Source organism: Trachurus trachurus, assembly GCF_905171665.1.
Source record: "Trachurus trachurus genome assembly, chromosome: 5".
Lineage (NCBI taxonomy): Eukaryota > Metazoa > Chordata > Actinopteri > Carangiformes > Carangidae > Trachurus > Trachurus trachurus.
Window position 1 is genome coordinate 11088574 of NC_139896.1, and position 144179 is coordinate 11232752.

Here is a 144179-nt window from a genome sequence, read left to right on the forward strand (position 1 = left end):
AGCTGTGCTTCTAAGCCAGGACCACAACACCAACCAACTGTATTGCAGAGATATGAGTCAAGGCCTTAGGAAGTGTCTCCTGAAGGGGGATATTTTGGGGGGAAGATTACAGCGTGCTCAGTAAACCCTGCTCAGAGGGAGGCAGTGGGCAGCTCGAGCAGAGGAGCAGAGGACGGATTAATTGGCGAGAGCCCACGCTGGGTGTCCTCGCCAGCCTTTATAGTTTTTACAAGATTGTTTTTTCCTCAGCGTCCACGCGTCAGTATTTTCTTACTTTTCAGTTTTGCAGTGTCTATTTTTCTGACCTCGCTTTTGCTGAGACTTTTGTTCACTTGTTATTTCTGGGCTTTTTCACTGCTGTCTGATTCCTCAGCTTGACGACTGCCTAACTGCTGAGTCTGGCCTGTGTTTCCTTTGGTTTATAGTTTGCTCTGTGTGGATGTGCGGGTGCAGGCCAATCCCACATGACTGTCTCCATCTCAATTTTCAAATTATGACAACCGGGATTCTGGGAATACAATGATACCACCTAGTTCAAATATATAAAACAATTGAAAATACATGTTGCCTGGCATGTCTACTTCTGTATGCATAATGTTCACCCATATGCATGCACACATGTATGTACACTGCAGGGAGCGCTGCATGTGTACTTGCAGTGTACACGTTCACCTTTTCCTACTACTTTTATCCTGGAGCGGTAATTCCTGGCCAAAGAGGAGCCTGCCCAGAGCCGAGGGATCTGCCCTCTGCTCCCTCCTCCTGTTCCTGCTTTGATTTCCAATATGTCCTCCTATCACCACAGATGGCTGCAGAGGAAACATTTCCTGGGCCGATGGTGCTAGTGAGGCCCCTGGGCCCCCGAGGCTGATAGGGGGCAGAAATTGGAGAATAATGTAATAGAATCTTTGATTGGACTCTGATGTACAGGACACTGGGAAGACTGCCATAGTAATGTGTCTGGGCTTGGCTGGAAGGGTGCATTTCATCCCTCTCCCTCCCTCTCCCCTCCTCCTTTTTCTCATCTTCGTCTAGCCGCAAGTTATGATTTAATAATATTTGCTACTTGGCGCTGCAGCCCAGGGGTCTGGGGGCCCGGAAACAGGACCCCGCGCTTCCCGTGGGCTGTCAGAAAGATGCTAACAACATGACAAATGTTTGGCCTGGCTGTATAAGAATCTGAAGGTGAATAAGTGGAGGTGTCAGCAGAGGAATTAATGGCTTCACCTGGGCTGGGGAGGGGATTTGGGTGGATTGTGTTCAGAGAAGAAAAAATGAGATAATCCATTTGGTTAGACATGAACAAATACACATACAATAAATACATTGACCTCACGTGGATCAGTGCAGAAATAGATTCTCCTATTATTATTTAGCCTTAAATGTTGGACAGTTGTGCAACAGGAGCTGCTCTCATTTAGAAATGATTACATGGCACCACAGGCCTGAATCTTTCTACATCAATCTCCATAAAAAAGATAAACTTCACCACATTTATTTGGTGGATACTGTTTTTATTCTTTTAAAACTAAAAACACAATAAGAAAGATGAATGTGATTACAAATAGGGTTGCTGTTGTATAATGGAATTTGTAATTTACTTATTTTGAAACACATAAACTATGTTGTCTAAGTGCTGGGATCATGTAATGTCAGGTGAAGCTGTGAAACAGTTACAGCCTACCTGTGGATTGGAGAAGTTAACCAGTGATCAGTTGGCTGTCAAGCTCTGTGTGCTGTGAGAAAAAGATACGTCACATGGTGTCAGCATCAATGGTTACGTTGTCCAGGTTAAAAATAGCAGCATCCTCAGTCGCCATTGTTAATGATGTCTGAAATCCACAGGAAAAACGTAAAAGCCTGTCAAGATTTATAGGACCGAATGGGAGGCCAAGTGTCAGTGGGTCAGTTCTATCCCTTTTTCAGTTTTTCACCCATGGATGATCTATACTGTCTGATCTATAACAACATGCTGCAGGAGTTGTTCTTGTCTGAGTAGCTGAAGAGCAGACACACTCAATATTCCTCAGATTTCCACTGAGATGGACATGGCATATTCTTTAATTAGCTATATATTGTAATATGCATAGCCTGCACAATAATCTATCGATCATGCTAATATGCCATCCATTCACATAGGTTTGGGGCTGAAGGCGATGACAGTTATTATTTAATACTTAATGAACATGATTGACAGCTACATATTGGACATGACAACTTATAATTTAATACATCTACACAAAAAACCCTTTCAGGCTATCCTCTATATAATTCATAAAGAATAGATTAAAATTATCCTTTTGTCTTAATGACAAGTCTTGTCAGGTTGTCTTGTCTAATGACCCAAGTATAGTACACTGTTAACTACAACCTAACTTAGACTGGAGGATGTAGTGGAAAAATGTGGATGTCAGAAAGACACTGCACATTCAAACAATTCCAATTCCATTCCAACAAGGCACAAACAGTGCAGGTTTTGACATTTGAAAGTAGAGCACGTGGATAAGAAGTGTGCCATCTAATACAGTGTAAATGCAATTTTGATTCAACATTTAATGATAAATATATTTTAGAATTAATTGACATATTAGTGACTAAATTACCAGGACAATCCTGAACTAGCTGCAGTTGTTTATCACCTAAAATCCAAATTTCAAACTGCATCTATGCCATGGAGACATATAGCTCCTTCTATATGTGCTGATGGTTTTTTACCTTTGGCTGTCACTTAAACACAGTGCTTCATCATCCAATACACACTACAGGCTGTTTTTGCTTTTATGATTGAAAATGACTCAATCCCTTTTTCCTAATTTGTTGATAATAACTGGCATGCCATTCAACACAATGCTGCTCACCTCCCTCTGCAGTTGGCAGAATAGGCCTGGTTCATTGGTACAGGTGTGGGGACGGAGAGACAGAGCCTGAAGCTGCATCTGTTGGGCCTGGCACCGGGCAGGGGCAGGGACAGGGACATCTGCTTCAGAGGGACGAGCTCACTGAACATTTGCCTGCATTGATGAAATATCATCTAAAATATGAGCGAAATGTGAACAATGTGTGAAGAGACAATAAAAAACTGATGATGGAGGAGCAAAAATAGCCTATTTCACTATATGAATGAATGAATGAATGAATGAATGAATATTTTTTTTTATTTTTTATTTTTTATTTTTTTTATTTCATGCCACCACTGTGGCCCATCCCATATGGGATTACAAGACACAATAACAAATACAAAAAAACAAAAACTAGACAGTCCTTCCTGTTGGTGTTACTTGCCACACAGGTGTGACATAAATAAACAATTTCAGATTACTTTCAGTACTCAACTATACATCGCTCTTCGTCTCATTGCCCAAGCCTTTTCAAGAAATAAAGAAAATGCAAAAATATTCAAATAGTTTTAGCTTCTCAGCATCGTCCAACCACACAAATTCATTATTTGGATCTACTTTACTAAATCATTTTTGTCTTATAGAGTCATAGAAAGGACAGTAGAACACAAAATGCATTTCATTCTCCACCTCTCGGATGTCACATAAGTTACAAATTCTATCATATATATATATATATATATGGACTAACCTGACAAACTGGGGAGCAGCTGTGCCTGGTTTGTCTTCCAGAGCCGAAACTCAACAGATCTGAGGACTGAGTGAAGGAATCTAGAAAGTCACAGCAGCTCCGGTTTCAAATATAAGACAAAAACACCTCCAAGAGACATACCACCCTCACCCACTGTCGTCTGCTGCCACCTCCACTGAGATGCCCAGAGGCGCCCAAAAGGCCATCCATCAGCAGGGACAGGCGCAGCCAATCATGCCTCTTAAAACCAACCAGACGTTTACCCTGACTCACAGGTGGCTGGGCGGTAATTGCCAGGTGCAACTTTGCCCACCTGGGAATCTGTCGTGGGACACAGGGAGGAAGGGAGAAGTCTGAAATGAGGGAAGTGTGGAAAAGAGGTAAAGGAGGAATACTTTGGCAGCGAGAGAAGTGTGGCGAGCAGACCTGATGACTCATCTGAGAGTCACAGTACGAAGCTCTGACTCCGTAGTTAAGTCACTGTCGTGTCTATGCTCCTTGTCGAGTTTGGCGTGAGGTTCCTGCTCCTGTAAACACTGTTTTGTGCCATCCTGAGCCACTGTGGTGATTGTCATTATGCTGCCTCAGCAGTGCGGGGCCCTGAAGAGAAGAGCAGTCACGCTGGTGGAAGATCTTAAATTTCACACCCATACTGTGGGAGGGAATAGGACATGGGGGGGCTTTGGACAAGGTGCTAATTGAGGAGGCGACGCACCACCTGTGTGTGTTCCAAGGCAAGCATTCGTCCAAATAGCTGATGCAAGATGTGAGGCTTTGGCTGACTGCTTTCCTCACGCATGGGGATGCTGAGAGAAGCCAATCTGAATGGGACCCTAGACATACCACAAAATCCACATTAATTGCACTTGCATGTGGAAAATGGCCAGCTTATTGTTATTTCATGTCTGTGTGGGTGTAATACACCACAGCCGTCCAGTGAGCAGACATTTCTATCTTAGATTTTCCACTGCCTCAAAACACAGAGCGGTGCGGGCAGTTCAAACTGTGAGATCTGCCAGTGGTTGCGACGTCGGATGGCGGAGAGCCCGATTCAGATGTCCGCCTGGCGATTGGGTCTGTCAGATAGGCTGGTCGGGGGAAATCAGAGCAAAGCTGAAGACTACTCCTCCAGTCATCAATCACCTGCCTGTGGCCGGCATGCTGGCCAATCCGCCCAGACCTCGGGCCCCAGGATTCATCAGAAGGGACAAGGCTTGACATCCAGAAAAATGAGCTCAACCCTCCACACGTCAGGACATATCGGGGCCCAATGTCACCGACTCACTCAGCACGAGACGTCTCCACTCAAAAGGGATAAAAGAGATGGAAAATGTGTATCTATACAGTTTCTTCTTCTATTTTTGTTGAAATTCTGACAGTCACTCCCTGAAGATGGGCCTTCTTGGCAGGCCTATGATGAGGAGTTGTTGTGGTACTGCACATATGGTCATATGTGGGTGTATGTCTCTCACTCACTCCCACTCAGTCTCTCTCTCTCTCACACACACACACACACACACACACACACACACACACACACACACACACACACACACACACACACACACACACACACTGACTCACACACATCCAGGCTGAGGAGATGAAGGGGAGAGTCATCAGGCTGAAAATGATTAATGCCCCTTTTGTCCATCCTGGCATCTGGAGCACATCTGCCCCGCTGGGACCAGGACAGATATGGTACCTGCTTCAGGGATTAAGCTGCCCTTCGCCCCCTCTCCTGAGGCTGCAGGTAAGGGATCCTTTCCGGTAGCCAGCGCCACCCCCCTTGAAATCCTCCCCCAGGGTAGCGCAGTCTGGGCCCACCTTGGAGCTCAACACATTAAGCGGGGATGATATTTATGATGTGGAAATGGTCTGCTATTTATTCAGGGTACAGAGGATGTGGAGACAATTCATCGTAGCCCCCCTGTCTCCTCTATCTCTCTCTCACTTTTCCCATCTATTTTTTTTTCATGAATCTCTCCTCCCCCGACCCGTTTCTCCACCTCGGTTCTCTACCTTTCTTTTTCTGCCACACCATCTTGTCCATATTTGGAAATAGTCCCCGTGCGCATACATTTTCTCTGAGTTTAATACATTATTGATGCACAGGTTACCTCACAGTCTGAGGGTCCTGAACTGTGCCCCTGTGTCAGCTGGTCATGTGATAAAGAAAATCAAATCAAAGAAGATGGGTCAGCTGAGAGAGTGGAGAGGGATTTTTTATCTTTATTTTTATTGTTATCAAACTCTTCAAATCTCTTGAATGTGCTTCAGCTGCTTTTGACTGTCTGATGTTTAAATGTACGATTTTATGGGGCCGAGAGGAGCAATTTCCATCTACCTACACAAAGTGAATCACAGATGTTCTCATCTATTTAAAATTAAAAGGGAGAGGAACTGTTCTCTGAAGTCAGAAACAAAAAATAAATTTATTAAATACTCTTGAAGCAGCCTGAACAACATGACAGTAAGACTTTATTTGTCAGATCTGTAATTTTCTAATCACTAATAATTTCCTTTTTTTTTGACATGGCAGTGAAATGTTGGGCTAATTATAAGGAAAACAGAGGCAGTGTTCAACTATCACACTTAGAAATTCATAAATCCTAATTAGCTGTTCATGTGACCTGCAGCACAGAGTGTTCAAGTCAGACCACAGCAGGTCAGTCAACTATCTAGAAGTGAAAAATTAATCTACAACCAAACACAGAATTAACATAAATGTGAAGAATCAGGAATAATCACTGGCAAGAAAAAACTGATAAGTGATGTAACAAAGTAAAAACAAATCTAACTAATAAATACATTTACTTGACAAGGATACAGTTTGGCCACTTTCTTTTTATTTTTTGCAAGAAATGAATTATCTATATAATAAAAAATTGTTTCTAAAAAACTAAATAATGTTTGGAGCTGGGGGGAATAAAATAATAAAAGTACAACATTTCTTTCTTGGTTGATTTGTTACATCTTACATCATTTGATTTGATTGATAGAACAGGTGGATAAAAGGGAAAGAAAAGAAAAAAAGTAAAGCAGTATCCAGGATGAGCTCACCACGTATGAGTCACTGCTTCCAGGAAGTCCCCATATAATGGAGTCTAAATGATCATAATTCATACTTTGAACACATCTACAGTACTGAAGGACATGTATAGCTATAAATAGAAAAATAAATAGATGAAAATAAATAGAAACATAATGCAAAAGCCAAAGCCCACAGGATACATAAGACACCAATAACACATCAATACCCCCAATACCACATCATGGCATCTGTGACCACTTTGGAGAATACTTTTTAGCCTGGGTGACACATATATACACACACACACACACACACACACACACGTGCACACTCACACAGGAGGCTGGGAGAAAAGAGGAATGTCGAGGGGAGGAGTGTGTGAGACTATGACAGTGGATCAATAGTTGTGTTTGTGGCGTCGCTCCCACAGGAATGGAGCAGTATATGAAAAGCCGCTGCTGATGGCTGAAGGTCCTCTCAGAACATTCCCTGTGTGTTTAGCCCAGAGCCAAGGTTAAACCCAGCACAAAGACGCCACAAAACCTCAGCCTGCCTCCCGGGGGCTACATACACTCACACAGGCAGGGCTCACAGGAGCCTTTCTTCTTTGTGTGTGTATGTGTGTGTGTGTGTGAGACAGTGGATGTGTGCCTCATGACAACATAACGGTGAGTATTGTGTGACGCAGCTATGGGCCTTGACAGGAGCTATACTGCTTCACCTTATTTCCACACAATTTGTGTCATCATTAATATGTTTTATTACAATAACTGTTTGTAATTAAATTAACAGTGACACTGGGTCAGACTTCTCACAGTGAAAACAATACAGTGAGAGATTATACAGTATGACAGCCACATTAGCACATTACCATACGTGGGTTAATATTCTTGTTGTAAATAAGGTAATGAATTTCACTGATGGCAGACTGTAATTGTGAGCCAAAGCAGAGTTAACCTTGGTGATTTATCCAGGCTTAATTTCCATCTTAACACCTCTTTATTGCTTTTACTAGCATTAAACAGCCCCTCTGAGAGCAAGGCAATAACTGCGGGGCCATAACACTGCTAAATCATGCATTTAAAGCAGTTCGGTGTGTATATGGAAGTTTCACTACACCCAGGGTGACTAGAAAACTACACAGGCTCAGACAAATATGAAGTATGAAAAAAAAGTCAATCTCCTGGGGCTCATTTTCCTCTGAAATTATATCTTATTCACCAGATTCTCTGCAGACAAAGGGTTCGTGTTGTTGTTAATTATAGCGATGGGAGAAAATAGGAAGCTTGTCATGCTCTCTACAGTAATGATAGGATACTCTGTCAAGCAGCTCTCAAGGTGTCTGCATTCCTTCACTTCAGCCATCCTCCTCGCGTACCGGCCGTAACTAGCTGCGATGGGCCTCGACAGGCCGTCATCGCCACAGAGGACTGATGGAATACTAATTAGCGTGCCACCACTTGAATTATTCATGCATCTTAATTAGGGGAGAGATTTCCCATTAGGCTTTTAAATATGACTGAAGAGTTTGGCTTCTATTTTGTGCAGGAGTCAGTGTGTGTGTGTAAATAGATGAGCACACAAACTCAAACATGGGCTGCTCTGTGCATGCATATGTAGTGAATGCATACATATACCTCGAGTGCATGAGAGGAAAACTGTCTCCAAGGTGATAAACAGTCGTCATAACTACATCATTTATTCTAAATACACAGCTTTCGCAAAACTGAGCACGGAATGCAAGATCACCGCAACTTTTTCTTCTTTAAAGTTCATGAATAATAAATAACAGCTGCTTCTCTGCAAGGCTGCACAGAAAACATACAAGTCCTGCTGCCCTGCTATAAGGTTCACTAATTAACTAATGTGCTACAGCTAAGACAGCAGACAGTAACTGCCAGTGCATGATGTTCCTCTCCATCTCTCTGCTTTCCTTTTATGCTGAGGTACCAAGTGATAGCCGGCTCGAGCCGCAGCCACATCCATCTGCCGCAGTTTAGCAGGGAAATTAGGCACTCAATGTAGCATATTTGTTTAAGTAATTGGAAAGTAATTAATAACCTGAAAATATAATAACGTGCTCAGCAGCAGCTCTTCTTCTGCAAACCATTCAGGGGAAATGTAGTGGCTGCTGCCAAGCCTGTGTGTGTGTGTGTATGTGTGAGTGTGTCTGTGTTTGTGTGTCCTGTCAGCATTTTACAGTGCAGCTGCTTTATGCATATCTAGGAGTGAGATAAATAGGAATGACAGTAGAAAGGAGAGAGAGGGGAGGAATCAAATGTTGATTCATAGGTGAGGCAGCGACGAGGTGCACTACAAGACATAACTCGGCAGGATGCTCATTGGTCCGCCCATTTGGCTGTAGACACTGCGGCACTGGCTCCCATAACCGCACAGCGAGGAATAGGAGCCCAAGGATTAGGGCCGACATTAAACCCAGCCTCTAATTACGCTGTTCAGAGATTGTTTTTCATAAATATTTGATGAAATGTCATCTGCTGCTCTGAGGTGCTGGGAGGGGTGTGTGTGAAGGGGGTGAGAAGAGGGCTCGGTTTTCACACTCACAGACTCTCACACACACAGCAAAGGTAGACAGCATTTGTCCTGTCATTTCCTTTTCTTGCTCTTAAACACCTTTAGGGACATTTAAAACCACATCAGCTCATTGAATCTAGCTTGTATTTTTGCATAATGCCCATCAGCTGTTGAGCTGATGATTAAATGTATTCACAAGTTTTTTTTATAACCAAACATAGACAAACAATTACCAGCTAAACCAACAATGTTTCTTTGCTGAAGGTCCAGGGGGAATTTTCTCTTTCAAAAAAAAAAAGGAACAAAACTCTATATTTTCTGTGGTTGTTTTTCCCCCAAAATCTGACAAACTGTCATGTTCCACTTCTGCACACTACAAGTCAGAATTGTTGTGGCACATCCTGCCAGGACATGATCCTAAACTTCCCAGACAGGAACCGGCAGCTTGTGAGAACCAGCACTTCCTCTGAGAACATCACAACCTGTCGATATATGTTGAAAAATGTAGAAACTGATCTGTTCCGCAGATCTTTTGTTAGCCATACGACCTGTAAATTGCTTACATTGACAAAGTCGGTCAGCCAAACCTTTGCTAGTGTTGTAGCTCCCCTGGGTCTATTAACATGACTCCTCCTTTGCACTAAGAATCAATTACACTGCACTGTTTGACACATACTGGGAAGGCCTGAAAAGATGTGTCTTGATTACTGCGGTTAAATCTTTACTTTGTATGAGTGACTAAGTGAAATATTTATAAGGCTATTATAAGCAAATTGTCCTTTATATTGAAGAAAACGTGATAATTTGATGATTTATGTGAACCTAAATTATAAATACATTTTCTAATGTGCGTCGAAAGCAGATACACTGTAGAGCCTCATGTGAAGAGGAACTGAACCTGAACCTGCATATCTGTGTGAATGGTTACAATATATTAGCTAGAGAAAGACTGCTTCAATCCCAGTGCAGGAAAAAAAAAACAATGAATAAAAAAATGTAGGCTACTATACGGGGATTGATCTGCTTTTGGAGCCAGCATCAAGTGGCTATTTGAAGAACTTTGGTGTTTGTCAGGTTTTGGTGTCTTAAGTCCTGAGCACTATAGGAACAAACACACTACAAATTTCACATTGTATCATCACTACATGACCGAGCTAGAGCAGGGCTTTTTTCAATCCCAAAACTAGAGAATCAGCTCACGTGAATCCATGTGAGTCACTGACATCTATTGATCGACTGACAAGTTAGGAAAGATTTGAAGGAGTCAAACCATTTGTCTGGGGCAATGCTGTTTTCTATGTGTGGTATGTGTGTGTTTATGATTGATTCTCATCCACATTCTTTGCAAGTGATGTCTAGAGTCACATCCCTCAATTCAACATTTGACATATTGGCTCCAGTGGGTGCTGTCACAGCCAATCAGAGGGTCTGATACAGAGGCTGAGGCTGTATACTTAAACTGAATGGGAACAGTACTGTTTTGTTCTGAGCTCCGAGTGAGGAGAAGGTGGACTGAGGTTGGTGTAGTGACAGAAAAAAGAAAGGAGGACGAGACCAGTCACATATTTAGTGCAGAGGATGCTCACAGACACACGCACACAGCATACAGCCTGTCTTTTCCCTTTCTTCCTCTTAGACACTTAGCAGCACTTCATTTAATCAGCAAAAACTTATAATCTTTCTATAATACCAGTCAGCTGAAGAGCTGATTACACTTATTCAAAGGTTTTTATAACTCAATTCTGACCTTGTTATGCAGCAGCATAGACAGACAGTCTACAAGCTTCTTTTCATTATTATAGTTTGCAGATTTTATCGATCAAAAAGGTACAATTCAAGGCCCTTTTTTTCTTTTGTTTTGTTTCATGGGCTATTAACCCTAATTACACTGAACAGAGTCTTTCTTGAGAGATATATAATTAGCTGCGATTGTGCTGATGATTTGATTTCTTATCAATTATTTAAAAGTGACAACTTCATTAGAAAAAAAACAAGTCATAAAAAAAAAAGAAAAAGTCTTACTGCGGGCTTAAACAGATTAAATTGCATGATGCCACAATGAATTACATCTGACTGGCTACCACGGCAACACCTGCAGCTAAGCAGGTGGTGTTTTATATGTACTGTACTGTACAGGGCTGAATCACACATTAGATGTGTATGTTCTGCTTATATACCAGGTGTGCTAAATATAGGGTTGACTATGATGAGCCCCATGTTTAATTATACAGTAGGTGTTTTAGCTCTGGAGTTTTATGGATCCTATGACTTTTTTCTCTACAAGTGACCCACCCCTCCTGGGACCATCTCATTTACAAATTAAGAACGCATACAACCTGTTCTTGGATCATTTGATAAATCTACATAAACACACACTCGCTCTCTCATACACAGACACACACACATACACCTCTCCCTGAGCGGACACTGAAGCAGCTGCTGGTTGGGGCTCTCCGGGATCATTGCTTACATTATCAAACTCCAGTGTGGAGTTTGTCAGTTGTCCTTGGAAAAGTGTGTGTCAAGAGCGATGGAACCAGGTGGAGGCAGACAGGAGGGATCTCCCAGCTCACTGCTGCCGCTTTGTAGCTCCACCAAGTTGGCAAATTGACAGCTGTTTCACTGCTTGAAAGGCCTGTTTTGAAATTATTATTTTTCCTTCTCTCTGCTGAACGACAGTGAAATGACTCATGAAGAACAGTGGATGATGCAGACGTGTTAGTGCAATGATCTGACAGGTGAATTAGGGTTGTTTTGCGATGTGGTCTGGTCTATGGTCTGTCTGACATGAGCCTCCCTAGCATGAAAGTCAGTGGACTAATGCCTTTACACTGTAGTGGCTTGTATAATACCAACACAAATATTTAGTATTTAGTGTTCCCTTCATACGGTAATGATAATATACAGTTTTGGACAATAAGAAAAGTTAAATTCCTGTTACGTCACAAATACAAATAACACGTCTTCTAAATAAGAATCCGGTAGGTTACATTACAATAAATACATTTTTTATTCTATTGTTTATTTCTAATACTACTACAGGGTTTGTAGGAGAAGGGAAAGAAACACCAATGGATTTCCAAACTTGATAAACGGTGGCCTAAGTTCGACATCATGGACAGGCAACAATCGTGGTCACATGTTGCGATCGTCATTTCTGCTGAGTACAGCGTTTGTTTTGGGATAACCTAACTCTGTTTAAGTTTATGTATGTATGTATGTCTATAGTGTTCTAAAAGTGAGGGACTGACTGAAGTCACTTATTTGAGACACAGCTGAAAGTTGCCAAAAGATTTATCGCTAGTTTTTTAAAGATGCCATCTAGCAATCTGATCTGGAGTCATGGCAACAATACCACAACAAGGCAGAAAACACAAACATGCCATGATCAAACAGACTGCAAACAAGGCTGCTGCCGAGTCAAATCATTAGCGTTACTGTCCATTATAAACACACATCACAATTTACAAACTAGCTTCCTGGTTCAACATCAACAGTGGGAATTATCAGAGATAATTGTGCCCACTCCCTGTTTCACCTGCACAGATATACGCACATAGTCCTGCATGCACTTACATCACTTTTTAATATGACCCTAGCTGCAGATTTCATATGAAATACTAATCCTCCTCATTGATCCGGACATAATCCTCAGTGGCGGCAGACCTGATAAATATGTGTATTCTGCCATGAAACAGACGCAGAGGGTAAAGTGGAGCCTCCAGTCGATAGCAGCACAATCCAGACCAGGTAGCCGAGGTGTCAGGGAGAGCGAGTGAGGTTATTCCAGAGAAACGTGTGTCTAAGGATGAATGAGTCCCTGTTCACATTGACCTTGGTGGCAGCGCCTTGGCTCGATGTGCCGGCCGTACACTAAAAGCACACATGTCTTAAGATGGAGAAATGAGCCTGTGCAAACACACTCAGCCTGCCCATACAAGAAGAGAATGTATTTCCGTGTGTCTGCGCCTTATGACCTTGTCGGCTCACCAGAGCTCATTATAGAGGAAAGCAGCGGTGGAATCAGTGGCAATGAAAAGCAGACAAGACCCTCGGATTGTTGGAGCCAACATGAAAGCGCTCAGCTATTAGAGAGAGAAGTCGGCGAGAGGGTGGTGGTGGTGGTGGTGGTCGGGGCACTGTGAGAACAAGCGAACAGGGCTGTCCACGAACTGGAATATGAAGTGCACTGGTTTGCATAATTTAAGGTTAATGAGGAAACAACAGCAGATAAAATCTCCCCTCATTTTATCCCGGGTGGCTTTGCTCTATCGGGGCGCTTTTCATTAAAAAGGCATCAGAAGGAGTGCTTTAATGATGTGTGAATTCATCAAAGTTTTACCTCATTTTACATTACATCACGTACGTAGATATGAGAGCATGTTTCCTTTTCAAAGAGATGCTCAGTCTTATTTAGTCGCAGTGGATCAGTGGAGCAACCGCGCTCCAACTTCTCCATCCATTTCCAACCCGTCTTGTAACACTTGCTGTTCACACACTGCAAGATCAGACGCATAGCAACACAGGTTTCCACCAATATGTTGATCTCCAATAAATAAACATGAAGCAGTAGTCATTAATACAACTACAGCAACTGGTTATATGATTATATAGCAACTGAAATATACAAAATGTCCAGGGTAACATTACATTAAATTTACTAAAGTAAGTGAGTTTATGTGTGTGTGTTTGAGTGTGTGCTTATGTGCCAAAAATACACAAAACCTTGACTCTTAATGAGTGTTTGCACGCAGAGGTAACCTTCTGCCCTCTTTCTCTCAGTTATCGTTACAGAGGTAATTGGACAGAGGGACAATGAGGGACAGTGCCCCTCCTTCTCCCACCACCCACACCCCCCCACCTTCATGTGCCTAATCACACCTCTATTTGCATGGACAGCCCCGAGAATCAGCCTCAATAACACCGCGCTGCTTTGAAAGATGAGTTTTTAATCTGGGAAAAGAGATGAGTTTCTGACCTGCACCTGTTTGTTTCCGTAGTTTCTCTCCCTGTCGTACAGAAGTGACCTGCGGGTAAATTTGCAGAGGCAGGATGGCTGCTCGGCTCCCTAAGTACTGTCATTGTGCATTCATTAATATCCCCATATCTGACATGGCGGGGAAAATGGTTCTTGGCGAAAAAGGGCACTTGTCGTGGTGGGTGAGACTCCCTAACAGGCAATCAGATGGGCTGACAGCGAGTGTCAGCCAGTGTGTGTGTGTGTATGTGTGTGTGTATGTGTGTGTGTGTGTGGGCAACAGACAAGGCTGCAGTCTTTGGGAGAGGTGTTGGTATTTATTCTTCTTCCATTGCCCTCTATTGACCCATGTAATGGGGAATTTTACAAGGGGAAGTGTTTGAAATATCCTTTGGATGCAGGTAATGTGTTCATCTAGGGGAGTGGACCTGGCTTTCAACCCCATACCATCTGACTCTATCTCACACACACACATACACACGCAAACATTAGCATAAGGATGAATTCAGTAATATACTATGACATGGGGCGTCCCATACTTACACAGTGGTTCTTCAGTTTATTTTAGGTAATGAACAAACTATTCCAATAATATGTGAGAGTACTAAGGTAGAAAATTGATATCTGACTCAGTTTGATTTCCTCCTGGTAAACTAGTGAATGTGCGGTAGATACAGTCAGTTTTCCAGAGAAGGTGAGAGGTCACTGAATGCTACTGATGATATTATGTACCACTGTGCAGTGCTGCAGTGTTTACCAAACCTTCACACTCATATTTCGACAACTTAAACTGGTTTTCTAAGTGGTTTTGCCCTGAGTGCCCTGGCACTGTGAGGATCCACCACCAATGTGTCCATTAACAAGGTATTTCATCCCCAGCAGAGCAGGAATTGTACAGTTGGTGGAAGCCTCCACTAATGAATTGTGTACTACAGTGCAAACACACTGAGCCTGTGTGTGCTCGGAAAAACCACAGCAGGTAAACAAAGGTAAGACAAAGTTTACAATTAGTCGCTGCGCTGTCTAACGCATTCAGCTCATGCAAATCGCTGCCATATGATTTGAATATTCCAGGTCGAGACGCGTTAAGCTGGCGTGAGTTTAACTTTTTGTGAAAAGCAATTCACTTGCAACCCTGAATGCAAACAAAACCTTCAAGCATATCTCACCACACAAACAGCTCATCACCCTGTCCCACAGAGGATAAACACAACACACACACACATGGACTCAAATATGCACAGATTTGATGTTCATGTGGGTTTTGACACACATCCACTCAACACAAGAGCAAATAAACACAAACACACCAATTCTGATTACCCACAGCTCCTGCATCAAAAACACAAGCCTCAACGAGGCAGATCTGAGGGCGCATGCTAAACTTCATCACCTTGTTTACTGTGTCTGTTTACATCGCTGGATGTGTGAAGGTGCTTCAGTGCAGCAGCAGCCTTCATCTTGCCATTACTGCTCCGCTTTATATTGTTGCCAAAATCACAGGTGACAGGCCACTTTTCCCAGGTGCTCGACACAAACCCTCCTCTCAGCGCGCGCTGCAGGCAGAGCCATTTGACGGCGATAGCACCCGACACACACAGGTTTCATATATTCAGTCTGAGTATGAGACGGCAGAGGGAGAACGGGAGGCAGTGAAAAGCTACCGTTATCGCTATTAACTGTCAAAGTCACCTTCACCCTGAGGCACAACACATACACACACGCACGCACACACACTCATTCATAGGCTGCAAGTAGCTGTCGTTGGGAGTGAGTGGATGTTATTTGGAAAAGCTGAGATCAAAACCAGGCCAGCACACCTCACTGTTCACCAAACACATCTTAAACCTTCTAAAAAAAAAAAAGATTAAGTGTGAATCACGTTGGAAAATAAACAAAACACTGAACAAAGAACAAAAGTGTCTCCATGAATTTCTGCACCAGATTGTCATCAGGGTGCCATACTTTCAGCACCTCGCGTCTCACCTTTATTTTTACTCATCAGACGGCTTGAACGTGTGGCATTGTGGGACAATAGAGTGTCTGAGCGTGTCACCCGAACACCTGCCGAGCGCTCCACCAGGATAACTTGGGAGCCTAATTATCAGGCAATTTGAAACAGCATTCTGTTGCCTCTGCTGCTGTTTTAATTAGAGGTCACACCAAATGAGCTTTTAACTACTGTCATTCCAGGAGTGAATTCTTTTTGCACCCAAGGCTGCTTTGTAGAAGACAGCGTCACGGGCAGCTCGCCAAAAACAACAACAAAGAAAAAGATTATCGTGCAAATGGAAACTAAGGAATATTTTAAAAAGTGTTGCATGTATTTATCTCTTCCTTTCAACTGCCTCTGTCGCTGTTACTAAGGAAAGAGGCAGGTAGGAAGCAGGAAAGGACGAAATGACGGAAATAAGGACAAGTTGTGAAGGAAGGAACAGCAAGAGAGTAGAAACTGCAAGGAAGCACAGTGAGGTGTCATGATGATGTGACAGATAAAGATGAGAGGAAGGGAGCAGAGTGGCAGAGTGATTGGAAAACATCCTGAATTACAAAAAGCAAGATGAGGGGATGAATTGATGTCTAAATAGAAGGCAGAAAGGGCATACTGTAGAGGCATGGCGGGAGGGGAGGAAAGGATGGAGAGGAAGTGATAGACTGAAGGAATGACAGAAGCATCGTAGGGTGGATGTTTTCAACCTCACTTTCCTTTTTGGAACCACTGTTGTTGCTGTTTCTGATTGAAAAAGAGTTGTTAGAGTAGAGTGACAGAGAGATGAGGAGGAAGGGATGGGATCAATGGCGGACAGGTGAGAACAGTAAAGGAAACAGGAGGAGTGAAGAAGGGAAGTGTGGAGGAGGAGAGGAAGTAGAGCAAGCAGGGAAATGGTAAAAAGGTAAAACCCACAGTAGGGACAGAGGAAAGAAAAAAATAAAGAAGCAAGGATGATGCACAGTAATTGTTCTCTTTCAGCTGCAGTGGATCACCCATTGTTTGCTGAAGGTTTAACACTTGACATCCTTCATGGCGCAAGAGGGATGATGTATAGCGCTAAATTTAGATTTTAGAACAATAGAGAGATAGAATGAATGAAAGCAGGATGAGGTTTAGGAAAAGGACATAGAAGAATGAATATGTTGTAAATGTGCAAAAGGGAGGAGTAGCTAAGTAAGAGAAAAAAGAAAAGGAAAAATCAAAGAATGAAAAAGCACAAAGGGGGAGATGAGATGAGAGAAACGATGGAAGAGAGAAAACTCTTGTACTGATGGAAAGATTGATTGATTCAGACAGGACAAATGGAGGTCTGGCTGACGGACAGTGAGGCATGATGGGAAGGCTAACAGCTCCACTGGAAGCACCCCAAAAAAAAAAAAAGACCAAACTACTTGTGTGGTCAAACTTTGCTCTTGAAACTGAGAGACCCTCAGATCTGTATTGATCGTGGGAGCAGCTCGGAGGCTGAAAACAAGAGATTGTCATGGAAAAAAGGAAGATTCAGGAGACGTGTTTGCTTATTGCAACTTTTTAAATCTGCCTCCACTTCGCTCAATTTCTGGAGACAGCCAAGGTAATTCAAATCGATTCTAAGTCCTTCAATTACAGACACACTGACAACAGTTTGGAGAGAGGGAAATGGATTTTTCTGCTCATCTGCGAGCCAAGGCCAAAAGCTGAGGACCGCAGCAGCAGCGCAGTAACAAAGCACGCCGCCCTGACAGCCTGGGCTCCTCCTTCACTCTTGACATTTTTACTCTCTCCTGCACTGTGTTACTTTTCCTCTGTAACACCTGTCGACTACTATTTCCTATGATTTCAGGGCTGGTGGTAACAGCTGCGTAGAGGAGAGGCTGGATCTGCTCTCTCCTGTTAGATTCCTGTGAACGAGAGGAGGAAAACAAACACGTTTAGTCTTCGTGTTTGTTTGATCCCATGGGGAGGAATATGTTTACTGTGTTTATATGAGAACTTCTGCATGAGCACATGTTCTTACTATACACAGGGATAGACACACACACACAAACACACACTCTTGGCCCTTATCAGTCCACCGACTGCTCGACAGATGCACAGGCAGAAAATTGTAAATATTGAGCAACCCCTTGTCCCTGAAAGATGAAGTACAATAGCTGCAGGCAATTCATACCGCTATTGCTTTTTTTTATGAACTAATATGTTCATAGTTGTTGCTTCCAAATTACTCAATAAATATCCAATACTTCCTGAGAGATGGCCTTGACCCTGTTGTCTGAAAGAATGCTTTTCACAAGCACCGGCTCTCCCAACACACTTAAACACTGAAGGCAGCTTCATAAAGTGGCAATTACCGTTTTGACATCAATTCAGAAGCACATAAAAAACCTGCCACGTTTTTTTTTTTTTTTTTTTGCAAAAGCAAAATGGACAATTACAGAGACAAACAAAGTGAACCACCGAGGGTGAAAAGGAAAAGTCCCCCGCCACAGTAATTCAGCTTAATTAAAGGAGCAGCCCGCCCACAGGGTCGTTTAAAACAGCACTCCCCTTCTCTCACCTCCAGAGGTATTAGCTGAGTTAAAAGCAGCGGGCCTCATGATAGGAGTCTCTAGGCTGACCTCCAAAGCTTCTTTCCCCCCTCATCTATATTTATATGAAGAAGCGACACTAATTTTGCCCAGTAAATCAGTGTGCACATTTTATTGTGACCTCCAGCTTGACACTGAATTAAACAATATCAGGGCCCGAGAAGCCCGCTTTAACAAGCCTTAAATTCCTCCGTCCAATCCATCAGCGGGGATATTTCTGACACACGGAGGGAAGAGCATGAAATAAGGCAATTATTGAACCCTTCAGCCCATTTCTACGGCTTGGCTGGCTGGCACGCTGCAGCACAGGGACACAGACCTCTGAGTTTGTGTTTCGAGATGACTCTTGGCGATAGGGACGCTGTAAATTAATATGTTACAAATAAATTATAGCAGTTAGAAAATAATTTCCCTTCATATCTCTTTCTCCACTTTGTGTCAAGGTTGGCAGCAGCATTTCGCTCCTGACTACAAGAAAAAACAAGCACATCCAGCAGCCGCAGCAATCACTGGCAGGTCCGTCTGGAGTCCCCTTGACTTTGTCCAACAGAGAAAAAAAAACAGTGTTTGAGAGACGAGCTCCAGTTTGAGTGCGAGACTCAGTTTTCTCTGAGTGTTCCTCTTTGCTGCACACAGGAGGGGGGGTGAGCAGTGCTATGCGTGTGTGTCTTTCATGGAGGTGGCAGTCGATCCTGTGTGTCTGGGCGTCCTCTCAGATTGCCTGACAGATAATCCATCACACAGTCAGTGTGTCTGACAGGAAGAGGTCTCAGTCAACTCCTTGTCTGTGTGTGCCGCTCGTACAGGGCCTGTGAAGGACAGTCGCTCCTCTCTAGTCTCTCTTGGGACGATATACTCTTGAGTTTTATTTGAATACTGAAGGTGGAGGAGTAAGAATCCGTATGTGAAACTGCACATGAAGAGCAAGTCACTGGGGCAAATGTTTAATCTTATGATAGAGATGAATAATTTGTTGAACGGCATATTTTTGTAAACGGAAAGTGAAAGTGAGTTCTCAGAACTCATTGTTTTACATTACTGGAGATTAACCCCAATCTATGTATTCATTATAATAAAATATTAAAGTCTTAGGAACTTGTCACTTCATTTTTGCATAAACTTTGGTTGGAAAAAAATCAGGCAAATTAATCTCTCAAAAATATTTCTTTCATCATTTCAAAATGAATGACACTAAAACTGAATCATTTTGCAGATCAATAGTCTGTTTTTACTATGTATGTATGTATGTATGTATGTATAAGTACTGTAAGTGTTAAGCATTGTGTCCAGTATGTATCATTGATAATCTCTTTCAATTTTCCTCTTTATTGACCTGCAGCCATTAGTTGACAGGTAATCTGTCTACTTTATTTAGCAGTTGATGTTTGCACCTTCTCAAATGAGGATTTGTTCTGGACATAAAAGTATCAATCTGACTGTTGTCATTTTATATAATTTTCTTTGCCATGTTTGTGTTTTAGTTTTTTATCTCTATACATCGCCTTAGTCTGTAGGAAATTATTGTTATATAGGTTTGATCATTACTCAACATCTTTGACAAAAACCAATAAATTGTTAAACTGAAAACAAGCATTATAAATGTTAGCTGCAACCTTTGTTAGAAATTAAAACTTCTTCTCAGAAGTTCTCAGCTTAATGCAGAAGCACAGTAATGTTGACAAAGATGACGTGAGATTACCTGGAACAGGCATAGAAAGGTTATCTCAAGGCTGTTTTCCTTTGCTCAGGTTAGTCAGTAGTGTGTGCGCTCCAGGGCACACAACTGAACAAAACTGCTGAGGGTCAACTTTTCCCCACTGACATTACATTTCTACTGCAAAGTCACTCTCACCAGTGGAACCAGTGCAGTGGCTGAATTTTTATTTCTATCTGTCTTTTCTTCCCGAAAACTCTGGTGTGTGAATTGATCAAATTGACACATCACTTGTCTCAAATCTTTTTAATCTCTCAAATTATATACACAGTTTTTACACTGTATCCAAGATATTCTGTCATATACATTCATGATAATAAAAAAGTATTATTATATATATTTCTTTTTTGATTGCGTTCTCTCATGAAACTATTGCCAAGACGGACTGTGAGAGTTGGCAACACAGTTTACAAAACTCTTTAGCCTTCATGAAATAGGCACAGATTGATGCAGTTAACACTGTATATCATAGAGTGAAGTAGCACTTAACAAATAAGACATGATATACAAAATTCACAGCATGGGTTCATCCACCCCATCCCCATCCACTGACACAGATGGAGCTTTGGATGGATTAGTCGATGTGAACTAACTGACAGACTGAACTTAACAGGTTCACGCAGAGTTAACCGCTGCCTTTCACTTCAGCTATGAGCCATCAAATGATTTCACAGCCCATCGGCAGTGAAACTTTACCTTTCAAGTGCCTTGTGGCAAGGCTGGAGGTGAAAATGGAAAATGGCTTTCTTAATTCATATTCAATACAACAAACACTCTAATATGCTAAAGTCACATCTTTCACCTTGGAATGGAATGCACAAAGTGTTGGGCCCTGTCTAATCTCTGAAAGAGCCCACAAGAGCTTTAAGATGTTCTATAAAATGATAAATGTCATATTCATTATATAAAATAATAACAAACCTGAATGTGAGTGATTTATCCTAATTGGATTTGCATTGAATTGACAGAAAATAATGAATGGAGCAGCTGATTTACACTGCACACACACAGATGAGTGTAAAAAATGAATAAGGTAAGGCATTGAGGTGATGGGTCATCTCAAAACCAGTCGTATGGATACTTAGTTGGCAAATAAAGTACGATTTGAAAGCTAGTGTTAAAACTTAAAACAATAAAGGCCCATGAGAGCAAAGGCTTGACGTTCCAGAGGTCTGAATGTGTGATGGTGATGGCAACAGTGTGAGGCTGTAATGGGTGATAGTGATGGGTGGACGGGTGATGAGTGTGGTGAGGTTACACTGAGGTTTCTCTATTTCTTGATGGCGGCCACTGCTTTCTTGGCGGCATCATCCAGGTTCTCTGCTGCCGTGATGGGCAGGCCACTCTCCGTCAGGATCCTCTTGGCTTCGTGGACGTTGGTCCCTAACAGACACAGACAAGAGAAGGCTGTTATTACAACATGCAACCACAAAAATAACAAAAAAAACCAACAACTGGCGTAACAAGGTTGAACCTGATCCACCATCTGCACTGATGTTAAAAACCACGCTGTGTGAAAGACAAAGAGCTCCTTTGGAGGAATCACTCTGCACTCATGACAGATGGATGGAGTTATGGGTGAGCGGTGGCAAATTCAACTGCTGATCCAAACGCAGCTTTGTCTGTGAACTACATCAGCGAGGCAAAAGGGCAATTTGTGAGCAGAGTGTTGTGTGTGTGTGAGAGTGCGCGTGTGTGTGCTCCCCTGGCTGCACAGAGGTCAGGGGTAGCAGGTGCTGGATGGTACGCAGGTGCCCATGGCCCGACAGGCCCGCAACCAAGCAGAGAGAGAGGGAGAGAGGGAGAGGGAGAGAGGGAGAGGGAGAGGGACCCGCCGACACTGCACAACCCCGAGGCTCTACAAAGTGAACTGGCTGCCTCCCAGCGCTGCACACTGCGCAGCCAAACACAAACCTGACAAGCCTGTCACAACACAGGGCAGGGGGCGCCGTGCTGGACGGAAGGACGCACGGAGGGAGAGGAGAGTGAATGAGAAGGAGGCGAGACGGCAACAGAGCAAAAGGTCAAATGAAGCAGAATCGCCTCGTCCTCACTGCAGCGAAGAAACAGCTAACCAACCACTGTGGCCCTTTCTGGTTTCACACTCGACAAAAAAAAAAAAAAGTTGTCTGAAAAGGTTTCTGATGTTTCATCAAATCAGACCAAACTGAAAACTGTTTTCTTTTCAAATGTTGTAGAAAAATCAACCAATTACATAAAAAACAAAATAATCTAGTACAAAATAAGTCGATCAATAGAAATTAAACAAGAACAAATTTACATTATTATTACAGTATTTAAAGCAAAAATCACTGGTTCCAGCTCCTCAAATTTGACTTTTTGCTGTTTTTATGATGGTTTCCATCTTCATGTTGATGCACTGAAAGTTGTGAAAGTCACCAAAGGGCCCGTAAACTTGTGGCATCTAGTTTTCACATTTCATCTTCACACACTTGGCAAGTGTCTTCGACATATCTGTTGAACTAATAAACAGATTGATCAAAAATAAAAATCACTGTTGCTGTGTGTGTGTAATTAAAAGTATGTGTTGCGATTGTCACAGTCACTCTTACCAACTCTCTGTTAAATACTTGGCATCATTAATGTGTGTGTGTGTACAGTACTGTATGTGTGTGTGTGTCAGAGCTTAGATACATACAGGTTGACCGTAGCTCTTTTTACTGCCGTGTAATTAAGACTGCATGATGTCTGAATTCTCCGGAGGCCCGGCCACCCTGATCAATAGACCTTTCATGAGGAATTCTATTACCAGCGCCACTTAACGCCTAATATTTCATCTCTTTTGTCCAGCCAGATAATAAGTCATTCCAAACACATTTCTGCAGGCTCACACTCCAAACAATCAATTCTGCAATGTAATTAATTAGAATAAGAGCAGGAAGAGACCTTGCCCTGGCACACAGACTGGGGATAGTGTGTCTGTCGTCATTTTCTCATTAGATACCATAGAATATTTTGCCAGTGTGTGTGCGTCCTCACTCAAATTTATAGTCCCTACTGACAACGCTGTTGCTCACAGCGAGGAGACGGGGACAGCGCCGTGTGCTTTAAATTCTATAGGCTGACCTGTGAACTTCTTTGGGATTTACCGATCCATATTATCATACTGACAAGCTTATCTGTCGGATGATTACAACAAAGTTGCGACACAACAAACTTGAAACAACAGGAGATGAAACTCTGGGAGAGGCAGCCATATGTGACCACAGCAAATACATAATGCAAGAGATATTGTGAAAAGACAAATATGCCTATGGAAAGTGTATATAGCTCTGAAACTAAAATAAACAACACATGCAGTTTGGCTATTTGTTCATTCCATAAATATTCATGAGCAGGTACATTGTGTGCTCTGTTTATACAGCGCTGCATCTGTGGTACCTGTGTTATCCATGTAATGTGTGGGGTGGGAATCACACATCTGTGGGAGTGCGAGAAAAGAGACGCGCATTTACGCGGGTCCCTTTCTGCATATGGGTAAGCGTGTGTGTATGCATGTGTGTGTGTGAGATGACTGTAGTTCCACTGTGAGCGGTAGGGAGCACTGATAGCTCACAGCAGCACGAGTGCGGACAGAGCCCAGCTGGATACAATACCACTAGGTGTGTGTGTGTGTGAACGTGTGTGTGTGTATGTGTGGGGGGAATATGTGTGTGTTCACCTGCAGCCACTAGGTGCTGCCAGAGACCTACTCACAGCCTGGATAGGGACATACGGTATCAAGTATAAGATAGGCACACACGCCGAAATAACTTTTATTTTGAATGGTAATTTCATATAATTAGCTTTAAAAATTGGCATTAAAAAGGTGTAAAAACAAATGATGACATTTCCAGAGCTGGATGTGGTCACCCATCAGCATGAGGACATATGAAATCTCTGGATTTCATCTCTCTCTGCTCTGAGCTTTGTTTCCTAACAAGTTTCTGTTGGATTTTCACGTCAGTCCCAGTTCCCCGTCAACACCATTTCCCCACAGCTCTGAAAGCTGTGCAAACTGCTGAGCGACGGATCAACTGACCGGCCTTACAAGACAGCTCAGCGCTGAGGCTTTAAACACACTGTTCACGCCAAAACAACAAAAGACTAAGCAGCACTCAGTATTTTGCCTTGTGATATATTGCCACTTCAGGACACATTTCCTGTCGCATCTCTGCTCTAATTAGCAGCCGTACTTGTGACTATTGTGAAAATGTCACTTTAATGTGAGTCAATTGCAGGCCACCATATTTCAACAGGATAATAAGGCTTGGGGCTGTGCCAAACAGTTGTGCTGAGGGGATTCTGTTGACGCTGCAGTTCCTAAAATTGTGACTTACTCTGCCTGCACATGCTCTGTTTACTGAAGGCGAGATCTGACGAGAGGAGAACTTTAGTTATGATACTTCCTAAAGGACGTGCACGTTATGTATATGGTAAAGAAGTTAAAGCATGTAAAGGTTGGTAACGCATCGACAGCTACACTAGTTCTAGTCGTGTGTTAAGTCGACGGGCAGCTCTGAACTGAATATTCTTAAAGCAACACATGTCATTTCTCAACAGAAATAAAAACAAACTCCCTCTTACAGATGAAAAGCTGAATTCATGAAAAAACACACACCTTTCCTCTTTCTTTACCCTCTCTTTCTCTTTTTCCTGTCATAGCCTGCAGCTAAACGAAGCTAAAGTTAGCTAACGTTAGCCAACTTTATCCAAAATATCACTGTACAATTGACATTAATTGCTTTTCTGACAGCGAGACTCTTCTCTTCTTGTTACTTTATGTTTGAGTTTTTCACCTGGAGCTTTTTTCACAGCAGACATTTTGACTTGTCACAGGAAGAAATGCACAGCTGTTATTAATAACATCAACAATGTGCTCTGTGCTGTTCGAGTGGTAAGTCATGACAGTGTGACAGTGAGCCAGCGTGAACAATAATTGAGTCAACATTAATTTAATTATTTACACCTCTGCTTTTCCAACTGTGATATGTCAAAATGTCTTGTGTGAGAAGGGCCCATTATTCTGTTCTAAGTGTCACTTTTGGCCACAGTGGCTGGTGCTCCGAAAAAAAGTCACACAGCCTTGAGTTAAGGACCTGTGTGGCAGTATTTTCATTAGGTTTCTGACAAAAAAAAAAAAGAAGGGAAGAAATCATAGAGCTTTTCAAGAGTTGAGTGTGGAAGACTTTCTAAAGAGCTTAATATTTATGTGGCCAGCAGTGCAGATCATGAAACAAGCTGGTTTGTAACAGATGAAGGAGAATCTTCCTCATGTATCTGGACCATTTGCTGAGGCTTTATGCCAGGCGTTCAGGCTCACCACTTCTTCTCTCTCTGTTCTTGATATCACCTCCGACACCAGACAAGTCTGAAACCAGACATACATGTATTGGCTGATGTGGGCTGATGTGATTGGCAGCTGATTAAATATGAAAAAAACCCCAAATCTAATTCCAAACTATCAATAATAAAAGCTCATACTGAAGAAGAGATGTGACAGATAATACCAGTGCTTTGACATCTTACTGTCCCTTACTTTAAATAGTTGGTGTAAAAAACATTTCCTTTCATCACTGAATGGCATCATACTTGCTCCGACTTTGTTAGTCCTCACCATAATCAGCAGCAGTGAGACTTTTTTTCCCTTCTCAGCCAAAAGTGGATCAGCTCTGCTCCTCCCTCCTGCGTCCTGTGTGTCAAACTTCAAATGCTTCTCATTTGAACACCGAGCGGGATACTCCTGAACCATGCAGGCAGTTTTTTCCCCCTTTGATGTGCTAGCCAGTCATTAATCAGAGTTTTCATGTTTCTTATGTTGTCTAGAGACTGTTGTTTAAGAGAGATACACACTGTAGCTAAGCACATTGTATTTAAAGAGCATCAGTGACACTGACAGTTTATAAGATCCATCTAGTTATTTAGTTTTCCATCTGTGTTGACTATGATAAAGAAACTCCTTGTAGTAACAAATAACCTCACTTCAGAGCATTCATTCTCTGAGTCATAAAGGCTACAGAAACTCATTGTGCTCGTTAAAATCTGGTGTCAAAAGCAGGCAGTGTGTGTAGATTTTAATATATGTGTATGCCTGCGTGCCTACATGCATGTGTGTGTGTGTGTGTACGTGTACGTGTGTGTGTGTGTGTGTGTGTGGCTGCAGCAGATGGCTATTTAAGCTATAATAACACTGTCAGAACTGAAGGAGGCATCTCAACCCTGCTAGAGGACCTCGCGTCTCTTTTTAATTAAATGGTAGAAAAAAATGGCCAGATCTCCTTTTAAGGAGAAAACAGCCTCCACTGGTTGACAGACAGTTGTGAAATGGCTCAGTAAATCAATAGGCTGGGGAACAGAGTTAAGCGAAAGCGGTCACCTTTTTCCTGGACCCTGAGGGCTGTTTAAGGGGGGATTTTTTCCTCAGCGGCACACAGCATCTTCACAGATCATTACAGTATGTCCATGTACACACTGTGGCAAAAGGGGGCAGTGCAGTACTTCCTCAGGTATCTCTTCTTCTGTCACCTTAAACAAGTGTATAAGGGTCTTTACTTCCTATCTGTTGCAACAATTTGGAAAGGATGAAGATTTGCACTAATGCTGTAGTTCACGAGCGCAGCATATTTTAGCTAGAATCTGTCTCAGCTCACAGCAAATACCCAATGCAAACCCCATCAACTAATTCATCCCTATCAGCATCTAGACCACATGGCCCTTGTCGTCCACATACGGGAATACATAGCTCTCCACCAATGCAATCAGCCCAGGCCTTTGAAAAGAGGCTTCCCAATTAAAAGTGTGCCAGTTAATCCATCCTGATCCTGTTGAAGAGCGCTGGGCCGTTCTCACTGCCCTGCGGTCAGCCTAGCAAGCTGAGCTGATTGATTCTGAACCAATCTTCTCCAGAAGACTGCAGCCCAGGATGTAATGACCCACAGCGAAAGCTTGGATTAGGCTCGGGCCAGGAAAGCGTGGTCGGACCAACCACCAGCAGTGACCTTCTGGACTCAACCCTTTTTGCGAGTCAGGTTGAGTCGCATGGCCCGGCATGAGCCATGCGTGCTGACTAATTAAGGATCTGTTTAGACTGCCAACCTAGCCGGCGCCTTGACGGTGACACATTTCGGTGGGTTTGCTCTTGCTCTTCAGCCACGAGGCATATTTTAATATACTGCAAGTTTTAGCTGCGCGCTCAATCAGCAACAGTGGGATTTGCGTTTAAGCCCCACACACAGACGCATGTCCTTGTTAAAACTGCATTTTTGGTTCAGGTGTGAAATTATTTCTGACAAAACACACTGTGAGAACATTCTTTTTAAAGAGGAAAAGTGAAAACAATATTGCACGTTCTTAAAGGTGTTGATCACCGTCAAATCATTAGGAGGTGCATGCACTTCTATAAATTTTTTGCAGGTGTTGGATAACAGCTACTGTAGGAAGCAAATAGCAGATGACTCACACAACTAACTTGTTCTCAGTTCTTCTTTAACTCTGCACAAACTTTATAGTCTCGACGCAGAAACACATCCAAAATGTTTAAAATGTTAGTGTTCCAGTCTATGGTCTTCAATATTTAATGTTTACAAATTTGTGTACTCAGTAGCCATATGTTGAGTATATTACACTGCAATACCGCTGCATTAAGACTCATGCACTTTGGTCATTTCTTTATGGAGAATTAAACAAACTCTAAATCAATCAACCGATCTCATCTTCTGTTAAACCATTTTTTTCTCCTTAATTTAATGAGCTATAACACACAGTCTATTTACTGTGAAAAGTGTTTCTTCCGTGTGACAGTAAATAGTTCTTGCACATCTGTGCTCTAGTTTTTTTTTTCTTTTTTTGAAGCTCATTTCCATTTATTCCTTCAGTATATGAATTTACTGTACTTAAGTTCTGGTATTGTAATTTAGATTTGGGATTCATATGCATTGTGTGATCACTCAGTTGTAAGATAATAATCATCCATCTTGTTTTCATATTCATATTTTATAATATCACGTTGTATCATAGAGGTTATTTATGGATAGTTGTTCAGAGCCTCACCTTAACCTGAGGAAGGTCATTTGTGGTCACATTTTTCAAGTCTGTGCAGAATTAAAGAACTCTAAACAAGTCAGCAGTGTGTGAGGACATTTTTTCATCTGGATGTCTCTGCCCCAATTATCTGACCTTTAATCTGTGGATGAGTATACTGATTTCTAACTGCTTATATTTATGTATTTACTGTCAGAGGTAAAAATATGACACTTGGATATTTGCCACCCTATGCCTCTGAACAGACATGTCCATACTGCAATACGATACCTCTCTGCATAGTTGCATTCTGGAAACAGCTTACACGGCCTGACCTACAAACCATTCTTACAAAGTGTATGAGGACATGCAGTACAGTACAGTGAGGTGGTGAGGGCTAACACACACACACACACACACACCCTTCTGTATGCTCTGGACACACCACTCGGCAGGATCTTGACAATTAAGCTAACCACCAACTGGCCCTACGCCTCCAGGAGTCACTGCTGCCACACACACACCACGTACACACACTCGGCAGATTTCATTAGCATACACAGGTGAAAGGTGAGCCAATCAGGGCCGTCTCTGCTGTTTTTCTGGCTGGCGCTAATGACGGGTGCGGGAGAATGTGACACGTATGAGAAATGCGCCGCTGTTCTTACTAGAACAATGGGCCACAATGAAGATGGATAGGCTCCAGAGAGCACAGCAGCAGTAATACAATGGTTTGTAAAGTTTGAAACAAGGTGCCTGCTGTTACACACTTACACGTAAGTGGTAATATACTGGATATATTTTTCACCTCAACACTGGATACAGTGGAAACAGATTATAGTCACAGACAGTTATAGACATTAGACAATGTGCTAATGGTTGCCAAGTAGTCAGCATGCATTGTTCATTTTAGGTCATTTAACACATGACAAAAGAATCTGTTGTGGCCTACTACTGCAAGCTGTCATATACATAGGTTCCTTCTGGTTTATTTGTACAAGGTTTTTGGACAGACACACAGTGTAACAACTAGTTATGATGACCACTCCTGCCTGTTCTCCCACTGTAAGTTCACTTTTACACGCCGTGCGATATCTTCCTGGTGGTGGCTCACTGAGTTTATTTTGCCCTCATGTTCCCGCTCAGCTTGCGTTTTGGGACTTTTACAGCCCCTAATTATTGTCTTCTCTCTCAGTCAGCTGCAGGTGTGTTACGTGAGCAGAGTGTAATGCTTTCACCTTGACCATTCACCGCCAGTTACTAACAAAGATGTGAGCCGTTTCCACTGTGCATTTAAACTTAGATATAACTTGCCACAGTGATATAGCAGGATATTTGTTTAAAAGGGGCATTTCAAAGCAAACAGCCCCAAAGGTGGGGGAGGTGTGAGCTTGGTTGCATAACTTTAATAGCCAGTGTCATCATCCAGCATCATGAAATCCTCATTAAGGTTAAGTGCTTAAAAAACAGTCTATATGGAGATCAGTGGCTTGTAATTTGGAGCAAGGTGGTGTACACATGTGTATTACATGAGTGGGAGTCAGAGAGGTCAATGAGGGATTTATTTGTGTGTGTGTGTGTGTGTGAGCGTTGTGTGAGTGTGTGTGTGTGAATTGCAGCAGTTTTCCTACCTTCAAGCCTGACAACCAGTGGCACCTTGAGCTCCAGCTCTCGACAGGCCTTGGTGATGCCATTGGCGATGATTGCACAGTTGACGATCCCACCAAAGATGTTGACAAGGATGGCCTCCACCTGAGACAAAAGAGACAAAGGATTAGCAGAAATGCAAACTCAATATTGAGTAGATTGTTACATATTGTATAATAACCTATCCATGTCAATCCATATGAGAGTCAATGACATAAAAAGTTGAAAAAATCTCATAATGACATTCAGATAAGTACAAATACGAATACAAATTACTTTTAATTAATGCCCAAAGGGAAATTCATTAATAATTGATTCATTATTGATGATTAATTCATATCATATACTGTATGTCCAATTTGGCTGTAAACACTCTTTTATTAAATAAGGGTTAGGGTTTCAAGATTTAAATCTCATCCCAGTGGGAAAAAAATTCAGTAGAGCAGCCTCACCAACAACTTTATATACAGTAGGTCATCAGCCCAGAGGCTATACACCCTGAGGCGATATAACAGTGTCGCAATGGAGGCAGAAGAAAGCCATTTAATGTTAAGAGGGCAGCATCAGGTGAAAGAGGCAGCAATGGAACCAAATAATAAAGCAATATTTCAGTGGGAAGTGGTGAAATGACAAACAACAGAAGCTGCACACCTGGCTGGTTTTCAAACCTTCTGATGTAGCCGAGCAATGTATCTTATTTAGCCTTTAGAGCTAATTTACATACCGTGTGTGGATAGAAAAAAGAAAAAAGAAATCAGACTGCCTGGTAAAAGAATAAAATAGAATCAGGTACACACACAGTGGCAGATCAAATAGTCAGTTCCCACACTGCCAGTGACCTTGTAATTCAAATTCACCTGCTATCTTGCAAAGTCCACATTTCCCTAATAGCTAGCGAGTGCAAACCTTTGACTTCTGAACATGTTCAGTTGTTCTGAACTACCTCTCTGTCTGTCTTATGTTCAGTGTAGCTGCAGTTTCTTTGCAAAAGATATCTTCAACTTTCTTATAAAATGAGCACGAAACTGATATCACTAAGTAGTGAAGCAAGGCAGCTAGTGTGTGTGTGTGTGTGTGTGTGTGTGTGTGTGTGTGTGTGTGTGTGTGTGTGTGTGTGTGTGTGTGTGTGTGATTACACTAACAATCTAGCACTTGGTAATTACCCTGGCTAGCTCAGTGGAAAAGTAGACTGAGAGCACACAGGATTAATCCTCCATGTTTGTTTATAATCACTGCTAATCTGTTAGCGCCGATTTGGATGAGCAGCTTGTGGGTGTGTGTGTGCCCGTGCTCGTGTGCGTGCCTGTTGTGAATATGTATGTTTTCAGTGTGTGGTAATGATGTTTACAGGGAGAGAAGATCAAGGACTTGGATTGCTATCAGAGCGACAGCCATGGCATTGTCCTCTACATGCTATCCAAATTAGCATCTCCTTACAAACAGCACAGAGTGACACAAGACCTGGAGACAAGCTGCAAAGCAAACACAGATGTAGCCACGGCATAAAGATGCCAACGCCATGCAAAGAATTGAGGAAGCTGTTAGGTCAACACGCAGAACTGTTTCATGCTGATTAAGTGTGTCATGCAGTGATGTGACCAGGACGGGAAAAGGCAGGCAAGCAGTAGGATCACACTGCAACTGAACACAACTCAAATGTTCAAATAAAAAAAACCTGATGAATCATGGCTGCCAAGATTACATAAGTAGCAATACATGATGAGGTGTTTTGATGATATTCCTACAGAAAGAAACATCAGAGAACATCATCTCTCTGCCACTTAGCAAAGAAAATATGTTGTGTTATAAACTTGTTTTCTATTCTTCAGCCTTTTATTGTGATCAGATGAAACTAGCTACAGCTCATTTCATCTGTGGGTTAATGTATGATCCTAACAATGTTTACTTTTAGTTCAATAAATGTACCGTGCTCAGTTCAAGTACACTGAGTTTCATGTAACCTCCTATAATACTCCTTTACTGTAAAATGGCTATTAATAGGAGTCAAAACTCCAGGTATCTACGCTTCTTATCAATGTCTGTAGGACGGATACAACAGAAGTGACAGGATGCTGCTTCTAATACACATTCGCACCACATGAACGATGTGCATGACTCGCAAGTGTTGACTGGCAAACCCAGCGGGTATGACTGTGGGTGATAACAGCTTCCAACTGTGAGGTTCAACTACAGAAATATGTACAGAAGAAAAACAAAGAAGCACTGCATTCAATTTCTAAAGACTACAGTAGTGATGTAGTCTATCCGATGACCTGACAGTACATGTGTGAAAAGTGGCAGACAGCGGAGAGACATCAGAGTTCAACAGTTTGAGATGGGCAGATGGAAAGAAAGAGGTGTGAAACGAGGCTGGCTCGCTGGTTCTCAAACCTCAGACATATATGAAGCAGCTCCTCTGACAGCCCCTTAGGTGTGGTCTGCAGTTCACTGGGCTTCTGTATGCATGTGCCTTAAGGCAGGTGAGTGTCAGTGTCTCAGCTGCCCAGTGCAGGTGTAATCAACAGCAGGGGGGACAAGGCCAACACTGCTGCTGCTACTAGGAATTTGTACACAGCCAATAAATAAATGAATTAATAATAAATGAGAAAAAAAAACTGAAGTGTGACTGGAGTTTAAATATTATTGAACAAACCTCTGGATCTGAGTCTGTGAATAAACTTCACATCTTTTAGCTTCAACCCGTTCAACTGATCTACAATAGAATGAAATGGCTTCACGCTGAAATTAAAATGTTGATTTTAATGTAAAAGCACAGCAGAGCTCAAACAATGTTTTCCTTTGATGTATGTATGTATCAACAAAGTGGTATGAATCTGTAACAAATATGCAAAGGGAAAAGTATATACAGCGGACTGTATCCATCAATATATAACAGCTCCTCAAGTTATACGACATTGTGCCACAGCTTGATGATACCAATGTATTTACATGAACACGGACCTCATGAACCCACGGTGTTCAACTGATGGTCTCACAGACACACACATACACACACAGAGAACATTATCTGGTCCCCACTGGGGGGCAGCAGAGATTCAGACGGCTTTTTGCAGCCTCACTATGGTAGACTATGTCCTCGCCCCTCTGCAGCCCATTTTTCAACTCTGCCTCTATTGGGAAGAACCATATTTCTTCCATTCATGCGTCTCCTATTGACACCCATGTATATTAATGATACATAAGGCATGATTTATGTTGCTTGGCACAAAAGTAAATGCAGTTTATAGAAATATGGATGTGGCGTGGACTGAGTTGTACTTCGCTGTAAGTTTTTCTCTCTTTTTTTTCCTCATAATTTCTCTGTTTTAGGTTTACATGCAAGCGCACAGCCTAAGGGATATTATTTTTCCTGTACAAACCAAGAACCAAAATAATCAGATATTTCCTTTCACTTCTGCCTATTCTAAATAAAAAGTCACAGATCCAGGGCAACAACGCCTTTCGCAACTACACAGTGGACATTTTCTTATATTTAAGAGACAAAAAAGACATTGGCTCTTTTTCTGGCAAGGTAGTTGTCTGTATGGGGTTAAAATGAGCAGTGATGAACCGGCTGGAAAATAATGGGAGCCAAATTTACGGTCAGTCTCCTTTCTTTGATGCCTTTTACAATCAAACGTCCAACCCTGCTCTGCTCCATTCATCAGCATCGCAGAAATCCAGCCTTAAGGTATGAAATTGCATTGCACACTCCAATCCGTCTGAAATCTCCAACATCACACTCTGCAGCGTTTTACCTCCTGTCACAGAACCCAGTACAGGCTCTTTCCTTAAAGGCATTCATTTCAGGTGAGCTAACCTGGCAGCAGGGTGGATTTCTTTCATCAGAGCTCAGCATAAAGGCATCAGGTATAATGTGCCAGCTTGCTCTCTTAGAGGATCTTTGTGTGTTCTTTCAGGCAGTGATACGGTATGAGCTGGTGCCTTCTACCTGGGTGACGGTGAAATGATTCAAATTTTACAAAATACAATCGTTGCTACTGGCATTGCGATATCCTGCCAAGGCTTTTTTGAGTCAAAGTCAAAAAAGGGCCTTCACGGGAGAAACAGGCTTTTCTGCCTGCTTTTATACGCCCCGCTAAATGCATTTAGGACAAGAAAGAAATGTAACCCAGACAATTTGACATGCTCACATGGTCCAGTATTATACCTCTGTATATACTTAGTGTGTTTTCATGAAATGTGGCCTCAGTGCATATGTGACGGAACGTATTTGCTGTCATTACGGACACTACCATTTCTTAACATCAAACAATTAAATTATAAATCCATGGTCATCCATGTTGACTGGAACATGACGAAAAATAATAAAAGTCACATGTTTACAAAGTTGTCATTTTCCTTTCATAGACTGATGATAACAAACATGATGTACTTTTCTCCTCAAAGTTTCAACCCAGGGGGAAATACAAGCATTGTGTTCCTTCTCATTCTGCAAGGCTCCTTGTTACGGGTTGAGCATGCGTTGCTGAATTATCACTCAAATACACATTTTCATGCCCATACCCCTGTTAAGCGCTGCTAATCTCTCTGCAGGAAAGAAAGAAAAGGGAAATCTTGTTTCCTTTGTTACCAGCAAGCAGATAGGAGTAGAATAAGGCAGTGCTGGAGATGGGTGTGTGTCTCTCTGTGGCCTATTAAGGGCTATTGTTCTGCCTTATCTACTAGAGACAGCCTGTACTGTCACCGCCTGCTCTGGCAGGCCTTGTTTATTTGTTTTCGATCTGCTGGGGGCCCTGCGCTCGGCCCTGGGGCCACAGGTTAACATGCACAGCTTCCAAATCAAGACGGTCCTGCTGGCTCTAATCATACATCTTAGAATGATGGGACTGCTGCTGGTGAGGAGCGAAGTGATTGGAAGGATCGTATGAGTCTGAACATTTGTTTTGTTTGGATTTGAACAGCATCTACCTGTCAGCTTACGTCCAAACAAAACAGGAGTCAACTTAACTACCCAAAATATACTTTAGTTCATGGGACGGCCAAAAGAAATGTGAGAATGAGATACAGTACATCTAGGCCCCTTGCAAACTGATGGAATAGTTTAACACACAAGCTACAAATAAAAATTGTGGTGTCAAATTATCACTGCAGAGCATTGTTGGTATGTTTAAATATAGACGACAAAAATGAAGAAATAAAGCCTTGCCTACACAGTCTAAACAAACAAGCAATATCCCGCCACGTTACAAAAGATAAACCTAACACTACCTATCACAGACTTGAGACGCAGCCAACAGTTTCTTGGAAGCATTTCGTTCCTTGAAACACCGTGTCATTGTGCCTCTACAGCAGTGTGATAACGCTATGGATGAAAGGAAGAGCAACATTTCATGTGATCTTTGTCACATGTATAGACCACATCAAATGACTAATGCAAGCCATGAAATAAAGATGCTCATATGGCAATCTTTTATGGAACGCAACTATTTTGAGCATCAGTTCTGTCAAACTGCGGAGCTATTTTGCCTGTGCAAATCTATTCTTAGAGAGGATACAGAACAAGAAAGAGAATGACACAAAGACAGACTGAGGGAAAAGAGGGTCTTGAAGTCACAGAGTGAGGTGAAGTGAAACAGATGGAAGAGGAGAGATGGAGAAGAAAAGAGACGGAGAGAGGTGATGGGAAGTGGTGCGGTCCCTGGCTTCTATTGAAGACTAGGATTGGCCCTGGCAAGGAGGGATAAGAGGGAAATAATTATCCGGCCTGCTGAAGCATGACAGCCCTTTCTTGGGAGTGTGGAGAGACAGACTGAGCATTATGTCAAAGATTGGCCATGTCACCGGTGAAGACACCTCTTGACAGACAGTGGCATCTGAAGTTTCACTTGACAGTAAAAAACCTACCGCAATAGGCAGCACGACACCTGCCTGATCGATTCCTGTGGAGACAGGGTTTTCTGTAGAGGACACAGAGGTGTAACCACTAAACTCAGTCCACAATCTACATACTCTAATTGCTCTTGTTAACATGTGCCATTAGAGCCATTATGTGTCTTTGTATTGGTTTCATTTTTAAAGAAAAAAACGGAAATATAAAAAAACATTTTTAGAATAAGGACACGTTATTCTAATTCTTTTTGTATAAAACAAATTACAATTATTGCCTAAGTGATTCTTTCTTCAAACCAAATCAAAATCTGCCCCAGACATACACTACAAATCAAGGGTTCTCGGGTCCTGAGAGGAGTGCAGTGCCTTTTTACAGCCTGAACCCTACTGTGCATCAGTATAGGCCTTGCTCACATTTATTCACATCCTTGAATCTTCTCACATCTGCCCTGGCCAAGAGTACTTGAGGAGCACTCAGCCACCTCCCACCTCCAGCCCTCCTCTGACTCTATTTCTCCTCACAGGCCAAAGAATAGAAACCAATCAAGGCAGGAATGGGTTTGCTTTCAGCAAAGGAGGTTTGTGCAAAGGGTGAGTGAGGGAGGGGACGGGGAGAGACATGAGGAAAGGTGAGATCTGGCAGGAGCCACGTGACCAGAGAATGGATCCTGAAGATGGTTCTTACCGCCTTCAGGTTCACCAGCTCTTGTGACTGAGCAGTAGGGTCATGGGCCATGACAGCTGCATCACAGCTTTGTGCAACCAAGCGTTCTGTACTGACTACCTTTCAATCAGTCACTACACGCTGGGGTTCTGTCCGAGTCAGTTTTACTTGAGCGCAATATCACGTGCAACGACTCAATGGGATATAACAAGCTTAACAAAAAATAACAGTTCCTCACACGTTCAAATTCCCAAGATGTCACATGGGCAGGCTTTATGTGGGGTGAAGAGTCATTGGACAGGGCTGTTTGGAGGACATGTGGTGTTATGGATCAGGTCAAGGGAGACATTTTAGTGGAGTAGGCACCAGGTTTCTTATCACATGGTCCAAATGAGAACATCTCTTTGTTTTTTTTGGCAGGAGATTTATCACAAAATTAATCTCCGATTCCAAATAATAATAATGATAATGATAATGAAGCCCAGACTGTCATTTTAGGTGGGTACACATAAATTGATCATCTGGGTGTAATGACTGATTCAACCAAATGGGACCAAGTACGTTCCAGTCTACACCAGTTGGTGGTGACAGTCGGGAGATAAAAATCATACAGCATGTGGTGATTAATGATAGTAATCGTTTGCCTTTTGCCAGTCACTGTCAGGCGTTCCCCATTGGGATTATTTTTAACATGTTTGACAGGTGTGAGTGGCACAAATAATATTAATTAAACAAGAACTGACAAAAATGGTGCGAAACAGCGCAGTGTGTCGTGACTGAGGGTTTAATTTCGTAATGCCTCCCTCACTTTACCCACATTTGTTTTTTTTTCTCCTTTCAATCCTTTTTTTTCTTTGAATATCCTCTGTACAAGCAGCACAAATGAGAAAGGGAAGATTTTCTTTTGTTTTTCTGACGGTTCTCCAATTCTGTTTTTGCACTGCTTTTATTATGTCACTGAACATATTATTCTCTCTGACTTTAAAGGGGTTATTTCTAAGTATTCTCTGTCGCTGAACATGGTTCTAAGGTTCCAAGGTTATAATGCGTCTTCTACAATGATTAGAAGCAGCAGTGAATTTGTATTGGAGTATTATTAAATGAATAAGAAAAAAAGGAAAAAGAAAACAAACAAAAATTTAAAAAAGAGTCACTTTTCTAGACTACACAAGCTTGCTAGGCCATTTTGACTACAGCACTAGATAAATACTGTCTAGTTATACTTTGACCATGTCTGGAATCAGGGTTAAACCATGCCAGTCCCTTCCTTGCATCACACCATATCTTGTGTTAAACAGACAGACTCAATGTGTGTACTTGGGACTTCTGTTCCACTTATTCATTGCTGTACTTATTGTCATCAAACAGATAGGACCCCTACTGTTTGCTAAAGGAACCATAGGGAAGCTAGTGTTGTGAAGCAGTTACAGGAGATACAATGGTGTTTATCACTTTAGTAAACAACGGCAAAATCCAGCGAAATTGTTGGTGCCAATGTTTTACAATTGCATCCTGTCATATGGAAAACCCATGCTGTGAGCACAGCACAGGCTTGATTGTGGTCACAAACTGCATGTGAGGCTCAGCATGCGTGTTCCTAACTGTTGCCAGTTGTTAATGGAAGTTAGCTGAGAATTTCAGTGTTGAGGCAATCTGGCTGGGAGAAGGTGTCTGTAGTGGTCATCAAAGAATTCTCCAAGTCAGTGCTGTTGTATCAAAATATAATGGTGCCACTGGACTCACCGCATCTCTCTCACCTGCCCTCTGATTTTTTATATACAGTTCATTTGTGTTTGAGTTTTTGGCATTCTTCACATAGCGTCACATGGCATGCACAAGTAACAGTCATGCATCTGATGCTAATAACGCAACAATACTTTCAAAAAAAGCACAGTATGCCTAAACAAATTTCCAACAATACGCTGGGAAAATATGCAGCCATCATTTACATTATTATTACTCCCATATAAAAAGGCAAGCTTTAATCTTCACACAGTTTGAATTGAAGACCAACTGCTTACTGCCTGAGGCCAGACTGAATATGTCTGTGAAGATGCGCTTAGTAATGTAGTTCATCTTCTGTGTACTCTTGTCTTACCGGCTCAATTCTGGCACTCTGTTATAAAACTCTGATAATAGAGTGGTGAAAGGTTATTCAGCATTGCAATATGTATGACTTTAATAATGTCATCCCACAAATAATTTACTTTATTTTTAGAGTAGAAAAATAAATATATTCGATTTTTCTTAGTGTTCCTGACTGTGTGTCTAAAAGTGCATATGTGTTTTTTAATCCACCTGTGGTGCCTGAAAGCCTGGACGCTGACTTTGAAGGTCAGCTCTAAAAAATATACTTTGTCGCACCTCTCCCTTTGTTATGGAGATGAAGGCAGGGTGCGCATGGTGTTGGCTTGCAGGTACAGCGGGGGGAGGGGGTTACCTTGTTGTTGAAGGGTTTGAAAGGCCTGTTCAGACACTAGGGACAGCGGTGGACAGTTCAAATGAAGCTGGTCCTGAGCATGCTATGAATGTGTTACATGCTGCTCATTTATTCTGCTGTACAGAATAAATAAACACTGTTTGACTGGGGCTTGACTGGGGCGGGGGGCTTGTAGCAAAGGGCTGTGTGCCAGACTTAAACCTGGCTCTCTCAGTAAGGACTAAAGCCTTTATGGTACAGTATGCACTCTACCAGGTGAGCCGCTTGGGTGCCCTGGAATATAAAATATGGATAGCATATCAGTTCAAGGATTTTTAGCTTGGTTTCAGAAATTAGGGGGGGAAGTGTAGTCTGTGTTGTTTGAATAATACATCATGATGAAAATGTTGATGCTTTTAATATCATGGTCCTAAAAAAAAAAAGGAAAATGGAAATTCTATATAAAAATAGTTTCAATATCCCACCTTAGATTATGTGGTTTAATTTGAAAATCTGCATTAGCACAAAACTCCACAAGAGTTTCTACCCATGGGCCATAAGATCTGCCAACAACCACTGATCCCCCCCAGCACACACACACTGCACATTTGTGTCTATTTATTCATTTTGTATTGTATAGTGTATGTCATCGTGCTTCCCTTTTGTTGTTTTTGAATTATATATGCTTTTTTGCACTGTGTGGGCCGAGCACCCCTGTAATGTCATTGTACTGGTACAATGACAATAAAGTCTATTCTATTAGTCATTAGTACAATGTCTGCAGCCCAACAACCTTCACCAATCAAAGGCTTGACAGGTGATGGCTGCTGCTTTTAAAGCTTCTTGCTGTGAGCATATGGTCTAAGTGAAGTCAGGATGACACTGCAACAATTTTGAGCTACTCATTTGGATAATGGCTGGACAGTTTGTAACTTCTTACAAAGATTTTAGCAAATACAGTACATGAAGTTACTGCAAAAGAAATGGGGTATAAAAGTATTTAGCAAGTAGAATACATTTAGAAATGATATTGTATAGAAATGATATTGTATAGTAAGTGCTCATACATTATTTCTATTAATCATGTGACCGACAGGAATCAATGGTCACCAAAACTAAATTAATAACATCAGAGACTGGGGGTAAGTACAGTCATCCTCTGCATTGTCTACAGGTACACCTGCCTTAAAGATGACTGTGGGTCACACAGCACTAAACTGCATTGCTCCTGTAATGTATTGGTTTAATATATTATGGATCTCCCAGTGCATGCTGGCCAGTAAGAAGACAGTCTGTCCTTACAATTTTTGACTTAAAGGTCCCATATTATGCTGTTTTTCAACCATTTCACATAAGTCTAAGTGGTCCAACCACATTGTATTCGTAGCATATTGCCCCCAAATCAATATGCAGTTCTAAATCTCAGCAATCTAAAAGTAGCTCTCCAGAGCTCTCCTGAGAACGAGCCGTTTCTGTGTCTGCACCTTGAAATGAAAATAAGATGTGTAAACCACGTCCACTCCACACCCGTCACGGGGAGAGGGTGTGGTTTTCACTACAGGTACATGTGCTAATGTTGACACTGTGAATAGGGATGGGCAATGATCGAATGAATGATCAATTGTTGTTCAATTGAAAAGAAATTGAATAGCCTAGACTATGAGACTATCATCTTTCCTACAGCCATCAGAAAGTAACTCTATCAAATAAAAAACAGGTGAACTTGAGGTGCAGCGCAAACTGTGCACGGTGTGGACTGAGAAGCGGTACCAGAGAATACTGACGTGGTTTTACACCGGAGAGGAGACTTCGTCCTTGTTCAGATGTGCTCTCATTCCGTGATGAGGACTTAACTGAACAGTACTGCTGTGATGAGTACCGTTACAACATTCTCCGGTACGGATTCTCATTACAGTCCACGATTTTACTTTTAAATGATGGACAGCTGTTTTTCAGTATGGGATTTAAAACGACCGGTTGCCACTCCTCCGGCGCCGCTTCTCATGTCAAATGACGGACATGAGAGGGAGAGAGAGAGGTGTGTGTGTGTGTGTGTGTGTGTGGGGGGGGGGGTCGAATATTCGAAAATATTCCAGCCACTGTCTCTTGCGAGGCTCAGATGAAGGGAGGGAAAATAAATGTTCATGCTGCTTGTTGCAGCCGATAACTTCGCACTTGGCCTGCTTGACTGTCGCTGTTCCGGAAAAAATCTCAGCGGACGGAGCTCGCGTTTTTCTAGACTGGCCCAGGGGGAGTATAAGAAAGTACCGGGAGGTGGAGTCACTCTGAGTTAGCTGCCTCTTGACGTCAAGTGGAGCTGCACTTCCAACTGACCAGCTTGGGCACACAATCTTAAAGAACTGAAGCAATCAATTAAGGTAGCGAACAGACCTTTTTCACCTCCGGGTGTCAGAGAAAGGCCAGGGGAACACATATAACTGCTACAAAACCAGTATAAAGTGGATTTTGCTTAATATGGGCTCTTCAAACAATACTTCTCAGAGACTGTCTTACGCTATAGGACTATCTTTAGGCTAACAATAAACATATTCAAGCTATCCTTTTATTTTCAACTCTGAACTTATATGTTTAATTCAGTTTTTAATTTAAAGGTTTCTACTAACTGCAGACGTTACACATCCTGTACCATTCTACTAGCTATTTAACAGACACATCATTTCTCTATAGTTCTAATTCTGGCATTAATTGCATTATAAAGATGTTCAAGGTGATAGAAAGCATACGGATCAATACAAAGAAAAGGATAGAGAATGATACAAGGCATTGAAGCGATGTCATGCATGACGCAGAGTGAGGAGGAGAGACAGACCTCTGTGGTGAGCGGGAGCTTTGTCAGATGTCAGTGAGGGATGTACAACTCGTTTCCTGCTGCTCACGTCAGGGTATCAAAATGCCCCTGAACCCACACATGCACTTACATGTACTCTACATACACCAACACATTCACACACACCGCAAACCAGCCCACACACACACACAGCCACCCACTGACATGCACACTCAAACCACTTTGCTATGAATTGGATTCAACAATTGCAGCCAGTGTAGGGCAGGCATATTATTCATCCCCAGAGGGTGTCGTGTCACTGCTGACAGGCAGACATAAATATTCCTCAACCCCTTCAGCAAGGGTTAATGGCTGTCCATCAGACTGCAATGAGACGTACAGAGCCGTGTGCCTGGTGTAGACAGACACAGTATGGACACTTTCACCGGAATAGCAAGGTCACTTATGGAAAAGAAGCCACGTGAGGCAGACATGAGTGCTCTTCTTTACCATGTTTACATGGACACAGATAAATAGATTGATATAAAAAAATTAAAAAAATGCCACCCACACACCGGACAATCTTTATACACTCACATCCACCCACTCAGATTTTCGTGGATACTTTTTTCTAAAGCTTTACCTAAAAAGCTGAGCGTAATTCTGTCTCTTGCTGTGTTGAGCTCTACTCTGCTCAGAGCAAGAATTATTTTATTAAACTCAAGAAATGCATAATAGTTGGGGAATGGCATACATAATCACCTCAGAGACTGGGTACAACAAACCAGCAACTGAATATAAAAGAGCCAACATTTCCCGCTTTGTTCCTAATGCTGCACGGCCAATCAAAATTAATTTATTCTAATGTATGCACACAGAAGGTCAATTATCCAAATGATTCCAGTTCAGATTGCACCTGATCTTGGGAACCAATGAGCCATCGAAAGGGCAGATGGGTGTGCTTTGCAAGGCAAATCATTGCCCCAACCCTCTTTTTTTGTCACCTCCCCACCATTTGCATGTCTAAATGTGCAGCTCCATCCGCTCACCTTTAGTCAAGTGCATTCCACTAATCGATAAACAACTTAGCATTTAACTTCTGTAGAAGAAGTCAGGCCACAGGACAAGATACTGTAGGCGTAGCCACGGTAAACCAGGAGCTGTTAAATGAAATTTTCCCATGTCCTCAAGTCCACTTTTCTACAAAAGATTTTTTGTGAATCCATTAAACTGAGCAGTAAGTCATCTAATTACTTAGAAATTGGAGTAGAAAAGTCCAACAGAGTGAAACTATGAAAAACACATTGATTAAAAGATAGAATTGTCATTGGTATAATAATAAATATAACAATGATATTTAGTGAGAGCACGTGCATATTAAATATTCAAAGCACAGGCTTGAGAAAACCATTTAGTCCTGTCTTTATGAAAGCACACTAATTGCTCTTTGACAAGTGGACATGGAAGGCTATGGATGTTTACAGAACTTCTCTAACTTCTTGACTTCCCTCCCACTCACTAAGAGGTAGACCTGCAATTTTCACCTTAAGGCCTATTGAAAGATTCTTGCAGCAATACAATGCAACAAGTTTCCAAGTTGTTAAATCACAGGACCTTAGGGGCTTTTTTCAAGCTGTGAGGGAATGCAACAGCAGCCAATTAAGTGAGGGCAAGAAAATATAATAGTCTGGTGTGACTTTCACTGTGTGAAATCAGCACGTACAACCCCTTATGTTACAGTACATACTTCATGGCTGACAACAGAGGAAACATACAAAAAAAGACACCTTGAGAGATAAAGGATGGACTGAGGTAAGAGGGTGACCACTGGTTCTCTTAAAACACCAAAAAGAAACGGAACGAAGGTGATGAAACACAAAGAAATCATTCAAAAGAGAAGAGAGCGAGCTTATAATTTTCCCCTACAATTGGATTTTTATCTAAAGAGGCACTTTAGCAGGGCTGGATTAACCCCAGACAGCTGTAATTCTGATGAATGGGAGGTTATCTTCATATGCAATTTTCAACCTTTACCAACTTCTGCAAACCTCTCTGTATAAACTCTATTTCGATGAGCCCACTGATTTGTTTTTCATCCTCATCAATGACTGATTCATTGCAGTTATTAAACGGCGATGACTGTTTTTCAACGCCGCTCTGGCTCTGGCTAAATAAGTAATTTTGAAATTGATAGGATGGACATATTTTGCTCTCCGCTCTCTCCGCCTTCCTCATCTTCCCTTGCGTTCACCCCCTGTGGGTGTTGTGAGGTCTGCGTGTGCAGGTGCCAGAAACACCCAAACCTGGTTGGAACAGATGGGCGCAATCAGGGTTTAATTTTCAAAAAGCCAGACACAGATACACTGATTGGGCATGTTAACGTGCTTACGCCATACTTTGTTCTACAGTGGGAGCTGTTACCTGAAATTTTCCCATGTCCTCAAAATCTCATCAAATAGAGAAGTAGTCTGCTCTCATATGCAAATGCAAAGGGTTCTTAGTTGTCTTACAGCCGGGGGGTTGGGGTTTGGGGTGACCAATGGCTCGAAGGCTGACATTTTGCTCCACAGATTTTGATGGAGCTCTGGAGAACAGAACAGCATATCAATTAGCCATTAAGAGTTTGCTCAGGTATTAAAGGGATCAGAGAAACCGATAAAAGCCTCAGGAGGAAAAGGAAGAGGCTGAGTAGATTCCAGATCGATGGAGGTCTCATCTAGGGGCATGCTCCATGTCAGGAGGGGCATATAAGGTGGACAAATAATGTGACCTTTGGACTGCAGGTGAATGCTCAGGCTATTATCCTAATGAAGAACCTAGACTTTCAGTACTTTAAATGTTTATGATTTATTGTGGACGTTGGAGAGCTGTACTGCATCAGACCAGTAACAATAGACATACCATTGGGAAATGGCATCCTTCCTTTTTAGTCTCTCACTCTGCTTAGTAACATAGAGGAAAGAAAACAGTAATCTCACAAAATCACAAAATGACAAGAGCCAAGCAGCAGATTCCTCGATTTGAACCCACTTGAAAGAGAAATTCAATGTTTTTTTTTTGCCATTTCTACTGAAGAATAGCGATTTCGATTATGCTTGATTGCAATGAAGACCATATAACTGTTGTGTAATGTTGGGGTGAATTGTGCTAGAGTTACTGTAGAAAGCTTGCTGCTGTGAAACATGATTATTACTGCTCTGGCTTTGCTTCAACAACCAAATATAGACAAATCTCAAAAGCCGAATTTTGATCTGCAGGTCGACGAAATCCATGAATACATGGTGACTTCACAGCATTTAACCATCTTAAAATCTTGCAAAAACAAAAATACCTGTTTCCTGAGTCCAAAACAAGGTGATTCATTGAAAAGTAAAACAACCCAGAAGACATAATTACAGTGTAGTAATGTTCCATTGGTCTTTTATGTGGAACATCTGAGGGTAAAGTTCAGTTGCAGCTGTTTCTTAACACTGTTTTTGTCTTGTCAGTTGCTATGTTTGCCAGATCTGATCACACCACTGAAGCATGAGACAAATCTGCTTGACTTGTTCTATAAATATAATAGCTATGCATTAATGTAACAAGCATACATATATTAAGATGACTGACAAGTCCTTTTACTCTATCTTCAATCCCAAAAAAAACTAAACTCTATCTGCTGAGGAACTTTGTTGGATATGATGTGGTGAGACTGTTTAGTCAGCAACTGTTCCAACAAGGTCACAAATTACCCTCCAATCTCAATGTTCATTTGCTTTAGTTTTGTTCACTAGATGCAGCTGTTCTATCGTGCAGTGGTGTTCGTACACAAATATGAAAACATTACTAGGAGGAAAACAAATGATTAACTACTAAATGAGAATTAACACTAAACTTCTCAGCTACCACCCATAAGGGCAAACCAATGAAGGTTCACCACATTAACCATTTCCACTGGACAAAATGACCATGCTGTAGTGTTAAAGGCTGAAAAGTGAAATGCTTTGATCGATGTGTATCCTGTCACTGAATGTCCAACAATTTCCATACAACTCTCTCACCTTTCTTTGACACACAATAGTGCTGAAAGAGTTTAAGTAGGGTTGGGAGGTTCTTAAGTCCCACATCTCATTCGTTCTACCACCCGCTATAGTAAAACTCCATTTAATTCATTTTTTTTCCAGTCCATAAACTCTACCTTCAGCACCTTTAAAAACCACCAGTGTGTTCTCCACTCCTACCTTCACTGAACCAGTGAGTGAGGTACCACACTTGCCTCCCGTCCCCACCTCTGCAGATAAACTCTTTCAGTTCCTTGAGAATAGACAGGAACACTCCCATCTTACCACTCTATCAACCCACTGTCCCATATACCAGTCAAGCACAGATGGCTCGGGACTAGCCTGCTTGTGTGTGCATGTGTGGCAGAAAGCGAATGGAAGTCTTCTCCGGCAAGATGAGCTCCAGTGATTACAGGCTGAGACAGTTTTCTAATTATTCTGTCAAACATCAATCCTGTGGGCTGATGCAGGCCGTCCTGTGGCCTGATGGACAATGTAATCACTGCTAGAAACCCGCTCCCACACCCCACTCCTCCACCTATTTTACTGCTCTCTACACCCATTCTGGCTCCTCACTCACTGGACTCTCATTTTCCTTTCTTTATCGCTCTTTTCAACACAGCTCTCTCACTCATTCCCTCTCTGTCAGTACATGTCTACTCATCTCTTTCCCCTACACAGTATTTATGATATTCCCATGCTTGCTACTAGTAAAAAAAAAGATGCTCTGGATGTGAAAGATGAACGCTGTAGGACTGATAAAAATGCTGTAGGATCAAACTCACTACAAAAGGCAAGTATATGCAAAAAGGAGAGACACAAAGTAGCAAATTCAAGGAGAACCGATGCAGCCTACTAAAGGCTTAATCCAAATGGTTGATGGCATCGTTCTGGTATGAAAAGCAATTATTTTGACAACTAAATAAAAAGTGGCCTTATCTAAGATCACAGAGGAAGTTCAAATGGAAGCCTTTAAGTTTTTTTAAACACTGATTGCAACTACCTCAATCAGCTAGACGCTTAAAGGGATATTCTGGGCTAAGTTTAACCCATGGTCTAACACACCGTGACACTGAGTAAGACCCCCTCTCAAGAGATCAAGTTTGCCGACCGCTAGCTTCTCTAGCTGTAAATACTTCAGCAAAGACCGCACGACAGCAATACACTGCTGTCTATTTCACCACCAAGCAAACGTCATCGAAAAAGCCACTCATAGCCCAAAATAATGTTCAGAACAGCACCAAACTTCAGCAACAGTACAGATAGTGTCCCAGCCCATAATACGAGGCATCAAACACCTGCTGGCTTTGCCTGAAGAGACGAAAACAAAACTCACCCACTCTCCTCCAGTTGCTTTTTCATTGTGGGGAAGCCCTGATGAGTAGATTACCAAATGCATCATTGTTCCTATCTGTATTCCCTCTCTGTTTCTAACAATAAATTAGCAAGTGTCAACAGGGAAATGAACGGAGTTGAGTTGCTCAAACTATCACATCCAGAAAAGCGTGTTGCATTTTTGGAACAATCCGTACGTTCACACTAAAAGCATCTTTAACGTCTGCAGACGCTATGGTCGCTGGCATCTCTCCGCCTGCCAGCTCTAGCGGCCGGCGGCCAAAGAGTACGGGACTTTCGAGCAGCGCTGCAGATGTGTCCATTCAGGCTCTTTCAATTTTCAATCCCGGTCTGCAATTGGCTGCTGCTTCGGTGGCGACGCTTCTCATTACACAAAGTTGAGCTTCTCTCAACTTCGATTTGACACTCTGGATGCTCACATCGTGGCGCTCGTTGATGCCAGCATCCACTGAAAGTGAATGATTTCCGGCCGCCACAACGCTCCCGACACTTTTGGTGTGAACATACTGTAAGCGTTACTGGACTCCTTACTTTTCTACTGCACTCGGAAATCAACTCGACAGGGCTTCCCAAAAACGAGCAAGCGGCTGGAGGAGAGTGGGTGAGTTTGGTTTTCGTCTCTTTTCAGGCAAAGCCAGCAGGTGTTTGATGCCTCGTATTATGGGCTGGGACACTATTTGTACTGTTGCTGAAGTTTGGTGCTGTTCTGAGCATTATTTGTGGCTATGAGTGTCTTTCTTGATGGCGGTTGCTTGGTGGAGAAATAGACAGCAGTGTATTGCTATCATGCGGTCTTTGCTCAAGTTGCTACAACCGGAGAAGCTAGTGGTCTGCAAACTTGATCTCTTGAGGGGGGGTCTTACTCTGTGCCACGGTGTGTTAGACCATGGGTTAAACTTACGCCAGAATATCCTTTTAATACAAAAAGATGAAGATATTTTGTTGTTAATATTATGTTTTCACTATATGTCAAACCCATCATTTTGTCTTCTACTAGCTGTTGTCTGTCATACACAACAATGTATCCAGACTGTTACATGGGTATGTGGTTATATGACAACGCTTTCAGTTTCATATTAATTCTGGTTTGATTTTCAAAATGGAGCTACTGTGTCTTCAGCTAAAGATTTACTGTTCCCTCTTAATTTAATAAATCTGTATAAAAGAGACAGTGAGAAGCAGATGTTACAAAATAAGACTGAAGTGGTTATCAAAATTGAAACTTGAAATCCCTTAACAAAGGCTGCCACCCGGATCCATTATGATTCCATTAAGGTGAAAGAATATTTTTTATAGAAGGAAGCACTACACTTTGATCTTTACAATGTCTATGGCAGCTAGATAGCCAACCTTTATTGAGTATTTAGTAAGAAATTGGAGTGACTGATAATGTCTGTTGAAATAAAACCAAGAGAAAAAGGCCTTAGAGGTTGTAGTCTTGGCAACAAAATATCTACAAAGCAAATGTTGTATCACCCACACCAGAATGACAATGGAGAAAAAGAGTTAATAAGAACAATTCTGTTTAAAAAAATACAGTAAGTATTAAGAAATTATGGGTGTAAAGGAAAGATCTGGTTTTATCTATTCTGCCAACATACAGTATGTAAGATAATTACTTGATTTCCTAGCTTTAATTTTTAGTATTAACTAAATTATTTGACAAAATGGGATCTCATAAATATGCACAACGTGTCCACAAAACACTGAATTTCGATCCTATTTCTGGTAAATCTTGTTCTACGCTCACCCCTTACAGTACTTCTCAGGTTTCCCGGTGTAAATCTCTTGTCCATCAGTATCCTCCTCTGGCAGTAGCAGATATTGACTGAGATAATAGTGTAGGAGAGCCGTGTTCTACATTGCCTCTGCTGCTTGGTGAACAAGGCAGACTGCTGCAGCGACAGACAGTCATGTCAGCTTGGACAGTGAACTGGGGACTGGTCTGGATCGTACCATCTGGTACCAATTTCTTCCCATAGGCTGTGATGTATCAGAAATGGTGGCATAATTAAATGTGAAATAGTACAGCACATGTGAAAGTCTTGCATGAGTGCATATAAAGAGTGTTGCATTATTTTTTCAAAATTCAAGATAATTTTTCTTATTTTGTCTGTGGTATATGTATGATGCCAACATGTTTGTGTATGTGTGTATGCTGAGAGTCCTTCATCTTCACAGATACACTGTTTTCTACCCTGACCCGGAGCATTGAAACGAAAATGCAAGAGGCGATTTCTCTGGAGATATGATGAGCCGAACGTTTCATGTGAGCCCCGTCGTCTTTCCATTACGCTCGATAATAAAGAAGTGTGTGGATCAGACAAGAGGCTCGTATCAAATCAGGCCTGGAAAAGCCAATTACACTGACAATAATCTCTCGCTGTACTGCTGCCGGCATGTCTCGCCATACAAAGCAACAAATACCTGAAACATGATGAGAAGGAGGAGGGGCACAGAAGGAAGACAGGACATTTAAACAGACAATAGTATGTACTTGAATGCTTGTTCATTAGACTGCATATTTTAGGAACCAGCTCATTACTGTATATACTATGTACAAGGGTGAGAAAAAACAAAGTGAGCCCTTTAGAATTACCTGGTATTCATCATGAATTGATCTGATCCTCATCCAAGTCTAGTCCAAATGTGGAAAACCACACACAATAGTCTTAGCCCATGTCACATGTTTTCTTTTTGAGAATGACTAGTCAATACTTTAAAGTATTTTGGGGGGATTTTTTTTGCCTTTAATTGATAGTACAGGTGAGAGAGACAGGATATGTGGAGGCAGAGAGAGGAGGAATGACATGCAGGGAAGGGCCAACCGATGGGGGATTCGAACCGGGGCTGACTGCAGTGAAGACTGTAGCCTCTACACATGGGGCGCTCACTCAACCCACTGCGCCACTCGACACCCCACTAGTCAATACTTTAATTGCTGTTGGAAAACGTAAGTGAACCCTTGGATTTAATAATTGCTCAGACCTTCACAACGTTCAGGAGGAGGTTTGGACTACAGAGTTAGAGAGCTGGTTCAGTTTAGACATATTCTTAAGATGTCTGATGTGAGCGGCATCTTTATTGGATTAATGTCTGGACAGTGACTGGGTCACTCCAGAACAAAAGCAATATAATTATTTATTATATAAAATAGAATGTGTTTCTGGGGCCTCTCTGGGATGGATGTGTTTCTGTCTATATTTGTCACTGAGATTGAAATCTGAACATTAACCCTGAAAATTAAAATGTATTCAATACAGATAAATTCCACAGTGTTAACTTTTCTTTGATACTGTACAATTTCATGTTTTTTCAGCCTGGACAAAGATGTTAAAACATTAAGAAACAAAACACTGCTACAAACTGCCCTTGCAAGTGTCACACTGAGGGTGTTGTGGAGGTGAATAGCAAAAAGGAGCTGGTGAAGAGTAACCATTATCTCATCCCACGACCCTGCTTAGAACCCAGTGGGCTTTAACAAGACGGAGGACAGAAGGGCTATTGCATTTAATTGGAATAAAATCAGAAGGTTAATGCGAGTTGGTGAAAGCCTGTGGCCCTTTTAGAACAAAAACAAATGCAGCGCACTTGAGCAAATGTGTGTAATCTGCAGAAAGTAAAAAGCAAACAACTGGATGCATACACAGATACTGCAGACACTAAGCTGTGTAGTAACATACTGTTAGCCGTCAAGCACAATAGTAGCAGTCAGCTGCAGGCTTCTATCACTCTTTTAAAAGTGTAATCCGTTTCCAATAAGGTTGGGCGATTGTCTACTATTCTCAGGATGTTCAATACAAAAGAATAAAAGGGAGACTTTTTACATTTACTTGTAATGCACAGTGTTGCCCAGGCTGTGAAAACTTGTGTATACTGTACAGTAATGTCTTTTGTAGCTTAAAAAGGAGCTTTCCAAAGTTCGGCCAATAAACTTCTCTGACAAAAGATGCCATTGAGTTGCATTAAGGTAAATGTAGGATCCACTGTTTTTTGGAGCCTTATACACAAAAGGGACTAAATGTCAGGATATGCTACCCTCAGTAATATACAGTATGATCCACAAGTCTTTCCATATTGTATATAATTTGAGCCAATAATACCTCATTAATAAAAGAAAATACATAAAACATTGTAAATCACTGTCTATTTAACTGTGTCTGCTAACATGTATACTAATATGACATTATTGCTGCATTACCACTGTTAGTCAGAGTTAGTTATACTCCATTTACTTTATTGAGGTGCACTTTGACCACCACCAATCAAAGGGGGAAGGGAAAAAGACATTTTCAAGGTTTTGGCATGTTGCTTGTTTGTTTCCTTTTTTGTGTTCTGCTAATTAATTTACAGCAACATTCAACAGCTCTCACTGCAAAATAACCTGAGTTTCAATGCCAAGGTTTAACCTCGACAAGTAACTTCAAAAATATCACCCACATTAATAGCCCTGGAGGACAGGAAAGGGCACGGCGTTTGTGGTGTCAGTGCATGGCTCAGAGAGCACAAATGATTTCATCAACTGGGTGTTTGAGTGGCCTCACATAATCCCCCAGCATGTGAACACATAAGCGCCAAGGGAGCGTGAAATGAGGGGGGGTCTAACAGTCACACTTCTGCCTGCAATGTCTCTCAGCACTGGACAGGGCTGTTTGTGATGGTAATACTCCATCAAGTCTGCGACAGATAGAGAGATGCTGAGATGAGGAACTTGAATGGTGGCAAAGAGTTGAGCAATGACGGCAGAGGGTTGGGATGCAAGGAATATCCATTTATAATACTGAGGAGAACAGAAAAGCAGTTTGTAACAATAACACCAAGTAGCAATAGCATACCACATGTACAGTAATATGAGGAATCACCGTGGGTTAGTGATTCACGAAAACACTGAGACCATGCATGAAGTGTAAACACATCATAACCTCCACTCTCATTCCATGGTATATATAGCTAGAGATATCATAGGTTAGTGATGTTGCCAAGGCGATGGTTTCAGTTAATTTTAATTTATTCGCTTGATCTCTCTTGGTTAACGGTAGGATGTGAAATACATGCAAATGGATGCAACGACCATTATGCAGTGTGCTGCCATGGACCAGCCTTCTGTGCAGCCAGGGAAAAAAAAAAGTTAAGAGTACTGTACTGTATGTGCATGTAACCCTGAGTCATAACCAGGACTGTCATGATTCTCACTTCGACACTGTGCAATAGAAGAAGAACATCTCTCTATTTCCTCCATGATCAGGTGAAGAGGAAGAAACATCAAGCAGCTCCTACAGAGGCGCATGAGAATAAATGAAACCCTCCTTTGCCATGCCCTTCCTCTGAGTGCTCGACTTCACAAGGTCGCTCAATCACACGCAGCTCCCCTCCCTGTGGCATCCAAAGGGCCTATCTGATCACTGGCTGCCTCCCCCTGGCCCCCATGGTGTGAACCAGGTGCTGCGATGACAAAACGCTCCTGGCAGCAATAAGAGAACAGAGAGAGCAGAGCTCAATTAGCCCGAGCTCCAATCCCAGATCCTCTATTGATTTCCCACGGATGAGGAATGGCAGACAGGAGAAAGCTCAATCAGACATGCCCATGGGACCTGTCTGTACGTGCGTGCGCATGTGTGTGTATGTGTTTGTGTGAGAATCAACGGGGGATGAATTGGTGCCAGACAAGGTGCTGGGATCAGGATGAATACATTAGAAATCTATAGTCTTTATGCATACATGATGGTTAAGTAATAGAGTCGTCCGCTGGTGCTGCAGTGTAAAATGACATGAGTCTTTAAAAACATGCTGCGCTGTTCTCACCAAGATCAAATTGAAAAAAAGAGACAGACAAGGCATTAGTTCCCTGAAGGGCAAATCAATCTGACAAGTCATCAGCTCCATGGTGCATCTCTGGACAATTCCTTAACTTCCTCAAATTAACCTTCAGGAGAGAAATGAGAGGGAGAATGTATGGAATGCCACGACCCCATTTGTCCTACGTTTATGACTTGGAGCTCCATTCTTATGTGTCAAGTGTACATTTTTACCAAAATTCATGACATATGCATACATTTGTTATTTGATCCATCACAGTATATGGATGTGGTAGGAGGATGTACTGTACTACTGTATAGGAGTTTGGGTGAGTGTACATGAGTGAGCGTCAATATCACCTTTCATGTTATCAGTAACTACTAATACTTGTGTGAGTAGAGCGGGGTAAGGCAACATCTCTATGCATTACATATATTCTGCATAATGAGAACATCTGATATCATCCATGATTCTATCATGTTACAATTATAGTTCAGACACAGGAGAGGCTATAATCACACCAAAGATAAGGCTTTCTGCTATGTGAAACTCTAACTCTAATGTTACATTTCTACAAATGGTTCATTTTTTTGTGCCAAACTGACTATAAGGAGGAAAAACAGAAACAAATCTATTATGTATATTGTCATGTGTTCTTGAGATGCCTGTATAAAAAGCTTGTTTAAATTGTCTGTAGAGACCACCCTTAAACCACTTAAATCAATACTTTTACACAACCAACACATCTGCTGTCACGATAATTAATTTCTTTCATGGCCCCTATAGGCATGTTCAGACAACATATGGAAAGGAAGAGGAATGTGATGGAAAAAAAAAAGAAACACATGCTGAAAAACACATGTTTGTCAGAGCAGAATTCAGAGAAATGCCTTGCTAAGAAATAGGCAATGGATGTTTGTCTGATGGGTACATCTGATAAATGTTCAAGGACCAAAAGCTTTGGCAAAGTAGTGAGTTTGGGCTCTCCATGCCAGCCTTTAGATGTTTACTTCACTGAGGTTGCACAGCTGAGATTTTGACTTTTGCCTTATGTGTTGGAGGTTTTGAATGGGCAACCTTGACATTCACAGACAGCCACACAACATTCACACAATCCAGAGAACAACGCAGTGGGCTGAAGAGTGTCCTTGTGTTCCTACTTACAGGGGCAATTACATTTCAACAGACTCCTGGTGATGTATTTCAAGATCTAACACAGGGTGCACGGTCGGTGCAGTCTGGATTTAGCCTCGAACACATCTCTGCAGTGGTTTTTAAGCAGAGGAGGTCCCACGATACAGAAATCCTAACCCTATATCTGTCACTAACATAGGATTTTAATGCACTGTAAGCAAATCTGCAGGAAAACCATTATATGAGGTGGACCCTTTCTCATATAATGGCAAACCAATACAATGACCTACGCAGCCCATAGCTGAAAAAAGAAGAAATACATCATCCAGAGAGCCCCCCCCTCCCTCGTCAACACACACACACAGGCCTGTTACAAGCTATGCTCACTCTTACTGTGGCCTGGCCTCAATATGGCAGCCCCAGTGTGTTTGCTGGGCTAAGTACATGGCTGGCCCTCTATTCAGTCCTTGTGTAATATTCTGCACACTGGGAATGAACTCCATTACCATGGTAGCTTGTTTTGTCCCTTCCCTCTTTCTGTTGATGGCTTTGCATTGCCTGTGTTTATAACACAGCGGACTGGCATCTCCCACAGGCCCTCAGCTTCAGGCAGAGAGGTGATTTGGTTCTCTCTAAAATCACACAGCACGAGGCTCTCACATCTCAGGTGACTCTTGTGATTTAAAGTTGTCAGGGTCTCTGGAGGGCCGCATGTGTGTGCAGATTTGTGAATGACGTGGGTGCAAGTATATATTTGCACCTACTCGTGTTTTCTGCTTGGTGACTGATTGAGCTGTGCGATTTCCATCACAGCTGTGAGTCGTAATATCCTAAGGACACAGCCTTGTAAAACAGGGTACCTTTCCTCCCTTCCTCAGTAGCCTGAGGAAAGGATGATACACTTTTCATAACACATTTACTTGGCTCAACTGGTTTGGACCAGAGCTACTGGCTTTCTGTGACTCCATACATGTTGAAGCACATTAGACATGGGTTCAGACATCTCCATATGGGGATGAGAAAGACAGCGCCTGGGCTCCTGGAGGATTTAGCTAGCAGGCATGTAACTGGGGGGAGATCCTCACATTGACTTTAATAGGATTTAGCTAGATGAAAGGCTACAGGGAAGTAGAGAGAGATACAAAGAAGCAAGAAAGATGGCAAGAAGGAACAAGGAAAAGAAGAAGGAGAAGAGAAAACCACCACATGAGGAAATTCTATGATGAGAGACCAGTAGACAGACACACTGGGGAGCCACTATAATATCCGGGTATGTATCACTCCGTAGGTAGCAGTGAATAATACTGATAAAGACTCTTTCACATAAAAACAGAAGACAGTGCTGGAGAGGTAGTAATAGTGGTGTGTTCCCTGTAGAGGGGAAGATGGGACTTATGAGTGTTGCTGTGCCAAGGAGGAAAGTGGTTAAAGTGGGGGGCACAGGTGAGCTACAGCAGAGTCGTTGAGCTGGAAAGAAGCAAAACAGTGTGAAATTTTACTGGAGGGCAAAGTGGGTTGAAGCAGGGGGGGCGCACATACTAATCAGGAACACTCCAATCACATTTTTTTTGCCGACAATACTGATAATCTGTAAATGAGATCAGCTGATCCATGGCCAATACCGATTCATCTTTGGCATACTTTGCACCAGTACACTGAACACAGTGGGAGGTGGGACTTTACTAGATGGAACACCTTGCTTTTCTCAGCTGTATTAACCGCAGGTGATGAGTTTAAGGTCATTGGTGATTTTTTTAATGAAAAAGCAACCAATAATGATTGGTGGCTGATCAATCAGGATTTCCCTAATAATGGTAATCCCACAATAGAGCGAGAAAGGAGGAGAAAAGCAAACCAGTGGGGGCTGAGAAGATGATTCATGCTCAGCAGTGTGATGATTACCGTATACAACATTAACATATGCATTTGAACATATACGCCTGGGAGGATGCCTGCTTTAGGAGCAACCACTTAACAGCCTGAACAGCATGGAATAAGCCGACAGCCAAAACAAAAACATTAGGTGTTCTTTAAATTTAACTTAATGTATGAACACTCATAGGAATGATATGATGACACAATCAATGGCAGAGTTTTCACTACCATTATAAGACTTGGGTTCAGCCTAAGGTTTTTTTCAGAGCGTAAACTGAATGAGTAGACAAGAAAAACATGCTGTCATTTCTGGTCCGGTTGTCTCTGCCCTCTCGTCTGCTCTCACTGTGGGTGGGGCTCAAGCAGCTCTCCTTCAAACACACACACACACACACACACACACACACACACACACACACACACACACACACACACACACACACACACACTCACAGCTAACTGGCGTTTACCAGTTGCCTGCATGTGAGGCACGTATGGCACGGGTAAAATATAATGACAGAAAATAACATGGATTACATGCTCAGCACTGAGATTCCATTCACGTGAACAATTTGTTTTACTATTATTGTTTATGTATTATCCATTCGGGATATTTTAATATATTTTTCACATTCTAATTCCAATGTCTAAAAGTTAATTGGCCCTTGAAAGGGAGCACTTGCCTTAATACATTATTATTTTTGTCATCATATCAACAGCATGCTACTGTATATGGTTATAAAATGAACAGAAGTTCATTAAATGTGAGTGGTAGAACCATTTGTAGCAATATAATATATAGTGTAGTCTTATATAATGCATTTGCACTACAGATCAGAGATACTTTTTTGATTCGGTCAAATCAAAAGTTGAAAATCAAGTTGAATATTGATTTTTTTGCCATTGTTACTAATTGTTTGATATGGTGGGAGACCTAATGCCAAAATACAATAACAACAAAAGTGTGCTTTAGAAAAACGTAATCATTTACTCTAGCCTATAAAAATTACAAAAAACAGCCCTAAGCCCTGAGAACAAAATGGATGTTGAGTTGGACAAAACATCACTCTGCCACTTTCTTTACGACACAGGCACAAGGCAATAACGAGGTTATTTGGCTGTTGGTATTTGCTTGGCTCTGCTTGCCTACAGGTGATGTGAGGGAAACCTCAATAAATTCAGCCATTCTGTCAACGGACTGTTCTATACGTGGATATGAAGAAAGTGCAGCTATTTATTTTAGCATGGAAAATAAATATGTCTTAAAAAGCCGGGGGCCTAAATTCAAATAAAGCTGAATGGTCTAGTACACCCAGCTGAGCTACATAACATCTCACATATTTAACACACACTAGGCTGCATAACCACTTTATGATTTGCTTTTTTCTCCCAATCATTTCATTTCGACTTTTTTTCTTCTCTTACGCTGTTCCCACTTCGCATACAGTATCCTCGTTTCATCTTTTCTCTTCCCCTTTCTTTCAGAGAATAATAATGTTTAAGGTAATGAATACTGCACGGGTAGATAGTGGAGAGAGTGAGCAAACAAGAAAGAGGAGGCTTTGTCATTTCAGGCTCCGTCTCTGCTATTTAGTGCCAGCAGTACACTCACATCACTTCCACTCCTCTCAGCACAATGAGCCTGAGACATCAAAGCGAAGACTGAGAGGGAGAGAGCGAGAGACGGAGGCAGGGAGACAAAAGCGTAAAAACGACTGAGGAAGAAAGACTGCAAGAGAAGACACACACCAAAATACCTGTTTTTGTGGAAATGTGTGGCATCATTACAGCAGGATATTCCCTCCTGCACTGCCTGCCCGGCCACTGAATGCACTTCTTTCTTTTCCACATCGAATAAACCATTTTAATCGGGCCAGTCAAAAGTCACAGTTGTCTCTAATAAAAAGCACATATTCATGTTTGCAGCAGAACATTAATGGCCTTCCCTACAGCATCTATCGAGTTTGTTTGGTGCGGCACCAGTGAAAATAAGCGTCCTCGTAATATATGCTGTCAAAACTATTAGCTGAGAGGAGAAGAAATGTTTTTTTTTTTCTAAACGTAGAACGATAACAATGTGAAATGTGAGTAAATCAGCCCATGTGGGACCTAAAAGTGCGAATAAATTGTCAACAAAGGGTCTTGTATTTCAAGGCCATAAGCACTGATTGCCTTGGTGTTTAAGGCAAATAAGGAGAACAGTGCTCTCATCACAACTTATTGACACATGAAATCAATCATTTTTGCCTTGTCACATTCACCTAGCCCAGAGCATGATTTTAATTTCAATTCCTGCTCATATCTTTGACTTTGGGAGTGGTAATTTGTGGAAAAAAAAGAAACTAAATGCAAATGAGGAGTGCTCTCTCTGGCTCTTATTGTGAAATGATTAACATTCCCTCCACAGATCAGAGCAGGTTTCTCAGCTCCCCTGGTTGAAATGCTAATGGTGCTTTCAACCCAGTTTAATGTCAATCCTATTCTACTTTTTTCCCTGTTAGGGAGGAGCTCACTGTCTCTATTTCCATACACAGCAGCAGGAGGGACAGGCAGCAGGCTTACTCCCCCATCTGGATCTGGGGAATCAGCCCAAGACAGAAAGAGAAGGGAGGAACAGGAGGAGGGTGGAGGAGGATCCCTCTTGTACTAGAGTGGGAGTGTTTTTCGGGACTTTAAAACGATGAATTTGCTTCTGCAGAATTCCACCTCATTTTAAAAGGGTTCAATAATAATAGATGGAGGCCCCATTCCGGCGGAGAGTGACAAGTCTTTGTAGTTTTTTCTCTCCATTATTGATCACTTCTCTTTTTTTATCCACAATATTCAGTTTTATTTTCCCTCACAGACCATTGGGTTGAATTCACGTAAGACCAAATAGAATCTACACATGGGTGGAAATGTGGGCAAGGCAATGTATCACCTGCTGGGGTGTTAAAGGTTGGTGGGATTTTAACATTCATCTGCAAAGGTGTACAACACAGGTCTGTTCACTGCTGGGTGATAAATATGAGGTAGAAAGTGTTGCTACCATTTATACATCCTCACTGCTCACACTGTTGTGTAAAAAATGATACTACTGTGCATTAGATTTGGGTGAAACTAGGTTTTCTTGTAGTCTAATATTGATGGAATTATCTATTTTAGGAGCAGACTGTGTACCACAGTTGCCACATAAGTATTCACAACCTTTCTGTTATTTGTAGAAATTCATATTGGCTAAGCTTGGCTTACTCTAGCATGGTTAGAAAAGCAGAAATGTGATATGAAGGTGAATTCTGAGCAGCAAGATGCAACTCTATACTGTTGAGGTGTATTTACTGGTAAATCTCAACAACCAGCACTGGTAAATGATGGTGCAATTTGGGAACTCTCAGGTGCCATGTATTTAAATATACATAAAATTAGTCCAGATGATGTAGTATTTTTCCAAAGCACAATGTTCCAAGTCAAACCAGCGTTTAAAAAAAAAAAAAAAAAAAGGGAACAGAAGACGGAGTTGTTATCAAATGCTGCTCTGTATTCTGTACAACCAAGCCATGCTAGAGATGCTAACACAGAGGCAACCGGAGATCAGTGCAGGGATGAAGGAGTGACAGCAGCAGGGGAATTAGCAGTGTGATGACTGTCAACACACAATCAGCACTGTGGTGTAGTTACAGGGCTCACATTGTTTAGTTTGGAGTTATTAGCTTTCTGAACATCGAGCTGAATCACTTGTAAAACACCCCAAGCTGCCACTCACCCAGAGCAGCAAGACTTTCAGAAGCACGCTTTGATTTAAACTTGTTTATTCGTTTTGTGTTGTGCACACGAGCCTGTCTTGCGTTATAATGTGTGCGTGCAGACACACATGTCTTTAAAAGTAAAGACAGAGGAGGGATTTATAATGCCACTGCAACTGAAAATGATGGCATATAATCACACTGCCTCCCAGAGTCTGTTTCCCTTAGTGAAACATGGACATATGCCAAGGTCCCTCGTCTAATGAGCACTGTTGTCTCTGTGACAAAGTGCTAACTAGACAGACAGGCTTTTATGAATGTGATATGACAAGCTACATGACTGCAATATCAAATACAATTCAACAGGTGGTGAGCCTGCTTTTTTCTAATCTGACTTAACTTTGAATACAGGCTTTAAAATAAGCAACAGTACCATGCATTTGATTTATTACTATGGAAAAAAGGACACTTTGTCTTCCTTACCTTAGGATCAGCGGTGAGCAGCTTAAAGGCCTCATACACCTGCCTCTCTTTGACTCCCCCACCCAGGTCCAGGAAGTTAGCTGGCTTCCCTCCATGCAGATCAATGATGTCACAAGTGGCCATGGCCAAACCAGCTCCATTCACTGTGAAAATTGAAGGTGTTCAATTAATATGCAAAAAATGTATTCTGAAATATACAGATAGATATTTACAGACATATATTTAATCAAATGAGGGGTCTCCTTATGTTGAGTGAGTGTTAATGACACTATACCCTAACAATAACCTCATACACAACGTTTTACATGAATCATGTGTCTAGTATAATGAAACTAAATCTGACGATTAACTCAACAAAATTAAACAAAAGTCTCCGAGTGTAAAATGTGATGCCAACAGCTGTGAGTTAATTAGAATAAAATTACCGGCACTGAAGGAAAGATGACATTTACTGTTAAAACACCCATAAAGGAATCTAGCAGCAATACATGGACCAAAGTAGACCAAATAGCTGAAAAAAGTCACACTTAAAAAGTGAATCGGTTGGAAATCTTCTAATCAGGAACATTCAATGCGTCAAGTCGGGCAACACAGAGAAAATTTGATTATGACTCGACTCTTAACTTCAGAGAAAAGAGTGTTGATTAAAAGAGGTTCTGCTGCACTTTTTTTTTTTTTGCAGCTCGTGTCATCATTTAGCCAACTGCCAGCACAGCTACCCTGCTGAGTTGTGCAGGAGCCAAGTGCACAAAAAATGTCTTACCTCATTTGGTTTAGCCAAGCTGAACTTGTGTCCTGGCAAGCTCCCCGACCGGGGTCTCAATAAAAGGGAAATTCGCTTTAACAGCTGTCACTTTGGTGGCTTACAGAGCTCTCAAGGAAGCTGCAGGGCCTTAAAAGCTGTTGTTACTTTAAGAGAGGCTGGGAGCTGGGGATGCAGAATGGGTGTGTAGGAGAGCATGTGTGAAGGAGGGGGGGGGTAGTGCTAACAGACATCTAATGTGTTTATGAGGCTACGGGGTAAGAAGTGAGAGCACCTGTTAGTGCTGCTGTACACTGTAAAAGCTTTGATTTATGACAAGAGAGGGGGCCTTTAATGAGAATGCTAACAATCTGGCTCACTGGAGACTTTCTGGGCGGATTATAGCTAATTAGAACGCATTGGTTATGGCAGCATTCCTTCTGGAGTCCTCAAAAAGCTGCTTGTAATGTGGACTGGAGGAGAGCCCAGGCTGCCTTTACTTTGACTAAGTTTTAACTGTGTCCGAGCTTTTCACTTACGTGACTTAAGAGACGCATTAAAGTCTTATACCAGGAGGGGTTCACTTATTGATGTATGCAAGTGCTTCTGTGTGCAGGAATGAGGGTTTGTTTCCATACCAAAACATGCAATGTTTCCATCCAGTCCGATATATTTGAGGTCCCACTTGGCTGCCTCCATCTCCGTGGGGTCGCTCTCAGTCATGTCGTCCATGGCGAACACGGCCTTCTGACGGAACTCAGCGTTGTCATCAAAGTTGATCTTGGCATCAAAGCAAACCACTGGGGCAAAGACGAGAAGAATGGGAAGACGACAAAGAAAGAGTTAGGAATAGAGACGGCAAAAGAGGAGACACAAAAGTGAGACAGAAGAAGATGGCAGGCAAGGGAAAAGGGCAGAGAAGGAGGATTTCAGACATAAAAAAAACTCACTAATTATCATTTCTAAAACCTGAAATTAATGAACTGAGGGGTGTCCCCTCGGCCTACTGGTCTTAATTACTTCAGTGGATGGCTCACTAAGGCATGTGTTTTTGACACTGCCTCTAAGGGATAGACCATTATAGTAAGTGCACATTTCCTTTACACTTCAAAGAGAGAGCATTTCAAAGAGAGCACTTGTGAAGCTACCTGGAAAAATATGAAGAAAAAAATTATAAATTAGTTTAACCCTTGTGCATCATTTTAAAAATAATTACACTGAGGTCTATAAGGGACAAATCTCCACCACAAGAAAATTCTACATGAATACTTTTTTATTTTTATTAATTATTTTCCACATTCTGAATGGCAAGGGGATCTTCAAAACTCAACACCTTGCACTAACTCATACACAGAAATGTACTGCAATTGAAACTATACAATGTGTATAGTTTCAATTGCAGTACACACACATACTGTATATGGGGATTGTGATCTGCAGAAAAATGACAGTTTTGGAAACAAGATCCAGAGTGAGAGCCTGATTCACTACAATGCATGATTTGATGCTGTAATCGCACACCCATGACAAAATGTATGTAGTGTGCAATAGCACAGCCAAAATGATGACAAAAATGTCCCTAAGGATGCACACTGGTTAAGGTACTTAAGTAGACAATCTAAACTAAGTAGTTAAGTTTAAATTGAGATCAATTACAACCATCTGTACTTAGATACACAATTATTTATTCGTCTATATCCCAAGTTTTGACCAGAAAGCAGCCCCTGCCTGTACCATTAAAGATAAAAAAAATAGTGAAGAAAAGGTAACAAAATATGGAAGCATGGGGACTGACTTTAGAACTGACATAGGAAGAATCAAAAAGAAAAGACATGTACAGACATACAGTGCATGCAGCAGGCACACTCTCCTGGGGATTGGGAGTAGACATACCGTTTCCTCCTGGTACACTAGCTCTCCCACTATACAATTCCTTGTTTTTGTTTTGACACAACTATTATTGTAGTCCATCTACAAAATGAATTCAGCTATTATCAAATGAGACAAAAAATACAAATTTTCCACCCTAGAGAAATTTCCTTTCCAATACGCGACTGTTGAATGCCTGCTGGATAATAGCGGCACTCCCTTGTGGCATGTGAACAAATCGAACCAAAGACTTGAGTTGATTTTTATGTGAGGCTTGTCGACAAAGCCTGCCTCAGTCACAGCCACTGCCTCTCTCTGCTGGTAGAAAAGGAAACTTGAACCTCTTAGTATAAATCCACCGTTTGAAAGGAGTTATTTTCATCATTAATATTCATAAGAAGTCGTGAAACAAACTCCTTTTGTCAATCTTTGATGAGGCATACTTTGAACAAGAATCTGTTTTTTTGAGGAGACTAAATAACATCAAAGACGTGATGCATCTTCAACGTCTTGTAATACCTCTTGATAGGACACATCACAGTCAATCTGTGTTCGGTCCCACAGACAAGACAATCAGTCTTATTTTTGTGGGAGAAAAATAAAGTTCAGAGCAAGTTCAGCATAAGCTGAATCACAACTGCTACAATGTGCTTTGCTTTGTGACCAATTGTTTCTCACTTGACTGTGAGGAGCACTTGAAACGTTAACCTGCTATAACCTTCAATTCTGTCGTGTTGTCAAGTGGCAACACAAGGTCTTAAATCTAGCCACACTCTGATTTTATTCAGGAATTCAAGCATTTCCATCCACCTGTGAACACTTAAGACAAGGAGAGAGGAAATCATATGCAAAGATTATACACTGTGAACTGAGGCAGGCTCTTAGCCCATTATTTGAACCTAGACACATAACTATGGTAATTAGTGATCCAAAACTCTACGCAAACCATGAGGCACAAAAGATGAGAGGTATCAGCTACAGATCTTGGAGATCATTAGTATCCTTTCCGTGAGGGATGTGTGCAGATATCTAGCAACTTCATAATTTTTAAAAAGACCTTTCCAAGGCCCAAACATAATAAAAATCTAATAACATGTTTTGAACTAATCATATGAGAAGGTTTCAGTTGACAGCTGACAAGTGGCAATTCTGGGATTGTTTTTAAGGCAGTATAACACATATAATGTTGCTAATTAAAAATGTCTAAGTGCAATTTCATAGCTCCATTCACCTTACATTAGTACCAGATTTTTACAGCATAATGCTGATGAGATGAATTCTGTCTCAGTTTCACTGTAACAATCCATATTTGTACAATATATTATTTATTTCTCTAGACAATTATTCTATCCTGGAGCTAATTACTTGAAGTAAATTTCAATTTAATGTCACACTGAATACGTCACAAGCTGTGCAACAATAAAGAACTGAGAATGATAATTATAAAGCTTTTAATTTGTTATAATCCACCCTTTCATCCGTTAAAATAAATTAAATAGGCGTATTCCAAATTAGGGTATGTACAGTATAAAAAGTAAATGTTCTTCAGCACATCATTAAACATTAGGAATAAAGTAGATGTACAAGAAGACAGATGTAGACGTATATGTATCTAGGTACAGGGCAGAGACAGGCAAGTGAAATGTGTGACTATTTGATGCTTATTTTTGAATGAGGCTTTACAGGCCAAACATTTTAGTTTTTCTTTTTTGCATTCTCAAAATAAACTAAAAACATGGTGCTGAAGAGTTCAATTCTATATGCAAAACAAAAATATGTCTTAAACAGTGTACACAGCCCCACCAAGGTGAAGTATTGACAAAAATGTTGAAAAATGTTCAACAAGCTTAAGGAAAGTGATTAAATATTCCTCTTAATGGTTCTGCACCAAACTTGAATTCTCCCTGGCCCATGCCCCATCTCTCATCCCTTCACCAAGTTTGCAAACACACTTTAGTGCTTTTTGCACTGGTGGAGGTAACTATCCAAATACACTTGATAAAATGTTTACACTAAAAACAAAACCTCAGTGCAAATGTAATATTATTTTCAAGGCTTGATATACAGCATGTAAAACTGAACTGAAGTAATCATTAGGACCTGCCAACATGCAAGATGTTTTCCTACATATACTACGGAATATCCTTGAGCAGTTACTCATGAGGGATGTGCCTGTAGGTGCTGCGGTTATTTGTAGTTCCTCATTACTAGATGATGATAGACTGTACGCCTTTAGTTAATCATCAATAACTAGGAAACATCAAAAAAACACCAACATGCTATTAATATGGAAAGCCTTGCTCCCTGAAGCCACTTGGATTTTGATCCAGACAAAGCCATCCAGACAGGAAGCTGACGTCAATGTGTTGCAATTACACTTCACATTCTTAAATGCATTCAGACCTGAGGAGATAGTGTCTCTGTATCTCACAGTCAGTCATTAGTGGGTGGCTGCGTATTCATGCTGAAATGTTGAATTCTCAATTTAAAGTGTTCAAATATTACTGAGCTTTAATGTGGTGTAAGGACGGTTACTGACAGGAAGCACAGACATGCATAATGCACACAAGACAGAGGCTAAGTCAACACACACACACAGACACATGCGCACACACAGAACAGGCACTTTCTATGATACAAGGTACCTTGTCCTTCGGGAGTCTCGCCGAGAGGATTGACTTCGACTTGAGTGGCGTCGACTTTCAGGAACAGATCATAGAGCCTCTTAATCTGATCTGCTGCCTGCGTGGTCCACAGAGAACAGTAATTACCTGATGGTTCGGCTCTGAGCAGCCGGCCCCGCCAAGGCCACTCAGCCTCCCACACAGGGTACATAAAACATGGCAAATCACCTTCAACATCGCACTGTCTGGGTTTGTTTTTTCATGAATGTGTACATCTCTGAGATGAAAAATGTATTCGTTTTTTTTTTCATTAAGGTGTCAATATAGGCAAATAAAACATGGATTAAGACACAGGTAGCACAGGTTGACCTAATATGGCTATCACACACTTTGGGTAGATTTCATATGCATACTAAGGCTTAAGATAAGTAATACCTGTTTTTCACAAAATGATTGATATTTAAAAAATAATAAGGTGGCAAAAGATGAATAAATCAATACAGAAATGGGACAATACTTAAATCCCTTTTTTAAAAAGGGATCTCAATTGGTATCTCTGCATTCCAGGCAATACGAGTATTTTAGAGGAGCTGTAATTATGTCTGAATTAAACTGTCTGGCAGCCAACTCACTGCAACCAAGGAAAAGCATACTGACAATGCAGACACTTAACCAATCACTCTCTATTTCTCTCCTTGCCTGGTTAAAATCAATGCCCATTCAGTATCCTGCAAATAAAAAGAATCACCTACAATGGGATGAACCCAAAGCTTAAACATTTTCGACTCTCAGTTTGTTTCTCAGAGGTAGATTCATTTGGTTCATTTATGCGCTTTCCATGTGTTAAAGATTCTGAGCTAATCTGATTTCTCAAGCCATGGAGCCTGTGGAAAAGAAAACAAATTAGTGAGCTGATGCCAAGAAACAAATGGCTTGGAAATGAACTCTACATCTAAGCCCACATACCTATTCTGAATTTCAACTCGTGGTGACACTGCACTGTTTCCTGGCTTCATTTTTACCAGATAATGCTGCCTGAACATTGTAAAACTTAAGCTGACAGGAAAGGAAAAAATGTTTGTGTCATTGTCCTGAAAATCATAGGTTGTCAATTGAAATGAGTTTTTGTTTCTTACTGGTTGATTCACTCACTAAATCAATGTGCAGCATGTTCTATCAAATAATGGTATCATTAGTGATGTCAGCTCCCTCAGCCTGGCACAGTACCATGCGTCACCGCCAGATATGACAATAGACCACCTGGCAAGTGTGTAGTGTAATGACACTTCACAACTTGCCTGTGGAAAACTAATAATAGCCAAAGTTTGGTTTGTTTGTGAATGAGCATACATCTGCCTGCGTATGTGTGTGTGTATGTTTTTTCGTAGATCTTTCCGCCTCTCCTTTGCATTGTGACTTTAAAGCCTTCAGCGCCCATTACCTGTCTCTGCAGAGGTCCTTTGAAACCCAAATTAGCTGCCATGCGGAGCGCCTGGTCGTCTCGCACACCTTCAAATATATCTATGACTTCCTATAAGATTTGGAGTGAAAGGGAGAGCGAGAGGGAGAGAGCATATGCGAAGAAAACAAATGGAGAAAGGGAATGAGAGCGAGAAAAGGCGGCTCAAACACTGGGCTATAATTTGACACAAAGCGGATGTTCATATTAAACTGCCGACATCATAATTAAGCAGTGGCAAGCTGCCAGACACGGAGAGAATAGACAGTTGGAACTGAAACGATAGATTTATGATCATTAAACCCTCACATCTTCGGCTTTCAGATAGTGAGAAGCTCTCTAAAGTTTTTTTTTTTTTTTTTTTTTTTTCCCCCTCATAGGATTTGAGAGTGAAGAAAACAACAGAGTTCAACAGAGACTGTCATCAGCAGATGGATTAAATCTGTATAAACTATAGTTCTGGACCATATAGATTTTAATGAGATTATAATGGTGTGCATGTGTGTTACATATGTAACCTGAAATCTTCACTGAGATAATGAATGATACATATCTCGGGAGGATGTTACCAATCAATTCTAACATCTGTAGACTATGACAAGGAAAAGCTAACTAACAATAGTAAATGCAGGCATGCTCCATCTGGGATGCTTAAATCGTGCATCTGTTGACAATGACCTGTTGCCAAGCAGCAATGTGACTACAATGGATTAATGTCTGAAATGGAACCTGATGAAAAGCAATATACAACACAGGAGATTATTTGTGTGTGTGTCTAAGTATTTCTTCATGCTTAACTCCACTGTGTGGCTGTTTAGATACTGCGGTGTGCATGCAAAGACAATACATTAATTGAATTGAACAGAAAATCTGAGCAGAACATCGCTTCCATCTGTAGAGTATAGGACTGACTGGCAAATCCAGTCCTGGCATGACGATTTTAGAGTGAAGGGCGAAGGCTTTGCACTTTTAGGTTTCAATGTACCAGACAATGTCATTATCTCAATTCATCTCATTTGATATTGTCGTGATGAACGTGAAATCGCCACAAATCACGAACCTTAAAGATGAGCTCTGGGGTGTTGGCGGCGACCTCCTCGATATCCATACCTCCCTGGGGGCTTCCGACCATGACAGGACCATTACAGGAGCGGTCCATTAAGATGGCGAAGTAGGTCTCCCTGGTGATGTCCAGCGCCTCAGCAACCATCACCTGGACACGGCACAGCAGGAGAAAGAGGGGCTGATGGAGGAATGCCACTACTGTACGATATCAGATTGATTCATCGTCACGTTGGGTATAGCAACAAAGTGTAGCACTTCTCCTCATATTTGGCAAACACTTACAAATTTGGCAGGTTCACATTACAAAGTAATATGCAATTTAATACTGGACAGACCACACAGGCACATCAGCAGGGCAAAATCTATGAAGCGTCCCTCTGAGGAATGTCATGTGTTGTGAATGTGAGAAATGGGGGGAGGTGAGGGTAAGACACAAGCCGAGAAGAGAGAGGAAGCAAGCAAGAGGCTCCGGTGGAAAATACATTTTTAAAAAAGAAGCTAGAAAATATCATTTGCTTGGTTTTGAAGAGGCTATGGGTTTTAGATGGAGTGTTTGTTTGAACATGCACTGCCCTCATGCTCTGCTTCCACCCTATCGCCCAGCGAATGAGGATGGATAGCTTTCTCTACCTCACGGTAACAGACAGCATAGCTTTCTCCCTGTTCAAACGCTGTCTCCACCAGTCACTCTGAGGTTCCTAAGTCCTCCGTCATTTGACTCGTAGCCTGATTCTTCAGTCAAGACTAAACATATTCTATTCCCACTGTGACAATCCCCCTTTTTTCACTCAAACCCTGGTTTTGTCTTAGTCTTCTCAGACAACCATCTCTCAAACCTTTCCTTATCTTCTCGCTGCATCGCTCAACCAGTGTCATGACAGCAAATCCATGTAGCTGCAGAAAAGGTGCTGCCCTTTTTTTCTCTGGTGTTCCCTGTGCTGTGGTGCAGTGTGGGTAAAAGGTTGATGTGAGCTCCATTGGCAGGTTGACAGCAGAGCTACTTCTGAGTGCACCTGTGTTTTCTTTCACTACCATCGCCTTGGGAAGGTGACCTGCCAAAGTGACACCCCATGCCCCACAGATACCAACGACGAAAATACATTTAAAAAGACAAAATATCTAACCTATCTTACCTCATTGATGTGCATTTGTTTAATTTGATAGTTTAACCCTGCTTCAGAAGGTAACAGGACTTCATTTGAAGCATGCTTTTATCAAAAGCAGGCCTTTTTTTGGAATCTACTCACGTTTGCCCTCACTGAATTATAGTGGCAATACAAATAAAACACTCTCAATTTCTAATTAAAAGCCATGAGTGGTTCAGCAGACACTCCTTAATTTCTTCACAGGTCTTTTATTGTGACATGGTTACAGATATAAAATGAAATAACAGCCAAACAGAATAAAAAGGATGGCGTAGTAATCAAATACTTCAGAGAATCCAATCCAAGTGTTGAGAATCATGTGACTGTATTGTTGAATTTATCAAATTGAAACCTGGAAACGCACACTAGGCCTAACACGGAGATAGGGGAAACACAGCTCAGTGATCAGTCAACATCAGATCCGGTCAAATGATTAAAAAAAATATGTGACACTCATTTGATTTCACCTAAACGCAGCAGGGGGAGCAGGAGCAGGAGCAGCAGCTCTTGTGGGGAAAAGCTGGGGTGAACATAAACAAGGGGAGGCAAAGAAAGTGCAGGACCCACAAACAAGCCTCAGCCTGAGAGGCCTTCATCACCTGGAAATGTCTGTTTTGAGGAGGTACAGCATGCAGCATGCGAGTAGAGAAAAATAATATTCCTGCTTGTTAGTGGCACATAGAAACAGTTGTTTACCAAACACTTTAAATTCACAGTGGGGCTTTTATTTATGCAATGAGCCATAACATCAGCCAGCACAAACCCACAGTAAACAACAGTGAACAGCTACTATTTAAACCCAGGAAAAAAAAAGAGAAAAAGAAAAAACAAATACCATAGAGCCAGACTGCCTTCACAGTCATTAATTTTACAGAATTGTATTACTGGACTCAAAATGCCTTGAAATGAGGTCAAAAAACAACAGGAAAGAGCTAACTATATCTTTCTATATTTCAGAGAGACTCACCGTTTTCACTTTCACTCCATCTTTAGGTGTCTGCTTGGTAGTCAGGCTGAAACCCAGCATCTTGTTGGCCAACTCACCAACCACTGCAGGGCTGAAGGAGAGATGTTACAGGTCAAGCAATATCCTCCTTTAAACAACAATCTGTTTTTATAAAAAAAGATGAATCACAGGAAATCTTACACTTACAAAATGAAAGATGAAAAAAGCAGGTGAACTGACGGATGAATAAGTATTTCTTTATCTCTCCGGAGCTTTGTTCGGTTGGAGAGAGATATGCCTCAGCACTTTCTGGGCATTAATGTAACATATTCTGACAAAGCACAGTTTTTTGGAGACACGTTGGTACATCTACACATCGCTGTGAATGAACCTCTACTTATTCTCACTTTTTAAAATCAGCGCGCCGCGCATGCTGGGTCTGCTTCTGTAAGCCTGCTCTGGTTTTGTAAGTGAATACAAATGAAGCCAGGGGTTGTACTCATCTTTTGATAGATGAGAGGAAGCCGAACTGTGCGCTCATGTCACTGTCTGGGGACTGTGAACTTCAGGATATCTCACTTGGAAAAAGTTTGCGGCCACTCCAAACCCTGAAGTAGGGTGACGATGATGCATGTCTTGGACAATTGTCATAAATCACCTTTTTTGCCTTTAAGGCCCGCAGTAAATGGTAGGCACTTTTAATAAAACAGGTAGCACCGTCTTACTCGTACATGGAAACTATGAAAAGAACGCAGCACCTGAGTGGAAGAAAAGGCTCTGTCAAGGTGCTGTTTCGCCTTTTGAAAAATGCAGAAGATTTCAGAGCGAGGCCTTACTGGAGGAGTACAGCTACATCGCCCTTTGTAATTCCAAGATAGAACAAAATGAACCTCAGCAGAGACACACACACAACCCAATCAACCTGAGAGAGGAAAACTCACTACGGGGTGCGTAACACTTCTGCCGACCTTAAAATCCCTTTTTCAACATTTAATTGAGGGTAGTTGCTCCAAAACAAGACAGTGGAAGAAAGAAAAACTGTTTATTTGCAGCACAAGTAATCCTGACTGCGTCTTTGTGCCTAGGGAACATCTTCAGAGAGCTCTTTGAGCCTCCTCACTCTAAAAGCCGCTGTCGTAGGAGAAAATAATATGAATGTATCTCCCACAGATACTCGCAGTGTGAAACGCACATGGGGGGATACTTACTCCTTAGTTAAGTGCACTCCACCTTTGAGGCCACTGTCGAACACCCCCTTGCCTCTGCCACCGGCCAGAATCTGAGCTTTCAGCACAATCTCCTTGGCATCTGGAAGACACAGAGAGACAGGTGGATGGAAAGGATAAGTAAACGGATGGAAAGAAAGACAGAGGAAAGTGAGACAAAACACTGAAGATACAGGCGCGGCACCTCGAATGCCCTCTTGAGTCTGCCACTTATCCGTCTATCTAATTGAATGAAGAAGCGAAGAGAAGAAAAGAGGGATGAGTGCGATGTGTGAAAAGGATTATGGTAGGAAGGAAGGAAAATTTACACACCAGAGCTCAGCCTCCCTCCATTAGCCCAGCGCTACTAATTACAATGTAGTAGACGAATATCTCTACTGAAATGGACATATTTTAAAACAAGGCTGAGTCTAGAGTCATGTTACTGACTCTATGACCCCACATTACTGTAGGCCTTTGGGTGCCTGTTTTCTAACTGTGCGTTCACACCAAAAGCTTCCAAAGCTTCAAAAACGCCGGTCAAGTCATTAATTTTCAATGAGAGCCCGGCGACCTGAGCGACCAAAGCGTCAACTGCCGTCAGCCGCGCTTCGAAAGCGTCCAAAGCTTCCAAAGCGTCACCAGACGAGAAGTTGAGTCTCGATTAACTTTATGGTAATTAGCTATGATGCAGTTCAGTGGCAACCAGTCGAACTTTGATGTCACGTGAAGAGCGACCAAAGCGGCTAAAAATATTGTGCCGCTTTGGAAGCTGTCTTGTCTGAAGCGCATCCTCGGGCGACTTTGCCTCTTTGGAAGCTTATGGTGTAAACGCACAGTAACATGTACACAGCAACAATGCCAACATGCTGAGGTACAGCAGTGTCATCATTATAGTTTACCACATGCTAACATTTGCTGATCTTGCTTACCACAAAGTGTAGCAGAGACTGATAGGATATGATGATTATTATAGTTCTAAGAATTTTGAAATTTGGCCTCATCATCTAGGCACAACCCTTCCAACAGTTGTTGAGATTTTACTAAAATCCAAAACTGTCACCTCAGAGTGGGGTGGGGTGGGGGGGGGGGGATTATCAAATCATGTAGCCCGATAGTTGATATACCTGATATATTCTGGTCCAAGTTAATATATATCAGCTTAGACCAGAACTACATTGTCATCTCTACAACCACACTACTATAGCAGTCAAAACTGCATATTATCTAATAAGCACTGTTTCATGCTGTGTTTAGCATCCAAGAACACAATCTCAGTGCAAGCAACTGTGTAACTGCTGGAAAACTTCACATGACCTTGATCCAATTACGAAACCACCCTGAATCCCCTTTGCTGTCACTGCCACATCGCAAGAACTCGCACATCAGGAGGAGGCCCCTCGGCTGTCTGTTCAGCATCCTGCCCAAAATCTCCCTCTATTCAAATGGAGCGAGGACACACGAGGAAAGATGGACTCTGGCTAGGTTATTATTATCTAGGAGGGGGGAGTCCAGCCATTAACAGGTGGCTACCACCAGGGTGGGAGGAGGGTGGTAGGGACCGGAGTGTGGGAAAGGAAAGGTGATGATGATTCAACGTGCAATGTCTGGAAAGACACCTTGACCTTGGGGGATCAAAACAAGCTCCTCCCCTTGACTGTGTTCCAAGAAAGGAAAACATGAAACCCTACAAGCAGGATGGAGTGTGTCTAGACAGGAGCTGGTGAGCCTAAGAACTCTGAATGTGCTCACAGCTGCTGTAGTAAGAAAAGGACCCCGAGAAAATAGCCTCTGACAGGGTGGCAGGGATTAAACTAACACTGCATTAGTGAGGCCCGTTCTCTGTGGAGAGCGGAGAGCGGAGAAACCGAGAAAGAGAGAATGAAGGTGTGCTCTTACGCAAAGGGCTTTGAGAGGAGTCATAAATGAATAAATATGTTAATAAAAAACTGCTACTGTGCAAAATTAAAAAGAGTTCAAAGCAAGATGAAATAGTGTCCTGCGGGCATGTGCAGTGGAGAGGGACGGTACAGAGGAAATGACTTTTGCTTTAAAAGAAGGAAAAAAAGAAACAAGTGGAAGAACAAAGATGTCGTCCAAAAGGGAGATTGCATTGTCTGAGGTGTGGACAAAGGTAAGAGTACTGACACATTGATGAGGTCCTTAAAAAAGTGAGATATGCTTTTAAAGTGAAGACATATTTAATATATTAAAAGGCATGTAATATGCCAGGGAAGGTAATGGGGTGAGAACGTGGCAGGTGTTCATTCCTGCTGCACTAGTAATTGATAGAAAACCTGCTTATTATGCGGCACACAACAAGATATTATAGCAATATCAGCAATTATGAATGGGTGCTGAAGGAGCAATGTGCTGATAATAAGAGGAAACTTTAGAAAAGACAAACTCAGAAGAATAGAATATGTATTTTGGTAAAATGCATTAACAATGCATCTTAAAGACTGTATTATTCTCACAGCAAACTAAATCTGTAGAATCACAGCAAATCCGCTGGTTAACACTGACACACCACCCACTGCTGGAATACAAGACGAGGATAATGATGTCCTCAAAGATCAGAGGGAACATGGTGCATGGTAAAGAGCAGGGCGACCATTACCTCGTAGTATGACAGACATGAGATGGCCTCTAACATTTAGATGTTGAGGTTGGTTCCTAATGAGAGTGGGAGTGGATGGAAAAGCGAGCAGTAGTAGTAGTAGTAGTAGTATATTAAGTCAGTGGTACGTGTGCTTTTATGTTCAGCCTGCAAACCGTGGTGAACATGTGGTTGATCAGTAAAGACACCAGTCAAAGTCACACAGTAACAAACCCGCAGAGGTCACACTCCTTAGGGTGACACACACTGCACTCCGAGTATGTTACATGTTACATATAACAGTAAAATATTACACATCCTGTCCATGATGCCTCCTAAAATGTATGTTTCCCCAGCATAAAAGTGGGATACACTGTGTACAGATGTACTAGATACATAACAAATCATTTCTTTGCTTGTTGCAACCACAATAATTAGAAATACCTCCTGCAGAAAGTGATTTGATCATTAGCTGAATGAAAACCCTTTTCTTGGGGTGGGGGGTGGGGGGCATTGTTGCATAATCAGTTCTCCACTTCTATTTGTATCATACATGCCCCACTGTGAAGATGCAGAGAAAGATTTTCATCTCCATTTATTTTCTATATCTCGGGGACACAGGGGAGGAGATTAACATTGCACAACATCTCCAATCACATCACATGCAATCGGAGTAATGCGGTCATCATCCTCGGGCCTTACTCATTTCCCAGTAATGAGTGCAAATCAACTCCCAGTCTGCTTGCCAGTGACAGCAGCTGGCAAAGGGAATGTTACTTCTACAATCAGTGTCTCTTTCAGCCTCTTTTTTATGGGCTTTTCAAAGGCCCCCTACTACCCCCTGCTCCCTTTCTGTGTAGCCCATGGGTGGCCAGCAGTTAGCATTGGTCCGATATTTAATTAAGCCTTCGAGGATGTGCCCATGAGGGTAATACTGGCTGGTAAGGGACAGACGAGGCTGTACCCCAATCCACAGGGACTAAGATGGGGCTACCATCTGCACGGAGAGCGCAAAAAACAACCAGGGCGCCCGCTCCCCGGTGTGCGTGTACGCTATAATGAAAGTAATGTGGCGGATAAATGGAGAAGACTAATCAAACTCTAGGGAGAGTGGCGAAAACAAACACAGGCGTGCACAGACACAATCAAACACCACAGGGAGCCTCAGCCTTCCTATGGATAGATGCCATTAACACTAAAAGAGACGGGGGAAAAAAAGATCAAAGACCTCTTAACGCTCAACGTCTGTGCTCATCATGACAGTACATCTTCTGGTTACGATGCAGGAGAGAGCGTTGATTGCTGCCAAACAGGCGGAAATAAGTCTTTAGGAAAAAAAGAAAGGTCTTAAATGTCAGTCTCTCACACCATTAAAACAAATAATGTGGGTGCAATTATTCTTCTCCAAGCATATTTTGGAAGTAGTTGCCAGCATCTGAAATACAATTTATAATTCAGGGGTATTCCAATACTATAAGTAGAAAGAACAATCTGTGATTCCATTTGCTTCCATCTAGCGAGTCATTAAATAACCTCAATTATGTTGTCAACTGCATATTGATAGCTGCAGAAAGCTATTGGAGCAGCTCTTGCTTTTGACTCACTTCGCCTCAGGGCTTTTTGCTGTGTCACATCCATGGCTCACTGATATTGGGAACAATGAACTCATAACCTACTGTAGCAAAAGTACCATAGGCAACACAGGATATTAATGACTTAAAACAGAACTAGTCGATAAGCTTTGCTAATTGCACAGGCGGAAAAATGAATATGTGCATGCTGTTTGCCCCTCGCATGTGTAGAAAAGAAGGTCAAGTCAGGCCAACGCTTATTTCTGTGCAACATTCAGTGTAATAGCCTTGCCAACGCATTACGTTTTCATTAAACTTTGGCACCAGCAGGGTTACGAAATGGAACAGGTCGCATTTAATGTTTAGCCTCCCTGTGCGATGATTTTGTTTCGCTACAACGGGAAAGCTGATATTATCTTGGACAAGTTCCGCTTTCCATAAACTTTTACCATTTCCAATTTTGCCCGGCTGCAAAAAGGTCAGAGAGAAAATGGCTCCTCAGTCATGCAGTGATGGCAGGTGAACCAGAAGGAAAGATGGGGAAATAAAATCTTTAGTTTTTCATCTACCTTGATATATAATGGTCCTTGGAATCTTAAAGCCGAATGTGTTTACCTGCTCAGCTGAGGTTGAAAAGTCAAGAAACATTGATAAATCCTACCCACGCTCTATGCAGCCCTCTTGCTAGTGGCTTGTCTTTAAGTCCAAATGTTTGGACTTGCACAACGACGGACAAACAGGCAGATGTAGACGACACAAAAAAGGGCAAACATAACAATTTGATTCCTCTGTTCCCTACAAGTAAATATACCATTACCATTTCACGGTCTTGTCTGGTTAATCCCCCCGTTCCTGTGTCCATCTCTGCCTCTAATGATGCCATCTCAGTTTTACTCACTGCAGGAGAATATCAGTGTCCGGGACTGACAATGGCACCTGCATGTGACACCTCCTCCAGTCACTGCTTACATGGCAGCTGAGTCCTCATTAGAGGACAAGTCCACCTGGCTTTCAGAGACAGATAGCACTTCTAATGACATCCTGAGATAGCCCTGGTCTCCTCTCAGTGACGGAGAGGTGCAGTTCAAACCTCTGGCGGAGGGTTTTTCATTGGCGTGCAACCAGAGGGTTGACGGTAATGATAACGATGTTGTGGAACGATGGGTGCTAAATGACCACGGGGGATATCTGTGGGGAGAATCATTTGTCTCGGAACGGAGCCTCTGCAAAAGAATTTACTTTTATGAAGCTAAAAGAAGAGAGAGAGAGTTGACTGGAAAAATACAACTCTGGTTTATAGACAACATAGAAATGTAGAAAATCTCCATAAAAAATGTTTAAATAAGTGACTAAGAATCACAAACATGAGGCGCTTCTCACTTCTATTTTCTGACTGGACGCTTTTCATCAGTTCGGCATCAACATCAGCAGATAAAACTATTCAGAAAACTGCCAACACATGCTGTGGTTGATACGCTGCTGGGAAGGAGGACTGGTCACAAAGCCATGTACACTGATGAGTAATGAAGTGTCCAATGGCTTGAGCTCCCTACAACAAAGCACAATGCACTGCAATGTTTGTACACCTCACTCCAAAATACAATTTCCATCCCTGAATCTAACATAATTCTTAACTCAAATTCATGCTAACACAATTAGGTACTCTGACTTTATGCGGAGTACCCCGACAACAAATAATAGGCGACATGTTCACTTCTTCTGGCACATTAGTATCATCCTAATATGATAGAGGGGATGTGTGAGGAATAATTCCACATCTCACCCACAACATGAATAGGTTAGAGTGCGTAATGAGGAGGTGGAAACACTAAGCTGCTTACAGAAATCAGCTCTTTGAGAGACAGGCAGCTTTACCCTGCAAAGCCTATTTACAGCTGTTAAGACAATTTCAGTCGCATGGCTTTTTCTTACCAAACCAGAGACCAGAGAGCCAGCTTGTGTATGGTACAGTATGACAACAGGTCCTTGGGGAGACCAGAGCACAGTGTCTCTAAGCTCTTGTACTTGTGCTTAAATGTGTTTTAGCAGATTCTCAAAATTTTAAATAAAGCTGTTACTGTGTTTGTCCATGTTAATACTCTACTTAAATTAGCCCCGCCACATCTTTTTATTCATTGGGTGTGCATTTTTTTTTTTTGGCAGGTAGTGGAGACAGGAAAAATACAGACCAGCATCTGTCTTCCTGTGTGACACGCCAGCCCTCTGAGGGGACGAGAGATGTTCTGTCCGTCAGCGGAAACCCTGCAGGGAATGGGTCCGCGAGGCAGAGATACCTGCAGCTCACTCCAGCTCAAGTCCCCACACTCATTTATTTCCCCTACAATGCGATAAAAGTGGAAAACAAGGACACAAAGGTATTGCTGTAGTACTATGTTTACTTTGCACGTGGGTGGGGCGTCGCTTGAGGAGTATTCAACGACACAGACAAAGACAGAAGGAGTGAAAGAGGATTTGTATGAGACAGCGTTGCAGACAGAGAGAGATAAGAGGGCTGAAAAGAGAGCGAGTTCGGCACAGAAGGTAAAGGTCAGGATGTGTGGGTAAAATGCAGAAGAACGAGCAATGACTTTTTTTGCCTTGACATTACCAGTTAATAGCTGTGTAAATGAACCTAAACCCATTTACATCCAAGTTATTAACATAATACTCGTTTTAAACTCTGGCCACGTAAACAGCAGCAGCTTGGTTAATGGATGTAAATTTGTCAAGTGAATTTCTTTTATTAGTGTGCACAGACCCGATCAGACCCATAAGTATATATAAGCGTCTACAATAATGGCCAGATATTCCACGCAAACAAACAAACAAACAAACAGGCAGCAGCAATGGAATCCAAACAAGCTGTTGTTGCAGCCAGGGGAAGGTAATTGTGTTCTCTTGCAAACTGCACATTTGCACTATATAGTCTACAGAGAGAAGCAGTGCTGAAAATGTACTAAGCACCAAATGGTTCAACTCCAAATGGCCAAAGTAGTGTGACAATAAATAATCTCTTAAGTGGAAGCCAAGAGGGCAAGACAGGAAAAAAAAAAATCCAAACACAAGCATCTTGCTCTCTCTTGCTGTGTCCATCTAGCAACAAAAAATATCACACATGTCCTTAAAACTGACACAGTGCCAACACAGCTGTAGTGTTTCCTATAGTCTCTTGTCGTCTGTGGGTAGATTCTTTGAAATATCACATTTTCATTCAAGTGTGCAAGTGACCCCACCCCAGTTTATAGCATTTAATATCTGAGATTCTCATTTACGTCCCAGTAAAACTGATATTGTAAGTGTAAACCCCAGTAGTGATTATACGTATGCTGCTTTCAACATTAAATAAACTCTAAAATTCAATCTGTATTATCTGAATTGGTTGTAGGTACCGCAATGTGGCTGGACATCAACCCCTTTTTTGCGGCACAACCTCATCATGCAGCTGTGTTGGTTAACAGTTTCCTGTTATTACACTATTTATGTCAAAGGTGCAGTGATTCAATCGTATCCAAAGGAGCGGAAACGGTTTGGGCAGGCTACATTTTAAAAATACACAATTCAAAAGATTTCTACTGTAGATCGCAGTTTGATAGACGCATCATGATCCAATGAATTTGTTTGTGGCGTTCAAAATGATTGGATGGTGTTTTACTGGATTGTCCGTTCCACATGTGTGACATTTTTCATTTTTGTGACAAAGCATTTGATTAATTGGTTGTTGGGTGTGAAGAGGATTTCAAGAAATACAGTAAAAAGATCTCCCCTACCTTTCGGACCAGGTCCATCAAATGAAAAACCAGTGAAATACACAACAGGCAAGCTGCTACTTGAGGCAAGTACAATAGGTGAGTAGGTAGGCTTTTTTTTCAAAGTGAAAAAACTTAAACAAGAAACACAATTGTAAAGCCACTGTCAGTTTGTCTTAACCTTAAGCTTTGAACTACTGACCATCTGTGATCTCAGATGGATTGAGAGAGTCATATTGTCTACCTATAACGATGTCTCAACCATTTACAGTACCATGTAAAACCCTACTGAACATCCACAGATAAAATGTATTATAATTGAGTGTGTTTACATGCACACTAATGAAACCATAATAATCGTACAGTAAAACTGGAGTTTTCAGAAGTTATCATGTACAGTAAACAGCATAAACTGGTGACGTTAATAAATTAAGGCAGTTATAGGTTTTATGAGAAAATGTACTCTCCTTCGGGGCCGGGCTCATACCCTCATTACTACTTCGCACAGCTTTAAAATGATCGCTGTGCCATTAAGTATCACAGAACTCCATCAACACAACTCTGTTGTTGAAAACAACAGAAGACCTGAGGTTTTGAATCATGTAAACAAGTCTTTTTCTTTCAGAATGGGTTATTGAAGAGCATGTGAATGTGTCAAACGCATTATTAGCATCAACAGATTATTCCTACTAAACGTTTTATTAGTGAGCATGTAAATGTATTCATTATAAAACTTGATGAACCGCACATCCTCCGTTCCTTGGGGGTCACATTTCCAACAGACTTCCCTCTCCACGATGATTGACAGGCCATTTACTGTAAAACAGACATCACTGAAGAAGCCCTCTTTTTTGTCACTATCACAGCTGCTATCTCGGCCGGGCTGGGATAGCATTTACAGCGGAAACAGTGGAGGTGGCTATGGTAACCACTCGCTGACAGAAATGGAATGGGTGGGAGCAAGAACATAGAGATGGCAATGATACAAGTGCAATATCCCATAAGACTTGGGCCTGCATACTCTTTTGAAGTTCAAGAATCCATTGTAAGATCGGTGGCCTGGATAGATGAGTAGCTGCTTCGGTGGCTTCTGTCCAGCAGACCAACGACAAGAGGACACACAACATGGGCTCCAGCTGGTGTACATACTACACAAACACAAAAAGCACTAAAGAGGGTCGTCTTATCCCCCACAACTTCAGACACAAACTGAAGTGAAAGGGTCGTGGTGGAGCCAACTCCTTTCAGCACTAACTGCTACTGTCAGCGCTTTTCACCAGAGACTCTGCCTCATTTTCTGAAGGGGGAAGATGAAAGTGGTCTTAAAAGGCACTTGAAGTGTTGAAGTGCATGAGGCGGCTCCAGTGGGGACAGTGCGAATGAGAAAGGAGGAGACGCACAGTGAGTAGAGGTCTGGCCATGTTCCATGTTTTAAGCGTGTTTGACAGTAATATATTTGTCTGTCCCTTGTTGAAAAGGGAGCAGGTCCCATGTGTCTATAAGGAGTTTGTATTCTTCACTCTATTGAAACACTAATTTGTTCAAACACTTTCTTAGTAGGCCAGGATTTGTATCACACACAGTGATCTCAGCATTGAGACTAGGTAAAAAATAAAAATAAAAATAAAAATTGATTATCCAGTTAAAATTGATCTCCATTTGAATAATCCTATACTGATCCATAAAATCTGAGACTGATCTTTTAATATGTGTCTCTCACCCTCTCCTGTGGATGTGTTAAGCCGCCTCAACAACATCTGGTGTCTTGAATATAGTTGTAGTGCTGTTGACACCAACGGAGCACCACTTGGCACCAAATGGGATGAAATAACATATCTGCAGTTCAATGGATTTGGTTGAAATGTATTTGAAGCACTTTAGGATCCAATCATCACCAAAGCAAATGTCAAGCAAAGAGCAAACTAATATGAAGTGGTCAAAAGTTGTCATAATTCACATGTAAGTTGTTTTGATTAATCACTAAATCTCAGTCATGCTTTGAAAAGAAAAGAAGGACAAGAAGCCTTACATAATACTGCTATCCAAAAATGCAAAAAATGGAGAAAAGGCACACAGAGGGAAAACAATAGGGAAAAATATTACTGCATTGCCTCTTACAAATTCAATGTTCCATGAAGCATGGAATAGCCCTAATAAAATATCCAATCTAGGGCCAGTATTATCGAGATAATGGCTCTATCGCTGAGCAAGTGTTGGGACACACTGACATAAAAGATGAACTGAAGCATGAGTGATGCTAATGTGTCATATTCACACAGCAGAGCTCAACGCTCACGACAGAGCTTGAAAATCACATGTCATGTCCATGGCATTTCATAATATCAGAATATAATATATTAAAGCTTTTGTGTAGTTGAAATCACTTGTATAATTTCTGGCAAAATAAAGTTGAAGTGTTGTGTGCAAGTTGGCATCTTGTTTTGCCGACCCTCCAAATGCATTTTTTTTTACACCATTACAGAAGACTGCGGAATCCAAAGAGAAAAACATAAAAATAAAATATATAAAATTATAATAGCCCCTCCTTGAACCGCCACCTTACCGTGGTGGAGGGGTTTGAGCACCCGAATGATCCTAGGAGCTATGTTGTCCGGGGCTTAATGCCCCTGGTAGGGTCTCCCAAGGCAAACAGGTCCTAGGTGACGAGTCAGACTAAGAGCGGTTCCAAGCCCCCTATGAAAAAGAAAACATCAAGGAAGTGTACGTCGCCCGGACTGGCGTTACCGGGGCCCCACCCTGGAGCCAGGCCTGGGGTCGGGGCTCGCAGGCGAGCGTCTGGTGGCCGGGTCTTGGCCCACGGGACCCGGCCGGGCGCAGCCCGAAGGAGCGACGTGGGCCCGCCTTTCCGTAGGCTCACCACCCGCGGGAGGGTTCAGAAGGGGCCGGTGCCGTGTGATTTGGGTGGCAGCCGTGGGCGGGGGCCCCGGCGACCCAATCCCCGGACAACGACTCTGGCTTTAGGGACATGGAATGTCACCTCGCTGGGGGGGAAAGAGCCTGAGCTCGTGCGGGAGGCTGAGAGGTATCGGCTAGAGATAGTCGGGCTCACCTCCACGCACAGCCTGGGCTCTGGAACCCAACTCCTTGAGAGAGGTTGGACTCTCTTCCACTCTGGAGTTGCCCATGGTGAGAGGCGGCGAGCTGGTGTGGGCTTGCTCATAGCTCCCCAGCTCAGCCGCCATGTGTTGGAGTTCTCCCCACTTAACGAGAGGGTCGCTTCCCTGCGCCTTCGGGTCGGGGATAGGTCTCTCACTGTCGTTTCGGCCTACGGGCCGAACGGCAGTGCAGAGTACCCGGCCTTCCTGGAGGCCCTGGGAGGGGTGCTGGAAAGTGCCCCAACTGGGGACTCCATCGTTCTGTTGGGGGACTTCAACGCTCACGTGGGCAGCGACAGTGTTACCTGGAGAGGTGTGATTGGGAGGAACGGCCTCCCTGATCTGAACCCGAGTGGTGTTTTGTTATTGGACTTCTGTGCTAGCCACAGTCTGTCCATAACGAACACCATGTTCGAGCATAAGGGTGTCCATCAGTGCACGTGGCACCAGGACACCCTAGGACGGAGGTCAATGATCGACTTTGTAGTCGTGTCATCTGACCTCCGGCCGTATGTCTTGGACACTCGGGTGAAGAGAGGGGCTGAGCTGTCAACTGATCACCACCTGGTGGTGAGTTGGATCCGCTGGCAGGGGAGGAAGCTGGTCAGACCTGGAAGACCCAAGCGTATCGTGAGGGTCTGCTGGGAACGTCTGGCAGAATCCCCTGTCAGGGAGGTCTTCAACTCCCACCTCCGGGAGAGCTTTGACCGGATTCCGAGGGAGGCCGGAGACATTGAGTCTGAATGGACCATGTTCTCCACTTCCATTGTTGACGCGGCCGTCCGGAGCTGTGGCCGTAAGGTCTCCGGTGCCTGTCGCGGTGGCAATCCCCGAACCCGGTGGTGGACCCCGGAAGTAAGGGATGCCGTCAAGCTGAAGAAGGAGTCCTACCGAGCCTGGCTAGCTCGGGGGACCCCCGAGGCAGCTGACGGGTACCGGCAGGCCAAGCGGACGGCAGCTCGGGCGGTCACGGAAGCAAAAACTCGGGTCTGGGAAAAGTTCGGGGAGGCCATGGAGGAGGACTACCAGTCAGCCTCGAGGAAATTCTGGCAAACCATCCGGCGCCTCAGGAGGGGGAAGCAGTGCTCCGCCAACACTGTTTACAGTGGAGGAGGGGAGCTGTTGACCTCGACTGGGGATATCGTCGGGCGGTGGAAGGAATACTTCGAGGATCTCCTCAATCCCACTGACACGCCTTCCGTCGAGGAAACAGAGTCTGAGGACTCAGAGGTTGATTCATTCATCACCCAAGCTGAAGTCACTGAGGTAGTCCGGAAGCTCCTCAGTGGCAAGTCACCGGGGGTGGATGAAATCCGCCCTGAGTACCTCAAGTCTCTGGATGTTGCGGGGCTGTCGTGGCTGACATGCCTCTGCAGCATCGCGTGGCAGTCGGGGACAGTGCCTCTGGACTGGCAGACCGGGGTGGTGGTCCCTCTCTTCAAAAAGGGGGACCGGAGGGTGTGTCCCAACTACCGGGGGATCACACTCCTCAGCCTCCCGGGGAAAGTCTATTCCAGGGTGCTGGAGAGGAGAATTCGGCCGATAGTCGAACCTCGGATCCAGGAGGAACAATGCGGTTTTCGTCCTGGCCGTGGAACGCTGGACCAGCTCTACACCCTCCGCAGGGTGCTCGAGGGCGCATGGGAGTTTGCCCAACCAGTCCACATGTGTTTTGTGGACTTGGAGAAGGCTTTCGACCGTGTCCCACGTGGCATCCTGTGGGAGGTGCTCCGAGAGTATGGGGTCGGAGGCCCTCTGCTGAGGGCTGTACGGTCCCTGTATGACCGGAGCAGGAGCTTGGTTCGCATTGCCGGCAGTAAGTCAGACCTGTTCCCGGTGCGTGTTGGACTCCGGCAGGGCTGCCCTTTGTCACCGGTTCTGTTCATTATTTTTATGGACAGAATTTCTAGGTGCAGCCAAGGGCCGGAGGGGGTACGGTTCGGGAGCCACTTGATTTCATCTCTGCTTTTTGCAGATGATGTGGTCTTGTTGGCTCCCTCGAGCCAGGACCTTCAGCATGCACTGGGGCGGTTTGCAGCCGAGTGTGAAGCAGCTGGGATGAGAATCAGCACCTCTAAGTCCGAGGCCATGGTTCTCGACCGGAAAAAGGTGGCTTGCACCCTCCAGGCCGGGGGAGAGTTCCTGCCTCAGGTGGAGGAGTTTAAGTATCTTGGGGTCTTGTTCACGAGTGAGGGGAGAATGGAGCGCGAGATCGACAGGCGGATCGGTGCGGCGGCCGCAGTAATGCGGTCTTTGTATCGGTCCGTCGTGGTGAAGAAGGAGCTGAGCCGAAAGGCAAAGCTCTCAATTTACCGGTCGATCTACGTTCCCACCCTCACCTATGGTCATGAACTCTGGGTCATGACCGAAAGAACGGGGTCCCGGATACAAGCGGCCGAAATGAGTTTCCTCCGCAGGGTGGCGGGGCGCTCCCTTAGAGATAGGGTGAGGAGCTCTGTCACCCGGGAGGAGCTCGGAGTAGAGCCGCTGCTCCTCCACATCGAGAGGAGTCAGCTGAGGTGGCTCGGGCACCTGTATAGGATGCCCCCTGGACGCCTCCCTCGTGAGGTGTTCCGGGCATGTCCCACCGGGAGGAGGCCCCGAGGAAGACCCAGGACACGCTGGAGTGACTACGTCACTCGGCTGGCCTGGGAACGCCTTGGGGTCCCCCCGGAAGAGCTGGAGGAAGTGTCCGGGGAGAGGGTAGTCTGGGCATCCCTGCTCCGACTGCTGCCCCCGCGACCCGATTCCGGATAAGCGGCGGACAATGGATGGATGGATGGAAATTATAATACATTTTTGGAATCTGAATTTTCGATTTGATCTTTTAAAAATGTTCCATGCTCATATAGAAGTTCCAGTTCAAACTAATAGTGACAGCCTACAGAACATGTTCATTACAGAACAAGTCTTCACTGAAATTGGATGACAACAGCTTAAAAATGTCTCCATCCACAACAAACAGGTGGGCCCTTCCACCCAAATACTCTAATATGAAAAAGCAGATGCAGCATTACAAACTGAGAAAGCAGAGCAGAAAATCTTGACTGGCTTGTGAGGCAGTGAGCGAGTATGGAGGGAGGACTCGAGTGAGATGCAAACGACACACATGGATAACGAAGTCTTCCGAACGGCTCGTGGTGATGCCCATGGTGGGGAGGAGCGATTCTGTGACAGATGGTACAGGCTAGGCAGTGTGTTGGGTTGGTGGAGGAGCATATGGTACTCTCTAGATGATCTCATACACCAGCGCCAGGCCCAGTCGGAGGTGTAAATGCTTATCTGCACCCTGCCAGAGAAAGCGGAACCATTGACATGCACCAGCAAAAAAAATATATATATATATACATAGTATATGTTTTTTTTTTTCCATCTAAATTATTTCACATTCATACTAATCAACTATTCTACTCTGTATCTCTTCCACAGAGAACTTAACCTTTTCGAAGATTTACATTTTGTTGAATATTTATTTTCTGCAAACAATGAATCCTAAAGTCAATGTTAACCTTTTTTCTTCAGGCCCACACAAATTCACCATAATACGCTATTTATGCATGTGATTTGCATGCTATCGTTTTAATCACCTATATTTCACAACTGCAGAAAGGCACTGATGTACAGCATCACGTTTTAATGAATTGCACACACTGTTCGACCATTAATTTATAGTCGGCAGTGGAGATACGGCGGTCAAAGAACCACAAACTGCAGGTACTGTATCTGCCATGGACCTCCTTTCTGTAGCTGTAGTAGGGAAGGAATTAGAGCATAATGGTATTCCTTCCTCTCACACCATAGTGTAAATATGCAGGGTTTAACAGCCCAAGAACTTCCTGCCTGTGCTATCACAGTTACAGCTGCCCTAGCCCTCTATGCCGCTGGGTCTTTCCAGCACGCCCTTGGCTCCGTGTCTGGAGTATCCCATGTCTCTCCACACTGTTAGTGGTGGGGAAATGCAGTGGATAAGTCTGGGAGTCCGTCCAGCGGAGGCTGCTGTGTCGGCGCTCCCCTCTGCACTTCAGTGCACAATGGAAAACCCATTCCACTGGATTCCATCCAGAGAGGCGAAATTATCTCACCCGTGTATGCCTTCAATTCTCACATGCTATCCTGCAGGTTTTGATGATCTAGCATATTGATGTGAGAATCCAATACCATTTTAATGAAACACTTGTGCACATATGATGACTCAGAATTCAGCACCAAAATGTGTCACACAGGATGGCTATGATGAGGCTGCTAAATCCTGCGATGGCCAAAAGCTGGCTGCTTTGCTGCTGACACAAGATATATTACTCGTTAATTATCTGTACAAGCATTTTCTCTAGATTTGGATCTGAAACGAATCCATGATGCTCAGGTCTCCCTGTGAGGACTGGCATTAACACTTAGGCAAAGACAACACAATGCACTTTGAGCCAGCATTGTGTGGAAAGTTACTGGCTAATGGTTTGCAATGATATCTGTCTCAATTTGCAGATCACAGGCCAGAGGCATAGAGGGGGTCTGAGCTGCCACGGAGAGCAGACGACTTAATGGGCGGACTGAAAACACACAACAGTGTCCTTGGCCTTGAGCTACTTGTATTTACACATCATCTGAGGCACAGTTTGAACCTCATTCACTTGACTTCAGGGTATTTGAAAATCCCCAGTAACCAAAAATGATGTCTCCTCTTAAGGGGGTGAAATAAACCACTATAATGTACTGTATATAGCATAGCCAGTAAGATGTCCCATGTATTTTGATGTGGATTCTATGCAGTGTGTTTACATGCACTTAGTATAAGTATCCCGTTTTTGTATTGATGCATGTAAACATATACCGATTCCAGAAACCAGGATACGCCTGTATCCCAGTTTTGAGAAAATGCAGTTTTGTTACCTGGAGAACTCCAAGAAAAACTTGTGGCATGAACAGTATATGCTTTAACCCGGTTTCATAGCTGCTATCTGCGGAGGCACGGGCCAATGGGAAAGCACACATCATCCCACAGTCGACGAAAAGATGCCCTACTCAGCAGAACATTTTCCTTCTACTCGGAATCCATAAACTGCATTTACACGACTCTGTCCCACCATTCACAGCGCTGTATTTGTCATCCATCTCTCCCTTGTCCTACACAGTGGCAATAGGTTCGTTTCCATAAAACCTAAATATTGCAATTAAAAGCTGGTAATGGAAATGCCTACATTTCGAAAAACCTCTCAAATATCGCCAAAACATTTTTATGCTCTCATGAGGTGGTTTTTCAGATGTGTCGATGTAAGAGTGTATCGCAAAAGTGAAATGGAAACACCTGTTTCACATTTACACATCACTCAGGTCTGATCAGATTACCAATATTACCAGCAGGAATGTTTCTCTGTTTCACTTCGCTCTCCCTCTCTCTCCCGTCTGTTTTGAGTCGTCCCGTCCCGTGTACAGTTTTCACCCAACCGGGTTATTTTAATAAAACTTTGCCATGTGAGGTACAATCTGATAAACTGATAAATCAGGCGGTGTCACACAATAACATGTCCGTGTGAATAACCAAACAATAGTTCCTTTGTTACAGTTGTGAGACTAGACTTTACGAGAATTACGCCTCATTCGCAAAACACCTGCAAATAGGATTTGTACTTTTTTGAAATTTTAGAAATATCACTTTTATTTTGCAAAAGCTGCAATGGAAACACAGCTAGTGACAGTCAGAGAGCGCTAAGAGTGAGGATATGTATATTTGTAAGCCATACAGTATAATATACTATAATATAAGCCACAATGGTCTCATTTTTACATATTTCAAAATTGCAGTGATTTGCGTTGTAAAAATAAACATCACAGGTGCCTATGCAAATACGATGCAGTAATTAGAAACCAGGATATGAATAACCAAGTCTGTCACTGTTCAAGTAAACTCAGTATCCTGAATATGATCATAACCGGGATATGGCTCAAAACCAGGATGCTGAAGTCCATGTAAACATGCTCCATGTTTACTTGCACCATTTCCACTGTTGAGTGTTTTCCAGCATGTTGATGTATAAAAGCAATACTGATAAACATGTGATTGTTGTTGTTGATCCTATTGATGTTTTTCTGTCTCTCTCCACAACAAACCATAAAGCCACAACTAGAACCCGTACACCTACACACAGACACACACACACAGACACACACACCTGCCTCTTCAAAGAGTTGGCTAATGTCAAGGTAGCTCATATTATTCTGCAAGCCAACATATCAAACTAACTACGCCTCTAATAAGCACACATGAGATTTGACAGCCATGCATAAAACTGCTCTGTTTACACTGAATATTCATAGCTCTGGTGAAAATAAATTAAAATGATTCCTTCCTCTGTTAATTGTCATTCTGGCAGTGAAGCTGTGCTAAGCACAAAGAAGCGGAAAAAGAGCAGCAGCGGTAGACTGAGGTGAGTGAAGAGAGTGGGAGAAATTAGGTAACTTTAAGAACTGAAAACAAGACAGAAAGAACAAAAAAAACAAAGACACAGATTGCAACACAATCTGTCAAAAGACAGTCAGGAAGATGACAATAGTAAAGAGGGACAACATATTCCTAACTCATCTGATATGAATTGTAAATACACACACTAGTATGTTGCTGCCATTCATCACACAGACGCACCATGCAGAGAGGATAAGAATCCAAAACGATGTTTTCTTCCATTCGTGCTTTGTCAATGAATGATTGCTGGGGGAGGCAGGAGGCATGGCAGACATGAAGGGCTCTCGCAGCAAGGAAGGGGAGGGAAAATGTGGTTTTGATTTAGAATTCAGAGTGAAAATCCATCAAGATTTGCTCCACAGATGCATCTGTCAAGCGCGTGGCGACACAAAAAGTGGACTGCATAATCACATTCTTTTGGGCTGGAGCAGGGCACAGGTATGTGTGTATATCTGAAGGCAAACAGGATATCTATATTCATTACGAGAGCTGCTGATATATCAAGGCCTGTGTAAAAAAAACTGTAGATACTGTATACATAGAAATATATGTATGTGTGTGCGTGAGTAAATATACTGACACACACTATACCACAATATATTTTGGCTAATTTATCTGACCTCTTTCATATCAGATTTTTTGGGAAAAAATTGAATAGAAAGTACAGCTGAAACTCGACTGCAGCATCACAGGAACACATTACACCCATCAGTTATTGATTCTGCCTGATAGACATACTTGTACTTCTTGTACTCTTGAACAGTGAAGCACATTTTTAGCAGCGTGTGGGTTTTGTCATACCTCTGTAGCCACACAAAAGAACTAGATACCTGGATGCCCAAAATCTGTTGAAAGACAGCTACGATCCACAAATGTGAGAACTCAACAAGCAAGGATAACATTTAAATTTATGCTATGGTAACTTCATGGTCCAAAAGTTTCTTTTTTCAGACCTACAGCTGCTCGGGCTGTCACACACACACACATACACACATACAGTACGATGCAAGAATTAAAAGCTTGGCTATGAGACTTGTGGATCTGGGTCATTGGTTTTAGACAGACAGCAGGAGTTTGTGTGTCATTCTCTCAGTGTCCCAGTGGGGAACACATTACAAAAACTTTGGACTTTCTGATAACTCCCTGCGCAGCTCACCCAGTATGGGGCCACAGAAATCAAACCCTATTCTCCATGAGCCATTAGCTGGTTGTGAGTCACCCATCTGCCACAATGTAAAGTCTCCCCTAAGAGTTGTCATTCAGGTTAAAAAGAATCAATGGTCCATGTCGGATATTTCATTTTTTATGTTTTGATAGAAAAGGAGAAAGATATTAAGCTATTTGTCCTCGGCGGTAATAGAACAAATCAATCTGTGTCCACTTGAAGAGAGGTGGACCACTCCACAGTACACAAGAGGAGAGATAGGAGTTCCTATTGCATAGCTGCAATTGAACTGTCAACTTAACCACTTCATGGTTAAGTGAGTGTAACGCAGAGGAGAATACTGGTGGTGGGTGTGCATGAGTGTACGTGTCGGCGTACTCGTATGGGCGAGCTTACACTACGCATGTCATTCATCTGTGAATGTGCTTCCATGGTCCACTGGTTCATTCCATTGTGTATGCGGAGAACCAGGAGCTCGCAGCAGGATATCAGCACCACGCAGAAATCCATTTGCTCCTGGTCACTTCAGATACACCAACCATCTGCATCCCCTGCACACAGCCGTACCCCCCTGTGTCCTCTCCAGTGGAAAGCCGTGAAACCGCGCTTCATCCACTGCCGGCTCCTGGGAGTTGGAGCTTGGCAGCCTCAGTTTGCATTTCAGCTCAAGAGATCTTAACTGAAGAGGTTACTGATCTCCCTCTTTCTCTCACTATCTATCATGTATGACCTAACATAGCCCACGAGTGAGCCATACACAGACACATTGTGCAGCTGATGAAATGGAGCGTTGGAAGATGCTGTAATGCATGCTTTAGTGAGCCAGCGGTGGTACAGAAAGTGTGAAATATACGTACACACATGTACATGAACACTGACCGTGGCTTAGTGCGTAAATGGAGTTAGAAGTTAAAGTAGCTGTGAATTATGCCGTGCGAACAGTGGGGTTGATTTACCAAGCCAAGCACAAATTATTGTCAGAGCTGCAACAATGTGCGTTGGCACATGTTTTCAATTTAGCTGGGAATTTACGAACACTCATGATATAAGTGGTCGCGGCCACAGTTGACTTGCATTGCTGCTAATTAAGTCTGGATGCCTGGCTTTTTAACATGTGTCTTGTCCATTTATAGAAAGCAATGAAGTGCAAGAGAAAGTAGAACTTCACTGCTACTGGGCTTGAAATATTGGTTGAAGAGACCAATAAATATATTTCATATGTGCAGTCATGCAATTACTCCTACCACAGTGGACAATCTGCAATGATAAATCACTTGCAGCCATCTTTTCCCTCTGCACATACTTTGCAGATGAAATACATTACAGTAACCCACGGCCACCTTTCTACTGCCAGCACAAAGGTTCATGATGTTGTTTTATGTACAAATGACATAAAAATTGTTAGTACTGACAATCCTGAATAGTAAGTAAATCAGCCCTTGAGGTTAGCCAGGATTCTATTAAGCCGCCGCCTATCCCCCTCGTCTGACCCAAGTTTTCTGTCTCTCCATTTCTTCCCCTACCAAGCAATATACGTACTGTCATGAAAATATATATCCTCTTCCTCCTATTCAGTTTATCTTTGTCCGCATCGTAACCAGGGCCACTGAAAGGAGCGCCCCAGGCGCTGGAGCCTAAAGGCAGCAGTAAGAGTCGAATCTCACTGGCTGACAACCAATACACTATCAGAAAGCCGCTGCTGTACTTGGAGAGGACACTGAATAAAATATAAATCTGAGGGTGGAAATATACACTGTATGTGTTGGGCAGTTAGCTGTGTGGGAAGAAAGTAGAACGGGGAAGGTAGCGGATGGAAGAGAAGGCTTTGTGTGGGTGCATATAAATGTGTGTTAAATCATCTTTGCTCATGCAAGTAAAATGCATTTGTGAAGATTTGTGCTACAAGAATAAAATTAGAGTTTCAGTCACTTCCTTACATGGCTCAGAGCGAGTGTCTGGGGGCGAAACCCCAATTCTAACCAAGGATTAAAAATAAATAAATTATAACCCAAAAAAAAGGAAAAACAACAACTAAAATAAAACATACAAAGTGTGAGAAACTGAACACGAGAGGTTGTGAAACAAATTAGTGCGGATGAGTGCCATGATGAAAAACCGAGTAGGCACAACCACTAAGCTCTACAAATACAGGCTCACCACACATAAGCAAACACATAAAGATGCGATTAAACTTGATAAAACTTCAGCCCTGATTAACCACAGGCATCTGTACGTCCTGTGACAGGGCCACACAGTAATGCTGCACAAATAGTCCCGTTAAGGTTTTATAGCGTACAGCAGTGTGAGAACAGATCACTAACATCCAAATCAGTTTAAAATCAAAAATAATCTGCACTTACAGAATTGGTTTATGTGTACAGTTAATATATTGTATTTTGGGTTGTTGGTGACGGCAGCAAGTGTTAAAACATTAAACACTGTTGTTTCACAAGTGCAGCAAACTGTGTTAAATAAACAAAAGCCAGAAAAACCATTAAAAGAAAGGAGAGGAAATAAGGATTTTTTGCCAAGTACATAATCTGCAATGTAATGTCTCAGTGGAAAGTTTGTCTTTGGCACAACTACCATGGTTTGAAGAGATCTTACTGACACCAGTACCAAGCAATTTCCAGTCCTATTAAGGAAGAGCGTTCCTTTCTCTGTAGAGGAAGGTGAACTGGATGTGTGTGTTTGTGTGTGTGTGCGACTCACTGAGTCTCTTTGCAGCCTCCAGGGCCTCAGAAGCCGTGTCGGCCACGAAGAAGCGCTGGACAGCAACGCCACTCTCTTGCATCAGCTTCTTGCTCTGGTACTCTTGCAGATTCAGCCATCTCCTGGGACTCAACCAGGTGCACTGGGGGAATGGAGGAGGGGGGTGGAAAGAGGGAGGAAGAATGAGTGAGTCGGACTTTCAGCAAAAAGGAGTTAACACATTGCTATAAGGTAGCCGCCTCGAGGGTTCCATCATGCCTAATGATTACAATTTTTTTCTCTTCAGCTCCTCAACACACTCTCTGCTGAGGTGTTTTACATCATACAACACCAAAACACGCCGCCTCACACCTGGCTACTTCCTTCCTCCTTTTCGCTCCTCCTTTTCGCTCCTCCTTGTCCCCCCCCCCCCCCCCCTCCCTCCCAACACCTTTCTCCGTTTCCTTCTCCTGTAATGAGGCAGACAGCCCGGCCGGAGCTGCAGGACAGCTCAGATGGTGTTCGCTCCATCAGCAGACATTGGCCCTGTCAGCTCCAGCTGTTGTTGTCTATTAAAAGAAAATTGACTATTTAATGTCACGTAGAGACAGAGGCTGAGTTAGAGTCAGACTCCCTCTGCACCAGCCCACAGTGCCATGTGTACGGGTGTGTGTGTGTGTGTGTGTGTGTGTGTGTGTGTGTGTGTGTGTGTGTGTGTGTGTGTGTGTGTGTGTGTGTGTGTGTGTGTGTGTGTGTGAACGACAATGTAAATGTTTTCACAGGAAACATCTTCAGGGAGTCGTTAAGAAAAGAGAGGCGGGTAAAGTAAAGTGAAAACAAGGATCATGAGGTAAATTGTGGTTCTGCATGTAAATGATGGTTCAGTCAGTGTGTGTACTACTCCATTATCCAGTCAAGGTAAAACTAACATGATAACCACACCGGGAACACACTGCATTATGCTGTCAGGTCAAATCAAATTATCAGATTAACCTAGTTACATCTGTTACTGCTACACAATAATATTCATACAAGGACACATGCATGCCATGAACAATTGAACACGGGGACTTGTGTATATAATGCCAAGGATAATGGTTTCTTGTGACACTGATAAGGTGTTAGTGTATAGTATATGCTGTTGCCATATGGCACTCTATTATAGGAATATTCTTTGTAATACACTATCAATATTACATCAATGTAGCAAAAGCAAGGGCTCCACCACACCAGCTGTGTCCAAGTCAATATTCTGTGCTACACAATCATGGCCGGTTTTTAAAAAGAAGTAGCCAGCTAATGCAAGTTGACTCTATGCCCAACAGTAGGAAAAATACATTATTGTGGAGACGGGCACAACTAAAATATGACAATAGAGTCAAGCAGTGCACCACACCTTGAAATTGAATCAGAGTCCTTTTAAACTGCCTGACAAAAATGATGGTGGAGATATTTTTTGCTCAAACACCAGGTGCCAGACTGCGGCCAAAAGAGTTATATATGAAACCAATTTTTGTTTAAATGTGCAAGTTAGAATTGAAAGTAGCTGCATTAGTTTGAGCGTTAGATGATCATTAGACTTTGTTTTGGTGCCCACGGATACTCTTCTCTGACATTTCCCTTCCACTCTGTGGCTGCACATGCACACTTCATGACACAGATGATGAATTTAGCTATTCCAGTGTTTTAAAGATCAAGCACCCGAGAGCTGATTATTAAAAAAAACAGACACGTCACACACAAAATGAGGGAGGAGAAGACTGGTGGAGAGGGAGAGCCAACGAGAGGTCCCGACTCAGACACAAGTGCAGGCTGCAGGGAGCTGCTGACTGAGCAAGTGAAGGAGAAAAAGTAGCTACTATTCTTTCAGTCACAATGGGTAACACAGCTCCAGTAAGAGGATGAAAGGACACATTTAATTTTTAATTTACTTTTTTATTTCCTTCTCTGTCACAGACTTGCAGTATGTTTGCGCTGGTTAAGCAAAACACAGAGTGACAACCGAGAGGCTTACAAACCCCAAGTCGAAGGAAACTTGATGGGAAACTTAATTTTAATGGATGTGGACCTGCACATTTTTTCATCACAATAGTTTTCACAAATGAACTCCACAAGCTTAAATATTATCACAAGGAATACAAAAGCTAAAAGCTGTAAATGACTGCATCAGTTCGCAGCATGCCTTTTGACTTCACCGAGTTTGACAGAGGAAAGGTCTTAAGTTGACCATCCATGACACTGGGACAAAGCTCCAAAATGCCAACATGTCACATACAAAAACCACTGCATAAATGATGAAAAACTGCCGATCAAGCAAATCAAACATTTTTTAGAAGACTCACAATGCAGTAAAAACTTTTAGGCTACAGTTTGATTCAATGAGGCATGGGGTGTGACCTCTCCCCCATGCACAACTCTCCGTCTTAAATTCAGCAGTCACTCCATCATTCATGAGCGGGAAAGAGTAGGAACATGAGGATAGGCTGAGAGCAGTGTGTTCATTCAGCCACCCTCTATCATTACATGATGGAGCCGGAGCGAGCAAAATGTAACCTCCACTAACCTTTAGTGGTTATTCATGATTAAAGGCTAATGAGCTTGGAATGATCGCTCTAAAGGGGAACGGCCAAGTCAAACCTTATTTAATCTACAACTAAGCACAACAGTCAATGGGCCTCAACTGAAAACAAAACCAATCCATGCCAAAACCAACCCTCTGTGTGCCACAGCACACTTTATTAGCATGCTTTCTCCACTCCAACTCTCCCGAGAGTCTGTCAGCAGACTTCATTAGAGCCAAAATGCGTTGTTTTCTGGGAGAATGGTACATGTTGATCCATATTGGCCTGCTCTCTCGCATAACTGAATACAGTAATGAGGGGCATCTGAGGGTCACCTCTGCAGCCTCATCTATGATACCATATGTTTCAGTTATTGCAGTATATGTTACGTGCAATGCCATGATTTCCAGTCTATCCTCTATAGCGGCAGTCTATAGCAGCCATTGCTGATGATGTGACTCCCTCGCAGCAGGTTGGGTTCACAGGCAGGGTAATACAGTATATGAAGCACATAAAGATCTGAAATGCAACATGAATATCAAAGGAAGTAATCTTTAAGAACAATACAGAAAATAATTAAAGAAGAATGTAAGAAATTCAAATTAACTTGAAAAAAACTAGTTCTGTCTGCCTATCCCTGAGCCAAACCTGTCTATGTGGAAGACTTGGAGCATTTACTCTCTCTCTCTGCCTGTCGCTTATTCCTACGTGTTCATTTCAGCAGAACCCATCCACACAGCCTTAACAAGCCAAGCTGCAGAACAGGTTTCCTCTGCTTTGTGGACTCATTTGACTGCTGTCAGGTACCTGCAGGGCCTGCTCTCTTAAAACATCCACTTCCCTTGCCATTCAAACTGTTCACCTTGGGAAGATGAGGATTGCTGCCACGGTGCTTGTCTGTCTCTATCTGTCAGTCCATCTTTCGGTCTATGTTTGATTAAAGAAAATGGCAAAAGAGAGTTAGTTATAGGACCGGGTTATACACATTTTCCACAGGAAGTATCATCAGACACTTGACATCTTTTTAATCCAATGACCTAAAAAGAATCAAACTATGGTCAAGTCTGCACTGTGATCAGATAATGGCAAAATGTGGAACACTTTTATATCAGCAATGCCATTCTTCAGAGTTAGTCTCAACTGCACTGGTTCAAGCTTTTGCATGCAAAACTCGTACAACAACTTTTGAGTTGGAGACAACAATCCACCAGTGACAACATACTGTCACAATTGGCTTCACTTTTAGAGAAACTGGCAGGTTCGAGATAACAATAGAAGCATAAATCCCCTTGTCAGCTGTAGTATCCAGAACGACTAATTTTATCTGACAATTATTTATAACAGGGCTTGGAAATATTAATGTGATGTGAAAACTGAGTTAAAACGAAAGTCTCACAAGTTCAGTGAATAAGGGTACATTAGATCACAAAATCATTTTAAGTAGAAGAGAAACCATGTTTCTCAACAGAGGAATGCCCCGATGAGTTTGAGAATACAGGAAACACAGACTGCCTCTTAGATAAAAGGGATATTGTTGCAATACACAGACTAATGAGAAAACATGGATAAACAGGGGAGTATGGTGAAACCACTGGTGGATGACAATAATGTGACCTGAAGTCACATGGGCCAAAAAGACAAGAATACTCTGATCTCAACTGCCTGAAATTAGGACACACCTTTGTTGAGAGTTGGCACTCATGTGAATCCGCTGTTTACATTTCCAGACCGGTTCACTATCAATCTAATGCAAATACATGATCAGATCTCAATGGAAATGGCTCCCATGTCTCCCAAATAAAGGAGTGAGGATCAGAGTGGAAAAAGAAGAATGTGGGCTTCCCAAAATAACAGCTGCTGCTGCTTCCTGGAGAAGTCAAGTGCGGCTAGAGGTGTCCCTCCAGGCACTGACAGTTACCTTTGGGCAAAACACCAGAGAATGGAAAGGAACCTAGGGCACTTTTTGGTATGTGCCTGACACAGAGATTGTGTCTGTATGGATTGAAATGGATGAAACAGACATTTTTGCTCATCAGTCTACACATAGTATAAGACATAAGAGCAAAGTGAAAACCTGGTTTTAATTTTTTAAGGAGATTAAAAAACACTGAATTTCAGTATGAAAGTTTCACAGGCTCAATTCAGCACTTTGGTCAGTAACTCATTAATCAGACTGCAGTTTCGTTAATGACCTCTGTTGCCGCCAGTGTACCATAGTTGGAGTAATTTGCCTTTCACAGAAATACACCTTTTGTTTGTTTTCTTCCTTTAAACTGTCAACTCAATCAAAATTTTAATTAGTATTAGTAATCAGCACATATATGAAACAAAATATTAGCTGCAAATAAAGAAAAACATTGATTTGTCTTTAGCAAAACCTGTGTGAGAGACTCAGTAAGAAATTAGTAGACATTGAAATTCATTTTAACCCTAGCCCTCCTTTAATTTACAATGAATTCTTCAACCTGTTAGACCACAAAGAGTCTTAATATTGCCGTTTTAATGATGTCACATTTATTTCCATATTTCTTGTTTCTCAGTTTATAGCTTGAGCACTGAAGCTGGAGACAATTTTCCACATTGGTGACAACTGAGCTACCTGACTAACTGACTAAAACGAACGGCAGAGCCACACTGGGCTGGCAGGTATACGCTGCAATGTGAACACATTGGGGATGCAGCAGAAAGATCTCATCAGAAACTAATTACATTTTTTTCCTTGACGGTTTTTAATAAACCATTAATTCATAATCAATATTTATAGTCAGCATATTTGAGGCATGTAATTGTTTTAGGTTTTTTTTTTTTCAAAGTGCATTAAATAGCACCTGGCTGGAACAAAACATTCACTTTTAGTTCATGCCAACAGGATGTGTTATTATATTGAGAATTTATGAGAGAGTCATTCAAACTTCATAAATGATGAGCTCAGAACTTCCGTCATGTTTTAAACTCATTTCATGGTAAATAGGGTAACTGACTGTTATAAGGAATGATGTTGCCTTTTTTTACCTGACCATTATTTATAATGTTTATAATGACACAAGATTAGCGAATTAGCATATTAGTGAACTCTTTGAACTCCGCCTAGGTGTGAATCATTTTTTCTCTCGTGAGTTTTTTCTTCATCATACTCTGGTATCAGCCTGGTGCCAGGATCTCAAGTCATTAATGAGCAGTGAATAACAACAGCAGCTCTTTTTGCGTATTGTTTACTACCCTCCTACCGCTCTACAAAGACTTTTTGACACGCGCACAGGTATTCTTGACTACTGCAAATCCTAATTAAAAAGATGAAGTGAGGCTTGATAGCCTTGACACAGCTGTTTGTGAAATCTGCCATGGTAAAGTCAAGCAACGCTGTAATACAACCAGCATCCAGGCACATCTGGTTCAGAGGTAAACAATGAGTAACAAAACAAGAGCAAACCTGTTGCTTTACCAACCAACATATTCTGGAAGAGATACTTTCCCTTCTTAATAAAAATAGATCAGAGTTCCCCAAAACAACCCAACACACTAGACTTCTCTGACAATATTTTTTTAGAATATCATTGAAAGAACTGAAATGTTACAGGTTTGATACCTGATAGAGAATGATGTGAGGAGGTATTTCAGGAATCTACAGTTTTCATAGAAAATTACAGTTCATTTAAAAAGAGAAAACATGAAGTGATCAATACATTCATCAGTAATAAAGATGAGTAATAGAGATCTCTCATTTTGGTAGGTTTGGACACGTACCATAAATTACGATTACTACAGTATATTGGATTTTGGCTGTGGGGACCTTTGTTTAACGGGGAACCTTTATCTCCCCTGAATTGCTGTCAACATCCTCCTGTCCATTTTCAAATAAAAGGCATAAAACGTCCAGAAAACACTTCAAACAAAGAAAAAACTGCAGTTCCCTGATTAAAAAAAGAAGAAGAAGTGTCTGCGGTATAAGCCTGTGAACATAAAAATGTGAGCAGACAAGCCAACTCTGATTCCCAGTGGGCATTTTGGTATCCAATCACAGAGCTTAAAAGTCTGTTTCATGCACAAGTGGTGATCTGAAGCTAAGGATTCCACTTTGTAAAAACCAGATAACGCTCTGAAAAGTTTAAATCAATCCACTTTTAGACTCCAGGTCAATGGAATTCATCAATTATGGTGTAGTTTTGCAATAACCAACCATCTGCTAGAGTTCCGACTCTTGCATCGACTGGCTTCACCTCCATTGCAAAGCAGCTGAAGCACATGCAGGTACCGTAGTGATTACAGCTTATAGCCAAACCAAAATACAACTGCAAAATCATAAACCAACACTATTTAAAGTATTACTGTGTTTGCTAAAAAAAAAGTATTATTTGTGGGCGGCTGTGGCTCAGGAGGTGAAGCAGGTCGTCCACTAACCAGAAGGTCAGTAGTTCGATCGCCGGCTCCTCCTACGCAAGTTGAAGTGTCACCAAATCGTGTTCTATCAGTGAGTGTAGACCTGAATGACTGAAGGTAGCCTGTATTGTAAAGCACTTTAAGCGGTCAATAGAACTGGTAAGGCACTTCATAAATGCAGTCCATTTATTAGAAATGACCAAGGAGACTTTCATGACTGTTTCCATGAACTTGAATATGAACATGAACAGGAAAATACATCATAATAGGAACGATTCAAATTGAAATCTCCAGTGTTACAAGACCAAAAAGCTTCCCAAGTTGTGCAACCCACATGTGCTTATTATAACACAGATCGATTTGCCACTTCTTTTCATATTGAAAATAAGTTGCCCCTGTAGAAAATTGTCAAGTCACGATACGGCTGAGGTCTTGACAGGAGAGGAATAATCCAAGTGCAACATGTCTGCCCTGAAAGAATGCATTGGTGGATGGCAGTGTGGCGGCATCGCAGGCAGGCAAGCAAGCAGCTGGCCCACAGTCCCCTGAGACACTCTCTCTACAGTAATTATCATCAGCGGCACTCTAGAGACAACCCTACCCATTCTTTCTATCTAACTACTGCTCTACTTATTCCTAATACACACACAAAAAGAAGAAGAGAATAGACACACGTGGGATGCACTAGAAGATACACTATGGCAAAAACAAAGTTGTACCTTCTGACATGGGTCCTGGATGGGATAATGTATTCACAGCAAACTCTGTGACACACAAAAGCACTCAAGATCTTTCTTATGAATGTATCCAGGAGAAGTGAAGTGGGACGCAGAGGCAAGAGAGAGTGGTGACAATGATAAACAGCAATATTCTCTATTTATATATGGAGATGAGCAGAAAAAAAGAGACATTGAGGGAACAGATCTTACTAGCTCTGCCATTCGAAATGGACAGGATTACTCCGAAGCAATAATGTCAATGAACACAACTGGGATTGTAAGCTTTCACTTCAGTTACTAAGCCTCATCCAAAGCTCTGTCTCCTTTCCCTTCATTTACCTAATAAAAATTATAGGCTCAGGGTCAAAGAGGTAATGTCTAAAACAGGGGGAGACAGCTTAGTCCCAAGCAGGTTCATTCTTAAAAGACTTGACAATGGTTAAAATGGATAAATAAATAATGTGAAACTATAAATAGGACGCTTCAAATAGACCCTGTAATTGGTATCATCTGATACTGCTCAGCAATAGGTGAGTGGCCCCAAAACTCCTTATCCGAGCAATCCTAACAAAATGCATACCTGGCTTTTCCCTTAGGTCAGGGACACGTTCATTTACAGGAAGAAAAGTATGCCATTGCTAAATCCATGACGACAGCGTTAATGTAACACCACTAGCCTCAATTATGTTTTATGTGTTCACTTTTTAGTAAAAAACCTTCATTACAAAATTCAAACATGACAGAGGAGAAGGAAGCTCAAGTCATCCTGATGAAGCACTTATTCTGTGCAAGAATTTTGCTTTCAGCAGGCTTGCAGCAAGAATCTTGACATTCAGCGAGTGATCACAAAATGTCACGGCAATACACTTAAGCAAGGGTGGATACTGACTTTTTCTCTCTCCCTCTCTCTCTCTTGAAATGGGGCTTTTTGTTTTAAGCCAAAAACAAAAGTCCTCCTTTCAGTCAGATCCTTGTGGTGTTTTTGATTAATGTTTAGATCAAAGTTTCTAAGTTTGGGAATGCTCACATGAGGTAGAGATCAGTGTGAGTTTCAAGTACATCTACATTAAATTGGCTATTATCTGAGGTTGACTGAGGTTAGTTCTGTTAACTAAACAGAACATTTCATACATCAAGCATGGTGTACTGGAGATGAGATGCACAAAACATTCCATCTGATTGATGTCTGAAAATAAAATTAAAATGCCCAAATCTTAATTTTATTGTAATTTGGCCTTCACAATAATTAAATCATCATTCATGTTAGTCTGAAATTGTCTACTTTTTGACTGAGAACACTATTTGAAATAGCTGACACAACATGCTTTTTTCTTTGGCACCTTTACCACTATTTGATTGGCTCTGATGGCCGAGCACTTGAAAATCAAAAAGCCAACAAGTTTTGTATAGCTTTGTTTGAAGTACATCTGTTTCAACACGACTTCTGATTTCAAGGCAAATGCATTAAGAGTCAAAATGAAAATATTCTCATCAGAAAAACCCAAGATTTCATCAGCTATAGCCTACTACCCGATGAGTTCATGTTGATGTCTTCATACATAAAAGCCTTCCTCAGATATGATCTCAAAGCTTCTTCATAACAGTTGACTATTTGCTTAGGATTAGCACTCATGTAAATATAATGATTTTGCGATGACGGTGAAAATACAACAAATCAGTGTGCATTGCAACTTTGACTTGTTGTTCATGATACTAAAGCACTTGGAAGAAAAAAATCACATTATAATGATGTAGCACATTAACACAGTTTGTAAACAAACCAAAAGACAAATATTCGGAGACATTTCTTAAAACTAAATTGTGTTGACGCTCACAAGTTAAAAAAAGAACAGAAGAATAGTTGGAACATTGAAATGTGCTGAATAAACTATGTCACCATACGGCCACTCTCCCCATAGAGCATCCAGAGTGGAGTTACCCTCACACAAAGGCACACAGAGGACAGACAGCAGCTGCATCAGGTTGCCAAGTCCCTGTCTCAGCTGTACTAATCCACGAGTGGCATTGAAGGACAAAATCTTGGTATTGTCAATGATACTCCGACAACACTTCTTTGGCCGGTCCATATGGTATTCAGCACGGCGTCATGCAACATCAGGACTCCTCCTAAGAGGCACAAAATTGTGCAGTCTCATGTTTGGTTGAGAGCAGCATGCACAATGTCAAACCACACTTGTTATGAGAAGTGTCATCACATTGAGGATGTCTGATCTTGGCACTTTCCAAAGTCATTTCAAGACATGCCACTACTCTGTCGTTTGCCCTTCTGTTAAACTTAAGGAGTCAATATCCTAGGGCTAATTTAAAGCAGTTGTCTTTATCACTAAGAGAGAGTGGAACAATGTCAAAAAGTCACCATCTGACAGAGTGGTTCTGGCTCCTTTGGAAATTTATTAGAGCCATAAGCCTTAATTTACAGGGGAAGGTTACAAAGCAGGCAATCACCTTTGATCGGGCCCATAAACAGCAGCCAGTCGATGCCACGCCGCTCATCAATCTGTCACTCAAAAATTCAAAGGGTTGACGACGCAGGTTAAAAAACACATTTGTTTCTTGAATGGCAGTGAAACCAGACAGGATCCAGCAAATAGTGAGTGAAGATGTGATGCTGCCCTGGCAGTTGTATCACTAAGGGAGCATTATCTCTGAACACAGGCTATTTATCTAACTAAGGACATGAGCACTGTGGCTTCACCAATCCAGCCCAGGCTATTTCTGGAACACAAAGTCTATACGTGCTGGTGTGATGCTATGGTGATATTCACAAATAATTAATTATGACTTCATGAAATCATTACACACTCGCTGACAAGGGGTTGAGCTGCAAATTATAGAATTATTTGATTACTTGTGCACATCCATCACACTTACCACATCATGTGCATGTGTGAGTCATTTTGTGATGTTAATTAAGCTGAAGTCATATAGTTGATTTATCTACTGACACATGTATCAATAAAGATTACTCAAATGATTAAGTAGTTAAATAAACGCTAAAATAATAATAATACAATTGTGTTTCCCTTTCCAGGGTTCCAGACTGCCCCTAAATGTGGGCATTTTGAAACAGTGCAAGTAAATGTTTCATCTACTGTACTTTATTTTTCAACACTGTGGTGAAACATGGAAAGGGTGCCTTAAATAAATCTGGAATCTGTCATTACAGGTGGCAGGTCAATGTGTGTGAGGATCATGAATGAAAAGAAAATGTGAATATTTGCTTTGCAAGGTGATTTACGGTGTGCGTGTGTGTGCCTGTAAATTTTCTGCTTGTGCTCCTAAGATTTTAAGTAAAAAAAAGTTAGTCTGTGGCCCAGCTTTCTGTTTCACTTTGCACTTTTACTTCAGAGGGGAGACACGGGGCTGGAGTCAGTCCCTGCTGACGTGGGGTGAGAGGCGGCCGCGGCTACATCCTGGACAGGTCAGGAGTTTATCACAGGGCTGATACATGGACACAGACAACCATTCATTCTCACCCTCTCACCTATTGGCAGAGTCACCAATTACTCTAACCTGCATGTCTCTGGACTGCACTCAGTGAACACCTATAGGGAGAACATACATTAAAGGCTGCACAGTCAAACCTTGAACCATACTGCTGTGAAGCAACAGTGCTAACCACTGCGGTGTGATTTTTATGTATTCTTTTTTTTTTTTTTAAACGATTCAGGAATCTATGATAAAGATATGAGGAACTCCTTGACAGGCTGTAATCGGTGGCCTGACAATCAGTCTCAGATATCTGATTCTGTGCCACATGATAGTTCACATCACACACACAAGAGCATGCAGACATGGCTACACCAGGGTTCCTACAAGTTTCTTAAAGTTAAATTTAAGACTATTTAATACCTTTTTAAGACCATTTATACATGAAATTAAGACTTTAGTCGGCCTGTTTTACAGCCATATCGGCAAAGAAGAAAAATGAAATTCTTGAATTTCACAGTGTGCGTTTATTTGAAAAACAGTTCACAGTAACCGTGCAAATGAACAGGGGGTCTTCATAAATGAAGTCTGCAGTGACGTATCTAGCTTGTGTTCAGATTATTTATACCCTCCTGATTGCGGTGCGGTCGAAATGATTAGTTCCGCCTCTCTGTATTTACATTATTTTTTATTAAATATTCGCGATTGACAAATAAAAACTTAAAAATAGAGAGAAGTTACAAACAGCACAATTTTTAAGACCCAAATATAAAAATTCAAGACTTTTTCAAGACTTTTTAAGGTATTATTTTCAAATTTGAAATTCAATGCTTTTAAGACTTTTTAAGACCCCGCGGGAACCCTGCTACACACACACACACACACACACAATACACCTGCACACTGGAGGTTCTGGGGCGGAAACCAAAGCTATGAAGCAATTTCGGACCAAGACAAGCCGAAAAGGGAGAAAGAGGCTAAAAGCGGCACACAGCTAACTTATCACCTGCATGGCAGCTGCCACCTTAAAGTTCTGGGTGTCCGCACTACAGTCATTGCTTCTGTGTGCCTTGGATAAGAGCCATCAATATTAATAATCATCCATCGCTGGTGAACAGTGAAGAGCAGTAACCGGTAAGAAGTCACATTGCTGTCCATTAATCAGTCAAGAAAATTGCAACGGGTGCATCTAAAGCCTCTGGACCACGAAGGAAACTTGAAACACTATCATGTGTTAATGGACAGTACATTTTAAATTTGAACAGTTTAGAGTTTGAATACTTAACTCTGTCCCTCGTTTTAACACGATGTTAAAATTTTGAATATAAAGTGGCAGCTGTAGACCCAGCTCTCAATTAGATAAGGAGCACAAACAGACATGTTGGAAAGAGTGCTCTTACTGATGATGTGGAAGACGCATGCAAAGTGCTGCTGCATGAGCCTAATCAATACCTTATAGGACACCTGAACAAGAGTCTTCATTATTCACCACCTTTTCAGTACTCAATAAAAATGAAATATATTACCCTTTGGTGTTTTATTCCAGCCAATTCTCTATTCTAAATATAGACAAGGCTTTTACGTGCACCTGCGTAATAACAGTAAGGAGTGGAAGGCATTCACAAGATTCAATACCACTCACACAGCGGCTATCATCAGACGTAATGTGGCTCCATTAAGTGAAAATTTCAATACGCTGATCCAGAATTGATTTTTTAAAAAGCCGACACAAAAACAGTACTTAAGTGAAGGAACAATTTTATGCACGCATATTCATGAGAACATTGTAAATCTGCACTGATGTGGCCTGTATGACTCTCCATTACGGTTTAAGAGGAGAAACTTCTCCAAACAGTGATGTTTCAAAAGGGGCTTTTGAGATCATTTTAGGACTCCCGGTGTCCTCCCCGTGACCCTCATTCTAGTAACCACTGGATATCCCCTGTCATAGTGGATTTTTTGCCTGAAATGCCAGGGGAAAGGGAGGACAAAGCACCACAGAAAAAATAATGCAGCAGAGAAAAAGGACAAGAAAGATTCAAAGCAGGTTTTTTACTAAACTGTTGTGGATACTTTTAATAGTAAAAGCCAAACAGTCTGTATGCATGGTCCATCTATCTACGTATATCTATCTATCTATCTATCTATACAAATTTGCAATAGGGAGAAAAATTGTTAATTTATCCAATATTTTGGTATTTGAGCAAACATTGTTAGCATTGCCATTGTGCTGCTAGAATGGCCAAGAGCTCTTAGTCTGGTAGAGTTTTTGTTTTGTTTCTTTTTTTTCCTTTCTTCAAGGAAAAATGCTGTTCTGTTGTGTTTCAGTGACTTATTACAATTTCTGCAACAAACTCAAAAAGAAATCTAGATTTTTAATGACAAGGAACATTACTGGGAAACATTTCATCTAATAGCAGAGCTGGGGAATTTTTTAATACTTATATATCATTTCCCAAAGTCACATTATTACAACAGCAGAAATTGCCATGTATATCTGGGGAATTGGGTCCGAGAAAACACAAAAATCCCTGCATGACTTCTTACAGTACAAAGCTGTGCACTTTGTTCTAACCAGCTAACCACAGAAAGGGGACAACTGGAGTTTCCAGAGGCACTTAATATCGCATATTATAAAGCGGTATCCCCAGATGTCTGGTGAGGTTAAAATCCTCATTACTTGTCATGGCTGGACCCTAAGCCCTTTGAAATGACACTGCCTAATTAGTGACGACAAATGACTGCAGAGCAAATTAACCAGAATGCTCCTCAAGGGGCATTATCAAATGTTTAAGAAATTAACAGATTGCCAGTTCACCAATTCTATGTAATTGATTTGTTCCCATTCAGGTTATGAACTCATCTCTTTTCTCCATCCATTTAGCTAACCATCCGGGAAGAATTTAAAGGGGAACTTTATAGTGTCCACTTCCATGAGCACTGGCTGAATCAGGGAGTGCAGTACTCAGAGCGCCTATCAAAATCATTGCCACGCTGATTGCAGTCGACTGCTTTTCTGCTAATGAGGTGGCAGTTTGCTACTTAGTTGCAACTCATAAATACAGACAGTCTCGTAATTAGACAAGCACTGTGTAGTAAGCTGTGATAGAGGTGACACGTACACTAAAGAAAGTAGAGGAGGCAAAGGAGCAGAGCTGATGTGGATTTTCAGCATAAACAGGTCAGTGTGAATCACAGGCATATTTCCCCTTCAAGTCAGCCATGTAGCAGGAACATGCCTCATGAAGCATTAGTGAACTAATTCAAAAAGCCATACAGCATGGTCTCCTTTAATTAATTAAATACTTGAGTGCTGATGGCAGAAGTTCCTCTATCTGTCTTCAACTTTGGCACCGCCTCTGTGGATTTGCATGAAAAGTAATGGCAAGGATGGTAGGGCTGTAATACTGGTAAAAGCCTAAGGCCACTTAAAAAAAGCATAATGACTTGATCATGTGACTCCATTTTATCTGATATGTATGTAAAGTTATTCCCATTCTTTCGTCCCATAGTCACTGAAAAAAAATATTGGACCCATTTTTCACAATCCACAGGTCCTGACACTAAAATGTAAGACAGATGAATGAGGAAAAAATTAACTTTGTTCGAGGCTTGTCTCAGTCTCATCAACATACTGTGGCGAGATCTGGCAACACGGATAACTCTTCTGTCGTCTGGTTTCACTGCAGACGTCGCCTTCCAACTGGATGAACAGGTGTTTAGAGGCTTATAGGGAAACAATGTATTAAAAGTTTAGCATGTTTTCTTTGCTCAATAATATTATTACTGTTATTAATTACTTCAATGTTTTTGGAAAAGAAAATATAATTTGATGGATATGGTTTTGTACTGGTTGATCAAAGAAGTTGGCAGATAAAAACGAGATGGAAAATCATGTAGCTTACTTTTATATCTTACAACCACAGCAGTTGACAGGAAGAGTGCAGTATACCATTCATACCATGGCCACTGCTTGCAATGCATAATTTTTGTTAAAGAGTACCTTTGCCTGTACTTTGAGCTGCTACGGTCGAGTTCATTTCTGTGCAAATCCCATAATGCTTACTGACGATATCAAAAACCATGCTCGGCTTTCACTTCAATAGGGGAAAATTATATAAAAGTTGCATGTATGACACAAAAGATGTACTACTTGCTCCAATTAGTGCTATAATCCACTCACATACTGTAGCTTTATATGACCTTGTGTTTAAGGTCGTGCCCAGACCATTAAAGTATGGAGAGAGAAATGACATCTGTCTGTTAGAGATCCAGGAATAGAACAGAGGAGCAGAGACAGAGGCGGGAGCAGTAGAGCATGGCTCCAGGATTTAGATCAGTGAGATTTGCATCATTGGCAGGTCTTTAGGCAGGGCAGGTCTAATCTCCTGCAGACAGGCTTAAGAATAGAAAACCTGACTGTTGTGTCTCTACAGATAGGGATTTCATTAATTAGCATAGTTAATAAGAGAGGGTGTACAGAGTCATATTCAAAGGTGTCGAGTCTTAGGGGGAGATAACACAGGAATAAGAAGGCAGCAATACAAGGATGAACAACTGTGTCAAAGTTCAGCTCCATATATATGCAAGTCCACATGTATGAACTTGGCCATGGGCATCTGTTTGAACCACAACTCTTGCATTACTATAGCAACTATGCAGACTACTCATGCTTGAACAGTGATCCATTAATATGACAGTAGCGTGCCTGGTTCATGTCACAAAATAAAGCTTCACCGAAATACGTTTTTGCCTCTTTAACAATTATCATAGCGCCTGTGCCAAGAATAATAAAACTAGCTTGTCACATTTTTAAATTCAGAGTCAAAGTGTCTGGGGTTGTGTCAGTACCGTAGGCCTACAGTACAACGGCTGGTTGTGAAGAGACATCTTATTACTTTTTCTGGTATACCTTCTTTTCTAGCATCTTAATTTGCAGTGAGCACTGCCACGTTGCTCTACAACACAGTTACAGTCCCATCAGTGTCTTTATGGCAAAGAAAACAAATACGCAGACTGATCCAGTCCAAGTTTCCTTATATTCATGAAGGCAAGTCAGGTCCACATGACTTGGGGGAAAAAAAAAAGTTCACAGAGCGTGGCTCCTGGTAGACTCAATTATGAAATCCAAATGACGCTTATGGTACGTTTGAAGATCTAATTTCAAAGATGATTGATAAACTAGCTGAAGATAATCTTTATCATACTGCAATTTTAATGAAGTACAGCTGTCAGCATTCACTGACACTGTTTTCTCAACTAATTTTCAGCATCACTCCCACTTTTCCCTCATTATCTGCACAGGAACAACAGCAGAAGCTAAGCCGATAGGAGTGCATTCACTCATTGCATTCCCCATTTCCGAAGCTGCCAACAATTCCTAATGACTGCAGCCCTTCTAAATTATTGAAAAAGTCTAAGCACCTCACCAGCTACAGAAATGGCTATTAACCTTGGTGAAGCGATATTCAAATCCAGTTAGAGCTAACTTTGTCCTCCAGTATCCCTTGCGGGGAGGAAATGTAAATGTGTTCTTGCTGAGACAGATGGGGAAGCTGCCCGTCGTTTGAAGTTCCAGCAAAAGAAGTCGTTGCAAGCAGAGGGCTCTCCGCCCCCCTCTGTAAAATATTCAGGACTGAGTCTCATTGAGCCACCTCTCTTCCCAGTGTTTCCCTTCAAACCATGCTGGGCTTTAACACCGCTAGATTATTAGTAAGCAGGAGCACCTTACAAAAAATAAAAACTTAACAAACGTTTACAAATTCACCACTGTGCAGCGACAGTGAAAAACAGCCTGAGGATTATCTCGCTGTGCAGACAAGAATTCAGGAGATTTGATTTATGAGAGAGAAGAAGACAGAGAGAGAGGGGGGGCAGAAAGAAAAAAAAACTTCACTCCCCCTTTAAAAGCATCCTGAAGCGTAACCATCTGAATATTGTGATGTCCCCTGTATTGTTGTTGACAAATAATCACAAATTGAATTCCTCAGCTTAGCTATCATTCTGTCAAAGATGATTTGATTCTGTTGCAGATACAGTACCTGGTTGTCAATCAGTTCAGGCTCCAATACTGTGCTACAGACCAGAGAGAATCCCTGATCATTACTCTTATCACCTGGTCCAAGAGAGCGAGAGAGAGAGGAAAGAATAGGACGGAGGAAGAAATAGCCTATAAAAGTGAGAATAGAAATTTGCCAGCAAGTACGTAAAAATACAACATAAATAAAATAGATTATTTGGGTTTAAATGTGGTCACTTAATTTCGGATGAATGATGTTTATTATTATAATGTGGGTTTAACAATGGGTGAGCGGAAGACTTGAAACATTGTGGCTGAATTTTACATATCCTGCAACCTCAAAAACCTACTCTTTGTAATATTTGCTTAAACATATTAATTTTTACTTATTTTATGTATTAATGGCCACATGCCTAAATAGCTGATAATACCTCTCAGCAACCTAATTAGGTCTCCCTTTGCCTTCACAGGAGCCCTCAGTCGAAAAGGGTTTCCTAGGATACTGAGCCACTCTCGACAAGACATCTTCATTTGTTTCAGGAAATATCAGTTCAAAAAAACAATCAGTAAAAAAGGTCACATTTGGGGCGGTGCGTGGCGCAGTGGTTAAAGCGGCCGCCCCATGTAGAGGCTGCAGTCCTCAAAGCAGGCGTCCCCGGTTCGAGTCCCGCGTCGGGCAGACCTTTCCTGCATGTCATTCCCCCTCTCTCTGCCTCCCTCTTTCCCGTCTTTCTATACTGTGCTATCAAATAAAGGCAAAAAGCCAAAAAATATACTTTAAAAAAAAGAAAAAAAGGTCACATTTAAAATGTACAGCCACACCTCCAACATCTTGATACCTAACTTGTCTAAGATCAGCCAGGTAAGTGAAAATGCCAACATTTGTAGGTTCCTTCTCCAGACAGCAACGGGCATTCAGTGAGAATAAGCACTTGAGAGGAAAAAGTGAAAATTTGCGATAAAAATGCAAATTTGCGGGGGTGCTCCAGTGGGTGAGTGTTACCACACTATGCAGGGAGATCGCCTGTTCAACTCCCAACCAGGACAATGATTTACTGAGTGTCTGTTAGGCTACCCCATTCTCTCTCCATGGTTTCCTGTCCTATCTCCACTGTCCTATCTAAAGGCAAAAATGCTGAAAAAAAAACTAAAACTTACCAAAAAAATTGCACATCAACATTAGGCTATATGTATTTAAAATCAATTGATGAAAGTAAGTACGGCTGATGAAATTGAGAGTCCGCTACCCAATTACTATGTTACGATTACAATGATGATCTACAAGTGCAATCAAGTCCTTTTTCTGGCTGGCTGTATAAAACATAATGCACAACCTAAACACAGAAAACCTGACTCGGGGGAGTGTTGGTGTCTCTTAAAGTGCACAGTCTATAACTGCTCTATGAAAAGAAAAAAAGAAAAGAAAAGTCCTCTCCCTTTCTGTATTGATTTGGCACAATAAAAATAAAACGGCTTTGACTTGACCCCAGTTTTCAACAACAACATAATCCTCTCAGTTTAAAACCAAGGGCTCAGTCAGTGCCACAGTTTATCAGGGAAACGCAGCAAAAGCAGATATGAAAGAGTAAATATGATGAGATTAGAGAAGCACAACTTTACTGTTTTAACTTAATACAACGCAAGTGCGAGTGTTTGACTGGTCCATCGTAACACAACCAACAAGTTTCTGCAGTCTTTTCAGTCAGGAAATCTGCACAAGCACGAACACTTCCACAGACACGCTTCCAATAAAGACAAGATCATTGCTACTGACTGAGAAAAAAAAACATATCAAACTGAGACACAGCTTGCAGAAGAACACGCTGATTTATTTATCTTCTTGTCCTGACGCTTTGAAATTAAATTACAAAAACACAACTCTGCTTTCTTCTCTGTAAGAGTGCATTTGTTTGTTAGTCAATACAAGGCCGGGGGATTTATTTCTGGTTCCTTTTTTGTGGCTTTGGCAGCATTTTGTTTGTAATCATTAGGTCTAATGCTTTGTTTTCGAAACGGATAATGATGTGACTATAATTATTTGCCATTGTGTGCACAGACAAAGCAAATCAGATGCATTCTGCCAACTGTTGGCCACAGCACACAAACAGATACTGGAGGATCAAAGTGCAGGTGTTAACCTTTCCACTGTGGGCTTATCTGAAACAGAGCTGCAGAGTCAGAAACTTCAGGCACAGTGTATCTAACCTGAGCTGGCTTTACAACTACACTGTGAGCATGTACTGCCCGTGCAGTTAATGATAAACCACCTCTTCACTCCACTATAGACGTACAGCCTAATCTTAATATAATATTATAAAACTTTAAAGCTTGACGCATTTTGCACTGCAGTCAGAAGGGACATGAAATTCGTATTTTGCAGCCGTCAAACAGGGCTGCATTAGTGAACAGTTTGGTGAAGTTTTTCTAATAGAGAGGGGGGACAAGCCCTTGTCAAACGACTGTTATTTTAAAGAGCAGCACTTATTCCATGGCACATGATTACAGTTATTACAGGACCTGCAGGTTACAGTGAAGACAGCCGCGTTGCATCAGCAGGGAACTGACACCCTCCTCAACTTTGATCTGTCAAACCCTCTCTCTCCGCTCTGACATGCTAACATGCTAGCAAGGTAGCGACACTATCGGCTCTCCGAGACGACGGCGACGGACAAACGACAGCGGAACTGGCCGGTGACAGGAGGGAAATGTGTTGCCGGTAACGCGACCGGTGAGAGTACCTTGAGTTTGTCAAGGAGAATGTGTTTAGAGGTGGCTGTCCTCAGTCCTCTCGCTGCAGCCTGGGATGCCATGGATGCCGCCATGTTGACACGGAAAACCAAAGAGAGATGACGTCGCGAGCATGTGCGCGTTAAACACGGGGCCGTTCATAGGTCAACAGTCGGACGTGGGCGGGGCTTCAGAAACAGAGACAGTCCTAAGGTCAGTGAACATGTACTGTAGCCTACTGTATGTTCCCATGTAGCCTAGTTCACGTGTTCAGAGCATAGACTGTAGCCTATAAAAGAGGTTCAGAGGTGGAGATTAACATGTAGGCTACCAATTCACATCACAATGATACAACTACAAATATGATCTGCTGTCCTTTGAATGTTTAAGCTAGACAAGGCAATTTAATTAGCCCCTTTTTACTAACAATTTGTCTCTAAGGGCTTTGCATCATGACAACATCCTCTGCCCTTACAGTAGATCCTCACATTGACTGAGGAAAAACTCCCAAGAAAACCCTTAAGGGAAAAAAATGGAGAAATCTCAGGGTGAGCAACAGAGGAGGGATCCCTCACCCAGGACGGGCAGATGTGCAATAGATGTTGTATAAAAAAGAAAAACAGTTTACAACACAGAATGGGAAATGGAAATGCTTAACAAAGACTGATGAAGGCAGCTTCTGGTGGGCAGGAAAGGCACAGCAGGGAGAGCAGGCCAGCTTAATGGGAGTACTGGATAGCCGACTGAAGCCTATAGAAAAATCTCACCTGCAACATTGAGGTGAGATTTAAATCCAGTTGTTTTATAAGCAGGTTGTCTGTGTAGGCTACTCTACGTTCAAACACTCATGAGGCCATGAAGTTACTTTTCTTAGTTTTCGCTGTGCGGAAAGATGCTAAAGAAGTAGGCCTAAATATAGGTTAGTGATTATAGGTTGTTGTTGTTGCAGGTGAGAAAATCACACATGCAGGTGAGATTTTTCACGTCACAACAAGATTTGGGGGTTTCAACAACCTGAGGAGGAGGAGTTCACACTCTAAAGTGATAGCTACTATCTATAGTCCAAACTTCACCATAGAATTTGTATTCTTTAAATTATTTAAATTCTGTATCACTTCTTCTTTAACAATAATTGGACTCCGTCTATCCATTGTCTACACCACGTAGCTGTGCATGTGAGTCACCTACTGCCCATGTCTTTGGACTATGGGATGAAGCCAGAATACCTGGAGAGAGGCAAGCACAGGGAGTGTCTTGTCCAACATGTCGAACTCAGGACCTTCCTGCTGAGAGGCAACAGTGCTAATTAGAGCAACACTGTGCCGCCCACAATTAGATGATTAACAATGAATATTTGAAGAATGAATATTATAGGCTAAAATGGTTTAACGCCAGCTTGGATCACAGGGATGCATTTAATTATGGCAAATAGTGTTCTAATTGAAGTGGATTAGACCATGTATTATACTTAAAGTAAGTGTAATTTGAATTAGGTTTAAATGTTTAATAATGCTCTTGAGATTAAATGGTGCATAGGCTTCATGTAGATTATATATTTTGGTTGTGTATGTTGTGATCCAGGGGCCGTTGCATTGTTAAGAGGTTTTGGGTTTGATCCTGTGTGGAGTTTGCATGTTCTTCGCATGTGTGACTCTAACTAGCCCATGAGAGAGTGACTGGTTGGTTGTCTCTTTATGCCAGCCCTGTGATGGACAGGCAATCCCCCAGCTCACCCCATCCCTTCTTCAGGCAACCTAATGAGGACAATAAGATAGACAAGACAAGGATGACAACACATATGCGTGTATTCATCTAAATCCCATAGTTGGAAACCTTTTGTGGTTTGATACAAGCAGTTTGTCTGTATATGTTTAAACATTCATGAGGCCAAGAAGTTATTTTTCTTAGTTTTTGCTGTGCTGAAAGATGTTAATGGAAAGAGCCTAAATATAGTGATTTTAGTTTGTTGCTGATTAATGTGACTGTACAATCCCATAAGGGATTGGTCAAGAACAGCATGCATCATGCATACATTCATTTTTATTCATTTATCCATATTTATGGCAGCATACCGTAAACTTAAAGTGTATGGGAGTAGTTTATAATCAAAAGTTCACTCAGTCCAAAAAACATCAATGTCTGACTTTCAGGTTGCACTGCGAGGGAATTAATAATATCCTGTTGTGCTGTTAAATGTTGATGGTGTGTGTGTGCAGGAGTTTTGATTTTAAATAACCTGAGGGTAGGATCCTATAACTGCACACAGAAAAATGCAGCGATTGAATGCTGTGAGGTAATTACAATAAATCTTTATAAATGTCAATGACTTCAAGTTGAATATTTAAATAGCTCCTTTTTAACATGTAATTTGCATGATCTGATTAGACACCAGAAAGCCTAACATACTACATGTATATTGTAAAAGTCTGAGCTCCATCCAGTGTGTGACCTTGTGAGCGGGACAAACAATCGCTGTGCTCAGCTGAGCGGCAGTGGTAGGGAGTCGAGTTAGAGAGCGTGGGATGTGTGAGCTGATCTTGTCTGAATAGCTAAATAGCCCACTCACACATTCCTCCAGAGCCCTCATTACATGCCGCATCTTGAAAGGGCAGAGAGGGCAAACCGATCATAAAGAGCAGTGATTATGACACAGGGAGAGAGAGAGGGATGAGATACTCACTTAGAAACCATCAGTGTCAGCAAGCTGGGGAGGACAAGACAGAGGGGAGGAGATGATGATGAACAGCAACAACCAAGAGATCGCTCTCTAAGGCCTGCTGTGGTCAAAGACTTAAATGTAAAAGCTTGAAAAACTTAACAAAAGTGCAAATGTGAAGCACTTTAATATCAACAAGGGTGGAATTTGCCTCATGTTTATTTGATATTTTTGCTCTTAACCCTTCTTTTGGGTGAGAGCTTTGACAGTCAGTGATCCATATTCCACACGGTGAAATATTCTTTGGTTGCTGGTCTTTTTTAACGTAACCACAGTAAGAACACAAATGAAGTGAAAAGTGCTGCACTGGCATAATATTTCCGTATGTCAACAAATCCTTCCGAATGCATAAAACGCCTGGTCTTGTCTCTTTGTGTCAGTGAAGAGTGGCAACGCTCATCTTAAGTTTAAAAATTCACGAGGAGCCACAGCCATGCAGAATGACTAAAAGATGATTCACTTGAACATTTTCAGGCTCTTGTTTCTTTTTTTCCTTTGTCTCACCAGGGACATTTTCTCCTCTCAAGGGAATTGATATTCCGACAGGACTGTCAGAATATCAATGGCCCTTACTAATGCAATTCAACTTTTCTCATTTAGGATGTTGTCCTGTCTCGCAGAACAAAAACAGTTTTTGTCTGCAGTGTGATCACAATCATGTTATCATTCTCCCAGCATACAAAGCAACTAGTGCTGCCTCTTCTATATACAAACTTTAAATGTCCAATTTGTGACACATTTTGGATGATGAATCCAAAGGTCACTTTACAAAGAAGCTAAAGAAGGCTAATATTTCATCCAAACCTTCATAATTACCTCTCTGGATGCACTCTTTTAGAATTGATAAAATGTATAAAACAATCCATAATGCTCTGTAATGCACATCACAGGAAACCTAGGGTATTTAGTTCTTGTGCTTGCCTCAAGGGTTTAATTAAAACAGGAAACAAATCAAAGAATAAAAGCCAACACACTAAACACTGGACTTAAATCTTAAAGATTTGGGCTCGTACGGTATCAAGCTGTTGCCATAAAAGAGCTGTAATACAATTATGTTTTCCTTCAACACTTTAATGGATTACATAAAATGATTTTTTATGTTGCATTTCCTCTTATTGTAGGGTTTCTTGAGTCAAATGTACTCTGAAAAAAGCCAAAAAATAAATAATGCTTTTATGCATGACCATGAAAGTGCCACCTTAGGCACATTCCCATGAAAGTCTATGACTCAGGTGAGTAATTCATCATTCAAGATATTAATGAAAATCATTAATACAGCAAAAACAAGCCTTTTGTTTAAAGCTATCATGCAACAGAAAAATGTGAGTATGAAAAAAATAATGCATTTAATTAAGATAATATATTTAATACAATATTTATGTGTTTACTAAAACTAAACATCATATTTTTTTGATACATACACAGCAGCCGTGTGTGTAAATTCACATTTGATATCATGTGTCCAAATTTGCACCTTTTTTTTGTACTCCTATAGTTCCTGTTAAAGCCATTGCACCCCTCTGCTCAGCAGCGTAGCAACCGAATCACAGGCCCCAGTGTGAGATATAATAACGGACCCTACACGCATGTTACTAGTTGTGCATGTGTGCGCATTCACGCACACCCACAGTATGAGGTCCATATAGATTTTTCCAACAGCGTGTTGGATTTTACAATCAAATAAACGACTTGGGCTATTGTATTGGAAAAGTAAAGAGGTCAAAAATACTAGTCAAGACCACGGCTCTGACTGGCATGTGAACAGCCTGCAGGTCAATGTGCGTAACAATCAGCATCGCATCAGACAGCAGAGCTGTTAAAGGTTGAGTCTGGAGTTTTTTGCCCAAAAATAAACGATAGACTTGTACAAATGAAATCCGTCTTATCACCTACATGTACTGTAGGGGAGAGTGGGGTAAGTTGAGCCACTTTTTGTATTCAGGATCACTACATCAAGACAATTATAGTTGTGTTGCTAACTAACACATCTGCATATATTTCAGGATGTTTTGCATCCCTACAAATGAACAGAATTAGTGTAAATGTAACTGTTTTTAAAATATAGCATGTTCAAAAAAAGTGGTCTTGTGACTCAACTTACCCCATGAATGGGGTAAGTTGACCATAGGAGTGGGGTAAATTGATCAACCCCCCTTCTTTCCTTCCATCCATCTCCTACCTCCCCCTTTACTTAATATTTCATCTGTCCAGGCTACAGGTGAACACAAACGGCAGGGACTTCCTGCTGAGCCACCAACTCACTGAGATTTGGGGAGTTTTGCAATTACGTGGCATCTTGGGAAGAATCACAGATATTTTTCTTTGAAAGTAAAGTTTGGCACACTACAAACAACTTTTCCTGTTTATAGGAACATACTTACTGTAATCACAAACATACAGAATCTTGATTTAATCATTTGGACATATACAGCCAAAATATATTCATTAAGTGTATAGGATAGGTGGCTCAACTTACCCCTGGCCAAATGGATCAACTTACCCCACAGCTACCTTAGCTTGGGTTTATTACTCCCATAGCTAAAATGGTGCAGTTTCATGCTAGGTTTACTACCTCATGTTGTAGCTCATAGATACCACAACCCATGTATAAAACAAATTTGCAATCATCTCTTTTGGTCTAAACACAATTCTCATAAAACTTATGATCGACAAAATTCACTCTCGAGAGTGAAAAATGATTTTTTTGGTCATAAATGTTAAACCACTTTACTCACGTGGTTCTAATCTTCACAGACTCCATTAAATGATGCCTGCCTCCCAAATATTTGGTCACATGCTAACTTTTTCCTATAGTTTCCTAGAAACAAGGGGTGGGTCAACTTGCCCACTGGCTCATCTTACCCCACTCTCCCCTACTGTATGGGCTTCTAGTCCTGTGTGGTGGTGGCTGTGTCTGAGTCAGTGTGAACACAACAGTGGCTTACTGTACTGTAGGTGTGCACCAAAACGGTTGCAATGACTGTAGCTCGGTGCTGGTCCAGTCTGTTTGTTATGTGAACGCGGCCAGACCTCAATCCACTCCAACTGCCCTGTGTACTATAGAGTGCCGAAGAGGAAGCGGAAAAGAAGTTTGCCATGGTACCTCAATTCTGAAGAAATCTCCATGTAAGTGAATGGGAGTCAAAATTGTATTTCGTGATCCAATTGAATTGTGTCATGAGAAAAGTATATGACCATAACCTACTTAAAACATCGCGTTTCATACCAAAAAATCAGCAGTTTATTGCACTGGCGACAATATATATTTTTTCAGGGGCTTAAACTGGCCCCTGGATGTCCCAGGCCCCAATGCAATGGCATGTGCTGCACTGTCTATATCTACACCATTGCCTCTACTCCTCTCCCCCTGGGGAATGTGAAAAAATGTGGAGGCGCAGCAACTAATTTGCGGCTTCCCTCGATAATCCATCGTCAGTTTCCACTCAGTGAGCTGCAAGCCGTCAGAGTAGCGGAGACAGAGAACCGCAGCTCTCCCAACAGGCCGTGTGGTCAGCTCTGACCCCTCCCTCACACTTAAACAGCAGCAGGATGCTTGGCCAACAACCCTCAGGGCTCGCAGCAAGGAGCTGACATGTTAAACCTGCCCGGAGTCTGGACCACACTGTCGATCTCTGTTTATTTGCCACCACCTTTTTCCTTTCACTTCAGTCTCAGGTGTCTCCCTCTTTCTCTTTTTCCACTCACTACTGCTACTTTCACTCTTAACGTGCTCTCTCTTGTTCTCCCTGTGTCTCTTTGTGTCTACTCTCTCTTCCTCCACCTCTGTGTGGGTCTTCGTCTCTCTGACCTGCCTGTTAACCACGTTTCCCAGATGTACTGTATGTTCAAAAGAGAATTCTGCACAGTCCTCCTGACTGCAGGGCCCTCTTCAAAAGTCAATGAGACAATTACAGCAAGATTCTGTCCATCTCATTAACGTGACTGGCTGGACAGCGTAGCATAGCAGATCACCACAAAGAGAAAAAGGAATCTGCGAGCACTCGAAAGGGTTTGCCTCTTCCTTTCTCTGTCTCTCACACTCTCATACACACTCACACTGGAGTCTGGACGCTTTAATGACCCTTCCTCTGTCTGAATGCAGATAGCTCCATTTCTTTTTATTCACCCTGCACTCACACCAGGTCTGTCAGACTTTAAGAAAAGCAGACATGTCCAAGCACCAACTTACTAGGTCTGACCTCTGTGAATATATGTATATGATGCACTGAGGCCAAGTACACATTGTGCATACAAGAGTAAGGGCACTTTGGTGCATAGTCATACACGTTGAGAAAGTAGCTATTCAGCTTTGTTACAGTGCTGTGATCCTGCTCAAAGCTTGAGTTTTAGACTCTGTTTTACTATATGTTTACATAAAGATTTACGTGGCATTAGCAAGCCAGAGAACAGTTTTGTTTTTTATCCGACAGAATAGCAAATGAGTGAGAAAGATGGGGAATTAATGCACTTAACTGCTGAGTCAACAAGCAAGGAATCTAGCAGCTTAGTCACAGAGACAGCAAGCAGACTGCCTGACAGGGAAATTAAAATAGACAAGAAAGACACTACAAGACACCCGAGTGACAGAGATTGGACAAAGAGAGAAAGTGGAAGAGATGGGCAGAGGAGGGGATGGTCATTGCCACCCATGTGCTCAGCACATCTTTTGAGATGACAGACGGCAAACATAATTAGTCATCATTTTTTGTGCTAACCCTTGGAGTTCACAATGTCACAGCTATGCATATGTATGAATCTGAGCCCTCTCTTTCATCCCTCCATGTGCTCCCAAAGAGTTTGGACAGATTATGACACAGTAAACATTTTTCACTCCAGAAGACAAGGGGGGCAGACATTTCCCTGAGTGCTGACTGCCATATACCTCAGCATCACCCACAATAACTTTCACTTTTCCACCGTAAAATCCATAACAGCCCAAGAACATAAGATTGCCAAAACCTTGCTTGTGTCTGCTCTGAATGTCAGTGCTGGAGAGTGAATCAATACAGCGACAGGAGCTGCCACATCTTAGCTATCTCTCTCCCCCAGATGTCTGTCAGCCACGCTCAGCTGGAGGCCCTCCATTAATGTGCTGTGGAATAACATAGTCAGTGGGTCTCCATGCTTGGAGACAGGAGCATCAAACAGAGCTTGTGAAGTGTTGGCTCTACCAGTGTGTGATGTTCCTGCAGATATTGCAGCAGTTCCCTGGATGGAAATAACCAGCTTGGATCAAAGCAGGAGGGACATAATATTATGATATCACATGAGAGAAGCTCTTATGGAGGTGATTGATCTGTTAATCATGTATGCGTGAGGAACGTGGATGATGCATGGACGAACATTGGAGGGATTCTCAGAACATCTATACAGTGGAGATACATATGCAGGAATTGACTTTACTGCTCTGCAGAGGGGAGGGGATGGAGGCATTCTTGTATTCCCACAATGAAGAACTAATGCTGACAAACCTCAACAGCATGGAGAGGTGACATCTGAAATGCTGGCTTCAATAGATGGCCCTGTTTTATTTCAGGCTTCGGTATCACACAGCATGGCTCAGTGCACCAGGGAGCACGGAATTCATAACCCAAACAAAACCAAACACTGCGCCCGATAAACTCACAAACACGCACATGCCCACACACACAAACACTCATAAACACAGTGGCAGGGCCAGCAGAGGCTAGAAAAGTGCTTAGATGTGCATATGAGAGAGAAAGAGGAGCCAGATTCCTTCACAAGCCTCTCATTGCACGCTGTGTCACCTTCGTCACCAAAGGGGGACTGGGTCATGCTTTAAAACTTTTAGCCGCCCCTCTCCTGCCTTTCATTCCCCTTACAGACCTCCAGCATATCAGCACCCTCCTTGCCTGTGACCTCAAAGAAGCAGCAGGCTGCCTCTCATCCCCTTCTCTCTGAAGGTGATATCTTCACATGGACAAGAAGATATGTAGAGAGAGACAGACCTGTATAATCCAGCCTCCAATCCCATGAAACATGCCTTAAGTAAACATGATTGTAACACATAAAGCTCCAGGCACAGTATGAGAGATAAGGTGTCTTTTTTGAGTGTTTTCATGACTATCGTCTCTAGACGCATGCTAACCATCCCGGGACAAGCATGAAAAATGCATGCCGGTGGGATGGTGGGAAATGTCAATAGAGAAATCAAAGCAATCAGGCAGGTGCTGAAGGGGATATTGGTGTGATAAATCATGTTGTTCCTGATAGAGGTCACAGAGGTGTAGGGGGGGGTATGGCGGGAAGAAGAGTGTGAATGCCAAGGTGCAGTGTGCTCAGCCATACATCTCAGGAGTAGCTTGAAGACACACTTTATTCAAGGGTGCGACTCGGAGTGTGACTCTTGATGCAAAATCATTTGTGACACTGTGACCTTCGAAGGGCCCCGTTCTCTGTGTGTGTTATTTCTTTGATTTAAGCCTTGTGTTACTGCCTCTCTGTCTCGTGGGGAATGATGACAGATACACCCATGGGCTCAAGATTAGCTCAATAGGACATTATTGCCTTCATCAGAAAAGCTGCTACACTCCAAGATCATTGATGGATGATAGTTCCGAAAATGGGTTTCCAGGCGAAATGATATCCAAATGCATTTTTTAGTAGCGAGAATGTTTTCTGTTGTTGCTGTTTCTGCACACTGACACATGATGATTAAACTTCTTGGTTTTCATCACATAATATAGCTGGAAATAGCAGTTGCTTGTTTACCATACTACCATTTCCCATTGCCAACTGAAGTATTACTTAAATAATGCAATGACCGCGAGCAGATGTGAATGTCATCTCAATGGCTAATACCTACAGTTCAAACTCCCAAGGCAGCCAGCCCCTCCACCTTAAAGGCTGATGAATAACTAAGGCACAGTAACAGTCTTCATGTGGATGCATGTGGATGAGGGAAAGAGAAGGAGGGAGTTATCTGAGGCTCCATTAACCTTGTTTGTGTAGAGGCACCTCCACTATCCTAAGCCTACATCGCGTGGGGAACCTCAGGGGACCCTCCACTAATTAACCTTGTGGAGACACCCTCAGTAGAGGGAGGCTGGGGCCAGAATAATAAGGAGGCCTTTGCCAGGCCATTAGCAGGAAGATTATCACATCCAACTTTCAAGTAGCTTTTTGACACAAAACCAATATTTGTCTGCACTGGCCCGGTTTGTGGTGTGACACAGCTGAATTTTAAGTGACATGTGTGTCTCAGCCCCTCACAAACCACAGTCATCACTCAGCATTTTTCTCAACAGCCTGTGTATGAGTAGAGATGGTGTTTTTGTGAACACCTGTTAACAGAATGTGTGTGTGCACATTTTATCAGACTATTCCCTCTTACTCTTACATGCTTTTATCACTGACAGTACAGTTTGAGTCGGGGAAGGAGGCATAGCATCTGCATGTACTTGTACCAGTGCCACTGGTGTGACAGTAATATGATGCACATTTGGTGTGTCATGTCACAGGGGGCATAGAGCTCACTTCAGGATGCAGTGGGAACAGCAGTGAAAATCCATGATTGATTTCAGTCCAACATGGCATCAACATAGACACACACACAAAAACATTCCCACCTTCACACCTACACACTATTTAGATTCATCTTTCTCCTGACCTGTATGTCTAGAATGTGGGAGTAAACCGGTATGAACACAGAAAGAGCATGTTTCTGGGAAAGAAACTGAAGAATATCTTCCTGTGAGATGACAGCGAGTCCTTTTTTTTTTACTGAATTTTTTCACCCAAATGCATCTTTGACCAGCCTAATTTGCACACATTCCAATGTGGTATTATGTAAATTGCATTTTGCGAGTGGAGTCCATTGGGAACAGTACATCCCTCTGATTTAAATCTCTGTTTTGTGGTTGGTGAACAGTGTCTTCTTAAACCCTGAGAGTCAGGGTACACGTAGTCCACATTGCCAATGCAGCTCATGTGGTGTTCATTTCCACTGTGGCATGCACTGTAGGCTACATATTTAACCATGTATGAACCATAACTACGTCCCAAATCAGAGGCACAGTCACAGTTGCACAACTAGGCTGTCCCATTTCGAAGGATTCTTAAATTGCAGTTGACAAAACAGCCTTATTTTCCTAAGCAACTAAGCTTCCAATGGATGGATCCTTTGTAGTTCAACCTTAATTGAGCAACAGGAGTGAAAGGGAGCAGTGCTGACAGAGGGTGTAAGGATAACACTTTTAAATGTGTAAGTGGATAAGCTCTTGTTAAGAGTTACATGTGATAAGACTGCATGATGATGATGCAAGAGTAAGGGCAGGAACACATGCTAATGCAGGACGAAAATTCTTTGTCTCATTTCGGTTTAGCCTTTGTTATCTGTAATATTTTGGAAGGCCACGCCTTGTTCTCCCAAGGATGCAGTTGCTGAATTGAGGGACAGCTCATGTTGAGATGTCTGGAGTGGAATAGCTGCTAGAACTTTAACTTTGGCAAATTCCCTGTATTTCATAAAGGAAACTGGTGAAGACAACTATAGAATGAATAAATGCGGTATTTCATGCAGTTAGATGCACTTTGAGTGTTCGGGAGTAAAACTAAGATCAGACTGTCACAAGGCAAAGTGTCACCTCATACTGACTGATGTACCCCCTTTCATAGTTGCAAATTCATCAATTGCAAATCAATAAGGTCAAAATAGGTTAATTAATTAAACAGTAACTGCATCGTGACTTGTGTAGTAATACTGACCTTCTCTTTTACAGCAGATTTTATGAGAAGAAGTATTGAGTCATGCAGATAGAGAGAGGAAAAGGAGATGAAATATGTCCCTCGAAGATTTGAAAACTGTCAGCATAAACATGCATGTCTTCAAGCAGGTGAAACTTAAGACCTTTACTGGTTTTTATCTCTGACTGCTTGACAAGCCATGATTTGTGCCAGTAAAATGCATACAAAGGTGAATGTGGCGCTGTCTCACCAGGTCTTTATCGGGACATGCCATCGCATAACTCCTTGTATGATCTGATTCAGGTTTTATCTTTTCCTTTACTTTACTTCCCTACAGTCTGTTTTACCCAAACTTTATCTGCAAAATACACCTGCATGATGTTTGGGTGGTTGCCACATCCATATCTTGCATCCCTTCCCTTAACTTTACTGCAGAACAAAAAAAAGTTTTTTTCTTCTACCCAAGAGAAAATCCACAAAAATCTGAAAAATCCAAGACAGCACTTTGAGACTTCAAAAGAAAAGGACACAATACATTTGAATATCTTTTATAACTCCAGCGTGCCATTTTTTATTCAACCTCCACCCACAGGGAAGGAGATGTCATATCTGAAAGGTGACTGGCTGTTAGTCACTGTTCAATGGGGGCGCTTAGGAGGTGGTCAAGGCTGAAAGCTGTAAGAATTATCACCTCTTAACCTCTCATTGATTTGAACATATTTTATTGTGTTATGCAGCACTGTGAATTCCTGGAGAAATGGTGTCAGAGTGACTTTGTACGATGGAGCTGGGCGACAGCATGGTGCGTGCTCAGAGACCTTCTGGGCTTCATGCATAATGCTCTTTGTGTTTCCTGGGAAGGATGGACGAGTGACAGGGAGGACTGAGTCCTCTCCTGAATCTCAAATGGATTACGCTCACTTTCTCCCTCTTCTCACTGAGCTCTCCCCCCTTCTCTCTCTTTTATGCTATTCGCTGGAAACAGCCAACATCATTGATGTGGCCTTTTCCTGTGTGTGGCATGAGAACAAAGGAATTGCACTTCCTTAGCATGCTATTGCTGTCTCTTTCTATCTTCCTTTCTGTTTATCTGCCCCTTTTCTTTCCTGTCTGTCCTTCTGCATTTCTTTCATCTCTTGGATTTAATGATTTATTTTGCAAGAATGTCTGACCTGTGCTCTACTGAGGTCTTAAGTGTCACTTCAAAAGAGAGATCCATGTCAATTATTTCCATTGTAGACAGTGAAAAAGATAAGACAAGACTGGATATTTCACCATTAAGTCTGGCTGTTTTGCTTATATTCCAGCTCATTTCTTTTCAGGCTGCCAGCTGGATCTATGTTCTTGATAATCACCTCACCTGGAGCAGAAAGGTGTTGTCATTCAGAAATAAAATGGACCTGACATGTATAGCCATAACTCCCAAATTCATTAGAAAACCCTGGTTCCTATCACAGGGGTCAGACAATATTCCTACATTTCATTATGCTGTGTTTCATTACATAACAGCACATTGCCCATTAGCCCGTTGCACCCACATTTACAACTCCATGAATTATGAATCAGTTTCCTTTCATCACAGCTGGAGCGCTTTCCCTGATGTGCAAATTACACCCAAGAAAACAACCACAGCCAAAGTAGAGTTAGTCCACCTCATCCTAGCATCCCAACCTTTAGACCGGTCTGGACAGACCTCAGACACTTGGAAAACTTTTATGTGACATGGTCATTGGCTGCACCAACATTTCATTGAACTCCACTCCACTACATGCCATTCCACGTCTTCAGTGTACAGTACATAGATAATGTAAAAGTCTGCAATCTGGTTTTAACATATTGTGGTAGGTTTGCTGTTTCATTAACAATGAGCCACTATACGTGCCCCTGAAGGTGGCCCTCAGGGCAGAGGACGTATTAACAATAAATGTATACTCATAGTACTGCCCCATCCTCACAATTTCTCAGAGCCCGACACTCCCTGTAGTGCTTTATAATGCTCTCAGATATCCAGGTCAGACACCAGCTACATTCACACTCTATACAAGCCCACGAGCTGAGATTAGCGCAACATAAATCAGAGGAGCAAAAGACGAATGGGCCCCTGGCGTAATGCAGAGGCGATTATGAACTCAAATGTGCACTCTTTTCAATAAAAACATGAAATATGATCTGGCTTCAGGAGAACTGAAAGACACTTAGATGAACATTAACAAGAGGTGTTCTCCGAGGTTAGGGCACGGTTACAAGACCTGCTCTGAGTCAGCCCACTGTCGCATCAAGTTTAGATTTTATAAAAGCACCATGAAAGTGTCATGACAAATCCTGCATCATTTTATTCCTATGACCCTGTGGCAACAATGTAATGATTAGGAAGCTTTTTTAAAAGCATACCAAATTGCATAACCAATTAAAAATAACTTAATTGATTTATGTATTGCAGCAGCATCATATCTACTTCCCAACTAATACAGCTAAGATTAATGTTTGTTTTGTTTTTTACGTGTGAAAAGAATTGACTCTTTGATAGTCAGTAAACGTGAGCCTGTGTGCAATTTTTTTACACACAGAAATACTCACACACTGAAAACAACACAGCACACACTCAAAAACAGAGGTACAGGTGGGGTACATTTCATTCTGAATAGCACATTTGTCATAGATACAGCAGAGCAGGCAGATAATGGGTCAGACCAAGATATGAGCTTTTATCCCCTGTACAGGTACAAAGGAGCTTTGATAGTTCAAAGAACATATTTGTACCATTTCAGCCTGAGCTAAAGGGATGGTTACTGCAATCAGTTAGACAGCAAATGGAACCTGGATGTTTCAGGTGAACAAAGCACTCGCCCACCACATGAGACCTGAGCTCTAGGCCACACAGCAGTGTTTATGTGTTGACCACATCACACAAGATCTGTTGATGGGAAGACAGTGAGAGATCATGACTGTGCTGCAGAGCTAGCCACCCATTCTGATTGTCTTGCACATACTCATGGGCGTGGTAGTGGGGGGAAAGTGGACCTGACTACCCAGGGCCCGAGTAGAGAGAGGGGCCCATGAAAATCCTGATTTTTTTTTTTTTTTTTTTTTGTGATGTTTTTATTTCGAATGAATTGGGCCCTCCAATGAATTGCTGTCATAATTTATTTCAAATATATTGATAACATCAAATGAGAGAATGAACTTAATGTCACAGTTCACCAACATATTAGACATTCTGGGGCCCCCCTCTTGGAGATGCAAAATGGTTTAGTCCGCCCAACAGCGACCGGCAACAAGTGTAAGGTCAGACAGTGCGCCCAGATCAGAGACCTGTGTGCGGGACATCATGCTGCCCAAAAAACATAAATCGGGCTATCAGAAAAAGAAAGAGAGGAAACAAAAAGAAAGACGGCAGAACGAGGGGAGGCAGCTGCTGACTGCTTTCTTTCCCAAAGGTGAACCAAGTTAGCTTGTCATGCAAAGTCCAATTAAAGTTAACATAGTCCACTCCAGACAGCTGCTGCTTATATTTGTATGCTCACGTGAAGTCTTTAGCTTAGCTAGCTGCCAACCAGGCTGCTTGCGGCTGTAAGTATAAAGACAATTACAGGCCAGCTAACGTTAGTTGTCAATATTAACCAGTTTCAGAAACAGAGAGTGGCGCAGCCGCAGCAGCTGGAGCAGCAGAAGCAGCAGTGGTCAGTCCTGGCAGCTCTTCTGAAGATGAGATTAGAGATGAGCAAATACAAGGTGAGATCGTTGTTCAAGTATTCAAAGGCGAGCTCCCCCCTCCGACCCCCCCTTACGTTGGTATATTGGTTCGCGAGGTGGAGAGAGAGAAAGAGAGAGAGTGGTGCTGACTGGTAGAATTGCTGTCTAAATATGAGTTGTTTACCTGAAGTTTAAAGTAAGTTAGCCTTTTGGTTCAGTGTGTGTGCTATAGCATTTTGTCTACTAACACAGCAGAGCTGAAAGTGAAACTCCGTGCTGAGATTTAATGAATGATCCATCTAGCAATATTGCTGCTGCATATATCAACATGTAAATAACATACCAATATCACTGTAGGCTCAAGTGCACACTAGTAATATATTAATTGAGCAATAACGCAATTTATTATTTTTGTCTGGTAAAAAGCCTTAGCATTGCGGTGCAGTGCTGTGCTTAAAAGCTATTGTCAATGTTCAATAAATTCATGATGTTACCAAAGCCAATGAATAATCATGTTAAATAACTGTGATCTCACTATCAATCAAAAATGATTGTGATTCTGATTTTTGGTATTTGAGCACAAGTAGGCCAAATGCATCAATTCAGAACCACTCATCAATATAATCTGATCTGATTGTAGTTGATTGTAGTAGATTGTATAAATACACCCCCCCCCCCCCCCTTTTTTTTTTTCTCTCACGCGCCTCGCGGGCATGGATAGGGGCCCACTGACATTGAGAGTGTACAGGGCCCAGAATTTGGTGCTACACCCCTGCACATACTGACTTCTTTCTCTCTTCACTGCCAATATATATATATATTTTTTTTTTCTTACATATTCTTACAATATCTGTGCCTGTCAGTCATGGTGTGGTTAAGCTTAGTGAAAGACTGTGGGTATGACAAATAACCAAATGTGTGGTTAGGCTTCGACAGCTGAGACAGATTAGAGAAAGGTTGTGTACTGAACATTTGTGTTGTGGTGGCGCATAATTGTCCAACAAGAATTTAGTTCAGGCGGCAAATGAAAATGGCTCTGGTAAGTCTGTGATGAAAAAAAAAAAAAAAAGACTAAGTGTAAGCTGGAACATTTTTTTCAGTATGGCTGAACATGACACACTCTGTTCTGGCAAACGGCAATTCCAGTGGACAGACACAGGGGATATAGGAGGGTGCATGTGAGTCTAGTTTCACATTTGTGTCTTTGTATGTGTTTTCTTAAGATGCAGCACTGAGCTGTCAGGGCCACCATACATAACTGTTCTTTTGAAGTATAGGGTTACAAAACTCACTTGCAGTACAGACTACCACATGTATGGTTGCTGCAGCAACCATCTTTTGTACTCAACAAGGTCTCATTCGGCTTTACTTTTTCAATGACTGAATTATCCAACCCCTGATTCATATAAGTGGACCCTTTGTATTAAATAACTATGTCAGATTTGCCACCATTCAGAGATTTTCACAGCCAAGCGTGCAATCTCTATCTTATCCGTGACGCAGGGCGAGATGGGTACTGATGTGTGCTCACAGAATCTCATCAGACACGCCGTTCCACCTCAGCTCTGCTTGTCTCTCTTTTAGTATTGCCCTGATTGGGCCTCTAAATTGGATTCCAGTGCAGTTCTTTCATTTTTATGCTGTTTTGTGTTTGTGCACCCTCCCCTACCTCTCAAACTCATGCCCCACCTCTTTCTCTATCTGCTTCAATTTTTCAGCTTTGTCTGTTTGTGCAAACTCAGCTTTCGTTACACTGAAAGGCTGACATTTCAGGAGACTCGGCCATTGTAAGACTTTGCCATGAAGTTCAGATGATATGGCAACACAACACATTGTATACATTTTATACCCATTGTGTGAGATAATGTAGAGAACATTTTTTCTCAGAGTCCATGAGCAGCAGATTCATAATTCTTATACTACTACATGATTATGAAAACTGATAACAAAACAACCCTATGTGGATTTAAATGATATATTTATTCTAAGTCCACTGTAACTCTTCCATCTCTCACCAGCAGATTACACCAACTGGAATGAGGACAAGACCATAATTAGGTTCTTGCCCCTCTAAGCACAATTTACAATCATCATATCTCAAACACTGAGACACTGCAATCTCCCCGACAGTCAGGCATCAAAGATCACAAAGGCCCTGCAAAAACATATTCTTCCACAATCCCCTCCTTTTGATCATCAGATCAACATCGAATAGAACTGTTTGGCCTATGGGTTCAATCTAGCATGCATGGAGCAACAGTGGCCATGTTCAGAGTATTACCAAGCAGTAAAGATCCCTAACAGAGGACACTGGTCGAACATTTGCACAAATTAGACCATGTATGTGGTGCACATAATTCAAATAGAGGAAAAGCTTAAGATTAAAGGAAGATGCATAAACCCCTAAATGCCACTTAAGTCACAAAAATAATAAGTCAATTCACTAGAACGAGTAAATAGACTGATAAAACATGATTACAACAATATGTTTTCTAATAGCAAACATTCCATTAATCATTCATTAGCCAACTTCAAAGGATAAATGAAAGAAAAGCATGCAGAACAACATTCACAGCCAAGTACAAACATTTCAGTTGCTTGTGATTTATTCTTTTAAGTAAAATGAATTCAGATTGTTAATACAACAACCCCCAAACTCATTTAAGAACCATCAGATAATGATATGGACGTACCAAAGGCAGTATACCAGCTCACAAGAAATTGAGAGGGGTTTAGATTTGGAAGAGATGATAAGATATTTTGTTACAGCCAAAAAAAAATCAAAAATCCCAGAATGAGAGTAACCTCTAGGAAAACCATGACCATATTTTTCCAAGGCTGCCCTGTCATCAGAGACTGTTGGAGGAAGATGCATAATGCCCTATGAGACATTTTTGAATGTGAAATGACTCTAGAAATTAAGACTATATATTTTCAATACATACTTCTGAAGTGGTTGAAAAGAGATAAATAAAATAGATACATATTTAATGAATACACTCCCGGTGGGTGTCAAAAAAATCTTTCTAGGAAATAGTTATCAGGAGGGGACCCAACTTTAAATACACAGATGGAAATTGACAAACACAGTGGACTCTGACAGATGATATATGCACACACTGTGACTAGCCCCTAGCATTTATTAAAATTGTTGGGACCTGGACATCACAGCAGACGTCTATAAAATGGAGAAGATAACAGCCATTGTCAATCATAAATTGAAGCAATTTACGGAAAACGAGGGAAAATGGATGGAAATGTGGGGCTATACAGGCCCAATTTATTTCAACAAATCAATAGTATTGTTGTCAAGAAAACATCACTCCCTATCAGTTTGTTGTTTCTTTTTCATTATCCTTTTCTTCTTCCCTTTAACGTTAAGAAGATTTGAGGTACATTTACATTTAGTCTGAATTCTTACATGTTTGAATGCCAAAATAAAAGGAAAGACCATAAGGGCAAAAGGCCAATGTAACTGTGCTCAGTTTCAGCCCAACACAAACCTGTAAGTGAAGTTTCTTGAATGTTGATCAGAGCTATAGCAGTGCATCTCTGTGAGGTGCCATTGTCATGTTTGATCTTAGGTCATCAGCACTTCATGAGGCTCAAATAGCTACAGTCACACTGATGGAGGGCAGCACTAAGGACAAAGCATTTAGTTCTCTTTGATTGTGCATTTCATGCAAATTTCAGTCTTTCTGTCACAGTCTGCTCTGCCTGCTGCTGTGAAAACTCCTCCTGCCCCGCCTCCGTTCTCCACCCTGCTACACCTCCTCATCAGCCTCAACATCACCACCTGTGCAGTGGTCCCAGTCCACACACTCAGGGCCAGACCTTTTCTAGCACCCATTCTTGGACTGAGTCCTGTTGACTTGGCTCGCCTCCGACCACCTCTCCTCGTCTCAGCCCTGGTAAATGCAACAGCCCCTCTGTCCCTGACCTCCAGTTTTGTTTTTTCTGTCTCCTGGTTCCTGTCTGCCCGTGGCTGTGTGGCATTGTCCTGCCAAGTGAAACACCCCAACCTCCATGAGTGCTCCTGGCTTGACCTACTATCCTGGTTGCACATCCTCTGTCCGTCCAAGTTCTTCTGTCTGTCTGTTACCGTCACCTGTTTCTGTTTCTCCAACTCAACAAGATACAAGAACTGAGAACTGTTATCATCTTCCTGAGCCCTGCCTGTACTTACCTGTTGTCAACCACTCACCCATCAATGTCCAAAACTTTTTCCAGCTGTTACCATGCTCAGGCATCTTCTTTCAAACACACACACAATATACATGCATGGGGGCGGTGCGTGGCGCAGTGGTTAAGGCGGCCGCCCCATGTAGAGGCTACAGTCCTCAACGCAGGCGTCCCTGGTTCGAGTCCCGCATCGGGCGGACCTTTCCTGCATGTCATTCCCCCTCTCTCTGCCTCCCCCTTTCCTGTCTATCTCACTACGTGCTATCAAATACAGGCAAAAAACGCCAAAAAATATACTTTAACAAAAAAAAAACAATATACATGCATGGACCAAATGGTCACTGTGCAGCCTGATGTATGAACAGCTGTCAGATGCTGGGCACAGTGTTGAGAATATGCTTAACACCATACAGAACAAAAGTTTATACACAACATGGGCCTTCACAATGGGGGCTGACTTTTCAATTAAGATAGCTGTAGCGGCAACAGCTTCTAAACAAGCTGGCATCCCCTGCACTTCAGGAGGCAGTTTAGAAAAACAAAAAGCCACAGGGCTTTGACGAGAGCCATGTTTCTGAACCAAAATGCAGGAGGTGAAGTCACCCCTCTCACGCAGATCCAGGCAAAAAAGGCAAATTAAAGTCTGTCAAGCCCAAGGCGGACAGAGATGTAAGAGCAGTCTTCAAGTCTCAGTTAGTTCAGTCGATTTGAATAGGGCTAGGTGCACAATTCAGAGAGGCAGTATGAAAGACAGTGTCCACTGCTGTGTAGGTGTGAATCTAATGTCAGCAATAATTAGTCACACCAAGGAAAAAGTGTAGGAGAGGAAGGGTTACAGTTGACAATGTACCTGACAAAGCTGTGGCAATGTCCCAATAACCTTTGCTCAGTTAAACAGGAGAATTGATTTTTATGGTGTTTTTAGTGGGCCACTATTGAGGCAATGCACTTCCCCAAGAGAGCATTAGTTTATCAAGTTCTCTTCTTACCGCTGTGGCATAAAAGTATATAATATCATAGTCAGGTCTGGTCTTCTATACCCTACTGACACCCTAAAGGTGAAAACAAAAAGAAACTGGCATTCATGAAGCCATGGGATTTAAAAGAAGGCTTGAACACATGTCCACCACTGTATCAAATTAACATCAGACACTATGGGTGCTGTAGGAGCAATAACAGCATTAATTGCATTTCAGCTCATGCACAAAGCAGTACTCCAGGTCAGTTGATATCAGGGATCAGTAAAATTGGACCATTAGAGCTTAAAGCTTCTCTGCCTCTGCATTTCTACCGCCTTAAAACTTAAATAAAACCTGGCATTTTTCCTCTATTTCATTCTATCCTTTTAAATCCCATCAGCCTTTTATATTGTTTCTCTTTTCTTAATGCCTCTGTGTTTTACATCTTAACACTGAATTGCATTGTAGTCAAGAGGTGCTATACAAATAAATTCACCTTGTCAAGAGAAGGCTTGAAGCTGCGTGTAGATAAAACACCCTGCTAAAGAAAAGCATCAGTGTGAGGAGTCAGTGACAGCCTAAATACCTTTAACTGCTCCTTGTGATAAATTATATTGTTGAATATGTGCCAACACAAGGGGGTCTCTCCCTCTCTCTCCCTGTGTGTGCGTGTGTACAGGGACGTGCACATGACTATAGAGGGGCAGGGGCTCAACATCAGAAAAGGGCAGTGTACAATTTTTTCAGGCCTTAATATCAAAATAAATAAATTAAAATAAATTACAGTTACTATTTAGTCGGTAGAGAAAGCCTGCACGCCTTCAGGACTGCAGTCAACATGCTGGACCAATTTCCCAACTTCCCGAAACATCAGTCATGACTTCTGAACTGGTGGCTAAGGCTAATAGTATTGGGTGCACATTAACATGGCTTGCAGAAAAAAAAAAAAAGTAGGCTAAGCCTACAGGCTACACACACAAAACCAAGAAATGACTACTGTGACTGCTACTGTGCATATTTACCAACAGCAGCAATATTTACCACAGCAAAGTCACAATTACCAGTTACTCAATATCTGGAAACAAATTCAAATAGTCAGTGAAATCAAGCTGAGTGAGTGATTCCTCCTGCTGCTGTTGTTCACTACATTCAGGTGATGTTAGACAGAGGACGGGGGCGGGGCTTAACTCTTAACAAGCAGTGAGCTAAACAAACACAAATGGGCGCTTTTCTTAAATATGACTCATATTAAAGGTGTACAGAAATGGCCGTTTGTCCTGTTTGTCGCGCCGAGTTGTCACGAGCTGCAACACGAGTTTACCCGAGTGAGGAAAACGAATTTGATTGGTCGTTATCGAGCGGGCGGGATATTCAAAGCTTGGGGCGAGCCCGAGCTCCGTGTGTGTGTGCGTGTCTCAGACGTTTGAATGACGGATGACGGATCCAATATCAGTGGCAGATGAATCGTGTACAGGCTGACGTATAATCCATGCGCCTGCATTATCCAATGCGAAAAAAAAATTACACACTTTCATCCCGGATTTACTCAAAAATAGAATTTTGCCCAAAGTTTGGCCTACAACGTCTGAAAGATGAGTTATCACATTCATTTTATGACCCAAAGTGGGCTCAAATTCAATTTTCTTTTCTGTACACCTTTAAGCTCGTTGAAGTGGACGGCGACTTGTCAGAACTGACAAGGAAGTGATGTTGGTGGATTTATAACTCACGAGATTCGACACAAGTCGCTCCACTGTCACGTCATATGTGCGGGTTATCGATGAGGCAGCGGCATAGACTGTAACTGTACGTTCACACCAAAAGCTTCCAAAGCGTCTAAGACGCCGGAAGTCAATTCATTTTCAATGAGAGCCCGGCGACACTGAGCTTCCAAAGCGTCTACAGGCGTTGCCGCGCTTCCAAAGCGTCCAAAGCTTCCAGAGCGTCCAAAGCGTCAACAGACTAGAAGTTGAGCCCTGGTCAACTTTATGGTAATTAGCTATGACGCGGCTAAGCGGCAACCGGCGACAACCTGTCAGAATAGAGATGTCCGTCGGCTGCCGTTTTTTTTCCTTTTTTTGTATTTCGGCTCCCCAATGAACAGCGCGATTGAAGTTTGACGCCAGTCACGTGACGAGCGGCCAAAGCGGCTGATAATATTTGCCGTTTCTGTTTTGGAAGCTCAGACGCCGACCCTCGAGCGTTTTTGACGCTTTGGAAGCTTTTGGTGTGAACGCACAGTAAGGGCAGCAGCTTCTCTCTCTCTCTCTCTCTCTCTCTGGACGTGCATGTGAGGGAGCGCGCACCGCGGGGCAGCCCCCCCCCCTCAGTGAGAGACAGAGCGGAGCAGCAGCACACACACCAACGTAGTACATACACAATACCGTGTGTATTACAAGGAAAAGCGTACGGTAGATAACCGTGGCATTTTTACAGCGCGTGTTTACATCCTCATGCACAACAGGAATGCATTTATTGAAAAAAAAAAAAAAAAAACATAAAAAGGGCACTTTTTAATACGAGGCAAAAAGGGCAGGGGCTCAAGCACCCTTTGGGCCCTATGTGTGCACGTGCCTGCGTGTGTATCATAGTGAAGGTTTGACCACTTTGCATCACGAACAGGGAAGATAAATGATCCAAATGAGTCGGTCACCATTATACACAGTTGGAGTTTTACAACACAGCTGAGTGTCCTCAAACTATTTTTCATCAAGTGTACAGTTCATTTTGTGCACATAAAACATCTCTCCCCAGCAGCTTCACAGGAGCGTGGGCAGAAAAGAAAAAAAAAACTATTCTACTGAATGAGACTGTTGATAAACTTGCCCCAGAGTCATTCAGCATACATATTCTCTTCCCATTAACAACAACATCTCATCTCTGGCCCAATGTGCCATTCTGCTGCATTTATATTTATCCCTTCTCTTTTCTCTGTGGATGTGCTGCTTTGCAGGCTGATTTGACGAAGGTCGTCTGAGAGGCTGCATCTGCTGAGCCCCTCCCTCTCCTGCAGACTGAGCCATCATCAGAGAGGAGGGCTGCTCTTCTTTTTTTCTGTCTCTCTCTCTTTATTTTATCTGAATCATGCCATGTTTTTTCAAACACACGTGTGTGTCTGACCTGTGGATTTTCTATTATCTGTGACAATGGTGGAATATAGTTATGTACTTTCAAACAATTTTGTACAATTTTCAGGTACTTGTACTAGAATATTTTCTCTACATGACACTCCGTGACAATCACAATCACAAGATGTTTTACAGATCACCATCTTTATACACTGAGAACACATAAGAAGTGCAAAAGCTCTGCAGTGAGTTGGTACATACGTTACATTAAATACAACGATAGCTGAAACGTTTAGATGATTAACTTAATTAACAACTATTTTGGTAACTGACATTCTTCACGGAAAAAGGGCAAACATTTCATGGCTTTGCAAAGTCATAGTTTTATGCTTTTATCTTTAATTACTACAATTAGTTTTTTTTTTTAACAATGTGCAAAATAAAGCCTTGTGAATGTTTCTCCTTTGTCTCACTGTTTTCAGAGTTGTTGAGGGCTGCTACATTTTCTACAAAGAGAGGAATTCACAGGTTGTCTTGGCGTGAAACAACTCACTTTATTTCATTATTTTATCCCTTCAGAAATAAACTGTTGTTTTAAATTTTCCATACATGAGTGATGCTGTGATTCAGCTTGAGCGTGGCCTGAATGGTTCTCCTTTATCAGCTCTGTTTTCATTTGCAAGTCGCCTAGAGGCACAGCTCCAGCACGACTACTATATGCTCTTATTTTCTCAATTTCTGAGTCTTATCTTAGTATTTTTCTTTCCTTTAAATTACCCCAACAAGGGAAATTGAATCTCATGACTGGACTATACAATATGGTTTACATTAATCACATTATTATCATGGAAATTTTACAAACATGATAAGGATCACAGTTGAACTTCTTCCAGTCAAAACAATTGTTGATACATACTTAATCAAAACATTAAAGTCAAGACTGTTTTAACCACATTAGTCTGAAATTTAGAGCATGCAAATCCAAAAAGGCCTGAGATTGAAACAAAGCAACAGCAGAACAGTCTCTTCAGCCCACACACAATACTTTGCAAGCCTTTTCTTTCAGAGTTAAAATAGTATCACCTAAAAAATCACTTAAGGCAACACACTGGTTTTAAATGTATTAGGGAATCATCACCAGTATGGCAAACAAAGTCTGTTCATTTTCCACTTCCAGTTCCAATTCCAGGCTCATTTGGCACAGATTAATTACATCCATAAACCCACACATGCAGAGACCTCTCACTGATAATATGCTCTTAAACTGCCAACGTATCACCATTTCCCACACTACAAAGCCAGAAAATAGGGTCACATCATGACAAAATATAAAGCTGATCGTCACCACAGAGGACACATCAGTTAATTTAACTAACACACCCACACACCACTCTCTTCTCTTCTTCTCTTGATCTTTGGTACGAGTGCTTTGATATTTTAGACCTGTTAAATTCTTCCCGCTCTGAGACCCTTTGATCGGCCGTACCTGACTTACAGATCTGCAGTGACAGCTGACAACTGGAAAATGATATGTGCAACACATTCAACAGATGTAACCCCATGTTTGCTTTTAATGTGTTTGATTACAGTAAGGTGGCAACCATGGTACACCAAAGCCGACCGTAAAACCACTATAAATGGAGACTTTCAGGGGTTATACTTACATTTCTGAATTCAATAACTGTGGTTTCTTCATGCCTCCCACCACTGTGTCATGATTTCGGGTTTGAGTCATAACAGATGTAAGGTCAAGTGTTTACAGTTTTAATTTTTGTCTTTCTGATCAACATACTGGGTAAACATACCCAGCTCTTTTTGGATCCTGCTGACATTGCCAAATTGATGAATAATACAACACACTCAGTCCAGTGTCGATTGACCAAATACATGTATTTATTCTGAGACCAGGAAACAGACCTCAGATACAAGAAACATAAGACTCCTTTCTCCCACCACCAGTCTATTATACTGAACTGCAATGATCGCTGCCTCTTCTCAGGATGTTGATTTCAACATGTGCCCTAAAAACTGCCATGGTGGAGCATTCTGTGTATATGTTAAACATCGGTGTAAACACTGGCCAGTCCATCAGATATCCACTTGTTTCTTGGTGTTTTTGTCGCATCATCTCACTGTTTTCCTTTTAAAGAGGAAATGAATTAAGGAACTGAAAAATGATATAATCCCTATGTTAATATACAATGCAAGTATAACTGAAATGCTCCCCTGCCATTCAGACACCCCCACAGCAACACAAAGCTTTCATAAATCTGAATTTTTCTAAACCAATGATGATGCTAAATGTAGCACTCAATGCCTTTTTTTTAATCCATATGTGCCTGGTCTCCCACATACAGATACTTTATTACGCTTGCATATTTTTGGGCAGCTGCCAGTCCACAGCCCACTCCATGGAGATGGAGAGTCGAAGATTTTATTGTTTTTTGGAGGAGGGAGAGCCTGGAGGTAGGTGATGAGTGGGGTCACCAGCTGAAAAAGGCCAAACAGGCTGTCATGTTGCTCTTGCCTTCACTACTCTGCTTCCAGTACACGTTTCTTTCGCGCCAGTTCGGAGCTTACGCATACATGGGCATAAATTCTTGAATATAAATACGCATGCAGCAGATACAAACTAATACGCAAACTGTTCACATGCATCCATAAACACATAGACGAGGCCTTGCATATGTATGGACTCGTATATAGCAAAACAGTAACATCTTTCCAAAGCAAATAGCTTCAGATTTGTGTTCATCATGAATTATGGATTATGTGTTGTTTATGATATTGATGATGTGAAGTATTTTATCTAGAAAGTGCAAGAAATCAATGCACTTTCTTTGACTTCAGACTGTTAAGGTTGATTTGAGTCTCAACCTTTGGGTAAAGCTCACACTGACAGAGATTTCTCAACATGTGTGTGACTATGAGGCAAATGTGGCAGCAAGAAAGTAATGAAATGAAAAGTGCAGCCAAATTGCTTTAGGCTGTGCGAGTTGTGGGAAGGACCTCAGTCCTTCAGTCAGCCTTGAGCACCTGCCCGGGATTTGGGATCTGCTGGCTTTGAGGACCCCTTTGGCTCTCTGGACTACAAGGTTCTTCCATTGATTTGCTGCTGGGGGAAAGAGCCTCGGTCTTAAGGTCTTATCAATGGTATGGAGGCCACTGAGCTTCTCCGCTCTGATCAGCATGCTCACAGGAAACATCCAGTTCTATCTGAGTGCTTATCTCCTGCAGCACTGCGATAAACAGAGTGAAACCTGTAAGTAAAATCTACATGGTCATGCAGCAGCTGCGTGTCATCAAGTTACTCCTCTCTCTCTCGCTCTACGGGAAATAAAATACCTCATTGCTTTTATCGGGTGAATATTTTGGCCCACATCACTAGGCTGCCTCCTGGCTTGGACCACTTTCTGTACAAGACAGCGATAAAGACAACACAGAGAGTTCCTGCTCACAGCTCCCTCTGATTCACTAGCCTGTTTGGATTTGTTTTGGCTGATGCCACTTGGTGTTTCCAGTCTACAGAGGACACTGTATGCTGTATTGGTACAACACTCTGTTACCACTGACTCACTCCAAAAGCTCCTGTTTCTCAGCTGGTGTCTCAGCAGTCAGTGGCAGCGAGACAGCGTTTCCCTCAAAGAACTGTCCAGAAGCACAGGAGGGAAGGTTACATGACCTTAATGTCTTGAGCCATTTACTATATGCCCCCCCCCCTAGTTTCTTATTGTGCAGTTGTACTGCTCAGGAAAAAACGTTTAGGTGATCAGATAACTCAACATCCTCCCACCCCACCTGGAGGGTTATGAAGAGCGCTTTGCTCCGTGTTTTCCTGCTGTGTGAGGAGGATGACATGTCCGCCTGAGACTCTGCTGCAATTTTACCAAGTAGCAGAATGTCCACCATTGGCGTTTGTTAATAATCTGTGCTATTTCTCCTATGCACTGTGAAATTAGGTCAATTTAATCATTATTTCTCATTCATTCATAATTTTATCTTCCTTTCCTCACCCCACTTCTCTTAATCAGCTGACTTCAGCTGTTTTCTGTAGCCATTCAGATTTCACCACAATCTCAACCAGCCACAATGTCACTCAAACTTTTAAATCGGTTCTCTTTTCTGCTGTCAGCTGTCGTTTCATTGTATAGTGCTCCAGCCCTCCTCTACGTAATTCCCCTCCAGGCTTCACAGCCACTTCCGGGGCCGAGTTTATCAGAGTCCACTCCACGTTACATCCAGATCTCCACCATTCTCTTCTTCCCATCACTACCACCACCACCACCAGTTTCTAGGCCCTGGGAGGTTTCCAATACTTGGCACACAGTCACACCTTCAATCAAATGTGAAGATATCACAACCAGGTTTAATCACCCTCACATCTCTCACTTCTCCTCTCCTGTGTTGCACATGACAATAAAGGTTTAATTGTTAACTCAAAATAATGTCTCTCCCAATTTAACAGAGTTTACTCATAATGAAAATGCATTTGTCAGGAGCACAACAAAAATAGCTTGTATTTCTCCCCGTTCATCCATTCATCAATCTTGCGTCAGTATATGCCGAAGCCTTAAGTAATATTGTGAAATGAGCACACAATCCTGAACAGAATGTGAAATATGAAGCTGAGCAAATAATGTCAAATTGATGATGGTGATGATAATCCCATTTCAAATCTCATTTGAAACATTTAAAGCCACTTAGAGATCATGAAACAATGAATTCCACCACGGTAGCGCTGCCAAAATTGTGATTCATGGGAGACCACCTCATATTTAATGTTTTTTAATCATGTTTACTGGTTGCTGGTGCAGAATTCTCCAGGTGTGTAATTGTAATTCTGTGGATCTTCCAGGTCCTGAGCAGAATCTATTTCATGTCTAATAAACACCTGCCTCAAGATTTGATAAGAACCATCGAAACTAAACCTCTATAATTAAGAACCATTGCTTTTTGTGTCTCCGGATCAGACTTCCATTCATTTCTCCCGTTGGTCAGAGGTTGTGGAAAGTGTGCTATCTCCCTCCCAGAGCACATTTCTTGCCCATGACAGCTCCTCTCTGGGGGGATGACACTCATTCTAGTCCAGTGGAGTGAGAGCAGAGTCTACAATACACTTCTCACACAGCAGTAAAGCACAGACCATACACCAGGGCCAAAGAGACTTGTGCATCACCTTTGCTTGACCTTGTATGGACTAAGTTGCTCTCAGCAGGGAGTAACAGGGTACTGCTGCCTCAGAAAGCAATACTCAGCCAGAGTGAGTACACAGCCACGGCAGCCCCTCAGCAGCTGACTGTCAACAGTGGACAACTCTGATACAGACAATGGCACACACATCCCCTCACGGTGGCTGAATTATATTCTATGTCAAGTTCAGATACAGGTGACAGTCTGTTATAAGCGACTAAATGATAGTAACACAATGGATATATAAGCACTGACCTGTGAATAAATGTAACGTAATAAAAGTACCGCAATTAAGTGAGTCATTAATCACCTCCAGACATCCTCTATATGAAACCATAAACGGCAAAATAAATTGTCGATTAACTGCCCAGAGATCAAAATGATCTATGATTGCTTCACATTAGAAATGTAATTCCGGTGAATAGATTCTGCATGCCACATGGGTGCCCTTTTTGACTTTCAAAAGACAGAGCTCTAGGCAAAGGTAATTCATGCCAGGGAAGAAAAGAAAGAAACCTTTGTGCAGGAGGCAGAAAGTATTGCGTGACTCTCAGCCTACTTTACCCCCTCGTCAGATACACTGAACCTTAAATTTACTGGGGCACAAGTCACTTATAACAATTTAGTATACCATAATAGGGACATAACTGGTATATTATATATGAACTGTGCATTATGATTTGTTGTGCAAAATGGTGAGCATTCACTCGACCTTTGTCTGCTTTCCCTCTATTCAGACACATCAGAGCCATTTATTAGCATGCTTTGAGCAGAAGGAAAGGCTGACAGTCCGTCGCAGAGCACGCATTCACATTCAAAGCTGCACCTGTTGATACATAAATGCAGCAAGAAGAAAAACTTCACAAGCCCCGGGGAATCTTGTTGTGAGCACAACTCTGCGAGATCTCATGAAATCAAATGCACCATTGTTGCCAGTTCACAGACGTGCAGTTCGTTGCTTGGTTACATGTGTAGGTATGTTCAGGTTTAGATACAGGATTGTTTTGTCGCTAATAGGCTTTCAAGGGGGAGTATGTGTGCGAGCTTATGTGATGACATTATTGGGACAGAATGCAAATCAGACTGCTATGTACAGATGTATGTTTTTTTCTTTCATGCTGTGGGCTTGTATGCTATGCCATACTTTGAATGGGAGATTCTTTCATGCTCAGCCATTTTTTTTTTTAGGTGTAAATCTCCTCTACTTGTGCCCGAGGTGTGGAACAGAGAATTTAAATGTTCAGCGGAAAAAGGATACAGAGCTGGAACATTACACAAGGTTGTAGAAAAGAGGCAGGATCCTCCAGGCGCTTGGTAATGTTCTGACCCCAATGTAAATCCATCAGTGCCATTTGGCTAATGAACTGATCTATGATTTACACTGTCAGTGGAGCTCATTTCCTGCCGCCGCCTCTCGCAAAGTGCTGACAGCGCCTCTCTGTATTCGGCAGACCCTTTGTGTTATTGTGAGTAAGCTGATTTGTGTTATTCATCTTAAATCCCCGATCCAGTCTGGTTGTCAGTTGATAACTTTGGGTCACAGATACATACACACATACACAAGGAGAAGAAATACTTTTGGGGGAGAATTTTTATCACATAAAACCAATTACTGAGCCACTCCGGGTCTGTGAGTTTGCATACAGAGCTTGTGCTTATGTTCATAATTCGTGATGCATAATCGAGATGTGTTAGGTAAAAATACAGTATTTACAACAAGATCCAAATGTATATAGCAATTTTTCAAACTTCTACTTTAGTATTATTACTGTAGATTGATTAAGTAACAATTAACACTAACTAACTAAAAAGTTTCTACTTTAAAAACCCTATTTTCATTAGGAAAGCAAATCCCTGTAAACTCCTCTGCTCATGTGATCACAAGGTGTGATGGGAGACAGTAAGACAGTGGGGTATCTGCAGCATAAAATGAACATCCCAAGGTTTAATGAGGCTTAATGCTGCATATGTATGTCTCCTGCTGAGTGATGTCCACCTCACACATCCTGGCATCTTTACAGGAGATGGGATTAAACCAGTGGGAAATGTAGAAAGCAGGAGTGGAAAAAGTAGCCCGAAGTAAATATCACAGAAAGCAGGTTTCCTGCTTGTTTTTGAGAAAAATCCAGAGACATCTCAAAGTGAGCAGTGATAACAGTCAATAAATTAAAAGGCGATGTACCAACTGCCAACATGCAAGATTCTTCAAGTGTTTTTAAAGTGAATTGTTCTTTAGTTTTCTCTAATGTGCAGATGTGTGTTTTTGTTTTTCACTTCACTCAGCCTTGGAAGAATTTACCTGTTACCTCTCAACACCGACTTCACCTGCAAGCATGTCACAAGTTTTGACTCACCAAACACACTTCTTTGGACAATTTCCAGTTAATACAATTTGGGTTTTATTTCCATATTTTGCAATTGCACTCACCAAAGCAAAAGCTTGAAAACACTCACCAGATGCCCTGGTTTGTCTGAAATGGTCCAAGTTTCGTGTTGTGTACTGTACCAAGTCCCGACAAATCAGTAAGGAAAGTAAAAGTTCCTGTTCAATTTTCACTACCAACCTGTCATGGTTTTCACTGGCACAGGAAAAGTATAGACACATGCAACCACAGCAGGTATAAGTCAAAGGTCAACCAAGGAGTCAGTATGACTGCTCATGTTTCCTGTCTCTCAAAAAAGTAACATGTTGTTGTTAATAATAAGAAGGTGCCTCAGTGGTCTAATATTTAATGTGCATATAATGTCAACACTATATCCATGGTCACGTCTCTTTACATTGATGACTAAAGAAAAATAAATACAATAGAATAAATAAATAAAAATAAATAAAAAAAATAAATAATAAATGATAAATGAATAAATAATTTATTAAAAATAATAAAAAATAATGTCTTACCAGTGAAGAGCTGAAGTGAAACCAGAACCACAGCCAGCATCCTGAAATATGAAAACCTCTTTCAAAATCCCACAGACAGTTGCATCAATGTTAAACTAAAGAAAACATAAAAAGTCAAGTCTTGGAGCAGAGTGTTTTTCAAACACTACGTTGAGTGAATTATTTCAATGCCTAGACTTTTTTTTAATGAAAAATGTATTTTAACTGATCTCATATCATTGTTTATAGAATGTGTCTTGGGTTTTTGGCCTTTGGCTAACACATGTCACGCCTGAGGCATGTCAGTAAAATAAATTCAACCCATACTT

At 42.0% G+C, this 144179-nt stretch overlaps 1 protein-coding gene across 1 annotated transcript; it reads right to left on the minus strand.

Annotated features, from left to right (window-relative positions):
* Positions 1-20640: 20640 nt before the first annotated feature.
* suclg2 (succinate-CoA ligase GDP-forming subunit beta) lies at positions 20641-112595 on the minus strand. Its single transcript, XM_083971005.1, has 11 exons — positions 112470-112595; positions 92627-92768; positions 71264-71363; positions 70077-70167; positions 67960-68112; positions 66882-66971; positions 65462-65558; positions 61586-61747; positions 60206-60348; positions 30060-30180; positions 20641-21792 (listed from the first exon to the last, which is right to left on the minus strand). Exons 1-11 carry the CDS (start codon positions 112551-112553, stop codon positions 21680-21682), a joined length of 1296 nt encoding a protein of 431 aa, XP_083827131.1. The 5' UTR covers positions 112554-112595; the 3' UTR covers positions 20641-21679.
* Between the last annotated feature and the right edge of the window lie 31584 nt (positions 112596-144179).

Excerpts from the sequence above, each read along its gene's own strand:
- suclg2 (XM_083971005.1), bottom strand. The coding sequence starts at position 112,553 with ATGGCGGCATCCATGGCATCCCAGGCTGCAGCGAGAGGACTGAGGACA. Across the intron at positions 71,364-92,626 it reads GGAGGCTGCAAAGAGACTCA|ATGCCAAGGAGATTGTGCTG; the intron begins GTGAGTCGCACA and ends TGTGTCTTCCAG. Across the intron at positions 68,113-70,076 it reads ATGGAGTGAAAGTGAAAACG|GTGATGGTTGCTGAGGCGCT; the intron begins GTGAGTCTCTCT and ends TGCCGTGTCCAG.